This window comes from Spermophilus citellus (genome assembly GCF_964194105.1).
Source record: "Spermophilus citellus genome assembly, chromosome: 10".
Classification (NCBI taxonomy): Eukaryota; Metazoa; Chordata; class Mammalia; order Rodentia; family Sciuridae; genus Spermophilus; species Spermophilus citellus.
In genome coordinates, this window is record NC_138197.1 from 67907743 (window position 1) to 68051921 (window position 144179).

Sequence of the window (144179 nt, forward strand, 5' to 3'; positions counted from 1 at the left end):
AAAATTAAAAGGGCTGGGGATATGGCTCAGTAGTTAAGCACCCCTGGGTTCAATCCTGATACCAAAAAAAGAAAAAGAAAAAGAAAAAAGAAAAGAAAAGAAAAGAAAGAAAGAAAGAAAGAAAGAAAGAAAGAAAGTGAGTGAGTCAATCTGTCTTTCTCCATTGGAAGGTAATGTCTCCATGCTATTCTTTGGCTAAGATTGTGTTTAGTTCTCTTCCCAGACCTCTGGAAGCTTTGCAAACTGAAAAGCTGCTTGGGGTCCTGAAGAGGTTGTTTAAGGATTGGCTCTTGTGGGTACACAGTTGGGTAAAAGGGACTAATAAAGGCAAAGCCAGAGCCCAAGCCAAGAGCCACCCTGCCTGTGGTAGTGAAGGGTTAAAAGAACTTGAGTGTGACTTTGTGTGCTTGTGCTCAAGAGCAAGGCTGCCTGTGCAAGAGCGCACGTCGCTCACTTGTGCATGTTAGTGGTTCAGGACCAGGACTGCGGGCCAGCTTGAGAGAGGGGCCCAGTGCTTCTGGAATGAATGGGCCTCTATCTCCAAGGCTGGGTGAGCCTGTGTGTGCTGGTCCTATTAACTCACCCTCAGCCACATGTGGAAAGGGGAGGAGCAGCTCCGAGAAGCCCAGACCTCTCAGAGTCCTGATTTTAGAATGAAGTAATAGATGCAAAAGAAAGACATCACACAGACCCTGACCCATGTATAGAATAGCATGAGCACCCAGTGCATACACATATACACCACCTGTCTGGTGTCCCATCATTACCTTCTCTTCTCAACCCTATTGCCAACCTCCAGCTGGCACTTTGGGGGAAGAACCTTCAGCTAATATTCTAAGACAGTCCAGCAAGCAGCTCCTATTTGCTTGTGTCCTTATCAGGTTCACACCATATTTGTCTGCCTTCTCTGTGCTATTGAGTCTGGATGCAACTCTCCCCTGCCTCACCTGCTGCCTCTGCTGTGCACGTTCACACCTCCAGCCAGCCAACAGGCTACACTTGCACCATTGTGCCTGTGATGGACAGTCTGGCTCAAATCCTGTCCTGGGCCCTATGTTCCCACTCCTCCTTCCAATCCTTTCTTGGTCTGGGCCTCTGCTGCCCTTGGCTGTGGTTTGTTTAATGGAGTAACTCCTGTCTGGGAGCAACCCAGAACTCAGGATACAGGGAGACAGTTGTCCAAGCTTGGTATTTTTTCACCAGCAGAGCCAAACCACAGTGATGGGCTCAGTGGCCTGGCTGGACACCTTCCTCCTTCCTCCAACCACCATCCTGGCCTCCATTCTCCTGGCTGGCCCCAATTACCAGTGGCCTATGGTTCAGGACTCCTAGTTACCCACCTGGAGGCCTCCTGGGTTGGAGTATGGTCCCCTGCATGAGGGAGAAGGGAGATCTGGGTTCTGAGGAAATATCTGAGGCTCAGTGAGGTACCCTGGGAGACCACAGGCAACAGAAACCATATCTTATCCACTCTGCAGTGCTTGGCACAGAGTAGATTCTAAAAAGCGTGGCCCTCGAGGCTGAGGCAGGAGGCTCACAAGTTTAAAACTAGCCTCAGCAATTTAGTGAGGCCCTAAGCAACTTAGCAAAATCCTGTCTCAAAATTAAAAAATTTAAAATATAGCTTAGTAGTTAAGCATACCTGGGTTCAATCCCAGGTTGAAGAAAAAAATAAAATAAAAACCGAAGGAAAAAAGAAAGGAAACAGTAAATGAATGAAATTGGTAGATGGATGGGTAGAAGGGTAGAGTAGTGGGTAGGTAAATAAGAGAAGACTCTTACACCCATGTGGACTTTCTGATAAAAATTTAATCTGATAGCTTGACCCAAACATGGGAAAACCCTAGGTCAGGAAGCTGCAACCATGCTGTCCCTGAATCTAAGAGAAATTTCTAGGCCAGATCCTTTAGGGCTTGTCTTTGAGACTCCCCTGGGGGGTCTGGGGTGGGTGAAACTGGCATTTTCTATATCCTCATGTCTACTTCCCAGGTCCCCTCTTGCTGTGCCTCCACAAAAGTTGCTCTGGAGCTGACTGAAGCAGCAATGAGTTGGGGTCAAGTGAGTAGGAGATGAGCTAAGATGCAACTCAGGCTGCCAGGGGCCAGGGGCCATGGAACTGGGCATGACACTTTAGGCTGTGGCTATAAAAAGGTTGTTACATGCTTGAACCAGGTCATGGAAGTAGTTTCTTGTATCTAACACAGGGGCCTGGCATACAGTAGGCATTCAGTAAATATTTATTGATGGAATGAATGAATGAATGAAACATTTTTTATGTCCTCTTATCTCTGGCTGACATCCCCAAATCCTTTTTCAAGGGGTAGATAAGACTCTTGAGGGCCCTTTCCTTGGGGTTGAATGAATCAGGATCAGCAGCCCTTGGAAGGAGAAAGGTGTCTCACCCTGCAGGCTCTCCTCATTCTGCACTATCCACGGTCCTACAACCTTACTCTCCATCCCCAGCCTACCACTAGTCACCCTGGCATTGATCCAGAAGCTGCGGGTACCAGGAGACAGCAACACAAAGGTACCCTGTGTGTGTACATGAGTGTGTATGCATGAGAGAGAAGTGGGGGAGGTTGTGATGGTCTCAAGCTCTGAGCAAAGGCTTCCTTGCCTCATCAGCTGGGGAGTAGAGTGGCATGTGGGACTGGGGATGGGCGGGGTGAGGGGTAGTCCTCTGGTAGGCTGATGAGAGAGAGGCAGCTCTTCACCACCAAGGTCAGAGTAATGGGGCTTGAAGGCTCCATTGAGAAGTCCTGTCCCTTCCCCATCCAGACCCCAGAGATCTCTGTGGCTGAGATCTCAGAGGTCCTCAGGGGGACTTGCTCCTCAACTTTGATCACTATTCTCTGCAGCAATTATCCTTTGGGAGAGTCCAAATGGGAGCCTTCCATCTGAATTAGATCTAGAAAGCCAGGGGTTTGAGGCCCAAAGAGACTTGCGTCTTTTTTCACTCTGAGTTAAGCCCATTTGCTAAGCAGACACAGGAGAGCTGTTGGCCCAAGGCAGGCTAGGACAGGCTTCTGAGCCAAGGGAAAACAATTAGGAGTAATTACCATCAAGAGAGGCCTCCAGTGAGGGTGAGGGTGGGAAAGGCCATCTGTTTGAGAGGAAGATGAAAGTGGCAGGCTGATTTCAGGCAAGGAATAAGCAAGAGGGTGGGAGGAAGGGCTGAGCGTGCCTAGTCTTTCTTTCCCCCTCAGCCCCTTGCCTGAGCTAAGTTCCGCCTCTACAGGGCAGAGGGGTTCATTGTAGCGGGGCAGGAGGTGGAGCACAGAGGGAGGGCACTGGGCTTTGCATTCCTGAGATTCTCGAACCAGTAGGAATGGCAGAGGAAACTCCACACCACACCAAGGAGACTGAGTGTGAAACACAGAGGTGAAAAGAGAGAATGGACCACTAGCAATGTCCTCAAGTGTGGTGGAGGCTCCTATCCGCACACACCTCACCTGCAAGCCGGATTTTGAGTCCCCTTGTGGGGATAAGTAGGGTCTGCTTGATGTTTCCCTACCTAACCACCCTCAATCCTCAGGCTTCTTCTTTCTAGGTTAGGACTGAGACCTTGAAAGAAAAGAGTTTTGCTAAGAGCTGAGGGTGAAAGGGGGAGGTGAAAGATAGAGGACAGCTGGGGAAAGTTGCCATGGGAGGGGTAAAGAGAATTCCTTTTACCTCCTGTCTAGGGAAGTCAAGAGATCAATCCAAAGGCAGAGTGACCCTACTATTCCTTAGTTTGGCCCTCCAAACTAAGGTGAAAAGATTAATAAGAACTCCAATTCTACTGATGAGAGAAAAGAGAAGATGGCCAAGTGGGCTTCATGGAAGAGTCTCTTTTATTTTGTTTCACTCTAGGAGAGCCCCATGAAATCTGTCAGGCATTTTCTGTGGGGATGAAATAGTGGTCATGTGGAAGCAGCAGATCTTAGTACTTTTTAAGGGCTTGGAGTCATGTGCTTTTGACTTGGAGACCCTGTTCTATAACTACTGATCAGTGAGATTTGGGGCAGGTTGTCCAATCTCTTTACTGCTATTATTTTCTTATCTGTGAAACTGGAATACCTCTTACATCGCAGACTAGTGAGGATCAAAGAAATAACGCATATGATGTGTTTAGTATATAAGACTGTAAGACTGGGGACAGGGCCTCAATAAATGTTCGGTGTTCTTATGAATACTCTTGGGGAAAGATGGCTCTACAACTGCAAAGTGGAACATGAACTTGAAGCCAGAGACCCTGAGATAGGAAGCACTATAAAAACCAGACATGACGAAGTGAGAATTTGGAATAGGATGAAAGCTATTCACTTCAAAAAAGTGAAGCACTGCTGAGAGATGCTAAAAAAATAATGGTAATTCATTCACTCCTTTAATTACTCTCTCCTTCACTGTTTTAGGTATTTGGATGAAGACATTTTAACAAGAGACAGATGAAACAAAACAGTAAATAATGCACTCAGATGCTAATAAGTATTATGAAGAAAAAAAAAACATATGTAAGGGAGCTAGATAAGTGTGAAAATTGGAGTGTGGGTTGATATTCCACCAGAACCCCAAGGAATCAGTAAATAAACTGACCCTAGTTAGACAAAAGCAGCTGGGCTTGTTAGACCAACAGCAGAGGACAGGACAGAGAAGCAGTCAGGAGGAGTGGGTGACTGCTGGAGAGGTGGTGGGCTGTTAAGGGCCTGACAGGCAATATAGATCATTGGCTGGTGATGGGCTGATGGGAAATGGGCAGCTGTAGGCAAGGAAGTAAAACATTTTTCCTGGTGTTTAGGAAGAGTGTCAGGAGAATATTTCTTAAGAAACAGGTACCCACCTTTCCTTTGGACCTTTCTGCAGATTCAAGATTGGAGCAGGCTCTCACAGAGTAGTGGAGAACTAGAAGACACACTTGGGTGCATGTCCCTGCTTTGAGAGTCTTTTCTCTGTTATATGACAGAGCAGACCCAGGTGATCTTCAGCTACCTTCAACTACATTCAGAAATTAGAACAAAAGGGTGGCCTGAAGGTTTTCCTCCTCACTCCAACCACTGTCAGAAGGCTAAAAAATCTTTATCATGCCTAAAAATAAGTTAGAAATCAAAAACATCCCAGGGAGAAAAACTCCCCTAGCCCAACACAGAACGTTTCTCCACCACAGTAGTTATTTGAGAAGCTGGTATTTGTTTCACTCTTGTGAGCGTGAATTTTACAGATAGGGCAGTGGGAAGCACTTTGGTGACATGTTGAGGGGAATGGGGTGCAGGAGAGGAGAAAGGAGACAAGGGACGCAGTCAGCCAGGGGCTGGAAGTCCTGATTGGCATGGCTGGCCTCAGGAGGGTTCTCTGGCAGGCTCCAGACAGGTTTGGTTTTTAAAAGTGCCAGAAAGTCACAGATTTGCATGTTATTTGCGTTCCGGGCTTCACTTCCAGGTATGTGGAATGAAATGAATGAATGAACAGTATTCAGACTCCTGGTTAAGGGGTGGACTCAGAAATCCAGACCACACTGAGGATCCAATCACTAGTCCAGCTCGGATCAGGAGACAGACATTGACAGAGACAGAAAAAACAGTCACAGAGACAGTCTTAGAGAGACAAACATCAAGTCCTTACCAGGGAGTTTCCAGTCAAAAGCAAGGAGGCAAAATCCACAGAATTTATTTTTAAATAAAACAGCTTTTAAAAAACTAGGGAGAGTCACACACAGATGGGCAGATAAAGGCAACATCATCCCTGACTTATCTCCACCTCTGCCCCACCATCCACTCCCGGATTCATGCTGCACTGTCTTGAGACTGACCTTTCCATAAGGTGCATCACTTATATGCCCAATTATTGTCCTCCCAAATCAGCCAAACTATGCTGTACAGACTGTGAGACCCTGAGTATAGGTGCTTTTATTTCCTTGGTCAAATATCTCTTAATTCCATATTTCAGGGATCCCCAAGCTCAGTGCTTAAATACATGCTTAGGAAAACACCCAGCCTACCAGATGCCCTGTAAGTTCCAGGTAAGTGCCATTATAGGACCAAACAGCCCCAGAGTCTCAATCTAGAAAGGACTGACTGTAAAATCTCTTTGGCAATAAAAATGATGGAGAAAAAACCCCACCAAATGATTAAACAGAAGATGTGTGGTTAGAATAAGTACTGATAAGCCCCTGGGGATGGAGCCGGAATGTTCCATAAGGCGTGGAAATTGTTTCTGTCAAAGGCAGAATAGGGCATTGGGGGTTTAAGATCAGAGAAGAAATATTTGGGAAAACAAAGGAGGTTGCAGCCTGCCATGAGCAGTCCTTCTTCCTTCCACTTCCACAATCTTGTTGTTCAAATCAATGTTCAATTGATTTGACCCCCATCTCAGCACTGGCAGGACAGAAAGCAGCAGCTTGTACTCCTAGTTTGAAAGAAGCAACAAATCATTCACCTTTTCTGAGTAGCTTCACGTCTAGTCCATTCCTGATGTAAAAGGTGGATGCTAGCACAAACACCACAGGGAATCATGTTATTCCCTGACAGACCTCCAGATAAAAGATTTTAAGATAACATGACTAGGAAGGCTACTCTGATGTATATCTTAATTCTAAAACCAAACCAGTTGTACATCTGGCCTTAAATTTTGACATAAACCTCTACTTGGACAGGTTTCTATTCCTGGTGACCATTACATCCCTTAATTCTATTTCAAAATCCTGGAGTTTGATAAGGCCCTGGACATCTGGTTCAACTACCCACACAACTGCAATTATTCCCATCATCTTCCCAGCAGACCAGAGAGGAAGCCTGCACTAATATTTCCTCAAGGTTCACCTTTAAGCTCAAAGTTCCCTGGTTTCTTCTTGCTTTCTCACAAGGATGTGTGTGTGTGCATAACTTCTCCCTCCTTTTAATGAGTGACTACATTTCCCTCTCTATTTCCAAAGAATGGTAGTTATGTGTCCTTCACAACAGTTGTTAGTTAGAGTTCAGCATAGGTGTAATAAGAACCTAGACTCTAAGGAAGGATATTGAGCTGAGCTTAGTTATCCCATTCCAAATTTTGGGATGAATTTGAAGCTGTGACTACATTGCTCCTGGGCAGGGAGATATGGCATCTTTCCCAGGAGCTTAGCATGTAGCTTCTTTAACAGGGCCCGAGAGCCTAACACTTTTCTGACTCATTTCAATATATGATCTCCCAGAGAGAACACATCTCACTCCATCTTACTTTAGCCCATCCAGGTGGAACAAGGGAAAAGATAAACCCCAAGGGTCCGTCATCTCTCTTACTCTGACATTTTCAGAGTAGAGGGATGGCACTGGACCAGAAGTTTATAACAAACACTGATGCTCTTTAATGAGTCCTCCCTCTCTGTACCTAACACAGCCTTTCATGGACCATGTAAAATAATGGACAGGCTGCGGGATGGGGTTGGTAAGTACTTTTTCATGTTTTCTGTTTCTATTCCAGGACCACCAAAACTTAGGGCTAACAGTACTGGAGGTAGTAGATAGAAGATACTAGTATGATTTTACAGTGGCTTAAGAAGCTGATGCCACATAGAAGTGTGAAGTACCTCAAACACAGAGGAGTAAACTGACACCAGTCTCCAGGCTAGATGAAGAAAAAGTACTCCTACAGTCAATCTACACAGGACTTCTGGGAATAACAGTGTCCCAAACAGGATAAAAACTAGCCTTCTTGCCTCATACCATGTGTTCTCAGATGGGCAAGAACAGTCTAATTTTCTTTGTCTAAGGTTCAGGAATGATTGTTGGAAATGTGGCATCTGTGAAGGATCTATATATGGCATCTCATGTTTATCCTTCAAACATCCCTTATTAAGGGGGAGTAGGTGACTATGAGCACTCAGCATAGGGGAAAGGGAAAGACAGGAGAAAATAAAACCAGTATGTTTAAAGTAAGTAAAACAAGATCTTGGTAACATGCCCTAAGCCATGAATGTAGAAACATATTTTTTTAGTTCTGGTTATCAAAGCTCAGCCCTATAAGAAGGTTTCCATACACTAGTCCTGCTCTTGCAGGTTAGCTCTCTTGAATGGTCCATTCTAGAAGTCTGTATATGGCTCCTACTGAGCCACCCTGAGCCATACCTTGGCCCACTCCTACCAGTTCTGGGAGGTAGGGTGGCCTCAGAATCACTAACTTCTACCTTGTACAAAATTGCACTGGAGAAAGTGGGGGCAAGTTCAGACAGGCTCAGTAATTCCTTATATATTTTGCAAAGTGCTTTTGTTGCATGTTTCATTTTCTGCTATACATGGCAATAAATATTTGTTGCTTTGGTCTGTACAAAAAGTCTCTGAGAAAGACAAGACAGATCTAAATAAACAAACAATAAATACAGAGAACTATCTTGTATGAGCTCCCGGACAATGGTGAGAGAGCCTGAAAAATTTAAGTCTTTTGATTTATAGTTCAAATATACATATATTGCCACCTTTCAAGTTGTCACTTAAATACAGTAAGTACCAAGAATCAGACAATATTCCAGGAATCCTACATTGAGTCTGCGTGCCATAGCTTTCTAAAAGAGAATGTGAAAGTTCCCAGCAACTCATATATAGAAAGCTATTTATTTCCTATAGAAAACAGAGAGACAGAGAAAGAGAGAGGGAGGGAGAGAGAGAGGGAGAGCAAGAGATAGAAAAGAGAACAAACACACAAAAGGTGGTCTTCCCCCAAAAGGCAGGCAGTTATGAAAAAGTTAGGACAACTGGTTGCTGGAGTGGAAACAGTAACATTCAATTAACAATGGAATATTTAAAAAAAATAGTTTTCTTTTCAAATTGTAACTTGTGGTAAAACATAGAAAAATGTACTAAACAAGCCTGGTATAAAACAGAGTAAAATTTTCAAATAAGCCCACGGAGAAAGCACAATGCTGGAAAGGATGGGGTACAAGGGAAGAGGAGAAAAGATTTTATACAAAACTACCTATTACAATACAGAAAAAAGTATAAAATGTTCCTATTTTGGAACTTAAGTACAAAATGACACTGGCATTGGATCATTTCACTATCTAAGCCATAGGAGCTCTCAGAGGGTGGGAGAGATGCTAGAAAGAACAAAAGGAATAGCAGTTTTTAAATCCCAAGTTGATCAGCCCAAATTCCACCCGTTTTTCAGCTGAAAAACCTCACTTTCCTCGATAACCTCTACCCCTAATCAAAGTTCATCCAGGCCTCAAAATATTCTGTTAGGAAGTCTACAAGCCCCCTACACAGAGGAGGCTGGGATCTCTTGTGCTGGAATTTGGAAAAATGAAAATAAATCTACAGGCTAAATGGTGAACACATTCAGTCTTTTTCTTTTTTTAAAAAAAATCTCCCTGTGAAATATATATATGTATATATATATATATATATTAAATCCTCTGTGGTTAGAAACATATTTAAACTAACTAGCCACAGACCAACTAGACCTGCACTCATCCAACACTGGAGTTTTATACTAAAGACTGAGGTCCTTCTTCTTGGTCAGAAGTAGGCAACTGTAGAAGTGGGGCTTTGTGGCTCCACTGACCCCTCCCTGGGTTGATCTTCCCCATAGCATGTGTTATTAGCACATGTAAACCCCTGCTCTTAAGGAAAGGACTGCTCAGTACTTTGGGGCCTGCCTAGGGCTTGTGTGCTGTGCCTCAGGATGGGACAAAGCTACTGATGATAAACAGCCTTGTAGAGAAGCAGTTACATTTTGCATGGGACATAAAAAATAGGAAGGGTCCTGGAGGAAGGGATTTATGCATGTACCCCAAAGTCCAGTTTACAGTCATATTCCTGACCACACATCTTGAAAATCAAGTGTGTATGTATATGTGCATGTGTATGCTGGTGGTTTTCGTCCCTACCTTTTGTCCATGCCCTGTCCTACTTCTTAGGAAGGCCTAGCAACAAGAGTTTACATGAAACCAAGATTCTTCCCAAGCTTTTCTCAGTCCCCTACCTAATCAGGGACTGAATGAGGCTAGAGCCCTTTGAAAACAAGATGGCAGAACTGAAGAACTGAAAAGCAGTCTCTCTCTTCAGCTTAGGGATGCCCCTCACCCCTTTCACAGCACCGAAGTTTCTTTGCAAAAATAGTATCTGAGATACAAAAGGAAAGGCAGATGTGCTTGTGAATGCATCTTGCCAGGGCCTGGTCCAGGATCAAGGGCGTTACAAGAACAGAGGGCTGGGAGCAGCTGTTTCCAAGGTCTCTGGCTGTAGACAACAAAGGGCTGGTCCCCCATAGTTAGGCGTTAGTTCACTGAGACAAATCTTCACAATAGCTTTCGGTGGAGGATCTCCCAGACCATTCGCTTCCGGAAGTATGGCATGTGTTGCTGTAGGAACATAGAGACAGCTTAATTTTCAATTATCTAGACCCAACATTCTTTTCCTCAAACTCCTTTTCTTCTCAAGGTTCTCAAATAACATAGTTTCCATGGTGTATCTAGTCTTTCAAACTGTTCATTTTTTTTTTTTCTTGGACTGCTATTTCTATTGCTATTTCCCATTCTGTAACCTCAGAAGTTATACGGGGCATCATTAGGAATCCCCAAAAGTCCCCAAGAATTTTGAGAATGGTGTCTAGAAAGCATTCTATGTTGAACTTATAATATCAGACTGAGGACTGAAAGTAAAAAACTCAACCTTTATGGGGAAAAGTTGAGGGACCCTTCAAGAGTTAGCTCAGTCTGGTTTATTTTTAATATTTGGTACTGGGCACTGAACTCAGGGGCACTCATATAACAGATAAATCCTCAATCCTTTTTTTGGCGGGGGAGGGGTGGGGGAGGTACCAGAGACTGAACTCAGGAGCACTCGACCACTTAGCCACATCCCCAGCCCTATTTTGTATTTTTAATTTAGAAACAGGGTTTCACTGAGTTGCTCAGCACCTCACTTTGAACTCAAAATCCTCCTGCCTCAGCCTCCTGAGCCACTGGGATTACAGGTATGCATCACTTATGCCCAGATCAATCCTTTTTATTTATTTATTTTTTAAATATTTTGTTTTTAGTTGTAGTTGGACACAATACCTTTATTTTATTTTTATGTGGTGCTGAGGATTGAACCCAGTGCCCTGCATGTGCTAGGCAAGCGCTGTATCTCTGAACCACAAACCTCAGCTCCAATCCTTTTTATTTTTGAGGTAGATTCTCATTAAGTTGCTGAAGCTGGCCTCAAATTTTTGATCCTCCTATCTCAGCCTCCCAAACTGGTAGGATTACAGGTATGTGCCACAATGCCCCGCTTCAGTCTGGTTTGAACAAAGGGTTATGATGGAAAAGGCATTGATTTAAACAGAAGAGTCAAGTGGAAACACTGATAAGCCACATTCTCTAGTCTCAATTTACTTTGGTCTCTGAAGGGCATATGAAGAGAAATGACCAATCATACAGAGAAGATTGACCAGCTGCATTAAGTAAGTGGACAGGGGAGGTAACAAATTACACTAAGAGATCAAGATATAACCTACTCCAAAACCTGGAAGCAGACTAAATTCAGGGAAATGGAAGAAAATTTGCTCATGTCCCAGTTTTCTGTTTCCTATAGGATTTGAAGTAAGTGGGGGAGATGGGTAGAGAATAAGGCTTTGCTTTTACCCAGGATTCCTTCACTATCATATGTGACCTGTGATAACTCAGGAGGTGGTTTTTTTGTGTGTATGTGATGTGTCACAGGCAGTAACTACCAATGGTATGAGTCATAGCCTGAAGCATGCTAAAGGTCAGGACACAGTCCACAGGGGAGAGAAGTGGAGAGAAAAACACCTATGTGCAGCTTAAAGACAAGGTGTGCATACTGCTCCCTCCTAAAGGCCCAGCTCACCTGTGTGAAGTTGATTGGTCTGTCTTTGGTAATACAGTCAGCATATTTGCAGGCAAACATCCCACAGTCACTACCATTCATCTGCTGTGGAATTTCCTGAAAGACCAACAACAACAACAAAGCAATAGTTTTTCTTCTACTTTGATTAAAAACAAAAACCAAAGGATACAAAATGTTACAGGTTTTCCTGAATTTTCAACAGGTGGCTCTGGGCCCCCATTAAGAACAATAGAAGCTAAAACAAAACAAAATAAAACAAAACAGCATTTCAGTCAGGTCTATGTCTTTCATATTAATCACACAGGAAAATATCTTAGACTTCCATGGCACCTAAAGGTATAAAAACTGGCCTCTTCCCCAAGTGCCAAATAAACAGCAAATGTTTCCCACAGGAGCAACAAACTTAGAAAAATAGCTAGGCATTTAGAAAACTTTTTTCTACCAAGAAACACATTACAAGTTTTCCCACAAAAGAAGTTAATCTATCTTCCCCGAAGAACCAAACAACCAAACAAAAGTCATGCTAGACACTAAGACTGAAGGTCCTTGGGAATCTTTCCTAAAATTCTTTCCTCCACAGAGAACCTACTTTTAGGACATCTACCGTATCAAGATGAAATGTACCTGGCTTTTCTTGCTGAAGAGCTGCCAGCCATTTGTGTCAAACTCTTTCCTTTTCTTGTCAATACTTTCTTGCTTTAGGTATTGCCTAAAGGTATTAGAAGACAATGAGATAAGCTGTCAGGAACGCTGATGACATTGTAATCCTAAGAATGGGGCTGATAATCCTCAAGTGTTTCATCTTCTGAGAAGAACAGGATATAGAGCTGGGTAGGGAATCCTTGGACTATTGAGCTTCTGGAGCTGAGCCAGCTTCTCATAACTCCCTCCATTAACTTACTCTGTCAACCCAACAGAGACATGACTTCTGCCTCTGATAAACCAGACTCCTTTGACCTACTATTTCTACTGAGAAACAATTTTTGATGGTTGGTTTATATGGTCTTAAAAAACTTTATCTAATGGATAAAATGTTTCTGTAGCAGTAAGAAGGTTTTTATTTACTATTGTTAGGTTCATCTGTGTGAAAATTTAAACCATGTCAACAATTTATTGAATGCATACCTCACATAGAGCACTCTTTTAAAGTATAAACTGCTCGCCATTTTGGAACCTATCTTCTCCCAGCCATCAGAATAGTACAGTAAAGAATAGGTGTTTTGGAAAGACAAAGAAGCAGAGCATAAAGAGATTTGAATTCTGGTTCTCAGCTGAGCCACAAACTAGTAGGACCTGGGCAAATGAAAATCACCTCTGTGGGTCAGATGAAGAAAAATTAGAAGGCTGCATTAAATGATTAGTGACTATGTCTCTATCTTTATGTCCACTCTATTTTAGTGTACTAGGACAGTAATTGCCCCATTAAGGCATACTTTTGGTATTATTGCATTATTATCATATTTTAAATAAAGGTGGTTAAGGTGATTATAGGGGTTAAGGTTACTTAATATGAAAAATTCACTGCTTGCTCTTCTGAAGGTATCAAACAACTGATATACCCAACATCAAACTCTTCCACCCTCAACTTCCTACTTACAAAAGGATTCTGCAGGCTTCATTGTTTATTCCACCCATAGAATCATAATAAGTGATATTCTTCTTTCTAAAATCCACAACCTGGAGATAAGAAAAAAATCTGTTTATAAAGTGAAGAAAATTCATTTCTCAGCTTTTCCTTCCCTTAACATTGGAGCTTTTCCCCAGGCTTTCTGTGCAATAGTGAGAAATTTGATTGATACTTTGTATTATATTATGCTTAATCTGCACAGGAAAGAAGGAGAGATTTACATAGAATTATGAGGGTATACCCATCCATTGCTATACTCATTAATGCCCTAAAACCTTTGTCTGTTGTTTATTTTCTTTCTACAGGATGGGCAACAGTAAAGAAACAGCATGCACTTGAGAAAATATAAGGTGAGTATGTCAAGATCATTTTTACAGAGTTTCAGAAAAATGGTGAAAGGATTCTGGTTTTTTTTTTTTTTTTTAGTTGTAGATAGACACAGTACCTTTATTTATTTATTTTTATGTGGTGCTGAGGATTGAACCCAGTGCCTCACATGTGCTAGGCAAGTACTCTAACACTGAGCCACAACACCAGCCTCTGGATTGTTTTTCTTTACCTTGGGAATTTCCTTTTGGATTTACACTTATTAAGTATAATTCAAAATAGACTGTGAAATAACTTTTATTAACACATTGAACTAATGCATCATGCTCTCAGAATCATAAAAAAAATTACATTAACACATATGCAAGGCAAGCCATTCTTAGGCAGAAAATAATTGTCACAGAACCTGAGTTGGCAGCACCATTAAGAAGTCACTTTTTTTTCTCCATGCCCTGCCATAAAGCTGTTTAGATACCCTATAATTCCCTTTTATATTTCCAAAAAGAGTAAATTCTTCAGCTTTCCCCAAAGTTTAAGTATCTCCTACTCTAGACAGGAATTCCATTGATTATCTGATTTTTAGCTAATCTACTACTAAATAATACTCTCTCTCTCAATAATCGAGTGAAGATGTAAAAATACTACTCATGACCTTCTCTCTGCTCTATAATTATGTAGATTTCTTCTGAATTTTATCAAAAATAAAGTACTATAAGGCTAATTTACTATATCTGCCAACAATTTCTATTGATAAAAAAGGTTACTTTTACATATGAAAATAAAACAACACATTTAAAAAAGGGGAGAAAAAAAAAAAAAGATACTCACAGCTAGACACCAGTGCACTCCCAGGTGAATGGGCACCAGAAGAATGTCAACAGAAAATACATCCACTTTCTTTGTCCAACGCTTCACTGCCTGATAACCAGCTGTTTTTAACTTAGTGAAGAAAAAGGTATTAAATGCATGCACACTTGGCAATCCCTTCTCTTTACTTCGCTCCATTAACATATTCATGTAGAAATTGATGATCTGTGGGAAGAAATCATACTTGTTAAAACAGCTGTTATATAAGGAAAAGCAGCTGCCTGCTGAATAGCAAATGTTAGTGTTTCCTAATCAATTTAATACTTCAACACCCAACAGCCTCATTTACCTATATCAACTTTTGATTAGAAAGGAGAGGGTTAAAGTGGTTAAAAACACTAAAAAGAGAAAACGCTGGTGTATGTATATATGTGGGCACACATATGTGTGTGACACGTAGATATGGCTAAGGATACAAATGGGCAGATGATGGCCAGACTTGTAGAAAACTAAGGGTTAGGTCAAGCGACTAGAAAATAAGGAGAAAGTGAAGCTAGTAGGCAAGGCTTAGAGAAAAGGAAAGGAAGGAGTGCAAGCAGTTTAATAAGGCACATTAGCAGTTACCTCAATCATTGAGACTATGTGAGCAATTTAAATAGATCCTGGGCTCAGAGTTCAATGTTAATCAAGCTAAGATCAAGAGTCCAAACCTTACCTAAGGGTTACCCGATTTTGCACAAAATAGAACACTGTGTTCTATGGTTAATGATGGCCTTTTCAGCTTCATTAGCCATACTGCAGAGACCAAACTGTTTTGGTCTCAAGTAGAACTAAGTGATAGGACAAAGCATTAATGGTATTAGAAAAGCACCTACAAACTTACAATTGCTCTGCAATGTCACTTTATGGAGGTAGACATGGATGTAGAATAAATACCTAGATTACATGAGATCTATAAGTAAGTTATAAACATGAAGGATAAAGGTCTCCTTCAGAATCTATATGCTTAGCTTCCTCAGTTTTTCTGGTTCCATTTACTCCTTCAATATAAAGTGTGAGTGAAAGAAATTAAAATGCGTGATAGAAGAGGTATATTTCTTTCTGTTAATAAAACAATGTCTTCTCTTAAGAAGAGACTTAAATGTGACTACACTGTCTACGGTTTCTTCAGGTCCAGGACTACCTGGTATTAAAGTTTGAAAGTTACTATGCCAAAAGTTATTGCTACTTAACTTTATGTGGCCAGCTGAGGCCAGGCCAATGTTTCTCAACGGCAAGGAATGAATGGGCTAACTGAGCCACAGTTTAAAATATGACTAAGAAAACAGGCACATTTTTCAGAATGCTTTTTGAGGAATGGGAAAATGCCCCCATCCTTTGACAAATATTTACACACCAGGATGCCAGAGAAATGAGCTACTGCCCGACAGTAGGCAACTACATGCTGGGTAGGCAGCAGGGAACACTGCCAGGAACATACCAGAGCATGGTCTAGACTAGAGAAAGGGCCTATAGATGAGGATGCCTAGGCAGCTGCAGGGAAACCACATACGCCATAAGGCAGACTCTGAGGTTGGGAACTAGGTCTGAAGAAGACACTGTTCTGCCTACAGCTCTGATAACTGAGCAATAAACCCAGAGGACTCAAGTTGTAGCTAATTCTCTGCCTAGAATATGAAGCCCTTAGCTACTTAGAGCTCAGTTGATTTAAATGTTAATGAATCATTACATTACACTCTAATATATAGTGATATTAGAATGACATATTACTCAAATCTAGGTTTTCCTAGATTTGATCTAACTCTGCCCAAGGATAATGCCAAAGGTGCCCTTAGTTGTAAAAACAGCTACTAATGCAGGAGGAGCTGCCCAGCAAGAACAGAGTTCTAAACTCTAAGCTATGTTCTCTAGTGAGAGAAAATTGTCCAGAAGAGATTGATAAGATTCCTCTGGCATTCTACCTATCCCAAAATATTAGCCATGTTATAAGGCTAAACCCTTCAATCCAAGGGGTAAAGTGAACAGGCAGATGACCCACCAGTCACTATAAGCAATCCTTCCACGGGACAGATTATATATTTTAAAATGGAATAAAAACTAAAGAAAAAGAGGTAAGGACAGTCAAGAACATGAATGTCATGGAGATATATCTTCTTCAAGTAACTATCTGAGAGGTACTACCTCTAGAATAAGCTTGAAGTAAAAAAATAAAACAAAAGATGACATAAATGAGTATCATGTTATAGATCCTGTTTTTCAGGAGGAAAAAGTTCCAGAAACTAAAGAAATTTAGCTGGACTTACACAGTCTGAGATTCACATGCTCTCACCCAAGGATGAACTATAAAGACTAGCACAGTTAAACAAGAACAGAGAACTAGCAATTGGCTATCACAGTATCTTTCCTTTGTGAATTCCTCCTCCACTGCTTCTGACCTCCTTCAACCAAAGTTTTTTCATTAAGAGGCAAATGGCTTCCTCCAGAGTTGAAGAATTAATTAGGTCTAAGAGAGCTCTGGGTTCTTTTTAATTTCCCCTATATCCTAGTAGGAGGGAGTTTTGTGACTTCAATGTTCCTTTCCATTAGCTAAGGATGTGTAATCTGACATGTGAGACAGAGTTTAGATCCAATTCTTTCTCTTCAGTTTTTCAGCTATTACTCCATCCAAAAACTGCCATGAGAAAAACAGCCATAGTTCAGCCAAGACATAATCATACCCCAAATAAGCCAGGAATTAGAGAACAAAAAGAATACTACATGTTATCACACAGGACAGCTGAAGATGAAGGAAAAGGAAAAGAGAAAAGGGATCACAGTGTTCAAGATGAAAGGGAAGCAGTGATGGCCACAGCATTTGCTTGTATTTTGTGAAGATAAGGGTCCCCTCTTTCCCACTGGCAATAGTCCTTTCTTCACATAAGATTCTCCTAGTTCCAGAAGACCCTAATTTCCCCTTTGAAACAGGGGGCTAAAAGTAAGTCGGTTTGTGCCTACTGTTTTGACTTACCACTATTAATATCACCATCTGAAGACTACTGCCAATGTTAGCCTTACTTGTTACCCTTTCTGAGACCCACATTGAGCTTCTGTATGCTCACTGTGACTCCTGCTGCCTTCACTGTCTTGGCCATGAACGTCTGCTTATTTATGCAGTCCTGCTTAGGGATGGGAGGGTTGTTTATAGTGTCTTTGTTCCTTTTTTATTTGAAGAGCTGCCAGGCTGAAGCTAAAAAAAAAACCATCTCTTTAAAGGAAAAGCCCACAATATTTTCACACTCAGGATTCAATCTATTTTTTTTATGTTTTTAATTTTTTAAAAATACGTTTGCTACAATGACAGAAATGACCAGTGCTATCTGTATCTTCCTTCTTGTCTAGTGAACCACACAAACTTATTTTCTCATGCATCTAAACTACAACATTCCCTAACAGTAAGGTGTTGATTCCATTTCCTCACTCCAGGCCCTCAGGGCTGTATCACTGAACTATATCTCCATCCCTTTTAAAATTTTATTTTATTTTATTTTATTTTTTAAACATATATTTTTATTTATTTTTTTATTATAAAATTTTATTTTTTTTTAATTTTTTTATTGATTATTTAAAGCATTACATAGCTCATGATATATCATCTTTCATACATTAGACTCAAATTGTGTTTTGAACTCCCATTTTCACCCCAAATATAGATTGCAGAATCACATCTGTTACATATTCACATTTTTACATAATGCCATATTAGTGTCTGTTGTATTCTGTTACCTTTCCTATCCCCTACTATCCCCCCTAAAATTTTATTTTGAGACAGTCTTGGTAAGTTGCTGAGGCTGGCCTTGAACTTGCAATCCTCCTGCCTCAGCCTCCATAGCCACTGGGATTACAGGCATGTGCCACCATGCCTGGCTTAAAGTCTTGACTTTAAAGTCTTGAACCTTTCCCACATTTACACTCTGAACCCTTCTATTTCGCTCAGGAAAAAAGGTTCCAAAAGTTTTGAGCATGACAGTACTCCCAGGAAGAGACCAAGAAAATTGGTAGGGGGACAAAAGCCATTTTTGCATCTTATTTCTTGACCTTCCATTCAGATTTTTAAATTATATTTAAAGCTTATCAAATTTGTGGCTTGTTAACCACAAAGTCCAAAGACTAACCAGACTGAAGCACTTGACTATTTTGATGGTTCAAAAGGTTACTCAATTGTAAGATCTGACCCAATAGTATTATAGAAACCAAAAGGCAGGCTTCCCTATGAACATGCACACTGGATTTTTCTCGTATGTAAATTAAAGTAACAAACTGTTAGGATTACTGCTAAAACTTTTGAGAAAGGAAGGCAAGACCTGCCTTTTTAAGGAGGCTATTTATTAATAATTATTACTATTCTCCATATGATTTTACATAAATCTCTGGGTTATTGGGATTAGTTCTATAACGAAACTCTTAGAAAGCTGGGCACAGAGGTGCATGCCTGTAAACCCAATGGCTCGGGAGGCTGAGGTAGGCAGGAAGATAACAGGTTCAAAGTCAGCCATGCTCTAAGCAACTCAGCAGGGTTGTCTCTAAATAAAACAAAATAGAAAGGTGTCTAAAATTTCGCTCTTTTATTTCATTCAAGCACATTGTATATAAATCCATCATATTCATTTATCTCATTTTCTTATATTTTTCCCTTTTTATGTAATCAGGTTAAGGAAAACCTATTCCCAGTATTAGGTTTTTCCAGTTGGACTTAATGTTTTGCAGGCTATTTCCTCTCTCAACTGAGCATCACTCAAATTTATTTCCTTGGAAATAATTATCAAGTTATGACCACTACCCATTCCCCATTTCCAGTTGACATTTGTGTTCTGAGAGCTAGAATGCTTGACAAAAAAGTATGTGCTTTGACTCCAAATATTGATTCTGTGATAAAAATCAGATGACCATGATTATTGCTTTATAATTCTTACTTTCCCACTACCAATCAAGTTGGAAAACTATCTACATAGGCTACTGTGGAGTTGCCAAGATTACAGGTGTGCACCACTTTGCCTAGCTATTGTGATGCAGATAACTAAAAAACGCCTCTTTTCTTTGAGAGATTAGGCTTACAAAATATTTAATCTGTTTGGTAAATCATCACTTCAGTGAAGTTAGAGTGCTATGTTGATTCTCTTTTTTTTTTTCAATATATATTTTTTAGTTGTAGGTGGACACAATACCTTTATTTTATTTTTATGTGGTGCTGGGGATCAAACCCAGTGCCTCATGCATGCCAGATGAGTGCTCTACCACTGAGCCACAAACCCGGCCCCTCAATTCTATCTTAATCCCTCCTTTACCTCTCCCCTATCTCTTGTTTGCTATGAGACTTTTCCCTCATGATTTTCCTTCACAGTTTTAATTTAGAAACACAGTATTCCAACAGTCCAATACTTTTCCATTTTGGAAACAACTAGTAATGATTAATATGGGTTTGCAAAGAAGAACCAAAAGAAGATATGTCTGCTTGTTATTTTTTCAGTTTACCTGTGTAAATTAGTAGTAAGGAATGATAGGGAGATTAGGTCCTGAAAGGAAAACAAAGACTGGAAATGCTGCAGTCATTCTGCTTCTCCATATGGGATAGGGCATATAGGGTTATAAAGGAGAAAATGCTTTTAGTTATGTTTATTAACATGTGGGTACATGGAATCTGCCCATCTATTCCAAACTGTTTCCTAATGATTTTCTACTTATCAAGTATTGAGAGAGAGGAGTTGAAGGTTCCAACAGTAATTATAGATTTGTCTATTTCTCCTTTGCTTCATGTACTCTGAAACTGTGCTTAAAAATGTGTACATATTTAGGCTGTGAGGCATTCTGAATGAACTGACCTCTTCATCATTATAAAATGTCTTGATCACTAAGAATATTTTTTTGCTCTGAAAATATACTTAGTGTAAGTTAATATGGCCACTTTATCTTTCTTTTGATTAGTGCTTATAAGCTTACATGGTATGCTTTTTCCATCCTTTTACTTCTGAAAAGTTGTGTCTATCTTCAAAACGCTTTACTGTATGGCTAACAATATTGTTCAGCGTACTTGCCCAGCATGCCCAAGGCCCTGAGTTTAATCTCCAGCAACATCCCCCGCAACCCCCCATATTTTTTTTTTTTTTTGTAGATACCTTTTTTACCCAATCTGATAATCTCTATCTTTTAACTGGTCATTTAACTCATACTATTCAATATAGTAAACACTAGCCAATTGGACTATCGAGCACTTAAAATTGTGGCCAATCCAAGCTGAGATCAGCTGTAAGTATAAAATGTATTATCACATTTCAAAGAGAAGGCAAAACATTTCATTAATATTTTAATATTGACTACATGCCAAAATAATAACACATAAGATGTTATTAAAATTCACTTATTTCTTTTTTTTTTTTTAATGTTGGCTACTACTAGACAATTTAAAATTAGGTATGTTGCTCACATATTTTTACTGGACAGTATTGGTGTACATCATTTACATTTAATATTGGTGTAGTTGAATTTAAATAATCTACCATCTTGCTGTTTTTTCCTGTCTCATTTATTCTTTGCATCTTTTTTCTTCTTGCCTTCTTTTTTACTCTATTTTTTATTTTATTTTATCTCCATTACTGCCTTATTAATAATATATTTGGTTTTTGTTTTTTAGTGGCTGCACTAGATTTATATTATGTCTAACTATCAGAGTCTACTTTCATATGACATTATACCACCTCAGGTAGAAAGGAATAATCTTACAACAGTCCTATATACTTCCATTTTGTCCTCTCCTTTGTGCTATGATTGTCAAATATTTTACTTTTACTTCTATATGTTGTTAAGCCCCACACTGCATTGTTTTAGACAACTGTCTGAGATATTAAAAAAAAAAAAAGCATTTACACTGCTGTTCATTTCTTTGTATAGAATGACATTTCCATGTTTTTCTTTTGCCTAAAGAATGTTGTCATTTTTTTTTTTTTTTTTTCTGTACTGGGGATTGAACCCAGGACTTTGCATGAGCTGAGCTACACCCTCAGCCCAGAACATGTCACAATATTTGTTACAGTACAGGTCTGTTGGTGATAAATTCTGTCAGCATTTGTCTGAAAAAGTATAGCTTATTTTTGAAAGATGTATTTACTGGGTATACAATCTTATATTGATAAATTTTTTTTCTTCTTCAGTACTTTAAAATGTAGATACACTGTCTTCTAGCCTACATGATTTTAGACAAACAGAATTATTTTTATCTTTATTCCTCCATACCTGATGTATTTTCCCCCTTTGGCTGTACTTACTATTTTTCTCTTTATCACTAATTTTTGGTAATTTGATTATTATTTTAGTATGGTGTTTCTTCTGCCTGATTTGATTAGCACTTCCTGGGGTGTGCTAAATTTCTTCAATTTATTCAGTTAACAATTTTCAAAATTGAGAACTCTTCCACCATCAATGTGACACTGAGTCACATCCTCAGCCCTATTTTGTATTTTATTTAGAGATGAGGTCTCAATGAGTTGGTTAGTGCCTTGCCTTTGCTGAGGCTGGCTTTGAACTCACGATCCTCCAGTCTCAGCCTGCAGAGCCACTCGGATTACAGGCGTGAGCCACCATGCTGGCTCCACCATTAATTTTTCAAATACTTTGTTGACATTACCTATGTTCCCACCTTTCTTTTTGAGACTATAATTATATGCTGACTGTTTGATAACTGTCCCATGGTTCACTGATGGTCTGTCATCCTTCTTCAGCCTTTTTTATTTTATTTTATTGATACTGAGGCTTTAACCCAGGGGCACTTTACCACTGAGCCACATCCCCAGCCCTATTTATTTTTTAGTTGTAGGTGGTAGACACAATATCTTTATTTCATTCTTATGTGGTGCTGAGGCTTGAACTCAGTCCCTCACATGTGCTAGGCAAGCACTCTACCACTGAGTCACAACCCCAGCCCTTCTTTTTATTTTTTGAGGCAGGGTCTAACTACATTGCTTAGAACCTCACTAAGTTGCTAATGCTGACCTCAAACTTCCAATCTTCATGACTCAGCCTCTTGAGTTGCTGGGATTACAGGTGTGTGCCACTGTGCCTGGCTATCTTCAGCATTTTTTCTATTTACTTCTGGATGGTTTCTATTGCTATATCTTTTTTGGGGGTACTGGGGATTGAACTCAGGGGCACTCAACCATTGAGCAACATCCCCAGCCCTGTTTTGTATTTTCTTTAGAGACAGAGAGTCTCACTGAGTTGCTTAGTGCCTCACTTTTGCTGAGGCTGGCTCTGTCTGAACTAGTGATCCTCCTGCCTCAGCCTCCCGAGCCGCCTAGATTACAGGTGTGCACCACCATGCCAGCTTCTATTGCTATATCTTTAAGTTCACAAATGCTTTTCTTCTGACGTGTCTAATCTACTATAGCACCAGCCTGTGTATGTTTTATTTCAGATACATTTTCATTTCTGTAAGTTCAATTTGGACCTTTTTAAAAATATCTCCATTTCTCTCCACAGAATGTCCATTTTTCTCTACTTTTCTGAATATAATTAATACCTGTTTTAACATATTTGTTTGCTAATTTTATCATTTTGTTCATTTCTGGGTGTTTGTAGTGACTGCTCTTCTCCTTTGTCATTAGCTGTATTTTCTTTTCTCTTTGTATAGCTGGTAATTTAAAAAAAAATTTATTAACATGTATTATTGGACAGTTTCAGGTAATTTTTGATGTGATATTGGATACTGTGAACTCTTATAAGGATTCTATTCATACACCCTCTCACTTCAGAGATTTTTTCCACTTTAACTGGCTGGAACATGACTACTCTTGGCATGTGTGTGGGCCCTGAGATTGTTCTGATTCCGTCTTTCTGGCAATTCTTTTCCTAGCCTTTAGTAGTGTCTTTTCACAAACACCCAGGTCAGTATTCAACCTAAGACTTGAGAGAAGCTCCTGTATTTAAAATCTACCAGCAGTGTCTGAAAATTGTTGTTCCATATTGTTTTATTTAGTCTTCCAGTTAAGATGAAAGGGTAAATCTTGCCACTTTATTCTATTATGACCAGAAGCAAGATTTAGTTCTATTTATCTAAATTATTTCCATGTATTTGAAGTTTTTTTTTTTTTTTTTTTTTGGTTCTAGTCCTGGGGATAAAATCTGGGAGCCTGTGTCCGTTAGGCAAATGCTCTACCACGAGTAATATCCCCCAGCCTGTTTTGTTTTATTTTTGCTAAGTTGCCCAAATTAGCCTCGAACTTGTGATCCTCCTGCCTTAGCCTCTTGAATAGCTGAAATTACAGGTGTGCATTACCACTCTTGGCTAAAATATTTGTTTCTTGATTGTGACTTTCAATCTATTTTTACAACTAATTCTTCCTTTAACTCTGTCTTCCCCTTCCTTTAACTGGGTATTTTTATCAATAACTAATCTCCTGACCTAATTCCTACAATGTCCCTAATTTTATCAGTCTTCTACTTCTTTATGTATTATTTATAAGGTAGCCAGTTCAAACATTCCATTTTTGAGAAGTTTAATTTTCTTATGTGAAGGTAAAGTATCCATTCTTTCAATTATTAATCTTTTGAAACTATATATAATTTAACAAAATTCATCTATAAATAAATCTATTCATGAAAATATTTTTTGAAAGGCTATTATATGAACAGACATTGAAGTCTATTTTCCTTTCAGGAAAGCACCAGGGGAAGGGTAGCCAAATGTTTTTCTCTACATATCCAAATAGAGCATTTCCAGATTTTTTTTTTTTAATACAAACTAAATCGATTCCTTTCATTTCCTGGCTGTTACATTCCTTGTCAATTATAAAAATAATTAATCAGTCATCTTATTTTGAAAAAAGTTTTAATATATCCTATAAAACTGATAGGACATATAAAAAGAAGAGAAACTTTTATGAATAAAAGTATCTATTTGAGGTAAAGAACACAATTGGAAAGGACAAATTACTTGCAAAAGACTGATCAAAAATTGAGAAACAGAATTTTTTAAAAGGAATATAGACATTTTAGGCTGTGTACTAACACTTCAGAATACTGACTTCACAAGGAAAATAACTTTGAAAGCCTGAGAAGTATGCTGATTTGAAAATGATGCTTTTTATTTAAAATAGTTTTCATCATCATCATAGACATATGAACTGGCACCCATTTTTGAGGTTAACATTATTTTGAACTCAAAAGAAAAGCACTTCCTATAAAGTTATAGGTAGGGCTGGGTCTGTAGCTCAGTGGTAGAGCACCTGCCTAGCACATGTAAGACATTGGGTTTGATCCTCAGCACCACATAAAAATAAAATAATGGTATTGTGTCCATCTATAACTAAAAAAAAATATTTAAAAAAAAGATATAGGTAAGTGTGGTAAGATAAAAGAGACAAAGAATATTTCCTTCTCATCTCTAAATAATAATTTCTATTAACTTTGCTTGCTAAAAATTCAGCTTCTGATGGGCCCAGGGAATGGAAAATATGTCCTGATGAATGCTGCTTCTATAAGGGATCTCACTGAGGTAACTGCCACAGTCAACAGCAAAACTCCAGCTCATATCCTGCTCACTGCTGCCCTCTACAAGGCTGTGTATAATTTACAACAGGCACAGTCCCTTTGGAGAAACCATTTTCTCCTCTAGCAGTGGCAAGCAAAAATGGCAAAAGACCAAAGATCAAAACCAATATATCAGTGGATATTTTTGCTTATTCTTGATTTTCATTTCACCCTTTGATTTTGAGGTCTTTTATCCTCTCCCCCATTATTTGATTCAATGTTCTAATTCTGAGGAGCTAAAAGTAGTAAGGGGATTCTCCCTAAATACAGTGTCAAATCACGTATTCCTTACTATTCTAGGTCAAAGAATATTACAGGGACTAAAGAACTTCTGAAATTGTTGTTTTATAAACTGAAGAGGCAGTGGGGCTAAGCTGCCTCCAGAGAAAAATCTGGGCATGATACCTAACTCCTAACTTTATATACCTAATCCTAAGACAGGACCCAATTTAAGATTCTGAGGTGGTATGATACAGTAGATAAGACTCAATGCTTGGGTCTGAACCTTGGCTGTGCTATTTAACAGCTATAATAGCTAGAAGTTTCTTAACCTTCTTATGCCTTATTTTTTTATGTATAGAATGGGGATGATAAAACTATAGCATCTACTTCCAAGGGTATAGTAAATCTTACGTTGAGTAGAATATATAAAACATTTAGAACAGTGCCTAACATGAGCTAAATGCTCAACAGATGTTCCAATATTATTATTTGGAAAGTCTTCAGCATACAAGAACAGATATTGGTACCTAAAATATATAACGTTCAATCCCAATTCTCTTCTTTGGCTGTGGAAACATTCTTTTGAAATAAAACAGATATCTACAGGTTTAGGAACAGGATAGATCAGTTTAAAAATCACAGTGCAATTAATATACTTAGTTGGAATTGGGAGGTGAGGGCAATAGCTTTTTCCCCTAATACATCAAACTTCTTCAGCATCAGTTTTTAAAATATTATGTACCACTGAAGACTATTCTAGAAAGTTTATCATTTATAATGTAAGTGACCTAAAACAAGTAGATGCAGAAAGGAAGAAAATGTGAGATAATGTCTTAATGTTCATCTACTATTTCTATATAAAATAAATTCTATATAAAATATTTCTATATAAAAAATTTAAGATTACCTCATCATTGAGCCAATTCAGATGATTTAGAGTTTGAATATCTTTGCGTGTAATAGTCAAGCGGAATGCTTCACTGAGAACTTCATCTTGGTTCCCATTACGAAATACATTCTTTATTTCTTTCTCCATTTCCTAGGAAAACAAAGGATGTTAGAGATCAAACACACATGGCTTCAGACAAAATCAGACTGCTCACCAATTCCCCATGCTATATATTAGTCAACTGTTTTACCAATTTACTGTTAATCGGTTTACTTCTAACTAACATTTTGGTTTCTATTCCATTCCAACATCGATTACTTCCTTCCATCCTATTTAGTTCTCCATTCTTACAATATCCAGATACTTGTTTTTTATATTAATTCCTAAAGTCTGAAACAATCTTTTCTTATCAAATTTCCTAAGACTATGAAAAGCCCTCCCCCGTGGCTGGGGTTGTGGCTCAGTGGTAGAGCGATTGCTTTGCACATGTGAGGCACTGGGTTCGATCCTCAGCATCACATAAAAATAAATAAAGATATTGTATCTATGTGTAGCTAAAAAATATTTAAAAAAAAAAAAAAGAAAAGAAAAGCCCTCCCCCTATATTTTATATTTCTGGTCCAAATGATTTCCTAAGAAAAAGCTTTCACAAAAGGTAGCAATGGAGTAAAAGCAGTGTACTTTAGACACTATTTTCCTAGAAAAATTTGTGTTTTAATTTTTAGTTGTAGATGGACATAATACCTTTATTTTATTTATTTATTTTTATGTGGTGTGGAGGATAGAACTCAGGGCCTCACACGTGAAGCAAGCACTCCACCACTGAGCTACAACCAGCCCTGTGCTTTACTTTTTAAAATATAAAATATGTACTCCAGGGCAATTACAATAACTGTGTTATGCTCACCAGGTACATAATTTTTTTCTGGTTTTGTTTTGCTTATAATGCTAAGGATTGAACCCAAGGCCTTGTATATGCTAGCATTCTACCAATGAGCTATATATACCCTCAACCCCCCAATTTTTTCATCAACTTTCAATAATCCTTTAAAAATAAAGATTGATGTATAATAAAATCAGCGAAGTATGCAATAAAATTTTAATACCACATATTCTATTACTTTATGTTTAAAAGTGTCCAGAGCATTCTTTCTAAATATAATACTTATTAGTGCAGGAATTTACAGCATGTACTTTACCTCTGTAATTTCAGGGAATTCATCTTCACTATCAGTTAATTTATGACTTTTTTTTTCTGTTTCTTGGGAGATTGTGACAGGGATCTCCTTTTCAAGAGGTACACGAAGATGCAGTTCTACTGAATCATGTAATGAATGTTCCTGTTCCTGCAATCTCTGAAAACCAGAACAGCAGAATAAGTGCAATAAGGAAATCTACTATTTGACTTATGTATACTGAGTAGTTCTAGTTGGAAAGACCAAGAACATATACCACTCATCATAAAATGCTATGCCACCACACACAATCTTGCAATCACAATAGCAGTTATCCAAATCCAGATAACCTTCTAAACTAGTTTCAATTTGGACATGCTATTTATTTATAATCTTTTTTAAAGATTTTTTTTTAGTTGTAGATGGACACAATACCTTTATTTATTTATTTTTATGTGGTGCTGAGAATTGAACCCAGTGCATCACCCATTCAAGGCAAGCACTACACCACTGACTTACAACCCTAGCCCCTATACTTTTTACCTGATTTTGAAGCTGTAATGCCAGTGCTTTCTGCTCTTCAATCTGGCGCAATCTTTCCCGAGCACGAGAATCATAAACACTAGTTCTATAAAGTGAAAACAAAAATGACACAAATGGAGATCACCCTCTTGGGATCAAAACACTGTTGACATGCAGTGAACATCAAATACAGAACCCTTACACAGACCTTACCCTAACTTATGCCTCATCACATTTATATTTTAAGACACAGAGTAAAACGACAGAGTTAGTTAATGAAATTATCTCACCACTTTGACTGAAATGATTGTCTCCTAGTGTACTGTTCAATGTGAACAGGTGACTTTTGTAAATATTTATAATTGTGTAGCCACCTTTTTTTAATACTTATTTTTTAGTTGTAGTTAGACACAATACCTTTATTTTGTTTATTTATTTTTATATGGTGCTGAGGATCAAACCCAAGGCCTTGCACATGCTAGACGAGTGCTCTATCACTGAGACACAACCCAAGTCCATGAGCCCCTTTATAACATGCTTCTAAAATTATGTGAAAGTGAAACTTCATTCTGAATCCCAAATAAGATATTAATTAAGTTTTAGTTAAAACACATTGTTGTATTAAAATATATACACATTGTATTTAAAGTATTGTAAAAAGTCACAAAGAGCAGAGGGTTTAAAAAACTAAAAGTTAGTTCTTGGAACTGGAAACTAAATGCCTTCAGTAAATAAGTTAGTTTTACCAGTGTCAAAATAAAAACATATATTTTCCTTTATATACAATGTCTAACTTTGAAATATTTTTCCAATTCAATTTAGTTTCAACAATTGCTATAATTTAATAAACATAAAAATAGAAATATCCCAATTCTGAGAGAATTTCTAAAACTCAGTAAACTTTGGAGTTCAAATAGGTAATTCTTAATGACAAAAAAAAAAAAGATAATCAGGATGATTAGCTAATTGTTTCTCTTCTTCTAACTGAAAATGAAGTGACTGAGAAAGAAAAATCATACTAAAAACAAATAACTTACAATTCTTTGATCCACAGCTCTGCCTGGAAGAAAGTAGGACTATAGGTGGGAGGAAAAAATGAGCCAGAGAGATTTATGAGAAAACTTAAATATTTTTATCAACAAAAGCAATCATTTATATAGTTTATAATAATACTTTATAGAATAAGTATAAGGTACCTAATTGACATAACTATAATATTATCTGAGAATAAAATTGCAAAATATTATCTGAGAAGAAAAGAACACAAATGAGTCATCTGCTTACACATTTCTTAAAAAGATCACCCAATTAAAAAAAGAAAAAAGATCACCCAATTAAGTTTAGCATAGTTCCCCAATTGCATGAGAGGACAGTATGTGAAAAAGCACATTACTATTCAAGATAATATATTAAGCTAGAAATTTACTCTTATTAAATGATTTATGCTGACAGATTTATTAATGATTTACTCAAATCTTAGGGATTCTTGGATTTCTTGTCAAAGTCAAAAAGTATCCATCCAAATCATAATAGTTGCTGAACATTCCCATCCACCAAATATTCCCTATCAAATAGCTAATAAGTCAATGAGCGCCAAAGCAGAGAAGAACAACGCAAATCCATTCCAGAGCTAAAAGATCAATTCCACTGTAGTTCCTACTGCCAGTCTAAGTGAATAATGCTTAATGGTGTCACAGGCATGTTAACTGTCCCAACTGCTTCTTGTTTTTCTTGACTTCAACTCCTTGAAAACCCCTAACTAAGGAATCTATCACAGAAACAACTGAAAGAAAAGTAAACACTTTTCTGAAGAAACTTAAATAGAACAAGTAAAAAGAGCATTAAATAGGGAGTTAAGAGACCTATATCTCCTGGAGCTGTCCCCATTTAGTTTTATAATTTTGAGTAAGAGACATGGGCATTGTTTTCAAGATTTATAAAATACAGTGTGATATAGAATCTCTTTCAGTTCTTAAATATCTATAATCTCTCCTAGAAAGGGTACTAACAAGGGCTCAGAGGATAACCCTTGCCCCTTAGTCTAACTTTGGAGAGTTCGTATCCCCAGTAATCCTTAGGTTGCTATTCCACTGTCTCTGCATTGTCATTGTCATTAATGACAGCCTATCCCCTTGGCACAATGACACCTGATATAATAAGACCAAGACAGAATGCCACAGAGAACAGTGGTAGCACTGTGAGGGTTGTTTAGTGTATGGTACTAAAAATAAATGAACATGAGAAGGTGTTTATTACACAATATAAAGAAATTTCACAGTAATGGATCATGCTATTAAAATCTGGCTTTCCTTATTAAAACAAAAACTTGATAAAGACAGAAAAGTACTTTTTATTTTATAAACTACCACATCTTCTGCAACTAGAATAGTTCCTTGCACACAGCAGACACTTAATATTTGAATGAAAGAATAATGCAGGGGCAAGTACTTCTCTTCAATGGATTAAAGTATCTACTGTCTCAGGAAAGCCAAATATGGGAAATTTCCTTTTCCAAAGAGATTATATATTACTTCTCATAGAAATGAAGCATACAGTAATAGTAATAACTACAACTATATGTGTATGTGTGTACATGTGTGTGTATACACACACACACACACACACACACACACATATATTTTTTGAGACAGGGTCTCACTAAGTTGCTGAGACTGACTTTGAACCCACCATTCTCCTGCCTCTCCTTCTGAGCTGCTGGGATTATAGGCATGCGCCACTATGCCTGGCTAACTACAACTATATTTTGAACACTGACTTGGTGCTCCATATGTAAAACTTTGCTCTAGGTGTTTTACATACTAGTGAAGGTTCATGATAAGCCCCATATTATTTAATCCTTAATATATATGTAATATATATATATATATATATGCAGAAAAGGAAACTCAGGTTCAGAAGGATAATTTGTCTTGGAATAGCCAGGATTATAAATCTTATCTAATTCCGAAGACCCTTGTGTTCTTTATACTTGTGGTTAAATGCCTTTCAGTAGACTGATTCATTAAGCAAAAAGGAAAAAAAAAGAGTACTAGGGCTACTTAGAGTATTTCAGGCTCTCTAGGATATTCATTTGCTTAGCAAAGATTTATTTTCTAAGCACCCATCACATGTCAGGCACTATGATCAGTATTGGGTGATGACTAGGTTCCATTTTCAACAAATAGTATCACGTAATCAATCTTACCCAACAGACCATTTCTCCTTCATCTCTTTCTTTAGTTATCACTAGACGTCCTCCATAAAGGAAAAGACTTAGTAAAGAATCATTGAGGAAGTCTTTTTACATTTCTAGCAGTGCTAGGGATCAACCCCAAGATTTTACACATGCTAAGCAAGCGTGCTACCACTAAACCACACCCTCAGCCTAGTGAGAGCACTCTATCTTTGATTAATTTCTTCCTGAGAGAGAAAAACCTACTTCTTTTGGGGTACCAGGGATTGAACTCAAGGGCACCTGACCACTGAGCCACATCCTCAGCACTATTTTGCATTTTCTTTAGAGACAGTCTCACTGAGTTGCTTAATGCCTTGCTTTTGCTGAAACTGGCTTTGAATTTGAGATCTTCCTGTCTCAGCCTCCTGAGTGGCTGGGATTACAGGCATGTGCCATCATGCCTGGCTGTGAAACACTTTTAAAATGCTTTATCTGTAAGTTCTTCTTCACATAATTCAATGGTAGAGTACTAATACTGGCATTTTATTTATAAGTAATATGAGGTTCAGAAGAATAACTTCTTCAAAGTTACAGGAAGCCTGAAAGAGCCAAGATCAGAAGTCAGGTCCGACTCTGAAAAACTAAGAAATAAAGAACCCAAACTACAAAGTCTCCCTGAGACACTCAACAGAAAATTTTAATGAATACTTAAAGCTTAGAATGAATGGGGAGCTGCAAAGAAGTAGTGGAAATTAAATGAGAAAGAACATTTTATTATCTCTAATCTCCTCAATGGAAAACTAATTCTGCCATTCTAGCAACTGAAATGCCAAGACCATAATATGGTAAAGAATTCTAAGTAATAAGCTAGTGTATTACAGAGGGAGATGTACTTGACACCTCCCAGAGAAGTATTGATACCTCCCAGAGAAGTAAAGTTTCATATGTAAGTCACTCTTGAAATGCAATTTAAAGATAAAAGAGACTACTGTTAGACCAGTTGACAGAATATTCCAGGCAGAAAAAAAATTGGCAAAAAAAAGCATATCATATTTAAAAACTAAAACAAATTCAGCATTTGAAAATATATGAAAAGAGTCTCATATTTCCACATGGCCTCATCTCACTTTCATTATGACTCTACTCAGCTGGCACTTGACTGAAGACTTGCCTCAACTACCCTAAATATGTAATTTTCTCCAACCCTAGCCTACATATTAGTCCGTTTTTCTTTACAGCATTTATAACTACTAGACATATATGTTTATGTGCTCCCTACTTGTCTCCTATCACTTCCCTCATCTAAAATACAACTCCTTGAGGGCAGAGACTTCTTTTCTCTGCCGTTATCCCCATTGTCTATTCCAGTACCTGGCACATAGTAGACTCTTAATATTTAAATACTTGTTAAAGAAATGTGCAATGGAAGGTAAGGCTTATGGAGGAAGTGCTCACTATACAATACTAAGGAGTTTGGGTCTAATAAACCACCCTTGAAAGAGTTTAATAAATGGTCATAAATTCCTTTAATGAATGATCAGATATTTTAGAAAGATCACTCTGGCTATAGCATGGAAAATGAACTGAAGAACAAAGTAGAAGAATTTTAGAAAGATCACTTTGTTGCAGCACGAAAATGGATGAAAGAATAAGGTTGAAAATGAATTAACAAACATAGTATGGTGGAAGATGAAATGAAGAACAAAAGGAAGGCTGGAGGAAAGATGATCAATTAGGAAGTCACTGAAATTCAAATAATACATGAGAAAGGTTTGAACTGAGGCAATTTTGTGTTATACAACTCTTAGTAAAGAAATTTTGGTTAGACAAAGGGAAAATTATATGTCAAGAATGACCTTTTCACTCTACATTGTGTATAAGAGAAATGAAAAGTTGTGCTCCATTTGTATACAATGAATCGAATTGCACTCTGCTGTCATGTATAACTAATTAGAATAGAGAGAGAGAGAGAACGACCTTTTTCCTAAGTTTACCTGGGAGTTGGAGTCTGAGACTCTTTCACTTTGAGTAAAATCACAGAGTCTGATCCTAAACAAAGAAACACAAGAGCATTTCATGATTAATAAAATTCCACCGTTATATCTTCTATTTGTCTTAGTTCAAATTCCTAAACTTTATTATATTCTATTTCCCCAAAAATAACAGCATTAGGACAAAGATAGTAAGAAAGAGAAAGAGAGACAGGTCTCTTTCACTGAGTCCATTAATAGGTCTTAGTGAAGAGCTTGTCTTACAAATAAGAAGTCACTCTGAAATACAAGGATATTTGCCCTTTTTGTCCACTCTTGGGATGTGCTTACTCCCTGTTCTTTCTTTTAATAATCAATCCAGATAAAGTTAACTGGCTGTTAAAATTAAAAATACAATTATACTTGGAAAATAAGAACATGCAGTTTTGAGCTCGTGATGAACCCATGAAAATGAATTAGGTGAAAGGAAGGGAAGGGAAAGGGGAGGGAAAGATAGAGATAGTACTATAGGAGGACTCTATAACATACAAATTTTATCATTATATCATTTGTTTCTGGAATAAATACTCCTCTAGGGCAGCAACCATATCCTTATAAAGTGCTATGATTAGAACTTCATTTAGAGTATTTATTAAGTGGTACAAGGAGAGAATTAAACAGGGCAATGTAGTATATTTGTTTCAGTCTAATTGTATCTAAGTATCTGCCATACAATGTATGATTCTGAGATTAAAATTTTATTGTTTTGACTTTTTTGTGCAGTCCTAGGTATGAAACCCCAGGTTTCACCCACACTACACAAGCACTCTACCACTGAGCCACTTCCCCAGCTCTGCCCCACCTTCTATTAAATAAATAACTTCAAAAATGTTGGGGCTGGGTTGTAGCTCAGTGGTAGAGCACTTACCTCGTATGTGTGAGGTACTAGGTTCAATCCTCAGCACCACATACAAACAAAGATGTTGTGTCCGCCGAGAACTAAAATAAACATTAAAAAATAAAATTCTCTCTCTCTCTCTCTCTCTCTCTAAAAAAAACAAAAAACAAAAAAAAAAACAAAAATGTAATACAAGTTTTCATGGGTATGTGTAACTATATAATGATGCCACCATGGTGATGTCACCAGAATTTTTTTTTTTCATATTTTTTTGGCTGTAGATGAATATAATACTTTATTTATTTTTTATGTGGTGCTGAGAATCAAACCCAGTGCCTCACATGTGCAAGGCAAACGTCTACCACTGAGCCACAACCCCAGCCCCCATGATGTCACCAAAAATTTTAATCCTCAAGTGAGAATTAAAGCAAACAAACAAAAAAGATTTAAAAAAATCAAATGAATTGAGGAAGGAGGAAAAGTCTTGTGCTCAATCTATCAAGATTCCTAATGTCTGACCATTTAACCCACATTTGTTTTAAGTTACATACCTAAATATGTACAAGTGTACCATAATACATACCAAAAAATGGAGAGAACTATTATAGCAAAACCTTAAATGACCAATGCCAAAAGTCAGGAAAAAAAACTCTCTCCAAAACTTGCTGACAATCATTCTAAAATGCATAAACCTATAATGGCTTAGTATTATATGTTAAATACTTATACTTCAATACTTTTTTGATATCTCAAAACTCCTAGAACTTCAGTTTACTTGATTTTCATTGCAAAGTAATTAAGAAAAGTGCTGAAGCAACTGGGCTGGATGTACTCTGATTCTAGGTTCTGCCTCAGGCAATTAGTCATTTAGATATTATATCAAATCATTTACAATTTGATGTAAGAAAAGAGTACCACCTCCCCCAAAAAAAGGAAGAAAAAAGGAAAAAGTAGTATTTCATTATTTTACTTGTATGTTTAGCTGGCTCATGGCATGATTAGTTGAATTACGTTTTTAAAGTCTCATATATATATATATATATAGTGTATATGTATGGTATGTGTACATTACAATGTTGCCAATAATCAATCCAGATAAAGTTAACTGGCTGTTAGAATTAAAAATACAGTTATACAATATCATTTTTACCTTCAGATTGTGTGTTTGATGCTGGTAAATTATCTGGTTGATGTGGAAGAGAGTGGTGATGATGGGGTTGATGGCAAGGATCAGAATCTGTGGATCCAAATGGAACATCTGGGGTATATGACGGTAAGGAATATGCACTGTGAGACCGCTGTTCCTGGGTAGTTAAAATGCTGGCAGATCCAGATGATGAAGTATCAGAACCAATGACATGAGATGCACAAGAATTTCCATTTTTAAACAGTGAGTCTTTCAAAGTATTCTTACTGGAGCTAAGACATCGAGACCTAGCAAAAGAACGATATAGTTTGAATATCAAATAGCAAATTGTAGAATTAAATTAATCTAAAAAGATGCTTCTGTAACTCACAGGTGTAAAGGAAAATGTGTGGTGGGTTTGGCTACAGAGAACTGTTTCCCTGTGACCATCTGTAGCAGCTGTCTGTAGATCTCTTTTTCTTCTTCTTGAACTGTCTATAAGACAAAAAAGTAAAGATCTTAAATATATTCAATGAGACAAGTATTTCTCAAAGTAGCATCTAGATGAGATCCCAGAAGTTCAGTCAAATTTCAAGCAGACTCCTAAAGGTAATTAAGAATTGTTGTACATTAGGCTGAGAGGTAATATACCTGTAATTCCAACGACTTGGGAAACTGAAGCACAAGGATGGCAAGTCTGAGGCCAGCCTCAGCAACTTTGCAAGACCCTCAATAACTGAACAAAACCCTGTCTCAACATTTAAAAAAATAATAAAAAAGGGCTGAGGATAGTGGTAAAGTACCCCTGGGTTCAACTCCTTCCCCAAATCTATATGTAAAAGAATATTCCAGATAGAGGAACAGCAAATGCAAAACCCTGAAATAGGAATGTGCCTGACGTATTCAAGAAGTAGTAAGGTCAGTGTGAATGAAGGGAAGGGTAGAAAGAAATAAGGTCACCTAGCCAAGAACTACACTGCATAAGAATAAAATAATATTAGTGATATTACTATGTCAGTTCATTACATCATTATTTACTGTAACCATGTAAAACATCTACTACTCTATACAGATCCCCTGAAGCAATGGACTGTGTTCAAGAAGTTTCAGTTATTTTTTTTTAAATCTTACAAACTGTGTAAAATAACTACACAATAATTTTAAACATGGTGGTAGGGTTAGCAGCACCTTGCAGTGACATACAATACGTGCATAAGTATTTTATTCAATTACAAATATTTGTTAAAAGCCAAATGAATTAAATGATTAATTACAAAGGCAAATAAATACTAATATTTTTTCTTCTTGAATCTTTAGTTGTTGCTACAGAGTAAATTATAATTACATTGCCAATGTTATTATAGATGTTACTCATCTACTAGAATATACTTAAACTGTGAGGCATGACAACTCCTTTGAGGAAAAAAAAAAACTATCCTTAAAGGTGTACAGCTAAGTTAGAAAAGAAAGAACAGACCCAAGAGGAAAAACAACAACAAAAACAAAGAAACAAAAAACCCACAACAACAAAATCTTGCAATGCTGTATGTGGGCGGAAAAAAAACCTCCATTATTTTATCCCTTAGATATTAATACTGTATTCAAGATGATGGTGACCTCCCTTTCTACAGTTTGTGAAAATACTATTTACAGTACTGGGCTGGCACCTCCATGATGGCACAAAAATAAGGCTAGAAACAGACATTACCAGGTATAAAGTAATATCAATAACCAAATCTGTTATTTTTGGCTATTCTACTGAAAAGAAAACACTTGAAAAACTTTTCTCTATAATCTTAAATTGCCATTATGAAGATTTTTTAAGAGCAGAATGAAAACACATTATTATAGATTATTAGATGGTAAGAACAGTCTGTTGATCAACTCAACACTGATCTTCTATGTGCAGGAAATCTGTGTTAGCTGGCATTTTATGGACCAGGAGTTTCTGTATATCCTAAATATAAGTCTTAACTCTTCTAGTATACCGAATAACCTAATCAACATACATTAAAGTTATCAATAGACTGTTTCCAAGAGTAATTAAGATGAAAGGAGGGAAGGGAAATCAGGCCACCTGGGTCATAAATCTTAATTAACCAACACTTTTAGTACATATCCACTGTCCCACCAAACTGGATTTTAAAAACCTTTGTTTATTACATCATAGAGGGAAACAATGTATATACCCCAGTATGAGACGTTACTTTGCAGAGCATCTCTTGATACCAAGGGAATGTTTAAAAAAAAAAATCATTTCCATCACATGAAGATCTCAAAAGAACATGGAGTAAATGAAACAGAAAAGATATTTGTTCCAAAGGTATCAACCACCAAAGTTAAAAACACTTCTTTCTCACATCACAGAGCCAACTATTTTCTCAGAATAAACTTTTATATTTATAAGATACAAAGAACCAAGGGATCATAAAGTAACTTTACTAACACAAATTAAGAGAAATCTAGATTAATTCAATGTAAAGATCTAATTAAAAAGTAATTTAACACACACTAGTCCCCTATAAATCATTTTCTCAATAAATGTAACTTCAAAGAAAAGATTTTGACCCTGAACAATCTCATACTTACTAGTGGACATAAAATAAAAAAAGAATAGATTATCCTTATTCCAAACCCTTAAAGCCTCATGTTTCCAGTTTAAACTAATTTATAGTTTTAAAAGTTTAAAGTTTTCATTGTTTTACATATTAAGTTGGAGGTCACAAGGACTTTTTTTTTTTTTTAATGATGGTAGGTACTTTTTCTCTTTCATTAAAACAAAAAAAAAATGAATGTTACGTTCTATTTGGAACCATTTCTGACAAAGAAAAGATAGTTTAGGAAACTTTCCAAAGAACATACATAACATTTGGTTTTACCAAATAATGCACAAAACGATAAGTCACTTGAAACATCAAATATACTCCTGTTTTAAAGCATCTAGTACTATAAAATTTTTTTAAAACCACATCTTTCTATATTATTAAAGTGTTTTTATACTTATATAAGAAATTAGGAAATGAAGAGGAAAAGAAGCAATAATTAGATAATATGTTGAAGTTCAGAAGGTTGTCTAACATTACATTTAAAAAACTTAGTTTAGGACCAAATTTTAAACAGTGCAAGATTAATTAAGGTGCTGAATTCTACTAAGAAAAATATGTGACATATTCCTACAATTAGGTGATATTTCTGCAAGAGGCTCCATCAAAAAATTGAACTGTAAGAGTATAAAAATTTTTAGAGTGCACAAAATGAACCTTAACAAACAAGCCAATTATTTTTACAAATTATCCAAATAACTTTGTAATCTCCCTAACTTTTATTTTGCTTAAATAACTTTTAAAACATAGAAATAAATTTCAAGTACAAAATGTATATCACTCAATAATTTTCTATTAAATTCAAATGCATTGTTTATGACAAAACTGTAAAGCACTGAAGAGAAAAAAATAAAACTATCCTTGCCATTTATATAAAATCTAACATCTTAAAATGCTCAATAAGTTACAGAGAAGCATGTCTGGAAGCAATATGTAATTGAAAAAACTGTGTTCTTACCCTTTAAATTTTGTATTGTTGCTAGTATTTTCTCTTTTTCTAACAGAAATTTACATCCTCTATAACAAAAACTGTGATAATGGAAATGTTCTATAACTGTGCTGTGCAATATGGTAGCCACTACCCACATGTGACTAATGAATGCTTGAAATGTGGCTTGTGACTGAGAAACTAAATTTTTAATTTCATTTAATTTGAATTAATTTAAATAACACTTGTGGTTACTGGTTATCCCACTGGACAGCACAGCTCCTCAATGCTGTACTCTTAATCAGTTATTCTGTATAGCCACAACTTGGAGATTTCCAAATTCTTTCAAATCCCTGTCGTAAGTCTGAACAAATAGTTCAGAGGCAGCATCATCTTAATTTTGTAAATAGCTTCATATTTCTAAATTTGACAGACAAATCCAGCATTGATACCCAATCTTCATATTTTCTATTCTTTTTAATTATACATGAAAATAGAATGTATTTTGACATATTATACTTACATGGAGTATAACTTCCAATTCTTGTGGTTATACATGATGTGGAGTTACACTGGTCATGTATTCATATATGAACATAGGAGTTATGTCCAATTCCTTTTACTATCTTTCCTATTCCCACCGCCCCTTCCCTTCATTCCCCTTTGACTAACCCAATGAACTTCTATTCCCCCACCACCACCTTTATTGTGTGTTAGCATCCACATATCAAAGAGAATATTCAGCTTTTGATTTTGGGGGATTGGCTTATTTCACTTAGCACAATAGTCTCTAGTTCCATCCATTTACTGGCAAATGCCATAATTTCATTCTTCTTTATGGCTGAGTAATATTCCCTTGTGTATATATACCACATTTTCTTTATCCATTCATCTGTTGAAGGACACCTAGGTTGGTTCCATAGCTTAGCTATTGTGAATTGAGCTGCTATAAACATTAATGTGGCTATGTCACTATAGTATGCTGCCAATTTTCATTCTTTAAACAGAAGCAAATGTATCTCTCTTGGAGATCCCAACATTCCCATGGAAATAACATTTTCTCCAGTTCATAAGTTTCCATCAATTAATTCTCTATTCATAAGAAAATGTATTATTTCTGTATTACTGGTAATGCCAGAGACTCAATATTTAAGTAATTTGCTCTAAGTTTGATACTAAAGTTGTTTTAATATTTGTCTACTCCTATGGATTATTCTATAGTACAAGTGGCTTGCTTTTCATAGTAGATACAGATCAAAAATCAACTGAGGAAAGATTTCCTGCACTTCATTTCATTACTTAGGTTCAATCCTTAGCATCTTCTTTGCACTGTAGTAGGAAGAAAAAACTACAGCCTCAAGTCCTGATTTAGCCTATGCCTTGAGGGGTTGGCTGGAGGGATAAATAGTCAGTCCAAGGGGAGCCAGGGTGGTCCAAAGGAGTAGCTGATGGGTGAATGTCAATCTTATGTTGATCATATGGAGATTACTCAGCTGCTATATGCTGCTGCAGTTTCCTTCCCCAGTCTTTCTGTACTCTTTAAGCTCTGGCGTAAGCACAAGCCCCGTAAGTTCAGTAACTAAGAAAACATTACTTAGTTTGTAATAACTAATACATATGATCCAAAATTCAATAGTACAAAAATATAATAAAAAATAAATCACCCTTTCATCATTGTTGCCCAGCTCTTATCATCAAAGGTAAATGTTGCCAGTTTCTTGTTTAGCTTTTGCCCTACAAAATGAGTTACTAGTTCTGCCATTCTTCCCTTGAATATTTTAGATGAAATAAAACTTTTAAAATGCACATTTTTACTAAACATTTGCCAAACTACTTCACAATAATCAGGTTTTGTTACTTGAGAGGCCCACTTGCCCCCAAAAACCAAATGGAAAAAGTAATGGGAAAGGCAGAAAAGAGACTTTAATCAGTATAGGTTACACCAGAAGACAAAGGGACTGGCATCTTTTATCGTGTCTTCAGGGATACTGACCTGAGCTTCCATAAAGACAAGTAAACACAGAAATATGCATAAGCAAACAGTATTGGTCAAACTGATTGATCATTATCTCAGAATAGGAAAGAATCTTATCAGAGATAAGTTGCTATTATGAGGGGGTAGTTTCTATACCTTTATGGATCAGATCTATTATTCCTGGAATCCAAGTGATTTGTGATTATGCCAGAGCAAAGAAAACAGATGAAAAATGGAAGCAGAGATGCAAAGTCTTTTATCCTGTTTTTAATTACCCATTGGACATTTGTAAATCCAAGTAAAAAGTCTAAGTCCTTATTAAAATCCTTTGACACCTAAGAAATCTTCAATTACCAAATTTTGCAATTATTTAGCAAATAGTACTATAATCTTGTATCCATGCTCAGTAATCTCCACTAGGCAAGAATCATATCACTATGTTGTAAAAAAGAAGGCATACCAGAGGAGACTTACTCACAAGACCTGGGTTCTAGGCCTGCCATTACTAGATGTGTGATCTCTGACTTTTACTTTCCAAATCTGGAAAATATGGATACTAACTCACTTTTACCTATTTCATTGGGTTAATGAACTCAGCATAATAATACGTGTAGGAAGCACACTATAAACATTAATCCAGTATAAATGTAAAGTTATTAATTATTCATTTCTATTTTCACAATAACCAGTTAATCAGATATGTAATAAATTAGATGCTAAATAGATATATAGTAAATATGCAACTGAACAGGAAAAACCCTGATTCCTATTGTACAAATTACATGCGGTACTGTATTTACAAAATTTGATTTTTTTCTTTAGGTTTATTGAATGAATATAACAACTTAAGTGTCACCAAAACATCTTTTTTTTTTTCTTTTTGCAGGGGATGGGGGAAATCTAGCACCTCAAAGATCTTACCCAAAATAAAAGGCTATAAATCATTTCATGGTCTTTTTTTTTTCTTTCATATTTAGGAAAAATTCATCCTAGTGGGAAGGACAGGTGTTCTATCAAATTTTATCAAAACAAAAACTGTTTAGCAAGTTAATAGTTTTGCCACTGGAAATAAAAATTCAAGGAGTCTCCAGGGAAAAAAGAGAAAGAGCGAGCAAGAAAGAGTGACAGATTGGTGTATGAGAAGCCATTAGGGTAATAAGGAAAGTAAAGCCAGTCATACAACAGGAACAGAAGATGGGAAGAAAAATAATGAAATTCTGATAAAATAGGTCTTTAATTCCTTTAGTCGAGATGACAGAATTCAAGAAGAGTAAATAAGAAGAAAAAACACAGAAAGGATTAAGTAAATAGAGTAAGTATAAACATCTTATCAGAGGTAACAAAAGATCCTAACTTTTAGCAGCTTTTGTTTAGGTTTTCCTTACCTCTTCTGCTGTACTAACATGTCGCCTCTGAGTTTTCTTAGGGCTTAAAAGGCTTCGACGACATGAACCACTCCAAGATGGACTTGGAACAGGCTTAATAGGAAAAGATTTTTCATACGCAGACATGTGGCAGTGATGGTTTGACTTTCCTGTAAAAGTGTTTGATATTCCACTAAAAAATAAAAAGTTTGTAAGAAAGATAAAAACAGTTAAAATAAATCTAGTCATTATTCACTTTCTAGAAACAACTAAAACAGAATGATAAATTGACACAAGGGGTCATAGCCACTTAAAAGGTCTGCCCTTAAAAAAGGTCTTAAACTACCAAAACATACATAATCATCAAACATAATCATGTTTCTTAGATCCATAATATAGAACTTCCTTCAGTTAAGAACCATATAGTGGTGTGGTATGACAGATAGCAAATCAGACTAGATTTCTTTGGAAAATCTGAATTTCAGATATGCTAAACATACATAAACATACATGAACCAAGGGCAATGTGCATGCTAGGCAAATGTTCTACCACTGAGCTATACCTCCAGCCCTATACATACATGTTCTATTACTCTACAACCCTGTGTCCCAAGCCCTTTTGATGGATTTACTTTAAATATTTAAAAATGGAGAGCCGAAACCTCACAATTAACTTTTAAACTGACTTTTAAAATTTCCTGAAAGACCAACAGGGGGCTCCCATCCTTCATTAAAAATAGAACACTTTTTATTAGGCTACAATACTGTGAATTCTTTTGGTTTCACCAGTCTCTGAAAATTTTGGTTTTGTTTCTTTTTATTACTTGTGCCCTATCATATGGGAAAAAGTGGCAAGAAAAATTTCTGTGAACTCAAAAGCCCAGTCATATCTCTAAGGCTTAATAAATTTAAGTTTTTTCTATGTAATATTTTTTATCTATCAAGTTTGTGGTACTTACTATTACCATAATTAATTTTTCTTTTTCTTTTTTTCCTGCTGACGACTCAGAATAGTGTTACACCACTGACTAAGCTGAATTCAATGCAATCAACTCTTTACATCATTACATGTGGTCTGAATCCAAGTGGAATGAATAGGTCTAATGAAAATCAAAAAACACATAATAATACTCTCTTAACTTTTCAAACTTTTTTTTTTTTTAAAGAGTGCTAGAGTGGGGAAATGAGCAAGAACTTGGGTTGGGAATGTAGCTCAGTGATAGAGCAAGCACTTGCCTAGCATGTGTGAGGCCCTGGGTTCAATCCTCTATAATACAAGAGAAGGGGAGTGGGAGCAAAGACTCAATTTCAGGAACAGGCTTATTTTCTTAGGCTTGGGAGGTACCGCTATAAAAAGATGACAAAGGCAATATAATTGTTTACAAAGGATATAATGGTCTGGTGCAGTGGCACACACTTATAATCCCAGCAGCTCGGGAGGTTGAGGCAGGAGGATTCTAAATTCAAAGCCTGCCTCAAGGGGGATGGGGTTATGGCTCAGAGGTAGAGTGCTTGTCTGGCATCTGCAAGGCACTGGCTTCAGATTCTCAGCACCACATAAAAATAAATAAAGTATACAATTTGATGTTTAAAAAAAAAACAAAACCCAGCCTCAGCAATGGTGAGGCACTAAACAACTCAGTGAAACCCTGTCTCTAATACAATAAAAAATTGGGCTGGGGATGTGGCTCAGTGATTGAGTGCCCCTGAGTTCAATCCCTGATACCCCCCAAAAAAGGATATAACTGATTATTCACAAGTCTTTTGTTATTTGTGTCTACTAGAATGTGCATGTTTTTAATATAAAAGATTCTTTTTCTAAAAAACCAATATGAGGGTGTCATGCAATGTCAGAATGCCAGAAAACAAGGGTGCTATGAAAAACTAATGAAGTTGGGACAAACAGAGACAGACAGAAGCAAGCTTGAAGGGAATCCCATTCTCAAGTTGTGAGAATGGGAGCATTAAAAGCATAAAAATTGTAGTGAATATTAAAATACACTGTATCTATGATACTCAAAATAGAACAGAAAGAAATTTACACAATGTGAAGTGACTATTTTCATTTATCTTGTCTTTTCCATAGGTAATACATTTCATGGTAATCAAATAACTGAAAATTCAAACTGCCAATGATACAAAAAAAAAGAAATAATAAAATTAGAAAAAATATTACTTCATTAACTACAATAAAATAACTGTCAGGTACAGATTATCAATTGATAATAATAACTATTAGCTAAATGGCTAATGTGAAAATGATTCTTCCTATGATGATAAAATAACATCATTTGGATTACATTTCTAATCACAAAGGGAAAACCTTAACTATACAATTAGAGACCACACTGCCATTTCCCTAAATCCAAAGTCAATCTAGTATCACTAATGATACGAAAACCAACATAAGATACTATTTGTTTTCTAATGTGTCATAATATAGCATCATCTTTTCTTCAAGCCAAAATCAAGTTTACAAGCTATATATATATATTTTTTTTTAAGAGAGAGAGAAAGAATTTTAATATTTATTTTTTAGTTTTCAGCGGACACAACATCTTTGTTTGTATGTGGTGCTGAGGATCCAACCCGGGCCGCATGCATGCCAGGCAAGCGCACGACTGCTTGAGCCACTTCCCCAGCCCAAGCTATATTTTTTGTAAAAACAGCAGGGACAAAGAACAAAATAAGGATACCATAAGGAAGCAACCTGTCAAATTCAAAAGGTGGAACAGAAAAATGTCATGACACTAAAAAAAAAAAAAAAAAGCGGCTGTCACAGACTACCAGAGACTTACAGGAAATAACTACCACATGCAATCTTAGATTAGATACTGATTTGGACTAACTTGATATAAAAGATACTTTGGGGTTAACTGAGAAAATTAAAATAAAATTTAGTGTATTAGACCAAATTGGAAAGGAAGAGAAGATTGACCAAAAAAGCAGATTATATTCCCAGCAACTTGGGAGGATAAGGCAGAAGGATTGCAAGTTTGAGATCAGCCTCAACAATTTAGTGAGGCCCTAAGCAACTTACTGAGACCCTGTACCAAAGTTTTTTACTTTGGTTGGTAGGGTGATATAGTTCAGTGGTAAAGCGCCCCTGGATTAAATTCTCAGTACCAAAAAAAAAAAAAAAAAAAAAAAAAAAGAGAACAGAATACAGAAGGATATGTACAATATGAACTAATTTAAGATTATCTATGTAAAGGCAGAGAAAATATCTGAACAAAAATATTACAGAGTTGCTTTCAAGCTGGTGGAGATGTCATATTTTGTTTTTTATTTTTGCTTAGCTATATTTTCTAATTTTTTACTAAGCATATGTATTGTTTCTGTAACAATTAATTTTTAAAGTTTATTGTTTCTGTAACAATTAATTTTTAAAGTTATCAGTATGGCATTATTCCATTAGAAAACCAACTTACTGAATAATGTATATAGGAATCTGTAATGAAGATAACAATCAAACATTTCCATAGTATACATATCACATACATCATGCTATATATGAGTGAGAAACAGTGAGAGAGATATAAGTACAGGAAAAGGTCTGGAAGGAAACACTAATTTGCAAAAATGAGATTGTGGGTGGTGGTCACTAATTTTTATTGGTAATGTTTTGATTTTTTTACACTATAATGTAATTAATCTTTTAAAATATTTTTTTTTAGTTGTTGATAGACTTTATTCATTTATTTGTGGTGCTGAGAATTGAACCCAGTGCCTCACACAGGTGAAGCAAGTGCTCTACCACTGAGCCACAACCCCAGCCTGGTAATTAATTTTTATATAATTAAAAAAATTAAAAAGTAGTAAAGCACTTGAGACCTGTTCCCAAAGTCCATGTGCTGATAATCATAAAGTTAAAAAAAAAAAAATCATGCCGGGCACAGTGGCACACACCTGTAATCCCAGCAGCTCAGGAGGCTCAGACAGAAGGATTGTGAGTTCAAAGCCAGCCTCAGCAAAATCGAGGCACTAAACAACTCAGTGAGACAATGTCTCTAAATAAAATACAAAATAGGAAAGGGGATGTGGCTCAGTGGTCAAGTGCCCCAGAGTTCAATCCCTAGTACCAAAAAAAAAAAAAAAAAAAAAAAAAATTATCTTTTCGATTTCAATCAACATCAGAAAGCCTTGATTAAACAGAAAATTAAATGATCTCACATTCCTGAAATTTGTTACCCGAAAGTTTAAGAAGTCCGAAATTCTGTTAAAGACATACTTGGGCTGGGGTTGTGGCTCAGCGGTAGAACACTTGCCTATCATGTGTGAGGCACTGGGTTCGATCCTCAGCACCACATAAAAATAAATAAAATAAAGGTATTTTGTCCAACTACAACTAAAAAAACAAAAATTTGTTTTAAAGACATACTTTACTAATATAATAAAGTACCTGCAGTAAAATTTCTAAGCTAAACTTCATCTGCCTTTAATAACTAGTATAAGTTTGGTAAGGGAATAGGTGGGCTTATACAATAGGATAAAGTTCTCTGTGATTCTCTAACAGAAGTTAGTTTAGGTGTAGTTGACTAATGCATAAGGTGTAGATCTGCTTTAGTTTGTCATGTCTCTGCTCATTTGAAAAACTATAAAATGTGCTGGTTTCTTTGCTACTCAAGTTGCAGAAACTGATTTTCACTTTAAAACTCCTAATAACCATATTTATCTCAAAGGATACTAATATGCTTATTTCCATCAAGATTTACCTTAAAAATCTCATCTAATGAAAAGATTTGGCTATCACCAAAATTCAGCCCAAATAAACTAAAAGTTGAAAGTTTAAAATAGATTTGAACATAAGTCCAAAAATGGTACTACTCATTTAAAATGCCAATAATAACGACTATCTTATAGCCATTTTCCCTTATATCTAAGGAAAGGATTGAAAATGAGGTAAACAAAATACCAACCATGAGGCCTTTCGGGTTTCGAGGTAAAGACTTCGGCTGTTTCTGGATTTCTGTAAAGTTGAGCTTGATGCTGGAGTGGAATTTCTCCACTGGCCATTTGCACTCTGGCCAAAGGTTCTTAAGTCGCCTGAGCCAAGAAAACTGTCTGAGGAAGGGTTGTCTAAAAAAAAATAAATAAAAGTTTGAATAAATTAAACCAATAACTACCGCTGGTTCTCTTTATGACTGCAACCATGTCCATCATTGTATTCCAAAGTAATGTGGCATATCACCATGTCTCTCATGGACGAAAGATCCCAGTCTCAACTGCCAGTACAGTCTGCAGTAAGGAAACTTCTACAAACTATAATTGATTCAGCCATACTAACCTGAAAATTGATGAAGGAGCTGAATCCTGCCACAGCCATGTGCCTTATCTGCATCAATGTGACTCCGTGGTGTCCACCAAAAGTCAACATTTTACCCCAACTATATCTTGCAAGCACTCCCAGGCCTGGGCCTGAAAGAAGGTAGGCCAGACCAGTAAGAAAGCAGGTGGAGGGCCAAGGAGAATTGTAATTCAAATGAACAACAATTATTGCTCAATAGCAGCTGGTGTCACTTTCCTCTTTCTAGTTACCATTTTTAAGACTCAGGGACTCTCAAAAAACACAGATAACCTAATTGCTGCTTATACTGGCCGGCTAGTTTCAGGTAGAATAATTTTATACCCTCCTCTATCAGCAAGATTGTAAAATATAAAATAGCTCCTTTAAAATAATTTCAAACATTAGGCTATGGAACTCGGAGGAGCTTCAGTGAAAAAACAGGAATGACAATTCTCTTTTTCCAGAATTTTTCTCTAATGCTCACATCATTTTGAAGATCCCCTTTCAAAGCACATTACTATAGAACTTTGCACAATACTGTGTATTTATGGCATTTAAAACATTTAACATGTTTTTTTATACTCTACCTAAAAAGCAAGCTAGCCTTCAAAAATAAAATTTTGTGTTTTCTTAAGTTAAACAAGAAATCAGGATTCAGAGTAAATAGGGAGGAAAAAAGATAAGCAGGATGGTGTTGGTACTCACTGATCAACCAATACATGAACTTAGTCTCAAAATTAACATAGGTTAAATTTACTTTCAAAACGAATAACTTTTTTCCTTTGTAATCACTATCCATGCTTAACATCTACTATTATTACTTTAAAGATAGAGACATAAGATACTGCAAATGAGTCTCAGTAAAAAAAAAAAAAAAAAAACAAACAGAAAATTATGATCTTTAAATGAAAAGTAATAATAGGAGAAATCTTTTGTCTCTCACAAAATTTGGCTAAATTTTGACTAGGGAATGGTCTACTTAAAGATGTCTATTTGAGGTGCTGGGGTTGTGGCTCAAGTGGTAGAGCGCTCGCCTAGCACATGTGAGGCACTGGGTTCAATTCTCAGAACCACATAAAAATAAAGATATTGTATCCACCTAAAACTAAAAAATAAATATTAAAAAAAAGATGTCTATTTGAGAAAAAAGTCTGCACAAAAAGCAAATTACCGACACTGTGAAACTTGAAACCAAAAATGAGTTAAAATAGTCTTTTCAATAGCATGTGACTGTCTTCAGCTTTAAAATGCAAGTGAAATGCATAGGATCAGGCACTCTTAACCAGAATAAGGTGGTTCCATCCACTTAATGATTATCACTAAGTAGTCTTCTACTGCTGATGGGATCAAGCAAAGCTAGAGAGAGAGAGAGAGAGAGAGGGACCAACAGGAGGCTGCAGATACTCTTTTATAAATGAAGATTTAACCTGATATTCTGTCACACCAAGAAATAGAGATGCAAATGCCACAAATAAGATCACTTATAATGTGTACATATATACACAAAAAAAAACTAAATAAAATACACTGAAATTTAATTGTGGATGTATTATAATGATAAAAGATGGGCTTTTGTAGTTTTCTCTACCAATTTTCTGTAGCGACAGGTTATACTTCCATAGACATAATAAACGTATTAAAAATAAGAGTGTCAGATAATCATTTACTATAAAAGTAATCATCGATAGCTCATGTTAACTTTAGGATTTATTTAACTACTATAAGTAATAGGACAGTTGAAATTAAATTTTACCTACTAATGCTGGAGATTCTAAGCATTAGCAAAATCATTTCTTTTCATCTTAATATATTCGTTTGTTTTGTTGTTCAGGGCTAAAAATAAGACTTTTCATTGTGCTCTTGGTAAAAGTAAAGGTTTTGAAGCTTGACCACCACTAGTTTTTAAAGTGAAACAATGCTAGAATTTTGCATTCTAAAAATTCTTTTTAAATTCTATTTATTTATTTTTATAAATATTTTTTAGTTATAATTGACACAGTAGCTTTATTTTATTTATTTATTTTCACGTGGTACTGAGGATTGAACCCAGGGCTTCGCACATGCTAGGTGAGCACTTTACTGCTGAGCCACAACCCCAGCCCCCAAAATCTATTTTTTTAATAGTCTAACCTTGAATGAACTGAGAATCAGTTTTCTAAAAGGCTTGATCTAGAGATGCATATACAACAAAGTTAATAAAAAAGAAACTCCAGACCCTTGATTTAAATGTTTGAGCTTTCCTGCTCATTTTCATCTTGGTGGAAGAGAGACAGTAGAGTGGGACAGGAGATCGGAAGACTAAAACAGGTAAACTGGGAGTCCACATCTAGCCCAGTCAAAAGGTTAGACTCAAGGTGACTGACCACATAAATTAATGTGAAGATTATTAGAAACGATTATATCCAAAGGACCCTGTCCATTGAATTGGAATTGGTGTGGCAAAGGAAGAGGTCTCTAAAACTAAATGGTAAAAAATAGCTTTTATTTTCATTTTTGGAATGCTAGGAAGGGGACCCAGAGCCTTGTACACACTAGGTACTTATTCCTTCAGTAACTTATACCCCTGGACCCAAAAGCAGCTTTTAATTAAAATTAAAGAATTCAATATATGAAAAGTATCTAAACTCTTGGCGTTCTTCTGATTGTTAGGCAGCAACCTTGGAGGTCTGTGACATGATAAAACTTATTTGATCAGGTAGGTACTAGATGAAATTTGGTAAAGGAACAAATTTGAATCCTCTGTTTCAAGCTGTAAATAATTGAGAAAATGAGTCTAACAGAGATCTTGGTATTCCCATTTCGGTATGTCTTTATTATTCACTGTTGTTTTCTATATTCATTGTCATGCATACATGCATACAATTATGAATTTTTTTTCCTAAAAATTTTCTAAGTTCAAGTGAGAAGTACACTTTATTATAAGAGTTCTGATATGGGAATCAGCTTGTGGTATGAAGATGAACACAGAATAGCTGAAACAATCACATCACATAAACTGAATAGAAAACTGGGAACTTAGTCCAATATTGCCACAGTCAAGAACATGAGGATCTGCAGTGATCTCAGATATATCTTTTATAAATATTAAAGGTCTACTAAAATTTAACAGAAAAAAAAGGTATTTATACAAATGTTTTTAAGTGAAGTTACTAATAACAGCTGAAAATGGCAAGAGTGAAGCAGACCTAACCACGGCAAAAATAATGAAGCAAATGAAGACATAGGCCCATTATCCCAAATCATAAACTCTTGGGGTCTATTGTATTTTTGAATGTAAAAGTTTTGGATTTTAGAAAAATAATCTGATATACAATATAACACTTCCAAGTATAATCTGAAGTAGCACTCTATAAATAAATTTATTGATGTATCTTCAGCAAAATATGTAAATACTCATGCTTACAGAGATAAATAAAGATAGAAACAGCTTATGTCAATTAATATATGCTTTTCCAAGGAATTAATTCAGTTCAAGTCAGGTCAGGTTTTGATGTCAAATGAGTTATAAAAATATTTTTGATTTTCAGGGTTTTTTGGAGTTTGGAACTGCACATAAGGGATTATGGATGTGCTTATCAATTCTGTGGATTAGAAATCAATGGAAAATAATAAATATGAGGAAGAATATGTGAAACTTAAAATATGGAAGAATATGGCAGACTAAAAATATAAACATTGATATAAAGATTTTATGTGTTGAATCATACAATGTGTACCATAAATATATGCAGATAAAAATCATAAGAGGCCTAAGAGAGTGGAGTTAAATAAGAATTAAGGTACAGTCTGGGGACTTTTGAGTACAACTGTCTATTCAACCGGTTATTATTAAGCAATTATTTTAAACCTAACGCAAAGGGATTCTATCCAATGGTAAAACGGCATATAAAAGTGTAAGCAAACACAGGCTGAATTCAAATAGAAATATTAATAATCTAATTTCATTAATCATAACTATCCTTTCTCTAGGATTATTTAATGAGCTATCAAATTGGATTTCAGGCTCTCTGTTCATACAGGCCTTTTCAATAATAATGAGATATTATGGTAACAATGAATAATAACAACAATTGAGTTAGTTTCTGAGTTAATTAACTGATGGTTCTTTAAAAAACTGATTTTTCTATGCACATATTACGTGGAGGTCACTGCCCACCCAAAGAGAGGAAATCCAGTGCCCAGGGTAGATAAAGTACTACATCACATTTAAATATAATATAAATCTAAAAGAGCATCATACTAACGTCTTTTTAGGGGAGGAGATCTCATCTTGGTGACAAAGAATCCTGAGGAAGCCAAATAACAAGAATAATTATTATTTGCAATTCATATTTATCATCTGTTTATCCTTATAATAATCTCATTTATGCAGATTCAATGATATTCTTAGTATTCCCATTTTGGGAGTAAAATGAGGAGACTGAAATAGAGTGAAAAGACCTTGAGTTATAATGCCAATGGACTAACCAACAAAAATTTCTTCATTTCTCAAGGCAGAGGCAGAAAATCATGGGAAGTCTAACCCCTAGGAAGGAAGATGATAAGTCAGGCAGGTCAGGGATAGGAATAACCTAGAAAATGCTGACTTCTGTCATGGATCACAAGTTGATTAGGTAAGCCCTTGAATATGCAAGCATATGGCTGTGGCAGGTGCTAGACAGAAACATGTAGTTAATATTTCCTGCCCTGATGTAGGACAAGCTTGGGTGGAAATAAATTTTCAGGTATGTTTAGAGCAGAACAGAAATAAATCATCTCTTTGGTTTAAATCAATGCAAAACAGATACCTTTTATGTCACATACACATATCCAAAAAGTCAAAAACAAATAAAGCCATTTTGCTTTCTACAATGCAAAACAGACAAGTAGAACTGATTCCAAAAAAAACCCCTTCCACTAAAAAGTTAGTATCTGGTTGAGACTAGGTCCATAAAGTATTATAATAATCAAATACATACACATAAAATGAAGTTTAATGAAGAAAATGCCATTTTGCTTTTGCCAATGCTTTTGTGTGACAAACACAAAAGATTTGCTAGGAAGAAATCTGAAAGGTATAAGTACCTTGACTACAAGTAATGTGTCATACCTGAGTAATAATTTGGACTATAAGCTGCACTTCTTGTGGAACATGTTGTAAAAGATCGGCCCGAATTTCCTTGCCTGGAAGGTAAAATCTAAACAAAGCAGAAAAATTTTCTTAAATCATATTTTCCACAATAAAAAGGAATAAAATTTTATATTAAGAAAAACATAACATTAAATAGGAATATGGCATATTTTGCAATTTAATTGTATTATATTGTGTTTTTACATTATATATTATAGGGGGCTGGGGATATAGCTCAGTTGATAGAGTGCTTGCCTCATATGCACAAGGCTCTGGGTTCAATCCCCAGCATCACCCCCCCAAAAATTATGTATTATAAACTATATACTAATAAAGAAAATACAAACAATCTGGTGAAATAATTCAGGTTCAAGGGGGGAAAATGGATAAAATATCTGCTATAAAACTTAATTCAAAGAACATTCATTAGAAAATAAATGCATAGAAAGAAGGAACATGTAATCCCAATGACTCTGGAGGCTAAAACAAGATGATTGCAATTTCGAGGCCAGTCTCAGCAACTTAACAAGATCTTGTATCAAAATAAAAAAAAAAATAAAATAAAAAGGGGTGGGGATGTATCTCAGTGGCAAAGCATCCCTGGGTTTAATCCCTAGAACCCACTCTTCCTCCCCATAAAAAAAGAAAGAAAAAAAAAATAGAAAGTGAATATGCATTTGATACCTTCTATCTAAAAGCCACTTGCAATATGTATAACAGAGGCTGAGAAAATCTTTTGAAAATTCTGAAGAGATACTTATTAATCAGGGAGGGTGCTATATCCCTAGTACAAATCTGAAATGTATAAATACATACTCATTATCTAAACAATTATGGCGGCAGGGTGGATGCTACAAATATTCAGTGGCTTTCCTATTATGCTTAGAACAGCAAAGAACTATCTCATCAAGTTACTAATGGCTTTCCTACTGAAAAAGACAGCTTATTAATAGTGTTCCTCACACTTTAATGTGTATATAAATCAGTTGGAGATATTTTTAAAATATAGATTCTGATTCAGTGGTAGAGGGTGATACCTCAGATTCTGCATTTCTACCAAGCTCCCAAATAATGCTGATACTGTTGGTTCTGGGTCAGACCTTAAGAAACTAAGATTTATAGCACAGGCAAATCTCAGAGTGGCTGTATTTTGTACACACACAGAAACAATGCTCAGTAATTTTAAGACACTAATTTAAAAAAATTGATCTACATAATGACAGTTATAATATTCAAAGGAACCATGAAAAGTTTTCCAAAAGATATTTTTCTCAAGTAATTCATACATATACTGTCTGTTTTAACTTTGTCTTGTCTTTAATATACCAACCAGAATTCCAAACACTAAAATTATTCATTGTAAAAAGTTTGCATGTTTAGCCAGGCGTGATGGCACAGCCTGTAATCCTAGTGGTCTCGGGAGGCTGAGGCAGGAGAATCCTGAGTTCAAAGCTAGCCTCAGCAACAGCCAGGCGAGGCACTAAGCAACTCAGTGAGACCATGTTTCTAAATAAAATATAAAATAGGGCTGGGGATGTGGCTCAGTGGTTAAGTGTCCCTGAGTTCAATCTCTGGTACAAAAAAAAAAAAAATTGCATGTTTATATTTTTGGAGTGAGGCATTTATACTACATCAGATAAAAATTTATAATGAGCAAATTAATTAAAGGAAGAAAATTATTCCTAACCTGCTGGTCAGAAAGTGAAATCTGGTCCTCTGGAAAACCTGATTGTGGCAGGAGGTGGGTTTTGAAGATGGAGTTGTGGTTCACTAATGTTACTTCTCCAGCATCCATCCTCACCCTATCAGCAATATCATCTGGGGAAAGAATCTATATTAGATCAAGTCATATGATTCTTCAATAACTTTTTTTCTATGAACAAATCTTTTCACCTAATGATTCCCAAAGAACAACTCCAGTCAAACAATACCCCTCCTTCATAGCTAACCATTGGCAAGAAACTTCAAAATGTCACTGTCAAAGGCGGACCATATGGCAGAAATTGGCTCATGCAGAATTGAGATCACCTACCAAATGGTTCAAAACTTATACAAGAATAAAAACAGTTTGATTTCAAGTTTTAAAATATTAAAATGTCCTCAAAATAAAAGTTTTAATGTTTTAACTATAAGAAAATTGAATATTAAAAAAATTGGGAAACCAGGCACAGAAGTGTATACTGGAAGTCCCAGCTAATGGATGGAGAAAAGAGTATTTTTTTTTTAATATTTATTTTTTAGTTGTAGGTTGACACAGTATCTTTATTTCATTTTTATGTGGTGGTAAGGTTTGAACCCAGTGCCTCTACCACTGAGCCACAACTCCAGCCCCAGAAAGAGTATCTTTTGAGCACAGGAGTTTATGACCAATCTGGGCAACACAGCAAGACCCTGTTTCTTCAAAAATAGATTGGAGGGCTGGGAATGTAACTTAGTTGGTAGTACACTTGCGTACATGCATGGGATCTGGGTTTGATCACCCGCACCACATACATACATAAATTAATTAATTAATTGGAGGGGAGTGTTTCACCACTCAGAAACAACAACTGCCCACACTGGTTTACTTCATGTTTTAACTCAGAAAAATGCTTACTTGGCTCTTATAGATATCAGTTCAATTACTGTAATATCATGGTAGAATCTTACTTTAAAAACATTTTTGAGACCTTTTTTTTATTATAAAAGAGCTAAAACAGGAACAAATAATAGTTAAGGGAACTTAATGACTTACACAAGGGATAATAGCAATGAGAAAGAACGTAAATAAATGACCAGCAAAAGAAGGTTGACTAATCAACAGAAAAGAAAGGAGGAGATAGTAGAGGATAGGAAAGGCAGCAGAATTCAACAGACACTGGTATGGCAATATGTAAAAACGTGGATGTGTAACCGATGTGATTCTGCAATCTGTATACAGGGTAAAAATGGGAGTTCATAACCCACTTGAATCAAATGTATGAAATATGATATGTCAAGAGCTATGTAATGTTTTGAACAACTAATAATAAAAATTTTAAAAAAATTACATTATCGTGCTCTGGCAACAAAAAAAAAAAGAAAAGAAAAAATGGAGGAACTGTTTGGGCAAAGGGGAGAGAGGGATAGGGAGGAGGCTTGGGGTCAGGAAAGATGGTAAAATGAGATGGACATCATTACTCTAGGTATATGTATGACTACACATATGGTGCGATGCTATATCATGACAACCAGAGAAATGAAAAGGTGTGCTGCAATTATGTATGATGAATTAAAATACATTCTAGTGTCATATATACCTAATTTATATAAATAAATTAATAAAAAATGCAGATAACAAAAAAAAGAAAAGAAAGGAGGAGATAAAAGGCCAATGTGAATTTAAAAGAAATATATGTAATGTTATAAGATCTTACTGTATAGATTTTTCAGTTTATTCCTATATGGGCTATTACTTCTGAACTTATATGGATTTCTTTTACAGACATGAAGTACTATAAATGAAATAGTGGAAAATGTCCTAGTCACAATGAATTCTCAATACCACTAGTTAAATGAAACATTTATCTTAATCAAATTATTCATCACATAGAAGCATTTTAACATAGTATTAAAGAATAGGGTCTCAAGAACCAGAATTATTTAAATCCTGGCTCTACCCTATATGGTACATGACCCTAAGAAAGTTTCTTAATCTATGTGTCTTATTTTCCTTATTTACAGGGAAAATGGCAGTATTTCTGTTGTAGGTATTATTAGGTATCCTTGTAAGGTGGCCGAAATAATTAGATTAACATTTTAAATAATTGGACAGGCACTAGTAAGCACAGCAAATATTTACTAGTGTATGACTGTTTTTTTCAATACAATGAATATGAATGCTCTTAAAGGACTCTAAACAGGGGCTGGGGATGTGGCTCAAGCGGTAGCGCGCTCGCCTGGCATGCGTGCAGCCCGGGTTCGATCCTCAGCACCACATACCAACAAAGATGTTGTGTCCGCCGAGAACTAAAAAATAAATATTAAAAATTCTCTCTCTCTCTCTCCTCTCTCTCCTCTTTCACTCTCTCTTTAAAAAAAAAAAAAAAAGGACTCTAAACAATATCCTACCCAAGAAAAAATTATGTGTGGTATATCGCATTTCATAATTAATATATTAAGTTTTCCCTTAAAATTATTATTACACACAAAGATACAACTATTGAAAATATCAGGAAAACTCATTGTTTCAGTCCAGCTTAACTCATCAGAATAACTAAAACAACTGAATGAGTACTTTATGGTTACTCTTACCCATGTCAGGTCTTTTCACATCACTGACTTTAGCAAAGATACAAAGTCCTATTTGAAAAAAAAAAAGACAAAACAGAAACATTACATAGTGAAACATGTACTTATAAAACAGGAAGTTATTAGAAGTGACAATTTGTGTTTTTTAGTGGAGAAAAATCTAAAGTGGTTGAGAGAGTTGACTTGATGGGAAGAGAGTGGAAAATAAAATTGGCCCTAGGTGCTTCCAAACATTTGTGGAAACTGTGCTACAATCAACAGCAATTAGAACCCAAAGAATCATAGAATATTAAAGCAAAAGCAAGTTTGGACAGCCAGCCTCAGGAGATTGAGTAATTTGCATAAAGTCTGTGACTACATTGAAATTCTAATCTAGAAATTCTCCCCAATCCATTGCTTTTTCTATTACCTCAAACTAAACCATTTTACAAAAGACAGGCCTTAAAATGATCCTATTAAGGCTTCTCTTTCTATACATCTCATTCAGTGACCAAATATAAAGCTGCTGATTTGTTGAGGACAATGAAGGAATACTTTAGGATCCTATAAAGTACTCCTTTCACGGAATTATCCATCAAACTGCTAAAAACTAGGATTGGGGATATAGCTCAGAGGCAGAGTGCTCGCCTAGCATGTGTGAAATCCTAGGTTCAATCCCCAAAGCAGCTAAGAAAAAAATAAAAAAACTGCTACAAACCAAAGCCCCTACACCCATATCATAGTCCCCCTTATCAGCAGAGAGTACCTTCCAAGGCCCCCAGTTGATGCCTGAAGTTGTAGACAGTATTGAACCCTGTATATATACATCTATATATGTATGCAAAAAACTGTATATATATAATTTATAATTAATCACATATATACTGAAATTTATAAATTGGGTTATTGGGAATAGTAATAGATAAGCAACAACAATAAAATAGTTAATTACAACAAGCTATAATAAAAGTTACATGAATGCAGTGTTTCTCTCAAAATATGAACTGTTCATTTAATTATTTTGAAACAGTTGACTATAGAAAGTGAAACCACAGATAAGACTTTTCTCACTGTCTTCTCTTATATATCTACTTTTTCCAGGAAAAAAAGGGGGGGGGGATTTAAGAGTCTAAGTACTTGGAACTAGGTTAATAAACATCCTTGGCACATATGATTTTTTGGCAGACTTCCCAGAGGAGGAAACTAGGGATAGTAATACTCATACCTATATATATTCATAATCTTTATCACCTTATTTTTAAAAAGATTGATCACTTCATCAAGTACACAACAATACTAGGGCTTCAATGTATTTTGAAGACTGGTTGATAGTAGGGATTCTTTGTGGTCACAAGAAGTGCATATGCAAAGTAAGGCTGCTTCAGTTTTTCTTGGCAGAGCTTCAGACTAGGCAGAGTAATCAACTGATTACCTAGCTTGCCAGGGAGGATCCCCAAATAGTTTAGGCCTTAGATTTAGCTTTCAAATATTCAAATTGATTTCCAAATGCTCAACAAAGGTTCTCTATCTAGATATTCTCCAGATTCTCTAAGAGAGAATTTCCTAGGTTCCAGATTAAGGGAGAAAAAACTATATCAACCAATAAATCAGCATGCTTTTTTCACATTTCACTCTTTCAGGTCACTTCCTAATTGCCATCACTAGCTTTTTTTTTAAAGAAGAATGACAATTGAAAAGTCTAATGCCCAGTAGAACAACTCCATGTTAATTTCCTTTGCATTTTGCTGAGAAAGAGGGAAACAAGCTAAAAATTCAAAGAATTATCGAGATTATGTCCAGAAAAGTTAAATGACTTGCCTGAAAACACAGAGGGGGTAAAGGGAAGACAAGAATCCAAAATCCTTGACTCCCCAGCAAATGCACACTTCAAAAATAACATGACTTTATATACATTAACATATCTTCATTCAAAGAATCTCTAGCTAGTTCTGGGGACTCTACAATGACATAATTTAATAGTTAAAGCATCACATTTACATTTTAATACAAATATAACCAGCTTCTTCAATGTGCTTACAGTATTTTCTTTAGCAATTACATTGGAAGAAAAGATATTTTATCCTAAGATTCTGCATGAAATGCTGGATCAGGAACCTTTGATGCCACCAAATTCTTGCAAGGATAATAATTTTTTCTTTTAATAAATTAATTTAATAACTCATTTCCTAGTATACATTGATCATTCAGTTTACTGAAAGAACATAAGCAATTATAGTTATTAAGGTGAATAGAGTTAGTGGCTGAACTCAAGGTAATGGGAAACCTGAAAGGAAAAAAAGATGAAAAAGTCCTGACTTTAAAACAAAAAATTAATGTGTGGCAAAACATTTGTAAGCTTACCTGCAAAGAGGTGATTATAAAATAAAATGTTTAGGGCTATGATGAAGTTACCAGAAAATTTATATTGAGAGAGGCATTGTACAATGGAGTTAGAACAGTTTGTGATATGAGGAGCCTATAGAAGTAACCATGTGAACCAACCTGAGCTCTGAAAAATAATTAATGATACATTTTGTATTATATATTATGCATTTCAGGTTTTTCCCCTTAGTATTTATATATGTAATCTTTCCCAATTAGACTCTAAAATATTAAGCATCTTAATAATCTATCTTAAACAACAAATATTTAACTTCTTTCACACACATACATTTATTATGCACTTAAGTGCAGGGTACTGGAGACACAAAGATGAATAATAACTGGTCCCTACCACTGAGACGCTCACTGTCTAGTAAGGGAAGCCAAACCCATAAACATATTCAATAAGACCGTAAAACTGGTACAACTGGTAAAAGATGTGTAAGTCAGTGGGAAAAAAAGGACTGCCAAAGCAGCAGTCAGGAGTTACAACACTTTAGCCACAAGTAGCAGAACCTGTTTTTGTATCCATCCAGTCCAACTTAATTCATCAGATGGGTGATAAGACCATCTTGGCAGTTGTACTATTTAACTGAAATCGCGTAAAAAATGAATGAAGTTTCCTAAAAAGGACTGGGTGGGGATGGGGGAGAAACCCTGAAACTGAAAGGTTAAGGGATTGTGCTTAGTGAGATGCTTAAGGTTTCACTGTAATTTCAAAGTCAGTATGATCTATATTTCAGCCCAAGTCCTTAGCACAAATTTTTATGAAGAATAAAGTTTTAGGAGATGTAACGTATTTCATTCTGAATATCCAATTACAACAAAGACCTTAAGTCAGTCAGGCAGTTGGTAGTCTATAGAAGGCTTCATATAAATTTTACAAGAATCACCACCACTCCAAATACAATAAGTGTACCAAAGGTGAACTGAAATAACTTTAACAAGTCTGACTTGAAAGTGATAAAGGAGCAAGTTATTGCCAACAAGATAGTGGAAATACTGCAGAGGCACTGATAAACAGAAATCACCAAGCTCAAGACAAGAGAAACTGTGCATATATCCAGAGAGATCACGTTAGAGTATACCAAAAAAGAGACGGTTCAAGGGAATTACCGGGAGGCGATGAGCCAGGTAAGCAAACTGTGGCAATTAAGGGGATTTTCATAACCTGGGCAGGAAGGTCCAGACGTTCTTTCTGGTGGTGGCACTAGCGATATCACATCTCAGGTAAAAAAGAGTTGGAGAATTGTTTACGTGAGATGCAGAAGTAGCCGAGAAATATCATTCAGGTCTCAAGGAAGGCGAGAGGTGAAGCAGGTGTGATAGAAAGCTGAGCTTCCCGGTGGAAACAGCTCTCCCTTGAGAGAAGACCCTGCTCTGGCGGGAAAGTCCCGGAATCCCAACCGGCCTTTTCCCCACGAGTAGAGCTGAGAGTTAAGATGCGGCCTGCTCTAACCGCAGGTAGACTGCCTCTCCGCAGCTCAGGAGAAACAGGCCTGAAAGAACGGCCTCAGGAAGCCTAACTAACGGCCACCCGCCAGACCGCTGCCGCCGGACAGCAGGGGGGAGGGGAGGTGGTCCCAGGGGGCGGGGCAGAGGAAAAAGCGCTGTCCCCACAGCGGTCCTCGCTTCCGCCCAGCCCAGCCTAGACTAGCGTGCCCGGTCCGACACAGCCTCCGGGCCCAGGCTCCCTCCATCCTCTCCCCTCCCCCAGCTTCCCGCCGCCACTCACCGAACCGGAACCGGCTGCTTTGCAAAGGGGTTTCCGGCCAGCCGCGGAACGCAAAACCCGGGAACCGCCGCGAACCGGAACCGCCTTCACAACACCGGAAGAGCGCTGGGTGGCTGCCGAGGAGGGGGTGGGGCAGAGGTCAAAGAGCAGAGCTAAGGACCCGTGGAACGCCTGCGCGGTGTGGGCAGGCTGGAGACACCGAGGGAGCGTTTAAGGCTGTAGTCACAATTTCCCTGTAGCCCTTTCAGTCTGAGCTTTTTCTCTTTCTCGTACTCGGAATACCGTTAGTGCGTCCTTCGTCCTTTGCTTTTCCCTGTTCCCTCGGCCCACGTACCCGCCGCCTTCTGGTTCCGCATGTTGATTTTTGCTTAAGCTCAAGTTTCTGTGGTAGCTTTTTGTTGTGGCCCTAGATGTTTGAGAATTGTGGCTTCCTGAGAGATATCAGCTATCTGCTCATATTTTTATATGAGATTTAAGTTGATCTCAGGCTATATTATAGCTTACTGAGAATCACAGAACGTTAGTGTATGTAGAGGTTATTGGAGATAATTTAGTCTAACAGTTTAGTGGAATGAAGTCATTTCTCAAAGCTAGAAACTGTGTGGCAGATCTAGGACTAGGAAACAAGTTTCTTAATTTGCAGCCTTGTACCCTGCATCATATCTTGCTTGACTGACAATTCAGAGAGAAAAAAAAAAAAAAAAAACTTGGGGACAATTTAGATTAGACTTTGACAACACCTAAACCCTTCCTGCACTTTGGAGGAGTTTGAAACACAGGCATGATCTCTAGACCCACAGTGATTTCTGGACCCAACAGAAAGATATACTTTTCTAGATAGAGATAAGAAAGGACCCAAGAGTCTTGACTTCTAAAGTGTTCCTTTCACTATTACAGGGACCCTAATGATTAACCTGTAGTTTGTGCCATATTTTTGGAGAAAATAATGGAAGAAAAATGTTCATTTAGTCTGTTTACCAAGCCCTTCAATTTGTTTGGCCTCTAATGGAGGCCATGTGTAATAAGTCTTGAAGAAACACTCTCGGTAGGCACTCTAGACCCAGAAGACAGCCAACAATTTGAGCCCAATCTTGAAGGGAAGGCTTTGGAGCTCCCAGCCTTTCCATTCTCAACAGCTGGGAAATGGGAAACTTGCTGAGTTCAGAGGATCCTTCCCTATCAAATGTATAAAAGTACACTATCTGTATCACCTCATAGGCTAATTTGAGGGACAGTTATGGTGATAGGAGTACCTCACACCAAGCTACACCCCCCAGCCCTTTTTACATTTTTATTTTGAGGCAGGGTCTCTCCAGGTTGCCCAGCCTGGGCATAAATTTGTGATCCTCCTACCTCAGCCTTCTGAGTTGTTGGAGTTTCAGTACGGTCCACCACACTTGGCTATCTGCTGATATTTTTCTATGTCAAATCTTAAGACCTAGTATATTGAGCATACCTAGTCCATATTAGTTATGGACACCTTAATCCTTCCACAGATCTATTCATTTGGATTAAACTCTGTATTTATTTCTAGGAAATAATCATGCATAAAGAAGAATTTCAACTGAAATTTTTCATGTGTGTGATTCAATCTCGCCGAATAGTCAGGACTTCTGAGGAAACAGGTATCATTGTTTCCTGATCATACTTCAGTGACAGGAATTGGGTTCTCTCACAAGGAGCCTCGATACAGGATATTAACTTTACAGATTTAAGGGGTCAGATGCCCTTGTTTATTCCCTTCCAATTATGATATTTGTCACCAACTCATTAAAGGATAGGAAAGAAGTTGACCTGTATGGGAGATAGGGCTCAGGCAGAAAAGAAGGACTTGGAAGTTGAGGGAAACATTATAGCTGATGAAGTGGGTTTTGATTTCTATGTCCTTTAAGAAATATTCCAACTTGACTGGGCTTATCTGTGGAAGTCATGATTGCCATTATAAATGAAACTTCAAAACCTGTAGGCTAAATCAAACTCATCCTCCCTCAAAATGACCTTCTCTTCTACCGTGGCCCCAAGATAGTAGCAATGTGTTCAGATTTGCCCTTGCTTATGTCAAAAGAATAGAATCTTTTTGAAGTGAAATAGTTGTTGACAATAGCCTTCACTTCTCTTATTTTCCACTATATTTATTGGAAAGAAAGCTATGGTCAGATGAGAGTCATAGGGAAGATGAAAGGAAGTAAGAAGCACTCCCTTCTCTGAATCCCACCTTGATGGTAACCTAGAGCTTTTGCTTCTCAGCTGGGGAAGCTTCAACCTCCAGCATGCTCATCCCAAAGCCACCAGCAAAGACAGATAGCTTGAAGAATCTAGACACTGTGGAAGATCCAGACACCGTGGGAAACATACCTATTATGAAATATGGTGAGGCATGTGGGTCAATAAGGGGGAGGAGTGTGGAAAGGAATATTGGAAGATGAAAAGTTTATACATAGTGTTATAAATTAGAGTAGATCTGTAAGAGTGAAGTATGAGTTAAGACACAAAGGAGAAAGTGTGTGTATGTGTGTGTGTGTGTGTGTGTGTGTGAGAGAGAGAGAGAGAGAGAGAGAGGAGAAAATAATTTCAGAAACTTCAGAAAGAGGAACACTTCTATGAAGAATAGGTTGCTTTACTCAATATTTGTAATTTTTCTATTGCCCTAACAAAATGCCTAAAACTGGATAATGTATAAAGAAGTTTATTTACCTCACAGTTTTGGAGACTGAATGCTGAAGATTGGGCAGCATCATTTGTTCAACCTACAGTAAGGACTCCCTTTGCTGCATCACATCATGGAGATGATATCATGGCAGCATGTGTGTGAGAGGGAGAGAGCACAAGGTGAAACAGGAAACCAGAGAGTGGGGAAGGGCCATTCTGGCTATTTTATAACAACATTCTGCCATGGGAACTAACCATGGTCCTGTAAGAACCTACAGGTGAACCAGGGCAGTGCTTCTAGTGACCTAATCACTGGGCTCTACCTCTTAAAGATTTCACCACCTCTTAAAATTCCCACACTGAGAACTAAACTTCCAATACTTGGGAGACACACACAAACCATATCTAAACCATAGCTATTTAAATCAGTTGGCTCCCTTATTACTGTAAGCTTCTAATGTGGCTTACCCTATTATCAACAACCTTGGTATTGAAAAATGTGGAACTTAAAAATTGATCAACTAGTGAGTTATGATATTATAAAATGATTCTAAATACTGTTAAAAATTACCTTAGGAATCCATTTAATAAGAAGTATTTCTTGTGTATTTTAAATAATGTTCAAGTCACAAGTAAATTTTTTTAGACTTTATTTTATTCAATATATGAGGTGCTGAGAATCAAACCCAGTGTCTCACACATGCTAGGCAAGTGCTGTACCAATGAGCCCAATCCCTGCCCAATTCACACATAATTTATATAAACTTTCAGAAAAAAATCTATACATTTCTTCTCAACTTAAATGCATCTATATTGGAATCAGTGCCCTGAAAACACACCTTGAATTCCACCATGTGCCCAGCAATATACTGGAAATCATAGAGATGTTATAAAACTTATGTTTAATTCATATCCTTATCATTGACCCAGTACCTTACAGTTCAAAAATGCTTTAGAGATTATTTATCCCAATTCCCTTATACTTTCAGGAGGAATTAAAGACCAAAAAGGTTTTCCTCAAGAAGTTAAGTTTGCCAGACTAGTGGTTCATGCTTGTAATTCCATCAACCAAGGAGGGTGAGGCAGGAGGATAGCAATTTCCAGGACTTCCCGGGAAGATCAGCAAGATCCTGTCTCAAAATAAAAAATAAAATTGGGTGTCTGGGAATATAGGTCAGTAGTAGAGAACCACCAGGTTCAATCCCCAGCCCCCTTTTTTTTTCATTTTGAGGCAGGATCTTGCTAAGCTGCTGAGGGTTTCTCTAAGTTTCCCAGGCTGGCCTTGAACTTGCTATCATCCTGCTTCAGCCTCCCAAGTTGCTAGAATTATAGGTATGTGCCACCGTGCTGAGCTGAAATTCAACATTTTGAACCAAAGTTATCAAGTTCTTACTTACATTGTCTTATGTTATCTCCCCTCCTCTCCTTGATCATAAGCTTCTGGGAAACATGGGAAATATCTAGTTCATTTTTTCATCTCCTACTGAGTCTTGTACAATGACTTCAAATAGTAAGTGCTAAAAAAGTATGAATAAATACTGCTATTTATTTCAGAGTAATTAATTTCTTCGTGTGTGTGTGTGTGTGTGTGTGTGTTGTGTGTGTGTTTTATGGGGATTGAACTCAGAGGTTCCCTACCACTGAGCTACATCCCCAGCTCCCCTGTTTTATTTTTAATTAGCAAGCCCAGGCTGGCCTTGAACTTGCTATCCTCCTGCCTCACTCTCCTCAATTGCTGAAACTATAAGCATGCACTACCACATCTGGCAAATTGTTAACTTCTTGAGGAAAACCTTCTTAGTCCTGAATACCTCTTTTCTGTCCTTGCAAAAAAATTGTTGAGCAAATATATGTTGATTACTCTATTTAATACTGGGAATAGGGCTGGGGGCTGTAGCTCAGAGGCAGAGTGCTTGCCTAGCATGCCTGAGACACTGGGTTCGATCCTGAGCACCACGTAAAAATAAATAAAATAAAGGCATTCTGTCCATCTACAATTACAAAAAAATTTTTTTAAAAAAACTTAAAAAAATACTGGGAATAAATAGTAAACAAAACAAATACATTGCCCTCATGGAGTTTATATTCTTGGGGAAGTAAAATAGTAACCACATAATCACACATTATTATATAATTAGAAATCAGAAAAACTCTCAGGAAGACCTGAGGGGGTGAGTATTCACTGGCCAAATAAAGGGGAAAGAAGATAATTCCAGATAAGGGAGACCGTAGACTCTGAAACAGGAAAGAATTTGACTCACTGGAAAAGTAGAGTGTACTGGTAAGACTTGAGTGCTGGGAAAAATAGCTGAAAAGTAAACTATAAAGAAAGTAAGTATAAGAACCAAATAGTGGTATGTCTTCTAGGTGTTGTTAACACTTTTTCATTATAGAAAAATCACTGAAGAGTGTCAGGATAATGTTTCTGTTTTAAAATAATCTTTCTGGCTCCTGGGTAGAGGACAAATTAGAGGAGAGCAAGAGTGGTGAGCTACTCTGATGAGGTAGATGGCACTACCTTGCTTCTAGGCAATGAAACCTACAGGGCATCATGAGCAACTGATGTGGTCAAATAACATGGTTAGAAGAGGTGAGCATAGAGGTACTGACACCAAAACATGTAAAAATCCTGGTCTGATGCCCCTCTGATGCTTCTGCCTTCTTGAAAAATTCATAGGGACTCTCTCCAGGGTGTCCTGCTCCTTGCTCTATATGCAGATGCTGAGCTCTAGTCCTCAAGAAAAATGGAACATGTGTTCTTTCTTGTTTCATGCCTGTCAGGGAAGCATCTGCAGCTGCTGCTTTCTTCAATTCCTTGCCCATCAGTGATTGAGGCAAGCTGTGTGTTTGGGTTATGACTGTATAGTCTAAACTACTAACATAAGCTATCTCATCCTGCAGTGGGGAAGAGCAAAGAAGTGAGCCACCAAGGCCTCACCCTTTATTCTTTTGTCCTGGCCCCAAGCCTTTGTAAAGAAAAGTGCCTGGCATTCCAAGATATCTGAGATGCTACCTTATATTCTGCAATGCATAGGAGTCCCTGACATCAAACAATTATGTGCCCCAAAATATCAATATTGCTGAGGATGAGAGTAATCTTGTTTATTCCTCAGTTGTTTTCTACAGTAATCTCTCAGTTTTTATGAATCTTGTGAGGAGTCACACTGAGAGAATTCTCTTTTTAGAACTCATAAAATCAACCTGTTCTTTTGGAAAACATGAGAAGTTAATACTGCAAGTAATTCCTATAATATGAAATGACTTCAGCCACAGTTCCCTCACTTGTGCTCATGAAAATTTATACTATGAATTTTTATAAAATCTCAATGGGACTTTCCAATAAATAAAATAAATAAAAGACTGTATTTATCCTGAAAGCAGGTCCCAGCTCATTAATTTTTAGTCTTGATTTTTAAGGTTATACTTCTATAAATAAATCATATGCCTTATCATAAAAGGTTTGTATATAATATTTTTATTATGGCTTCATTCTTTTTTTTTTTTTTTTTTTTTGGTATCAGGGATTGAACTCAGGGGTACTCAACTACTGAACCACATCCCCAGCCCTGTTTCATATTTTATTTAGAGACAGGGTCTCAGTGAGTTGCTTAGCACCTCGCAATTGCTGAGGCTGACTTTGAACTCATGATTCTCCTGTCTCAGCCCCCGAAGCCACTGGGATTACCGGCGTGTGCCACTGCCCCCAGTTATAGCTTCATTCTTGAAATGTTTTAATTTCCTTTGGATAATTTGTTTGACCAATGGCATATTTAGAATAGAATTTATGTACCCAGGAAGCATGATATTTCTTAGTACTTGTTTGTTACTGGTGTCTAATTCAAATACATTGTGATCAGAGCAGAATTTCTTCATTACATGGATCTTTTGTTATGTTTGTGATCAATAAAGAGTGGTTTATACTTCTAGTTGCTTTCCCAGCATCCACTCGCATCTTCTCCAATATATAAAGAATCCAGATCCTGTCAGATTAGTAAGGTATACTTTTTAAACAATCTCTTAAAGATATTCTTGCCTGGTATAGTCTATGTCCCAAAACCCTGATCATTGACAAATAAGCAGATGTTATGTGTTTGTTTCTGAGAAAACCCTCTTGACCATCTTGGAAAAGGGTCTTCCTTACCTGAATTCTTCTCTACATGTTTTATTCTTTGCCCTTTCCCCTATTTCTCACCTTGCAAGGAGATCCAGTTACCCCATGTTAAAAGATCCATTTTGTGGAGCTGAGGTTGTGACTCAGTTTTAGAGTGTTTGCCTAGCATGCGTAAAGCCCTGGGTTTGATCCCCAGCACCACATAAAAAATAAATAAGTAAAATAAAGGTATTGTGTCCATCTACAACTAAAAAAAAAACAAAAAACACCACATTTTGTGACCATGAGGACAGTTTACAGAGGACACTGCAGAAAAGTCACAATGATCCTGGCCTCCCTTATGGCTTCTTTGAGTGTCTGCACTAGTATTGGATTTGTTACTTCCAGATTTCCTATTACTGAAAAAAATTAAACTTCAGTATTCATTTAAGCTGCAAAAACTAAGAACAAAACAAAATGCCAAGATAGCTGAGACCATAGGACAATAACCTCCAGGACCAAAACTCAAGAGGAGGCAGGCAGCTTTTGGTCAGGCTGTGGTCCAGCAGGTCCAACTACCCACTAAAACTGAAGCCTCTCCTGTGCATGAGGACTTCACTGATAGGCAACCTACCTCAGTAACCAGTGACTCCATGACTCTTCCTTATTGAGCTGCAAATGGGAAAGCATTCCAAAGGATTAGTGCTTCACCCATCAGCCCTATGTGCCACTGCTTCTCCCTGGAAGATAAGAACCTAATATTGTGTTCTTCACTTCATCTAGATCACCTGTCACCAGCATTACCCATACCAACTGCTGCCCTTCTGATCCTTTAACAATTATACCCACACCTGGGTGGTTTATGTAGCCCAGAACGCAAAGTTATCATAATATTGCCAATGCAATTGATAGAGATGATGACTGTTACATATCACCCAAGTTCCTTCCAAGCAAGTATACTTGCTTTCTGCCTTAGAGACAAGACTTTCCATATATATTCTATGTTGTAGGAACCCAAGAACCTGGACACTTGCTGAAGAAAAATCAGCAAGAGGGAGTTCTGCCTCTATGAATATTGCCTTAATCTCAGCATAGTCACCATTTAATATTGACATCTTAGTATCAGACTTACAGGATCTGTTTCACAGAACTTAAATCTTCATGGAACTAAAACTGTTAGAGCTGTTATAATGTCTACTGAATTGGGAAGGTCATTGGGAAAATACCCAATTACAAGTACTCTTCTTCTGATCAAATATGCAAGGATATGAGTAGGCCTTCTTTCACTGATTTATAGAGATGAGCTTTTATATATATATATAAAATCACGCACCAAGGCAGGCATGGTAATACACACCTGTAATCCCAGTGGCTTGGGAGACTGAGGCAGGAGGATCACAAGTTCAAAGCCAGCCTCAGCAACTTAATGAAGTCCTAAGAAATTTAGCAAGACCCTGTCTGAACACAAAATAATAAAAAAGGGCTAGGGATTTAGCTCAGTGGTTAAAGGCCCTGGATTCAATTCCCAGTACCAAAAAAAAAAAAAAAGTGAATTATAAAGCTTTTTAAAAAGTGAAGTATGCACCACATTGATATTTTGGTCAATGATAAACCACATATTATGATGGTGGTTACATAAGATTATAAAGGAGCTAAAAAATTACTCTCACTCTTAACCAAGTCCTAGGCCGGAGGCCTGACTCTGTGGTTCCAACAAATCAGATTTGGCCACTTGCCCCAAAAAAACAAATGGGAAAAAATAATGGTGCAAAGGAAACTTCTAATCAGTATAGCTATGCTGAGAAGATCAGTATTTCCAGCCCTGTCTTTAGGGGTACTGACATAAGCTTCCAGATTGCATAGGCAAGGAGGCCCAGAAATATGTACAAACAGTCTTGGTCAAACTGTGGTCTGGTTGATAATTATCTCAGAATTGGGATTGAACTCAGGGCTTCTCAACCACTGAGCCACATATCTAGCCCTGTTTGTAATTTATTTAGAGACAGGATCTCACTGAGTTGCTTAGTGCCCAAAGTTGTTGAGGCTGGCTTTAAACCCACAATTCTCCTGTCTCAGCCTCCCAAGCCACAGGATAGTATCAACTCATTGGAAGATGTTTATCAGTCACTTTTGTTATTCCTGGAATCCAAGGTGCCTCAGAGCAAAATGGATGTGGAGATGCTACATTTTTTTTTTTTTTTACATTTGTAGGTCCAAGAGAAGAGCAGTATTTTTAGTAAAAGCAGCCCCTAATACCTAGTTATATCACTTCCTATTTTTACAGTGCCTTTTCTATGTTTGGATATGTTTACATACACCAATACTTAACATGGTTACAGTTGTCTGCAATATACAGTAGAGTAACATGCTGTACAGGTTTGTGGCATAGGAGTAATAGGCTGTACCACATAACCTACGTGGGTTATAGGCTATATCATCCAGGCTAAAGTAAGTGTAGTTTATGATGTTTGCACAATGACAAACTCCCCTAACAATACATTTCCCAAAATATATCCTCATTACTAAGGGATGTATGATTGATATATTGGCTAACCCTACTCTGAGTAGTTACAAATCAAATCACCTCTCAGTTAGCCAGAGAAATGTGGTTAAGAGCTTAGAGGAATATTCCTTGGTCAGGTACTAAACAGCTAAGGCTTCCATATTATACTTGATGAGGTGTTAGCAGATCTGAAGTGGAAGGGTTCCAAGATTATTATATGGTGATTATCTTCTCTAGCTGATAGCCCTAAAATCTTATTTTTTAAGGAAAGAAAAAGTTTATCTGGTCCTAAATTGAGACTACATATTTCAGCTGATTGGTTTGTTTTCCTCTGTCTTAAATAAGATTGGAAAGTGGTGACTTCAATATACTATGAAGTCATCTTGCTGCCCATAACTGCTTTCCTGAACTTTGTTTCCCAAGTTGATCCTAGTTAGTGTAAATAAACCTATAGAGACCAGCCAAGTTTTCAAGGCTTATAGATTCATTCTTCAGTGATGGTGTTCTTGGACCTCCACAGCTTAGAACAATACTTTTGATTTTGTTTTTTGGTACTGGGCTCTCACATGCTACGCAAGTGCTCTACCACTGAGCTACATATCCCCAATCCCTTTTTAAATTTTTATTTTAAGACAAGCTCTCATTTAATTGCCCAAATTGGCCTCAAACTTGTGCATCAGCCTCTTGAGTAGCTGGAATTAGAGGCAATGAACCACCACATCTGGCCAGAAAATGACTTTGAAACTTTATCTTGTGTCAGAATCACCTTAAGGGAGCTTTTTCAAACACATTGTGGCATTCCACTCCAGGATTTTTGATTCAGCAAGACTCAGGTAAGGCCCAAGAACCTGAATTTCCAATCAGTTTTCAGACCATGCTGATTCTGCTAGACTGGAGCTGAGAACCATTGTGTTAAATCAACTAAGGTACTATGTCAAAAACTTTACTATTAGTGACTGGCTATTAGTGGAAGCTGCTCTGTCTCCAGGGATTACCCTATCTCAGCTAGAACTGAAGGTGACTCTCCAACATAGACAGTGCTTTTATGCCTATCCCTGGGGTCTGTCCCAATGTAATTTACATTCTAGTTGGGGAAGGAGGTACTGCACACCCATGAGATCTGGGGCTGTATTTGGAAAGAGAGAGCCAAATAGATATTTGTTTCAATCCAGAAAGAGGCCTATGCCTAATTGCTACAATTGTTTCACAACAACCCACCAAGTTACTGTAGTCCATTTACAAATGTGATTCTAAGCCAGAGAATCTTGGTGGTCACTGCCTCAGATCTTTACATTTGTTATTCTTCCCCCTAGATCTTCCTGGCATGGTTTCCCCCCCTTCGTTATTAGAATTCTTTATTTTTAAAAAATTTTATTTATTTATTATTTTTGGTACTAGGGATTGAACTCAGAGGCACTTAACCACTGAGCCATGTCCTCAGCTCTATTTTGTATTTTATTTAAAGACAGGGTCTCACTGAGTTGCTTAGGGTCTCACTGAGTTGCTTAGCGTCTCACTAAATTGCTGAGGCTGGCTTTGAATTTATGATCCTCTCACCTCAGCTTCCTGAGCTGCTGGGATTATAGGTGTGTGCCACCATGCCTAGCTCTCAGAACTCTTCTTAAATGTCATTTCTTCAGCAAAATTTTTCTGGCCACTCTGCTTAAGATAGTATCCTGTCATTCTGCTTCTTTGCCCTGATTTGGTTTTCTTCATAGCACTCACCACTACTTTGTTTATTATGTGCTTTGCTCACTTCTATGTAAGTTTCCTGAGGACATACAAAGTTTCTTTTTGTTTATTTATTCTTTTTTACAATTTGGAATCCACTTGAGCCTAGAATAGTGCCTAACATGTAATAGGTATTCAGTATTTATTAAATAGAAACATAAGGGTTGGGGATATAGCTCAGTTGGTAGAGTGCTTACCTTGAATACACAAGGCCCTGGGTTCAGTCCTCAGTACTACCCCCACCACCAAAAACAAACAAACAAAAAAACCACCATATAAATTGTAATACCTTATGTGTTTTCTCTCTTGGATTAGAATCATATCTGGGTGACTATCATACTTATTCTGAAATGTCCTGGCACACCATTTCTTTTTTTTTTTTTAATTAGTTGCTCAAGGCAATACAATGATCTTGACATATCATACATTTGATTCAAAAGGGTATGAATTCTTATTTTTCCACGTGTACAGATTGCAGGATCACATTGGTTATACAGCCACATTTATACATACAGCAATACTAGTGTCTCTTGTATTCTGCTGCCCTTCCTATTCCCCCGCTCCCTTCCTTTCCCCTCCCATCACCTCTCTCTACCAATCTACTGTGACACTTTGGTCTCATGACCTCTGGCTTCAACTGACCACCATCTTATATGTTCAATTATTTATTCAACCCTTTTGTTTTTTCCTCTTACTCCCTGCCAGGTCCATCTCCCCTAAATCCTGAATCTAGCTACCAGCCTTAACAACTGAAGAAAGATGAATATATTTTGGACAAAGTCCTAGCTCTCTAGCAATATCATGGCTAATTCCTGTACTTCAGTCACATGCCCTCTTGAAAAGCCAGAAGGCCCTAGGCTCATCTTCAGTACAAATCCAGGAACTTTCAGCTTTTTCATCTGGAGGAAGGGTCCAGGGCATCTTTTTCTAGCCCTATTAAACCATAACTGCAATGAAAATAATCTCGGGATCATTTATTCTAGCTATTGGCTCAGTTGGTTGCTTTGAGAAATTGTTAACACCATCTGTTTGCCTATCTAACTTATTGCTTTGCTCTTGTGATCTGTGGTCTTCTAAGTCTGCTGAGCTGTCTACTTTCTCCTGACACTTTTTAAAGTCAGCTTGTATGACAATGTTTAGGTATCTTCCTTAGCACATTTTTCATTGGTCATTACTCTATGTTTACCGGTTGGCTTCATGCTCAAACACCCTGTCCTAAAGAATACTTCTTAGCCTCTCCGTTAAAGGGGACTGGACATACAACATATTTTTTAGAACTGCCCAGATATCAAACATTCTCTCCATCACCTATCTACCATCAAATTATAAATCTAAATTCTGATTGATAAATCAACCATAGCTAGCTAAAGTGCATCTTTCAAGTTTTTAAGATTCCTGGGAAATTATATTTAAAATTTAAAAGTTGTCAAGGTGGGAGGGGGACAGTTCTGGGGACTGATATTGGCTAAATTATATTGTTATATTGTGTGCATGTACAAATATGTAACAACAAATCTCATCATGTATACAACTTTAAGGCACCAATAAAAATGTAGAAAAAATTAATTTAAAAGTTGTTTGATGAACAAAAAAAATAGGAAAAAGGAGTTTAGGATTAAAAGGAAGGAAAATCCATTTTGTAATGAGCTATCCCTATTTCATCATATCCATTTCTCTAATGCTGAAATATTTATATCCATTTGTGTCTTTTCCTTAAATAATATTTGATATTTAAGGAAAAGACACATTCTTACTATTCACATCCTTTTTTGCTTTTGCTTTTTCTTCATTTATGCTAACTACTGTGTTCCTGTCTTAAGAATTTGATATATTACAGATGTTAGTGGGTTCACTGATTTCTTCAATTATATTCCAGGTCCAATTAAATATAAGCTTGCCATGAAACGATAGTCCCTCTAGAGTATATACTCTGTGAGAGCTCAGTACCCTGCACAGTGGCTGACATCTAGTTAATTTTCAATAAATATTTGTTGAATGTATAAATGAATTAATAATAAGAATTTTGTAAGATTCTTATCAGAATCTTATCAGAAAAGTATTTACAGCCATTTCTTAGTATGAAGGTTTTCTTTTGTCAGCTACTCTATTTTATATTTATTTTTTTTATAAGTTTAATTTTCATAAACATCTTCAAGTTTGGGAACTACACTGAGATGACCATAAAAAAGGCCTAAGTTTTTCTAAGAAAATTCTCCTTTTCTAATACTCCTACCCCCAATTAAAATGGTTTTTGTCTTTCCTTTTTAATAGCCTGCTTCCTTCCCCCTCCCCTCCCCTCCCCTCCCCTCCCCTCCCCTCCTCTCCTCTCCTCTGGGGTGGGCAGAGCTGGGGATTGAACCCAGGGCCTTAGTGTATGCAAGGCAGGCACTGTACAAACTGAACTATATTCCCAGCCCCCAATAACAGCCATCTTAATGGATGTGAAATAGTAGTATCATCACTTCAGATGAAGAGGGTTTGATTTGTACTTCTCTAATGGCTAATTATATTGAAAGGTTTTTCATGTGCTTATTGGCCACTGTATATCTTCTTTAGAAAAATATCAATATAAACCTTTGCCCATTTTTTGGGGGGGGGGTCTTTTTTAATATCACAATTTAATTTGATACTTTACTGATCAGAATATATCTGTTTTTAGCTTTATAAACTTTATTTTTTAGAACAATTTTAGGCTCACAGAAAATTATCATACAGAACAGAGGATTCCCATTTGCTGTCTCTCTATGCTGCTCAGTTTCCTCTATTATTCATATTTTGCATTGGTTTGGTACATTTGTTACAATTGATGAACCAATATTGATACATTATTATTCATTAAGGTCAGTAATTTATATTAGGTTTCATCCTTTATATTGTGTGGTTCTGAGTTTTCAAATGTATAATGTCATGTAGCTACAATCACAGCATTATATAAAAGTTTTACTGTCCTAAAAATATCCTTTGTTCTACCTATTCATCCTGCTTTTTCTATCGAAAGCCCTAGATACCACTGGTCTTTTTATTGTCTCCATAGTTTTACCTTTTTCAAAATGTCAGATAATTGGAATCAAACAGTATGCAGCTTTTTTAGACTGCATGTTTCACTAAGCAATATGCACTTAAGGTCCTTCCATGTCTTCAAGGCTTGATAGGTCATTTTTTAAATTGTTGAATAATACTTCATTGTATAGATGTACCGTGGTTTCTTTATTCATTCACCCTTTGAGGGACATCTTGATTTCTTCCAGTTTTGGCAATTATGAATAAAGCTGCTATAAACATTTATGTGCAGGTTTTTGTGTGGACATAATTTTCAACTTATTAGGGAAAATAAGGATATTATTGTAGCTGGGTGTAGTGGCTCTCCTGTAATCCAAGTTGATTGGGAGAGTAAATGAGGAAGATGATAAATTTGGCCAGCCTGGCAACTTAGTGAGACCCTGTCTCAAAATTAAAAAGTAAAATAAAAAGGGCTGGGGATGTTAGCTCAGTGGTAGAGTACTTCTGGGTTCAATCCCTGGTATCAAGAAATAAAAACAGGAGCTGGATGTAGCTCAGTGGCAGAGCGCTTGCCTAACATGCGTGAGGCACTAGGTTTGATCATCAGCACCACATAAAAATAAACAAAGGCATTCTGTTCATCTACAACTAAAAAAAAAAAAATTAAAAAAACCTATTACTTGATCATGTGGTAATATTATGTTTAGTTTTGTAAGAAACTGTCAAAAGTTTGTCAAGCTGTCTTCTAAAGTGACTGTATCATTGTTCATTCCACCGACAATAAATGAGAGTTCTTGTAGCTTTGCATTCTCATCAGCATTTGATATTGTTAGACTTTATTATTTTAAATTTTAGCCATTCTAATAGGCGTGTAAGAGTATCTCACTGTTTTAATTGGCCATTCCCTAATGACAAATTATGTTGAACATCTTTTTGTATGTTTATTTGCCATCTGTACATCTTTTTTTTAATTTTAATTTTTTAGTTGTAAATGGACACAATAACTTTATTTTATTAATTTATTTTTATGTGATGCTGAGGATTGAACCCAGTGCCTCACATGTGCTAGGCAAGCACTCCACCCCTGAGCTACAACCCTAGCCCTCTGTGTATCTTCTTTAGTGAGGTATCCAGATCTTTTTGTCCTTTTTGGGTTATTATCTTTTCATTATTGAGTTGCAAGATTTCTTTATAGATTCTGGATATCAGATCTTTATCACATACATGCTTTGCAAATATTCCCTTCCATTCTGGGAAAAAAAAAAGTCTTATTTTCTTGGGAAGTCTTTTTACCCCTTAACACACATACACACTGGGGATTGAACCCAGAGGTACCAAGCTACATCCCCAGTCCTTTCTATTAATTAATTAATTAATTAATTATTGAGATTGGGTCTTACTAAGCCACTGAAGCTGGCCTTGAATTTGTAATCCTCCTGAGAGAGCTTCCCAAATCATTGGGATTACAGGTACCACCACACTCTGCCTTTTCATTTTCTTGATGGTATTATTTTTAACACAAAAGTTTTTACTTTTTGTAGTAAAATGGTTTTATCTCCTATTCACTTTCATTCTTATTGCTTGAGGCTGGAATGTATAGGGGCAGAAACAAAAGTAAGCACAAGGAAGGATTGTAGAAAAAGCAAGAACAGATAGAGAGGCATTGGACCAAACGTTGAGTAGAACAAGGGATGGAGAGAAGGAGATCTGAGTGAGGAATGCACTTCTTGCTCCTAGAGCATGCATGTGACCCATGTTCCCAGTGTGGATCCTGTTTGCTGAGTCCCACAGACATGCTTTACTTACAGACTGCCAGAATCCTGCACTCCTCCTACTGCAGGTTTTGAAAGGGGCTATCACAGCAGCGTTCTTGTCTTGGCACTTTCTTCTGAGTTAGCTAGCTGAAATTTTCATATTTTCTATGAGAAAGATAATGCAAATATTGAGGAAGTTTTAAGGTTTGTCTGTAGAAAATACCAGTAGTCAGTGTTTCTCAAAGGTAGGGACTCTATTCCATTTATCTTTTCATTTTTCAGCACTCAAGACAAAACTTCAAGGCTCACAGACTCCAAATAAATGTTTGTTGAAAGAGTGATAGAGGTAGGATAGGGCCAGAGGGGAGGTTTTATTATCAGTTGCTGAAGATGTTTGAATGCAGAGTTTCAGGCAGTGTGGGTAGGAAAAAGTTAACTCTGCTGAAAACAAGAGAAGCAATTAAATACTTTCTGATTCCCATTAGGCACAGGAGCCGATGGCTCCCAAGATTTATATGACGTCCCCAGGATTTCTTTTGGGAGTGAAGAAACTAAGCCGCTGCCATTTCTGAGCACAGTTCTTAGAGGGAGGAGGAAGAGGAGGAGAAAGGAGAGCAAGGGAAGGCGGAGCCTCCTTGTCAGCATCTGTTAGTGGAGGTTGGGAACTCTCTCCTCTTTCCCCCGCCCTGCTGCCTCCACCTGGCTCCTCCCCGTGTTCGCCAAGTTCCCCTCCCCCTTTCCCCAAGGACAATCTGCAAGAAAGCAGCGACGAAGGAAAGCTAAGACTAAAAGGCAAGAGGGAGGCCTTGGGTGAAGAGCAAAGGAAAAAGCCGAGTTGAGGTGAGAGTGAACGTGCTGGGAGGAGGCGGTGGGGAGAACTGAAGGGAGCAGAGGGGCAAGAAGAAGGGATAGGCATCAGATGCCGGAGCCGAGAGGGGGATGGGTAGCGGGTAGTGGTGAAGAATTCCAGCCTCTTGGTTAATCTCAGCTCGGTTCCCTGGGAATGGGGATGGCGGGTCAGGCGAGGAGTGTCCGACTGCGTTGCCCTTGGCTGCCTGATCCCTTCCCTGGCATTCATCCAACTCAAATCGGGGTACCTATGATGCTGCCTCTCTGTATTCCTGCCCCTCACAGTGCTTATATACACACATGCATGTGTGTGTGTGCGTGTATTTTGTATATATACACACACACATGCATAATATCTGTGACTGTCTCTACATGGGTGTCACTGTGGATCTATAAAGGATGCTTATGTATGAGTATGCATGTATTTTTGTGTCCTGTTCTCTCTTAATTGTCTCAGAGATTCAGGAGAAAATGTGAGCTATTTACAGGTCAGAGCTCCTCATCTTCTAGTTAGGGTGAATTCTCTCCCTTACTGTCACCTCCTTGTGTGAAAGATCCTTGTATGGGTTTCTTTTACCTGTGATGAGCCTTCTGTCCCTGTGATGCGCTCCAAGAATGAATTAGAAGAAAACATTCCGTAAGAGAGATGAGCACATTCAGATGTCTTCTATTCCTTTCTAAATTTGGGGGTTTCTATTTGCTCCAGCCACTCAGTCTTTTTTAAGATCAGCAGAAATTTTGATGTTAACATTCTAGCTAAATAAGATAGTGCCTATATTCATGTATGTTTATGTACCTTTCACCATTTGTACTATATGATTTCATATAGTTGTGTGTGAGCGTGTTTTTAGGAGTAGAGAGAATATGGAGGTGTACCTGTATCCAGGGTTACTTGTAATTTTTCATATGGTTGTATTTCTTGTAGTGCATCAGCTCATTAATGCTTTCAACATGTATTTCTTGAGCTCCTTTCGTTTGCACAGATTTCACTAGACTTTGGTAGGTTGTGGGAGGGTTTTAAAAAATGTATGTGATCCCTGTTCTGGAGAAATTTTCAGACTAGTTAGGGAAAGAGACTTTAGCTGTCATCTAGTCCAGTGGTCAGCAAGCTTTTTCTGTTAAAGCTGTCTAGTATTTTAGGTTTTATAGGCTAGTGGGTCTCTGCTGCAATATCTACACTGTGGTTACAGCAAAGAAACAGCTATAGATAATATGTGAATGAATGAGGATAGTATGGACACTGAATTTATTATTTCTTTTTTCCATACAGGGTCTCTGTATGTCACCTAGGTTGGCCTTGACCTCTTGGGTTCAAGGGATTCTTCTGTCTCAGCCTCCCTAGCAGCTAGGACTACAGGTGTGCACCACTGCACCCAACAACACTGAAATTTGAATTTCTTATATTTTTCACTTGTCGTGAAATACTTTTTGCAACCATTTAAAACCGTAAAAAACCTTTCATAGCTTGTTGCCATTCAAAAACAAGAGAATGGCTATATTTAGCTGCAGGCTGCAGTTTGCTGTCCCTTGATCTAGTCCAATCATTTTTTAGTGCAGAAGAAGCAATTAAAATGCCACTAAAGTGGTGTATTTAAGTGCAAAACAGTAATCCAGTTCTGGACAGTATACAGTATGTGATCTAGAGGAGTACAAAGAGAAGCCTTCCTGGACCTTTGGTAATCAGTAAGGTTTAGCAGGTTAGTAAGAGTACAACTAAGACTGGTCTTAAGTGATGGAGTGGAATATGGATCTGTGGAAAGGACCAGGGTATACTGGACAAGGACAAGAGTGGGGACAAGTAATGCAACATTACTCAAGTTTGGACTTGACTTGTCAGTGCTGATTATGTAGCATGTTTATTAATTTGTGTCTCATAATACTATGTGTGTTTATGTCTATCTTCATTTGTGATCACTGCATTTATTTTATTGACATCTGTGGTCTGTGACCTATGTCTCTAAAAACAACTACCCTGATTTCCCCAGCACAGGACAGAAACATGAGTTGCCCTTATAGCTAGCTCTTCTTCCTATACATGAATCCCCTCTCTACTGAAGCCTTAGGGGCCTGTGACCTTCTGATGAAAGTTTGTGTCTCTGATAAAATGAAGAAGGAAACACAGGCAGAGGGAGACCAGCTGTTGTAGTAAGCAATTCAGGCAGAAAGAGGCAGTGAGGATAGAAAAGAGGGAATGGGTATGGAAGATAATAAGAAGGGAGAATAAGATTTGGTGTCTGTTTTGATTCTGAGAGGAAAAGAGGAGATGTTTTTTGTTTGTTTGTTTGTTTGATTCCAGGGATTGAACCCAGGGACATTTAACCACTGAGCCACATTCCTAGCCCTTTTTAATTTTAATTTTGAAGCAAGGTCTTGCTAAGTGGCTTGAGGCCTTGCCAAGTTGCTGAGGCTGGCTTTGAACTTACAGTCCTTCTGCCTCAACCTCCTGAGCTCCTGGGATTATAGGCATGTGCCACAGCATCCAGCAGAAGATATGTTTTTAAAATAACAGCTTTTAGCCTGAATAACTAAAAGTGATGATTCTATTATCATCTTACAGATAGAAAAGTATATCTTATGTGTTCCTTTGAGAGATACAATTCCTAAAAATAAAACTATGAAGGCATCTCCATGACACATGTACATATCTGTGTGTATGTGGCAGTGATTTTTGTGTTAGCTTTCCCATTTGATAGTGTGCAGGGAGAAGGTCAAAACCTGAAGATGAAAGTGAAAGATCAAGAGATGCTCAGGAGGCTGAGCCTGAGAAGGATGGGAAGAACCATACAAAGTCCCTAAGTATTCCTGAGACTGACACCATTAATTTGTAGAAATTCTAATGTGACTTGAAAACCTCAAAGTCTGCTGTCAATTCCATATCATCCAGGCCTGCTCCAGTCAGTCAGTTCCATAACATTCAACCCTAACCTTAAGTATAAGTCAATTTACCCTTGCTTTTCTGTTTCTACATTGCTGATTCTCAGTCTGCAACCCAAACTTCATCTGATTCCTACCCTTCGCTATAATTCTTCTTTCGATAAAGCGAGAAATCATGTTTAGGAATCCTTTTCTTGAGGCCAATTCAGCTTTTTCCCCTCCTTTCTCATTTCTGTTCAGTTAACTGACCTTTCTCCTGGCCTTATCTTATTCTCCAAATAGGTTCCAAATGGGGTGGGAGGGAAAAAGGAGGGATTAGCCAGGACTTCTGCAGTCTTGGGCTTGATTACTGTGACATTTCAGCTTGTCACTCTCTCTGTAAGGGTGCGGCTCTCCTCTGGAAGAAGTCCAAAGCTCCCAGGCTGCACGGCACAGCCTTAGTGTAGTGGGAGAGCCTGACTTGGTAGCTCTAGGCAATCTAATAGAGACACTTCTTGAGTGACCAGCACCTTGATTCAACTGTGTTTTAACTGACCATTATCTTAAATTCTAGAGTGGATCATGACCCATGAAGAGCACCATGCTGCCAAAACCCTTGGGATTGGCAAAGCCATTGCCGTGTTAACCTCTGGTGGAGATGCCCAAGGTAAGGAAGAGGGGGCAAAATATGGCCCCTTGAAATTTCTTGATCCCCTTAACTTGTAGAATAGAACTGTGAGTTCATGGAATTCTGGGTTTTCCTAAAAATTTGTCAGATCTAAGTCCCCAAGTATATTTGGATTTTATTTGCTGTACTTTTATTTATTCAAATATTCAAAAAAATTCTTTCGAAGTTTCTCTGAAGATTTAGGGACATTTTGATCATCTGGTACCTAAAATTGGTGTTTTCTCAAGCAACATTGGAAAGAGACTTAAGAAATAAAATTGTTGGGAAGGCAAAAAGTAGATTCATTTCAAGAACTTGGGAAAGAGTGGGAAAGGGAGGAGACCCAAAGTTGGTATTTCCTGGGCCCCAGATAGACCCTCAGGTATTAACTCTGGTGTCTGGAGAGTTCCTGCACTAACCAGAGCCAGTCAGCACTGCTTTCCCTGGCTTTTCCTCCATTTGCATACATTTAGTCCTTAATCAAATAGGAACAGCAGCAGTTAATAAGTACCAATCCACTGGGGGATGGAGGGGTAGTAAACAGCCAAAGTGAATCTTTCTCTGGGTTGAGTCTAAGCATCCTAGGTATTATAAAAATCAGATATTTATCAGAGGTGGTGTGACTTTTAAAAAAATCCTTTCCAGTTTGATTTTCTTATATATTCTAGTTTATGATACACTGAAGAGGGGCAGAATCTCTTTGAAAGGGTTACCAGGACATGAAGACAGTGATGGAATAAAGAAAGAGATTTCAGCCAGTCTATCCTCCTTGATGCCACTGAACCTAAGCTTTCCTGGTGTGTTAAGTGCCCACTTTGTATACAGTCTATTGTGAAGAAGTGGGTTTCCTTTGAGAACTATAGTTTAATGAGAAAAGATGTTATATATTATTGCAATTCTTATGTAAAGGCACATAAGCAAGAACAAATGAGTGTGCCTTAGCCAAATGGAATCCACTTATATGAGGAAATGATTGGACTCTGGCTGGATTAATCAGGGAAAACTTCATGGAAAAGATAGTTTCAAGAAACTGATTCCTTCATTCAAATACAGTGTTTAGAAGAGTGGCTGCCACATCAAAAATGTTCTGTTAATAGAAATGAATTTTTGAGCATCTACTATGCATCAAGCAGGATGATAGGCACTAAGGATGCATCAATGAAAAAGACAATCTTTGCTCTTAAGATATTTCTTATTAGTAAATTAGTAAAGCTAGACTTTGAATATATTTTAAGCTAATGTTTATTTAGTTATATGTTGTGAAGCAGAGAATTATCAAACAAACAAACTGAGCAGGGAGGGCAGTGGCCTGAGTTTAGAAAGTGACCAGATTAGAAATGCAGTGGAGCTGAAGAGACTGCTGGCCTGGTTTCTGTCACTTCTCTCTTCTCCGCTGGCAGAACCCCATGCCAGTACTGAGATCTTCAATATAAACTCTTGAATGCTGATGCTGGACCTATGGTAGCTAGGTCCAGGTTTGTTAGGTAGTCAGATCAGGACAAGAGAGCCTGCTAAAAAATTTATGTGACACACACAATATGAAATGATGAAGGAAAAGAGCTCTTTGGAGAGGGAAAGAGAGACAAAATGGAAGAAACAAAATGGAAGAAGAAACAAAATTGAAGCCTAGAATTTACCTTGAATCTAAGCACAGACTCTCAGCTTCTGATCCCAAGCAGTGAAAAATCTCTTATTCAAGGGATGACTTGCCTGCTATAAGGGAGGGGTCATCTTTCAGTGAAGCAGGGGCTGTAAATAAGCTCATTTCCAGAGGGCTTAGCTGAGCTGAAGTTTGTAAGATTCTGTAATAGATAATACAGTGTAGGAAATATCTCATCTGTGAATCCACATAACATCACAGGAACATGTCCACAGGGACTGAGAGATGTTGAAAATGAAATTCTAGGATGGCAAGGAGGCAAGGTAGAAATCAGCTAGAGGTCCCCACTGAAGGCACAGCTCCACTGTAGAAGTGGCCTGTACAGAGATAAATTTGATGGGCACTAGTTATCCCAGGGAAAAAGCACAGAAATGTGTTTTTTTCCCCTAGAGACTCTGTGCCACCTGGGAAAGTGAGATTGATTCTATAAAATCCATAGAGGCCACAACTCTGAGCTCAGCAAACTAGAAGTAGAGAAATAATCAGACATCCTAAACTCAAAAAGCAAGATTTCTAGGATGCTGGGCTGATTAAATGCCAAATCCTAATTCCTTTCCAACTCAGGAAAGAGAAAGGTTCCAGCCTCCCTAAACCGGGCCACTTTTAGCCTAATGAAATCAGCATATCCTCAGGTACATTGGCACATGCCTGTAATCCCAGCCACTCAGAAGCCTGAGGCAGGAGGATTACAAGTTCCAGGTCAGCCCAGACAATTTGGTGAGACTCTATTTGAAAAAAGAGAGAGAGAGAAAGAAAAAAAAAAGGTGGAAGCAGGGGTGGTAGTAGAGCTGGGGATCTAGCTCAGTGGTAAAGTGTCCTTGGATTCAATCCCTTGTACCAGTCGTAGTCTCACATCAGCATATCCTGCCCCTGGAAAGGACCCCAGTCATCTGCTCTAGCCCTCTGTCTCCAGATAGGCAGTCATTCCAAATGCATGATTATCCTACTTTTAAAGGTTCACAGGAACAGGGATTCCATTACCTCTCTGGATTTCTATTCTGGAGTTTATAATTTTTAGTCACATATTTACTAGAAAGTGCAATTCACATCTAACAAACATTTATTCCTAATAATTTAGAAAATTTTATTCAGAGTACAGGTAGAAAGAAACTTCTTTAACATCAACTTTCAAAAAAGTTATGATGAAATCCTTTATTGGTTTTTCTTTATCTAGTTGCATAAAGACCCATCACTCATAGCTCTTCTCCCCCAAACCTCTTCCCAATAGGCTGTAATTGGAGACTCCAAACTACGTGCTTATGATGTTCTCCAGAGCCTTTCCTGGCTGTACCCAGAATACCTTCTGTTTGGTGCCTGTAATCTTATCCTTCGTCTTACTTCTAATAAGTCAGGCAGCTGCTCATAGAGAGTTATTTAGGGCAACATGGAACAGCCAAGGAGAGTTTGGCTAGGATGACTTGGGGCCAGACTAGGCCAGTAAGGTTGGATAGAAGAGACCAAAGAATTGCTGAGTTCCTTGATATAAACTATCTATACACCCCAGTCTGATTTTTAAGGATCAGAGGTTTGAGGCACAGATACAGGAGTGAAAAGTGAGTCTTAAAACTATTTCTAAGAAAACTCTCATTCAATATAGAGGCAGGAAGGATGACATCTGGAGGTTGTAAGTTTGAGGTAAAAAGAAGGTAGAGGAGGGAGAGAAGAGAAAGAATTCTCCTTATTGTGGGATTTTTCTTATGCCCAACAGATTTCGATATTTTTGCCCATTATCTATTGTTTGCTTTACACTGAAAACCTTTAAGTCATTTGTTTCTCTTTAGCCACCCCCCTCCCCACCCTTCTACTCATCTTGGGAGCAGAAAACTATATTCCATCCTATACATTTCAGATTAACATTTATTCCCTATTTCCTAAAATTACAGATTCACATTCCAGAACTCCAGGTATCCAATGGAGAATCTCATAGGCCTTGTGATGGGCTCTAAAGCAAACAGTAGTTTCATATGTGTTCTAATCTCAATGAACTGACTTTATTCATCTCTCCTAAAGTATCAGTGGCTTTGTGTTGACTCTTTGTTCCTTTCACACACACAGGGTTTTTCTAAAGCTTTTCAGAAGCCCTCTCCTTCCTCCACAGACTTTTGTTTTTCATTCAAACTAAGTATATGAACTCAGATGTCTAAATTTCATAGGGCTTTGCCTTAGTGATGTCATAAGTATGCTGTGACACCGGCTCACCAGTGCCTCTTGTTGATAAGCCCAACCATCCAGTCCTTATCTGAGATCAATTATCAGAAGCATCTGTCATTGTTCTCACTTCTTAAAACTGCTCCCACTTGACTTTCAAGACATTGCTAAGCCCTGGTTCTCCTTTTGTCTTTGTTTTCTTTATGGAATCCCGTATGGTTGATTTTCCTCAGGGTTTAATTCCTTGCCCTTTTCCTTCTGATTCTGTATATTCTCTTGAGAACATCTCTTCAAAGTCCATGGGGATGTCCCATAAGAACATCAAACGTGCATATTCCAATATGAATGCATCATCCCCACTCCTACTTTCCCCAAACAAACCCTGGCTCAGCACAGCTAATGGTACCACAGCTTGACCCTTTGCCTGAGTCAATGTGGGGCAGTTCCTCCTTGGTCTTCAACACCTTGAAGTTTAATCACATTGCTGATTAGATAGATAGAGTCCTTCCTGTTGTTTCTGTTTCCTAGTTGGCTTCCGTCCAGTATCTGTTTTGTCCCAAACTCTGTTCTAGTGCAGTTCCTCCTCTTGTCTTCTGTAGGATGCCAGAGAGCCTCTAATCTCAAGGCAGCTTGAGAGTGACACCTCTCTCAAGCTTCCTGTCACACTGCTGCCAGAGTTATCTTTCTGATAATGTAGATCTCATCATGTCCCTCTGCTCTCAAAATTCTTCAGAAATTCATTGTCTGCAACTTTTTTTGTGTGTGTGGGGGAGAGGAGGGGCCTTCTCCTAAAAGAAATGTCCATGCTTACAAAAGTTTTCATCCAGTTTTGTGGGGTTCACAGATTCCCTGAAACTCCTCATTCAGGGATCCTCAAGCCCTGGCCTACAGAATAAAAAGCCATACTTCTCCATGTGTTATTTGGGGTCTGTCCACCTGTGTAGCTTTAATTCTTGCTTCATATCTTACATTTTACTCTTTAATTACTGAATTACCTCAGGTTATTTCTTGACTCTGACCTTTGTTTATGCCTAGAACACTTTTCCTCAAACTGTCTACCTGAGAAAAAAATTTAAAGGGAAATTGTCCCGTACATCTCTGGACAAATGTTATATTTTCTGACTTCCTCCTGGCAGGTGTAGATGCTCTTTGTTCTTGTTCCCACTGCACTTTGTATATATCTCTTTTTTTTCAGGATCAGTATGCCATATTGTAATTCTTCACATGTTGAGGACCATCACCAGGTCCTTTATTTTTGTTTTCCCAGAGTCTGTATTGCTCATTGCTGTATCCCCAGTGCCTAGCATGGTGCCAATTCAGTTAATATTTGTTCATTGAGCAAATGCATCCTCAATTTGATTTGGAGCTAATAGCCATGTAATAATATGTCTGCCTGCAGAGAGAAAGAGAGAGAGAGAAGAAAAAAAATAATCTTGTCCTTTTTCTTCTGTCCTAGATATCTTGGGTTATTCAATACTTTGTAATGACTTTGGATTATTCAATAGTTTGTAATACAGTCTAGAGCTGCAGATTTTTTCCAATTGCTGCTTCCCTGGTGCTTTTTTTTTTTTTTTTAATTAATTTGTGGGGCTGGGGATGTGGCTCAAGCTGTAGCGCGCTTGCCTGGCATGCGTGCGGCCCGGGTTCGATCCTCAGCACCACATACCAACAAAGATGTTGTGTCCGCCGAGAACTAAAAAATAAATATTAAAAATTCTCTCTCTCTCTCTCTCTCTCTCTCTCTCTCTCTCTCTCTCTCTCTCTCCCCCCTCTCTCACTCTCTCTTTAAAAAAAATTAATTTGTTATATATGACAACAGAATGCATTATAATTCATATTACATATAAAGCACAATTTTTCATATCTCTGGTTGTACACCCTGTTGCTTAATAGTATATTTCTTCAGACAGGGTTTGAGGACCATTTGGATAGATTTTAGATTGAAAAAAAAATGTACTAGGATATCTGAGAGAGGGCAGCTAAAATGGTTCATGCAAAGTTGATCCATCATATCTCTAAGATACTTTAGCATCATCTGGAACCCCTCCTCATATGGCAAGGTACGACAGGGATGTCTCCCATTTCTTACCAATAAAACTGTGTTCAGCACGGTCCAGTATTCAATAGCATTGTTCTAGATATGGAACACACATATGGGACACCCACTGCATGTTGTGTATTGGTACGGGTTGACTACTCTACAGTGCTTCTAGAAAAAAGTTTTTATCATTAAGCAGCTCTAGGAAAGGGATGCTCCTCATCTGTGAAAAGGGAAAAAACTCTCCTCTCCATTACAAGTGGAAACAGAGAGTATAAATTGCAGAATATTTTTAAGTTCCCCACACACATCTTAATGTACAGGGCCACAGAAGAAGGTCAGCAAGTCTCTGTTGACTAATTGAGTGAATGCCAGAAGAAGGCCATGAGAGAATGAGTTCCCCACTGATTCTGTACATTTGGTCACAAACATCTTCCGGCAGTGTGTGAGCCAGAGGATCACAACTGTGTGCACATATTGAAACGTAGACCAACTCAGATGACACTAAACAGCTCTGTTTATGTGTGTGTGTGTGTGTGTGTGTGTGTGTGTGTGTGTGTATCTAGACTGAAAGAATCCACTATCCAATAATAGACATACTCCTGAACAGATTTGATGCATCAAGTCATGAACCACAGAAAGTCATGTCTTTCCCTGAAAAGCCTACTACAGCTGGATGGATGTCTCAATTCAGTTCAGAGAGCAAGGAGAAGCCTAGTCTAACTATTGAAATTAGTAGGGCATGGCATTGTAGTCAAGAAGATACTATTTAGGACTTGGACTCAAATGTGAACTTTATATAGTATTAGTTCTATGACCTTGAACTGTTAGAGCTTCAGTTTCCAAATCTGTAAAATGGGGACAACTTCAGGGTTGTAGACAGGATTAAACAAGATAATATTTGACCATTTCTTAGTAGTGTCTAATCTATAATATGCATTCAAGAAAGTGCTTGCTTATTGCTGTTTTTATCCCTCAGATTGCCCTGGCATAGAAAGGTCTTGGGAAAGACAGGATTTTTAGGGGGAAAGGCAATAGAATATCTGGAGCTTCATCAACATTAAATGCAATAATTGAAGGCAAGGAGACCAAAAGACTTGGATAAGTAATGTACCTTAGTTTTAGAGAAAAGGGCTTACTCTATTCTTTAGCCAATTGTAGTGTCTTTGGATTCCAGGGCTGCTTGTCTTAGGAATAACCTCTCTCTGACTTGTCTTCCCTCCTTGCAGGAATGAATGCTGCTGTCAGGGCTGTGGTTCGAGTTGGTATCTTTACTGGTGCCCGTGTCTTCTTTGTCCATGAGGTTGGTTTTCTACTTTGTATCCTGTTTTTCTTTCTCTGTTCCCTACTTTGTACTCTTATTTTTATTTCTCTGTTCCCTGCTTAATCTGCCTCCCACTGCCTTCCCACTTTATTTTTCTTTACCTCCCAGTTACATTGCTATTTTTCTTTTCCTTGGCTCTCTACCTTCATGAGTCACTCCTTCCCACTCTTGGCTCAAATAATGATGCAGGGACCCAGACTTCTGCAAACTGGGTCCTCATGTTGCCTATTCAATTTAAAGGAAGAAGGATGTCTTCCCAAACACTAAGAAAAACCGAAATGGGTAGTATTTATGGGAAATTTAGTGTCTCCAGGGGCAAAGCCCCAGAAGGAAGGTTTTACTATGTTTCTGAATTTGCTTGATTTTCTGACGTTCTAGCTCCTCCTTCGTCCCCTTCTCTCAGTTCCCTCTTGTGCTTCACCCACCCTTCTTTCCTATAAAGTCTATCTCCCCTTCTTCTCTCAAACTGTATAGTCTTGTAATAAGTCATATTTCTTCCTTCCCTACTGCCACTATCCCCTTTTTCTTTTCCTCTACTGTTATTCAAATAATCCGTTATCTAGTTCCCCTTGGGAAGCAGATTAGAAGAAATAGGTTGAGCCCAAAATAAAATAAACTAAGATTCAATATTAGGAAGGACATTCTGATGTTTTAAAATGGGAGAAATTAGAACAGATTATTGAAAAAATATATGACTCCTTCCTTGGTCTGTGTTAAATATGATAGCATCTTATACATCAAGGATCACTAATGGGGTGAGATGACTTGATTCCCATAGATCTCTTCCCAAGGGTCTTGTCTTAGTCCTAAAAATTTAGGGGGAAGTCACATAGAGACTGAATGGCTATAATGTGCTCCACAGGGTTATCAAGGCCTGGTGGATGGTGGAGATCACATCAGGGAGGCCACCTGGGAAAGTGTTTCCATGATGCTTCAGCTGGTATGTTCTAAAGAACTCCTGTCCTTATTTGTCTTTTTCTAGTCTCCCAAATTTCCTGACATGTGGTTTGATGTGAAGGGATTCAGTGACAAGAGAGGGCTTACATTTGCCCTTTACTCCTTGCATTTGAAAACATCACTCTGGTTTCGTGGGGTAGAAAGGGGTGGGAGAATGATCACAGGACAGTTTGCTCTTTAAGGAAAGGTCACAAGCAAGACTTGGAACTGGCACATAAACAAGTTCTACTGTGGGGTCACGGGGAAGGTCTGGCCCTGAAAATAACCTTACTAGAGGACTGGAGCCAGAAGCAGAGCTGAAATCTGCCAGTCCTCATGAGATGAAGAGGTAACCTGAAACCAGGTTTAGGAGGGCAAGAGCCTCTTGGAGCCTTAAAAATAAATAAATAAAAAATAAATAAAAATAAAAAGTCCAGAAACATACCATGTTTTTATATCCATAGCCCTTTATGCTATTTACTTCTAGTCATTCTAGACTTCTTTTAATCTGTCATCCACTGTGGGCTAGCCCAGTATAAATATAACCATTTGCTGATTTACTAAAAAATTGACAAATTACATTTGTATTCCCATTCTTCACCTAAATCCCATAAAAACCCATGGGAAGAAATTTAATGTTCAGTGCCTGGTGAAGGCCCTGTACAGGCAATAGTGCCTGTCATATGGTGGCCTGAGAATGAGCCAGAATTCTCCACCCATTACACCAAAGTCATGGAGGCCTGGGAGCATATCTATGATTCATGAAAATGCTAAGTCTACTTACCTATCTTGGTGTATCTGTAAGTGTCTGGTAACTTATGACTTTCTGTACCCAGACCTATTTTTTTTTTTTTTTTTTTTTTTGTGAATACCTGGGTATTATGGCTCCTGGCACTAGCACCATAGATCCCAAGGAGCTAAGAGGAATGACATTTCTAATGTCAGTTAGAAATCAGTGTGATAGAGAGGAAAAAAATACTGGAATGGATTCCTAATAATAGTTTGGACACGATCCAATAATGTCAGGTCATTGTTGAAAGTTTCCAAAGTCAGCTGAGCATGGTAGTACACACTTGTAATCCCAGTGGCTCAGGAGACTGAGAGAGGAGGATCACGTATTCAAAGCCAGCTTCAGCAATTTAGCAGCCCAAAGCAACTCATCAAGACCCTGCCTCAAAATAAAATATTAAAAAGGGCTGGGATGTAGCTCAGTGGTCTAGAAGTCACCAGATGTATGCATTCCCTTATTCTCTATGAAGATAGATACTTTGATGATAAAGTCTTCAGTAAAATGGGTTAATCTTAGCAGTCTTCTAAGGTGTGCGGCAGAATATAGGAATAGTCCCTTTATGTCTCAGCATCATTTCCCTTTTCTTTGGAAGGGACAGATGACTTAGTGATATTAGGGAACTTCCTAGGGAGTCACATAGTTGTGTCAGCACAACACAGCGTTGGAGTGCAGAAAATCTTAGTATTTTGAGCCTAAACTTGGCTGTCATCTGGGGAGCTGACTTCTACCTCTCTCCTCAAGGGAGGCACAGTGATTGGAAGTGCCCGGTGCAAGGATTTTCGGGACCGAGAAGGACGACTCCGAGCTGCCCTCAACCTGGTGAAGCGTGGGATCACCAATCTGTGTGTCATTGGGGGTGATGGCAGCCTCACTGGCGCTGACACTTTCCGTTCCGAGTGGAGTGATTTATTGAGTGACCTCCAGAAAGCTGGTGAGAATTATTTATATTAGCATTACTGTTTGCGTGAGTGTGTATGTGTGTGTGTGTGTGTGTGTGTGTGCGCGCGCGCGACATGCATGTACATGTAAGGGGAAGTACCCTTAACCCCCAATGGAGTAAAAGTTAACCAGACCCAAGTAGGCAATCTTTGCTTTCTTCTCTTTTGCCATTGCTTATAATTCCCATTGGCCATAGTTTTTTCTCTCCAGTGTTCTACTCTGTGGGCATGCCAAGTATTTTAGCCAGGGGTTCCTGGTTTGCTTCCTACTGTAGGTAAGATCACACCTGAAGAGGCTACAAAGTCCAGCTACCTGAATATTGTGGGCCTGGTTGGCTCAATTGACAATGACTTCTGTGGTACTGATATGACCATTGGCACTGATTCTGCCCTGCATCGAATTGTAGAGATTGTAGATGCCATCACTACTACTGCTCAGAGGTAAAGGAGTATGGTGGTTGGGACAGACAAAGGTTAGAGGCTAGTAAAAATGAAAGTGTTTGGGTTATGGCCAGTTTTCTGGGGGCTAGAACACTGTTTTAACAAAGAATTTTACCCCTTAGAACACTGGAGTTACATTGCTTCCTAAATGCTCCAAGATTTGCCTTTTGCCACTCTTCAGTCTATTATCCAAACATAGCTCTGAGGTCTTGATCATACCTGTGGCTGTCTCCTAAATGTCTACTGCCCAGGCTGAAACAAATCCAGGGGCCCCAAAACCTGAGCTAACCTCAAGATTGTAGATGCCATAGGCACCACTGCTCGGAGATAAGCCGATGGAAGTGAGGGTAAGGCAGGATAGAAGGATGTGTTTTGAACTAAAGAATAACAGTTTGCCTCAGGGTAATCCTGCAGGACTCCAGTTCAGTCTAGTACCTCCTTCCTTCCTTCCTCCCTCCCTCCCTCCCTCCCTTCCTTCCTTCCTCTTTCTCTCTCTCTTTTCTGACCCATCTCTTTTTGGAATAGAAAGACATGGGAGGATACCTTGTAGCTAAAGTGTTTTCCCTAGGTCTTCCTGGTCTCTGCAGCATAAATGCATTTCCCAGAGGTTAATTAACCTAGATGTGGGTGGCAACTTGATCATGGCTATAGGGAAACATGGGCTCTATAAATCCTGTGTCTGTCTTTCAGCCACCAGAGGACATTTGTGTTAGAAGTGATGGGTCGCCACTGTGGGTAAGATCCTCATCCTGAACTACTTATTCCAAGGACCCAGAAATGTACCTTTCCTCTTCCCAGAGAGTCCAGTGAGGTCTCTCAGTAGTAGCATATCTGGAGGTTATAAGCTCCTTGGGAACCCTGGCCCTGCCTTTGCTCTGGCTCCCTTACTTACCTAGATATGCACGTGTGCACAGGCTCAGGTACACACTCAGTGGGAAAGGATGGACGATCTCTGAGATAGGAAGCCACGGGGGCATCAAGCATGAATAGAAGGTGCTCTTCAGGGACAGCTTCTCATTGATAGGCCCTGTGCTCTTACCTCACCCCAAGAATGGAATGCAGGATCCCCAGACCTTTCACCAGCTATGGGGATTAGGAGACCTTGTTGGGTAAGGGGAGGTTATTTGTGGAGTATAGTTCCTAGTGCCATGCTTCTGGCTCTCTCTCAGATACCTGGCCCTTGTCACCTCTCTCTCCTGTGGGGCTGACTGGGTTTTTATTCCTGAATGTCCACCTGATGATGATTGGGAGGAACACCTTTGTCGCCGGCTTTCCGAGGTACTGGCACTTTTATTTTTCTCTTAAAAAAAAATCCTTCACCCTATTCCATGGATGGTCCATTTGCCATCCATCAGTTTCATTCCACTGACCACTTCTCCTTCTGTTCTTGACTAGACAAGGACCCGTGGTTCTCGTCTCAACATCATCATTGTGGCTGAGGGTGCAATTGACAAGAATGGGAAACCAATCACCTCAGAAGACATCAAGAATGTTCGTACAAGTGAAATTAGAGGGGCTCAGCACCATAGCCACCCTAACCCATTCCCTTAATGGTTTCCGAGTCTGCTGACACTGCATGTTCTTTTGGTTCTTCTGTATATCTCTCTCCAGGTCCCTGTCCCTGTTTTCCTCCCACTAGGAACCATTACAAAAGAAAAGGTCTTGCACTTTTTTATCTTGGTCCCTGCACCCTTTCTCCCCTTGACTTTGTGTGTCCCTTTCTTGGTCCTTTCAGCTGGTGGTGAAGCGTCTAGGATATGACACTCGGGTGACTGTTTTGGGGCATGTACAGCGGGGTGGAACACCATCAGCCTTTGACCGGATCCTGGTAAGTCACAGGGCCCTGTGGTCCTCATGGGTTAGAGCCCTGGTCTCCTATTCCTATAGGACTTACACCATTGCTCACGTTGCCCCTCTACCAGCCTCTAGCTTACAGTGGCCCTTGACACATTCCCATATGCTGAGATTTCTCATCTGTTAATATTATAACAGCCTATAGCTCCCCTATAAGTTGAGGACCAATATCTTAGAGCTCTAGGCATCAGTGAAATATTGAGATCTAACTTTAGACAGTCAGTTTGAACCCTCTATTATAACTTGAAGAACTGCAGTTAATTTCCTTATTATATCAATTAAGAAGGGAATAAATTTTAAGCCCCAGTAATTCTGTCAATTACTGTAGTGGAACTGTTTCTCTGGAACCAAATAGAATCCCTGGGGTCCTGATGGCAAGAGGAAAAAGTCATCAAACTTTAGATGAAATCTGGGTGGGGAAGAAAAGCCCAGTGAGTTCTTGGCTGTAGTTCTTAAATGTGGAACTCAACCCTGTGATTTGGAAAGTACCCATATATTCTGACTGTCTACACTAATCCAATATGAAGAGGCCTGAACCAGACTGTCTTTGCTGCTTGGGGTCCTGCAGGGAAGCAGGATGGGTGTGGAAGCAGTGATGGCACTCTTGGAGGGGACTCCAGACACCCCGGCCTGTGTGGTGAGCCTCTCTGGTAACCAGGCTGTGCGCCTGCCCCTAATGGAGTGTGTCCAGGTGGTAAGTACTGATCCTAACACCCTTCTCACCCTTCATTTTTTTTGTACTGAGGCTGGCTTTGAACATGCGATCCTCTTATCTCAGCTTCCCGAGCCATTGGGATTACAGGCATTTGCCACTGCACCTGGCCCAACCCCTTCTTCTTTTCTTCTTTTCTTCTTCTTCTTCTCCTCCTCCTCCTCCTCCTCCTCCTCCTCCTCCTCCTCCTCCTCCTCCTCCTTTTTTTTAAAAAAATATCTTTTAGTTGTCAATGGACTTTATGTTTATTTATATGCGGTGCTGAGAATCAAACCCACTGCCTCACACATGCTAGGCAAGAGCTATACCACTGAGCCAGAACCCCAGCCCCCAACCCCTTTTTAATAGTCCCAAGTCCCTGCCTGGGAGCTCAGAGTGTATGAGACCAACTTCTAAGGCCACTGGTACAAGAGTCAATGGAAAGGCAGGATGGTATAGTAAGAGATTCATGGGGAAAAGAACACAGTGAGCTGTAACCCCTCTAGATGTAGGAGCTGTAATATCTCTAAGTCTCAGTTTTCCCACCTGTAAAACATTCCTAAGGAAGATGGGAGACTCTACATCCTTCCTAGTAATAACCCCCAATATCTCCTAATATCTGACCTTAAACCCTCTTATGTTTTTATTGGAAGAGAAATACAATATCCCTCCTAGTGTCATTAAAAACAGAGTAGCATTATTAAGTTCTGTTGGGTAACTTTGTCTTTACATGATAGCTACCTTGAATTTGTTTCTGTAAACCAACATGGGTTTAGATCCTCCTGGGGTACAGGTACTCACCTTGAGGTTTATTCTAAGGACTGGAGAAAAGAAATCTAAAGGATCTGATGCAGTACCTGGAAAATGTTGAATGCTCAGGAGATGGCAGCTTTTACTGTAGGGAAATCACCCTTTGATACCACAGAGTAACCATTGTGGCTGGGAGTGAGGGTGTCACACCTGATTATCGGGGCTGATCTAAATGCTCCCTGTTTGCTAGCTTGCTTCTCTGAGACTCAGGAGTCCCCATGACCTAAAGCTTTACTTCAGGATATGCATCTCCAAAACCGCAAAAGTTAAAGCTCTGACTCACAGAGCAGAAAGCAGTGGTGGAGAAACACATGGCAGGTTTCACTCTTATTTCTGGGGATCTTCTTCGTTTACTCAGTAGTTTAGAGGCTGGGGAGGTGGGTGTAGAGTGGAGGAAGATGCTATTAGTCTGTGAATACTCTTCCACTGTCTCCATAATTCTAATAAATAAAACATTGGTGTGGCCCTTTTCTTTTGCTGTTCATTATTCAGAAAATTAAGGAGAAATATTCTTTTTCTGTGAGAGTTTGAAGGACCATAGAAAATGTGGGGTGCATGGTAAGCAGGATTCAGTCCCATGCCCAGAAATAGGCAGGATGAGTACAAATGGAAATCCAACTGTGCAGATTGCTGCTCTGGAGTTGTAATTATTGCTGTATTCCTCCCTCAGACCAAAGATGTGACCAAGGCCATGGATGAGAAGAGATTTGATGAAGCCATGAAGCTGAGAGGCCGGTGAGGAAATGACTAGAAGTTTCCTAGCTACAGAAATTAGATACCAGAATGAACCCAAAACTCTACATAGGCCTAGGAACAAAATTTGAGCTTCTGCTGCTTCTTTTTATTGTCTCTGCAACAGTTTCTTTCACAAGAAAATTAGCTGTGAGGTGACTAAGAGGCTCATTTCATCCTAGAGATGCTTTCCCCATGATTGACCTTTTAACAACGTAATAATAATCTTTACTTCTCTGTGTGGGTCCTGGCGAGACCTTAAGTTTCCCTAGGCAAGGGACAGTCTCCTGTGGTGGTGAGCATAACACCTGGGAGAAGAGTGTGCAGGGAGTGTTTGGTGAATGAGTGGGCCCTTTGCAGCCCCTGCACAGTCCCTGCTCTGCCCTGGTTGTGTCCTTAGAGGTTTGTCCTATGGAACTTCACTCTGGGACCAAAAGTTCAGGGCTAAATTTCCACGGCTCTGGCCATAAGGAATGGCCTAAAGACAGCCCTGTCCCTTTGTACTTTTTATAGGAGCTTCATGAACAACTGGGAGGTATACAAGCTTCTAGCTCATGTCAGACCCCCGGTCTCTAAGGTACTGATGACTTGCCTTTTTCCTTGACCCTCTCCCTCCTTCAGTCTCTCTTTATGAGGTGCTACCCTTAATCCATGCAACCTGAGTCTTGCCATTTTCCTTGCCCCACTCTAATCTTCCATGCTGGGTACCTGACCCTACTATGATGATTTTCTGTTAGCCATTACTACTTACTGGCTCTGTGATCTTAGTATATCGTAGATGTCTCTAACTCAAGAACTATACCAAATTCAGGGCTATTTTGTAGTATGCAAAGAATAAGAAAGAGGGCTTATGTATTTTATCCTCTGGAAATAATCACATAAATCTAAGCCACCTTTCCATTGGAATAGTGGTTCTCAATACTTAACTGTATATCAGAATTATCTGGGTTGCTCATTAAAAATGCAGATTCCTAGGCCCTTCCCTCGGATGGGGTTCATATCTAAGGCAGGAGCAGTAATGTGCAAGTTTAATAAGCTCCAGTTGGATGGTGATGCAGATAGTCCAAGGATCACACTTTGGGAAACACTGCTCTGAAGAATCCTTATTTGTTACATAATGATGATATCTCGGATCAGGAAAAACATCTTTATTTATTTGTTTATGGTAAAGAATTTTGCTTCTGTAGTATGAAGTAGCAGTCTATACTAGCATTCCCTGGGAGAGGGATGTGTATTATCATAAGCACACACCCTGATCTCAGGACAATAAAGGATTAAGGCTCTGCTTCTCTTAATAACCTCCTCCTCACTGTGGGGCTTTCTGTCCCCTGCTTCCTCCTGTACAGAGCGGTTCGCATACAGTGGCTGTGATGAATGTGGGGGCTCCAGCTGCCGGCATGAATGCTGCTGTTCGCTCCACTGTGAGGATTGCCCTTATCCAGGGCAACCGTGTGCTGGTTGTACATGATGGCTTTGAGGGCCTGGCCAAGGGTCAGGTATGGGGACTCAACGGAAGGAGGGCACATTTTGGGGGACAAGGGACAGTCACAGGGAAGATCAGTGTAGCAAGGGTGACAGGTTCATGTGTGCCTCTCTGTTCCATACTACTTCCCTCTCCTTTTCTTGGGTTCAATCAGAAGTAAATATTTAATTTTAGGGCAGTGGTAACAGGCAGGAACAAATGGGATGAGCCTTTGCAAATATCGTCTTGTTTAATTCTCTATCCCAAAGCTCAGCATGGTACCTGGCATAAGAAGGTACTTGTTATCTAGATGAGCAAAAAAGGTGGAAGAAGTTCCATGCATTGCAGGGAAAGCCAATGTCTGGTGTTCCTCTTACAATGAAGGAAGACTCAATGGGAGGGATCAGAGCTCAATAAGTGGCATCAGACCTACACATTCCTCATGGTATTCTAGCTACGATGCAAAAACATGTTACTTTTTCCTGCAGATTGAGGAAGCTGGCTGGAGCTATGTTGGGGGCTGGACTGGCCAAGGTGGTTCCAAACTTGGGACTAAAAGGTAAGGGGCATTGTAGAGTACCTCTTCCCAGTCACCCCTTTAAGATATCCCTTGAACATGTATGTGCATCAGTTCATTAGGTCAGGGCCTGCTTCCACCACCTGTGGTCCAGGTCATTTCTTTTAATCCAGGTCATTTCCCTTAAAGCTCATAGTGGCTTCAGTGAAGGCAGACAGGGCCATCCCCACATCATGTAGCAGCTCTGACAATTTAGAGTCCAGTGTGTGTCCTTAGATCCGGATAAGAGGGTGGGGAGAGAAGGGATACAAATCAAGAGATTATAAATAAAGCACCATTGAAACTCTGACTTTCTCTCCTTTGATCTTGCCTGTTACTGATCAAACTAGGACTCTACCCAAGAAGAACTTTGAACAGATCAGTGCCAACATAACTAAGTTTAACATTCAGGGTCTTGTCATCATTGGGGGCTTTGAGGTGAGTGCTCCCACCATTCTTTCCCTCTCCCTCCCACTTCCCCTCTCTTTTCATTCCTGCCCTTTCTGCTATCTTCTTCTCAGGCATACACAGGGGGCCTGGAGCTGATGGAGGGCAGGAAGCAATTTGATGAACTCTGCATCCCATTTGTGGTCATTCCTGCTACTGTCTCCAACAACGTCCCTGGCTCAGACTTCAGCATTGGGGCCGACACAGCACTAAATACCATTTGTACGGTGAGAGTCCATCACTACTTCCCTTTTGGCTAGGGTTATAATCTCCAGAATGAATGTAGTCCTGGAAAAGGAGCTATTTTTTGGTACTAAACAAGTGGCAATGTTTGAAAAATGCTTCTTCAAACCCAGGCATTCATATGGATTTTAATGACATCCATTTTCCTCACTGAGAAATGCATCAAATATTACCAATTTTTTTTTCACTTTCTCAGGTCACACAGCTTAATTACCCTAATCTCAGCAATGTGAAGGATGATAGAGCTTCCTTCCCAGGAGACAAGTTGTGCAGTGTAGTTGACTAATGTGTGCGCTCCCTGAATGCAAGTCTGATGGGGTCCAGAGGCCCTGCCAGCCTGGGTGGATATTGTTCTGGAGTTAAGATAATAGCAAGGGCCAAAGAAATGACAAGAATCAGGTTCCTGACCCTGTCTTTCTATGACTTTCTATCTTTGCAGACATGTGATCGCATCAAGCAGTCAGCAGCAGGCACCAAACGTCGGGTGTTTATCATTGAGACTATGGGTGGCTACTGTGGCTACCTGGCCACCATGGCAGGACTGGCAGCTGGGGCTGATGCTGCCTACATCTTTGAGGAGCCTTTCACCATTCGAGACCTGCAGGTAGATGGCCACCCAGAGCCTGCTAGGTATCTCTGTCTTACCCAAATCTGTCCCCCAACAGTCCCCACAGTGATTGGAGCAATGGGATTTCAAGATGAGGATGGAGTTGATTGGTCTGTGGAGCCCTATGAAGAATATAAGGAGTGGGGTGCCATGGCACATACCTATAGTCCCAGTGAGTTGGGAACCTGAGGCAGGAAGATCACAAGTTTGAGGCCAGCCTGGGCACTTAGTGAGGCCATAAGCAGTTTACTGAGACCCTGTCTCAAAATAAGATAAAAAAGGGCTGGGGAGGTAGTTTAGTGGGAAAGTACCTCTGGGTTCAATCCCCAGTACAAAAAAATAAAAGGAGGAAGACTAGAAGGATCTCTGTACAGCCATTCTCCAGTGCAGCCTCACACACTTGACCTTAGCTTGTGTTTCTGGAGTGCACATTTTGAGACAGGTGGCATGTAGATAAGCCCTTTATGTGTGCTTTTTGCATTTTATCATTGTAACAAACTTGTAAAGAAGGTATTTTCTCCATATTACAGATGAGAAAGGTTTAGAAGGTTAAAACCCTTTTCTAAACTCCTATGTGAGCAGGTAGTTTAACTGCTTAAGAAAGTCAGTGACCTTTCTCTTACATCATGCCACCCTCCAGATTTCTCTCATTACCAATTCACTTTTTTGTGGGGGGATACTGGGAATCGAACTCAGGGGCACTTGACTACTAAGCCACATCCCCAGTCTTATTTTATATTTTATTTAGAGATAGGGTTTCACTTTAGAGACAGTGCCTCGCTTTTGCTGAAGCTGGCTTTAAATTCGTGATCCTCCTGTCTCAGCCTCCCATGCCTCTGAGATTACAGGCGTGTGCCACCACGCCTGGCACCAATCCATTTTTTGAGGGAGATATTATTTCACCTCTAGGGTAGGGCTCTGATTTGTATTTCACAGAAGGGCCATATGATCTTATTTTCCCAGATTCCAATTTACTGGAGGAGAAGAGAGCCACAGAGTGGAGGTTTAGCAGCAAGCTGAGGGAACTCCCTAATCCAGGATCCCAGCCAACCCCAGCCAGGAATGAGGGAAAGGACTCTGCCTCCTTCATGCCCAACTCAAAGCTCAAGTGAAGGAGCATATTCTGTCCAGATGAGTCACCACTTTACTACAAGCAACCCATGTAAAGACCAATACTATGAGCAGAATCTGTCCTCTAAGGGAAAGGGAACCCGAAACCCTGGACAGGGAGACCAGTGAGGGTGAGAGCTAAAAACTGACAGTTTTTAATGTGCCTACTCCAAGTTCTGTCTCATTTCAGGTCTTTGTGGAAATTTTAGTCTACACAAAACTTCCTTAAGGACGTAGGCACAGTTCAGGCCCAGGATTATAAATAATTTTCTTCCATGTCTCTCTCCCTTCTTGGTAGAGGCCTGATGTAGAAGAAAAGAGATTCATGTGGCTTGCCCAACCTTATCCACTCTCAGCTAGGCTTAGGATTTACTATTTTATTTTCAGGCGAATGTTGAACATCTGGTGCAAAAGATGAAAACAACTGTGAAAAGAGGCTTGGTGCTCAGGTACTTCATTTACAATCTGTTCTTAAGTGAAGGAAGAATTAGTCAGGCTTAGGCCTTAACCCACAGAATGGATCCATGGTTGGGATACCCTGAGGAATTCATAGATACAAAAGGTGGGATCCATCTATCCCCTGGGAGGGGGTAGAAAAGGGAAGAACCAGAGCCTATAAAGTCAGAAAGCAGGGATGGAAAGATAAGAGGAGTCACAAGCTTTTGATGTCCACCTGGCAGGAATGAGAAGTGCAATGAGAACTATACCACTGACTTCATCTTTAACCTGTACTCTGAGGAGGGGAAGGGCATCTTCGACAGCAGGAAGAATGTGCTTGGCCACATGCAGCAGGTAGGGAAGACACCCCAGCCATGCCTTTTGCCAGAAAGCCATCACCCCCAACACCTACAGAGGCTTCTATTGACCTCTAATCTGTTGGAGGCCCAGTGCCACCACAGAGCATGGGCCTGCCAATCTCTTACAGCCACAGAATCAAAACATCTTTATCAAGAAATGACCTTAGAGATGATGTGGTCCACCATCTTCATTTAGAATAGGGTTCCTTAACCTTTGCATCATTGTCATTTGGAATAATTCTTTGTCATGGGTGGCTGTTTATACATTGTAGGATGGTTGGGCAACATTCCTGGACTCTACCCAGGAGATGCCAGTAGCACTTTCCCCTTACCCTCAATTTTAACAAAAATGCCTCCAAATGCTGCTGAATGTCCCCTATGGGGCAAAATCATCTCTAGTTGAGAGTGAATAATTGAGATGAAGAAAATGAGATCCAAAGAGAAGTAATTTTTTCAGGGCCACTCATAGAGCTAGAATGAACCTAGTTAGTGTTTTTCCCACATTATCATCCTGCCTTTCATGAGCAACCTGTTGAATGAGTATTGGCACTTGCTGGTATTGGGCTCCATTTCTACTAAATGGGGCTTCAGGGAAAGAACTTCCTTTCTACTAGTGACACTCACAGGTGGTGCAGTGTTCTGAGATTCTCTTCTAACCCAAATGCCCTCAGCTGATGCCTGTTAAGCCTTGAACCTTTTTCTACCCAAAAATGAATTCTGTGTCTCACTTTGAATGAATTAACCAGCCCCTGAAGGATGGGGTGTTATTAGATAAATATGAAACCATTTTCTGTTCTTCCTTCCCCTTTCCACTTTTCCACATATTTTCTCTTAGTTCAAAGAAAATCTATATGGTGTTTTATATTATTCTGAAGTTCTACCAAGGGCAGCTAGATTGGGCCTTGAAGAACACTTCTGACCACCAGTGATGGTGACTGACAATAGCTGCTAAAGATGAGTGGGGAAATGACCTGGTAGCCAATAGGACTAAAAAAGAAAGTTGTGGGATTAATCCTCTTCTTTAATTACTGTTGATAAATAGGCGATTCACTTTGAAACTCCACACTATTTCAAGGTATCCTTTCACAGACTTATGAATTCCTATAAACTCAGGGCCCATTCTTTCCTTTTTATCTGTGTATCTAGTTATGTCTGCCACTCCATTAGAATCCTTCCCTCTAATTTTTAATTCTTTTTCCAGGGTGGGAGTCCAACTCCCTTTGACAGGAATTTTGCCACTAAGATGGGAGCTAAGGCTATGAACTGGATGTCTGGGAAAATCAAAGAGAGTTACCGTAATGGTAGGTGGGATAGAGGTTAAGCCCCCTCTGTAGAGGTTTGTTCCCCAGTATAAAAGCTGACTGACCATCCCTTATTGCAGGGCGGATCTTTGCCAACACTCCAGACTCTGGCTGTGTTCTAGGGATGCGTAAGAGGGCCCTAGTCTTTCAACCAGTGACTGAACTGAAGGACCAGACAGATTTTGAGTGAGTACATCTACTTTCTAGAGTGGTTCTCTCCCTGGGAATTTCAAGTTCTACTCTCCCCAATCTGTTCACTGTCTGCATTGCTTTTCTTTTAAAAATAATACTTGTAGCCTTACCCACTTTAGATCTGATGTCCATGTCCTAAATGCAGTCTCTGCTCACTTTAAGCATATGCCTATATAAGCCCTTAGTAGAAGTTGATTGGGGTGCTAAAGAACTGTATCATCATTTACCTCATTCTTCTGTAGGCACCGAATACCCAAGGAACAGTGGTGGCTGAAGCTGAGGCCCATCCTCAAAATCCTAGCCAAGTACGAGATTGACTTGGACACCTCAGACCACGCCCACTTGGAGCACATCTCTCGGAAGCGGTCTGGAGAAGCTGCAGTCTAGATTTCTTTGGAGTGAGGGGAACAGATTTTTCTGATCATGGTCAGCTCTCCTCTTACTAGATCTAAGTCCATGTTTTCTCCTTGTTTCAGCTCTTTTTTCATTAGGTTTCCTTTTATTCTGTACCTGTGACCATGATCAGCTCTGGCCAGGAGTTGGGAAGGGGGCAGTGAGTAGAATCTAGGTAGACTTGATCATTACTTCTACCCCAGCTTCATCTGTCACACAGGCCAGGTTCCTCTAGTGCTACTGCTAGCTTTCAGCCACTCAGAATTTTCCTAAAAATAAGCTCTATTTATTTCTTTGTGATAACAAAGAGCCTTAGTTCCTCTACTACTTTTACTACAGTGGCAACTATAACTACACTAATAAATGCCAACTGGTCACTGTGCTTTTGGTTCTCCTGTTATCTTCACAAGTGGAATGTCATCAGCCTCATCCACCAGACCTGCCCATATGAATTATCATGTACACTTTTTTCTTCCTTTTGGATTATTTTCCTGCAGCATTTCTTGGTTCTGTACACAAAGTCCCAGAACATAGGACACTGACTCTCATTCCACACTAGTCCTTCCTGCATCTCCTGTAGCCAAGAGGACACCTTCATCTCTCATATGCACAAAATTGTTTTTCACCTCTCACCATATACCCATGATCCAGGACTGCATTTTTCCAGCCATCCCACAATCTCTGCTCCTCTAACTAAGCATTCTTCCTTCTCAACTTTTCTTTTATACTCCTTCCTGGATGAAAGCCAGGCTCCATTTGACAGAATCTTCATGGAAAAGACATGTACATTTTGAAATCCTGGAAAACAGAGACACCAGTCCTGGACCTGTTTGGGAGTTGGTTGGAATACTTCTTTAGAAAGATGTTAGTTCTTACTCCGTTGCAGTTTTTCTGTTTTGTTTTTTTTTTTTTTTAAAGAGAGAGAGTGAGAGAATTTTTTTTAATATTCATTTTTTTAGTTATTGGCGGACACAACATCTTTGTTCATATGTGGCGCTGAGGATCGAACCCGGGCTGTACGCATGCCAGGCGAGCGCGCTACTGCTAGAGCCACATCCCCAGCCCAGTTTTTCTGTTCTATAATAGCTGCTTCTTCCTCATTACTCAAGTGCCCACATAATGCAGTTGGTCCTGAAGATTGGACTATAGGCAGTATCCCCATTGACAGGAGAGTGCCCTGTCTTAATGCCAGATTAAGATTAGCTTCCAATAACCAGATTATAGCTCTCAGAACAGGTGTGAACCTTCCTTCCAACCCATGTGGTTTACTCACTGGCCTGATGAAGCAGGGAAGATGCTCACTGTATTATAGGGAATTCTCTTTAGTATATCACTTTTGCTGGCTGTCTAAAATGCCATACTTTTTAAAACAGTTCCAAATAGTGACTGAGAAGTCTTTATTTTCAGAGTCAGAAATTAAAGCAGCCAAATACTCTCTCCAGTTCTTGAAGGGGAAGAGAAATTAACAGTAAACATTAATCTCTGGTAGGTATTTTACATGCTATCACTGAATCCTAAAAATAGCTTTTTATAGGGAGTGGTGGCAAGGACACTACCGAAAGGTGATTAAGTAATGTCTCCCAGGTCTTACAGTCCAGCAAAAGTGGTACTCAGACTCAACTGTTTTCAAAGCCCATCCCCATTCTCAATGCCTCTTCTTCCTTACCGTGCTACCTCAAATTCAGGAAACTATCAGCGCTATGAAAGTGAAGTAAAAGTTCCAGCATTCATCAGAACATTTTAAATGCTAACTGCCATTAATTTATAGGTTCTTTTTCTCGTCTTTAATCCTAGAATTGCTTTTTTGAGAAAAATTACAGAGGGTAGCGGTGGTCAGGTAGAAAGGTAATTAAAGAAGAAAAATGTCACTTTGTAAAGAGGAGAAAAAAAATAGGATAATAGTAAAAACCACTTAAAAACCAAAACCTATTAAATACATGCCACTTCCCCAAAAGCTAAAAAGATGTATGAAGTTGTCTTTGAGCTGAAACAGAAGTTATTAGCCACCAACTACATAGTGATTATAAAGTAATAAAATAGGTGACGTCTTTTATCACATGGACAAAGTATATTCCCTTTCCAGAATATCAACAGTGTTTACGATGTGAAATAAATAGCATCTAGCTTGGCACAGTGGTGCATGCCTATAATCCCAGAGACTTGGGAGACAGAGGCAGGAGGATTGTAAGTTCAAGGCTAGCCTCAGCAACTTAGTGAGGCCCTAAGCAATGTAGGGAGACCCTGTCTCAAAAGGGCTGGGGATGTGGCTTAATGGTTAAGTGCCCCTGAGTTCAATTCCTGGTACAATAACTAAATAAATAACATCTAAAGCAGTGGTTCATACCTAAACTGAATAGTAAAATCACCTGGTGTTGCCTTTAAAAACTGAGACTTGGGACCATTTTGGACCATTTAAGTTAGTCTCTGGGGGTGGAGCATGGGCCTTAGTATTTAAAATGTTTTCCTGGGTGGTTCTAATTAATAGGTAGGCTGTAGAACCACTGTCTAAAGCAGTGGTTCTCATTCCTGGCAACGTACTAGAAGCATCTGACAAAACCTAATCCATACTTACCCCAGGAAACTCTAAACGACTGGTATGGAGTGAAATCTTGGCATCAATGTTTTTAAAAAGCTTCTTTAGCGATTTAATGTGTTAATGTGCAGCTGAGGTCTTTTTGTTTGTGAGACAGGCAAAGCACTCTACCACTGAGGCACACCCTGCTGTTGCGGTAGAGAACAAAAGCAATGATTTTCAATTTGGGATTGGGGGGAAGTATAAAGGAAGGGGAAGCTTTTTAAATACTCTGCCCAAGCCCCCCTGTTCACTCCACCCATGTCCAGAAACACTGTTGTTGAGGGGAAAGAGGTTGACATGGAAAGGTTATGTCTAATAGCTAGGCAGTAAAGAATTTTTCATAAATAGGAGGAGGGAAGGGAGAAAAACAGTGGGAATCACCAAATTTGCGTTTATAACTATTTATTTCTTTTTTTAATGGGCAGTAATCACCAACAGCAAATGGACAAAAGCAAGCATACTCCAAATTAGCTGTGTCAGCATATCCCATTCATTTTGTTTGTAGTTCCCAAATATCTTAAAAAAAGGTTTTCAGATTCACACACAGATCATCAAAGATCAATAACAACTTGATCTAGTTTAGGAACATGAAGAGTATTGTTGACTAAGTATAGTTCGCTAAAACAGTTTTTTTTTTTTTTTGGTACCCCATCTCAAAAGCAGCTCTTCTATATTCTTTCCCCATTCCCTTCTCAACTCTACTTTCAACCAATGTCTTCTATAGATCAATAAAAAATATAGGTTCTAAGACAATGGAAAGAAAAATAACTCAAAAAGGTTTTCAGCAGCACGAACTTTCCATAGGGAATGAAGAAGTCCCAGGGGGAAGGCAGCCCAGCCTATCCTTTTGCTAGAGGAAATGTCTTTGAGGTGCAGGAAATGCCTGCTAAGCCCATTAGAACAAACTGACTTTCAGGAAGAGAAGTGCTGCATTAGAAAAATGGTACAAGACTCTCGGGAGTTCTTAGAACTGCTTGGAACATGCTATCTCTTCTATGTGGAAAGCAGTAAGATAGCTTTCTGAAATAACATTGCTGAATTACTATAACCCTGGGGCATATCCATGGAAAGGAAGCAAAAACTTTAGTGAAAGGAAAGGGGGCCAGGCTTTCTGAATGTCTGATTCTAATCTCACACCATATGGAATATCTTCATCCTTAGGATACAACTATTGTTAGCTAGAGTTGTGATTTTCTTAACCTTCTTCACAGATGTCATGCCCCCAAAGGAAAACCACATGTATAACATTTAAATACTTTCCATCTTCCTAGAGAAACTTAGTTGATTTCATTTCCTAAAAGGGAGGGTGGCAAGGAGAACCTCTCCTTTAAAAAACCAAGTAAGCAATAAACAGCAAACAAAAGTGAGGAAATTTTTTTTTTGGCTGGTTGCTTGGTATGGGGAGGAGGGGCTGTGGAGATTACTGTTGTGACATGTTGCCTCAAAATCTAATAACCACACAACAGGGACAAGTGCTTTTCTGTTTTCCACGACAAAGAGTACCTCACCCGGAGTTAGTCACCTGCATGATGATGCACAGATCTCCTCCAGGTTATTCTACAAGTAGCAAGTATTCCTTCAAAGAAGCCGGCAGTGGGAGGCCCTTCACTGCATCTGGCAAATACTGGAGTCCCAGGCTACGGCGCACAGCATAGCGAGAGAGTGTTTTTAGAGTTCCTGGGGCTGAGCACAGCACAGTCAGTTTTTCACATAGCTGTTGGTCTTTGGCCACCTCTCGTGGCATGATGCCATTTTTCCTTAATTCAAAGTGTCCAACAGCTCTGTGGAGGAGCTCAAAGCAGGAGTCCTCTTTCTCTGTTCCAAGTCCCCTGACTAATAGAGCCACCAGGCGGGAGATGGGTGTCTGGCCTTTTAGGTTGATGACTCTGACTTCTGCACCAAAATCAAGAAGGATGCTAACGCTCTCAAGATTTCCCTTCATGGCAGCCCAGCTGAGTGGCGTATCATTGTTGTAATCCAGGGCATTGACTGAGGCCCCACTCTCTAGGAGAGCCCGCACACACTCAGCATTGTTCTTAAAGGCTGCCCAATGAAGTGGAGTGTCTCTGTTGCCATCCAATGCGTTGGGGTTTGCACCATACTCCAATAGGACCTCCACACAAGCCTCATCTTTCTCTGCTGCATAGTGAAGGGCTGTTCGGTTGTAACCATCAAGGGCATTAACCTGTAAAAAGGGAGGAACTGTATTACAGTAGCTAGCCTACTGGAGAGAGGAAGGAGTGCAGCAAAAGAATCCTGCATACCCACTGCCCACTACCTTTGCTATACAATGTTCTGAGGAAGGAGTCAATGAGCAATTCCTAGGGAGTCTTGGTGATCACGATGGAGAGGTGACAGAAGCTAAAGAAGAAAAAGGAAGGGAACTGTCCCAAGACAACACTATTTGTATTAACTAGCTGGTCTGCATTATTTAGGATCCTGCTGCAATGTTCATGTCTCTATTTACTAGAATCTCTACCGTAGAGTAAGGAGTTAAATAGGAAAAGAAATCTAAAACCTTCAAACTGCTCTGGAAGAAATTCACTGGAAAGTTGCCTGAATATACAGTTAGAGTCCTGGATTTTACTTATCCTGACTCTTCCTGTGGCTAATGGCAATCCGATAGCTTTGCCATGTTCTTTAACCACAGAGAGAAGCTCAAAATATTAAATTAAGTCAGCCCTTTGCAAAAATATGCTGTGGGCTAACAAGAGAGCCTAGAAAAATGCATGTGGAAGGAAGAATACAAATCTTCTAATGCTGAAAAAGTAGCTAACCTAAGCCAAGTGGTGGTGTTGCCTATAACACCAGTGACTTGGGAGGTTGAGGTAGGAGGATCATAAGCTCAAAGCCAGCCTTAGCAATTTAGTGAGACCCTGTCTCAAAAATAAAAAGGGCTGGGGATGGAAATCAATGTTAAAGCACCCTTGGGTTAAAAGAAAAAGAAAACCCCAACAGCTAGCCTGCTGAAAGTCAGGATTACCTATAATTTTTTACTTCAAATTCTCAAAATTATAATGCATATTATCTTCCATCATAAAATGCAGTAAAGAAAAACTGAAACTTCTAAGTTCAACTTTTTATTTGGTTAAACCTAATCCCCCCAACCCTGGATATTTTCACTTTGATAACTGGTATTAAACACTTTAGGGTTACTCACAAAGAAACAGGCTTGGTCACAAAAATTATAGCAGAACAAGAAGTGGATCATGATTGTGTGGAGATGAGGATGGTAGGCCTCCCTCTTGGGTTACTATCTAGTATGTCAGACTGCACAGTGGCTCCATGTTTTGACTGATTCAGATTGGCACCCTCAGCATAAACATTTTCAAGACTGCTCACAAATAGTCAAAACTGCCTGTCTTATTCATTTAACATGCACTTAGTAATTACTTCTGGTGTAACAAACACTTTATAACCTTATAAGGAAGATACTACTGGTGTAACAAACACTTTACAACCTTATAAAGAAGATATTATTCCCTTTTTACAGATGGGAAAACTGAGACAAAAGTTAAAGGAATTCATTCTAGCTGGAATTGATCGAGTTGAAATCTGAACCCATTAAATATGGCTCCAGAGTCTATTTTAATTATTCATTATACTATGCTGCTTCATGCTAATGCCAAGGGTCTATTTTCAAAAATTAATTTTTCATTTTTATCTTCAGATATATTAGAAGACAAGAACAAGCTATACTAAATAAAAATAATTAGCGAGCAAAAACCACACAAGTAGCACAATCCTGAGGAAGGGACTGCCTTTCAGAATTATATCTCAGAATTGCATATATCTATCTGATAGATGGTAGAGCTCAAATGGTTAGATTTAATCAGAGTTGAGAGGCCTCTGCACTTATAGCTCCCGGACAGTCAACAGGCAAGGAGAGGATTCAATGGAAATATAAACAACCCTTAGGAGGTAAGATAGGAGAGAAGAGGCAGATAAGATACCTTCTTGGAGCCATGAACAGCTTAAATTAAGGAGAAAAAAAAACCAAAGGAATGAAATCCTTGGGATCATTTTATAGATTCACTGTCATATTTTGCTTTAATATTGGCTATGCTACTATAAGAAGATCAGACTGCAAGTGCAAAGAGAAAGTCTAAGAAAATGTGAAGCTCCAGTTTTGGTGAATCATTAATGTAAAGTGTTGAAAACATTACCTCAGCTCCTTTTTCCAGGAGTAACTCCACACAGTCAGCATCGGACACCATACAGGCACAATGCAGGGGCTTCAGTGTGCCATGGGTACAGTTCACATCTGCTCCCTGAAGGAAGGAGGAAACTTGAGTCAGTATGCTCAGCTCTGGCTCACCCAGTAGGCCAAGCCTCAAAACTTAGTCTGGGGGAAAAGAGTCATAGCCCTGACTCTACAGTAAATAGTAAAAGTACTATGGGTTCTAGATTTCATGTCTATTTATTAGACAAATACTATTATAATGCCAATATCCAAACCAAACAAATCTACTAAAGAGAAAAGAAAGGAACCATGAATTCTTTAGATCAAGTTAGCTAGCCTCTCCACAAGATAGCCAGCCAAGAAAGTCATTTGGACATCATTGAAGACATAACCTTATGTGTAAAAGCTGTGGGAATCTTAGTGTCAGGCAGAAAGTTGGAACAGTAATCCACTTTCTATGGCTACCATGCTCTGATAAAAGAAAAGTGAATCTTCAGAATGAGACCAAAACTCCCATGCTCTCTTTGCCATTCCACATTGTATCTTAATGTTACTTTTGTTTTATAATCTTCAAGGTGGACTCTTCATCTCAACATTCTCTGCTACATATTCCAAATCTGGTGCTTCTATTCCAAATCTGATGAGATGGAGATGCCAGTCAGACCAAAGTCACTGAATGACTCAGCAGCTGAGCTAGAATTAGAATGTGATAAAGTTCCTGCTGCTGAGTCTTCTGATCCCACTTCTGCAGAGAACAAGCTAACACTGTAAGCCTTCCTTCTGTAGCTGTACCATATAACTCGGAAGCAGCTACAGAGCCCTGGGCTATAAAGGAGGATCCTGACATTGTTAGAATTGTTCTGAAGTAATTGGATGCATTTTCCAGTGACCAAAAAAAAAAAAAAAAAAAAAAAAAAAAAAAAAAATCTGTAACTTCTCTTCAACAGGGTTAAAAGAAAAAGAAAACTCCAACAGCTAGCCTGCTGAAAGGATCACCTATAATTTTTTACTTCAAATTCTCAAAATCATAATGTATATAATGCAACAGGAATAATATACAAAAAGGGTATTAAAGCCCTTCTAGGATAACAGTCATTTAGCAGAATTACTGAATGGCAGTAGTTAGATATCAGATAAAGTATTTTCTTAATCTGTAATTACCATGCATATTAAGGGCTGGTGTCCTCTTCAGAACTAGAATTAGTAGCTGTGATTAAGATAGGAGAAAAGTGAAACCTCTCTATGTAATTATAATAGCCCAGGTATGGAGAAAAGGTCACAAAGATTTGAAAACCATCTCTATTTTGCTCACCTCCTACCATCCTCATTAGAACATGTTTAGAAGACTTCAAGCTTGAAGGCTTCTGTATGTACCATATCCAGACAGATTTGACAGAAAATATGAGACTAGGGTTATCTAGAACACATTTCATGAAGAAAAAACCAGAAAAAGTGAAAGGGAGAAGGCAAGAAAAGCAAAACACAGGGAAAATGCATTTTAATGATTAAGTTAATACATTTAAGACTGTAAGAAATCCTTGTGATCTTGTGCTAAATCAAGGCTGCAAATTTGATTTGTCAGAAAATTTCCATTTCACCTCCCAAAGGACTGTCATGTCAATAACAGCACACTCACCCCTCTGATGAGGTCCTCTACATTATCATGTGGGAAGGAACGGATGGCAGCGATTGTTCGGATTAAGCGCTCTGAGAGAGAGTATTTGCTCTGAATGCTCTGCATAATATACCACATACTGGAACTCATCAAGACTCAGAGTGTGTTCACATGCTCCAAACTGCCTGAAACAAAGAAGTTTTAGGCATATACAATATCACTGAGTACACCTGTCCTTAGGGTTAAGTGTTCTCTGAGGCCTTCCCAATTCTAAAAGCAGATGTCAAGGAGCTAAGTGATTAAGACCATTTTTTTTTTTTTTTTTGGTAATGAGAGTGAATTACATTTACAACAAGTGCAAGGATACTGAGTAAACCTAGATGAAATGCTCTAACCCTTAAGACCTCCGTTCTAGTCTCTGACCTACTGTAACACAAGATTTCCCTAAGAGGTTCTGTACTATGACCCCCATGAAGCTCTGTGGTTTACAAACAAGATTAGTTAAGGAATGGGATTTTCTGAAGGCTGAATTATTGTTATTTTTAATTGTTATTTTAAATTTATTATCAGCACATCTTATGTTATTTATTACATTTGCTTTGCAGTGTAGTTATGTACATATTATTTCTCCATCTAAATTTAAACTATAAACAACTGGAAGGTAAGGACCTTGTCCCCTCTCTCTCTCTCTCTCTTTTTTTTTTTTTTTTTTTTTTGGGCTGTGTAAGGGATTCACAGAATCTCACAAAATGTAGGTGTTTTATAAATATTGATTGGTTGACTGACTAAAGGGTATAAGTACTTTCTACCTATGAGAAGAGAAGGAGAAGGCTATGGAACAAATACTTATGTTAACAATGATAAAGCATTTGTGAAATATTTTCAAATGTCTTTAGCAGAGAAAAAAGTAAATAATTGAGGTAACATTCTAAAACAGCGAAGAAAGCAAAAATATAACTACTCTGGAGTCATCGATATAAAATTTAAAAAACAAATTTCACACCAATAAAATATACTTTCAGTTTTAGCAAAACGAGGAGATTTAAAATAAATTAAACATTTAAGAAATTTGCTATCATAGAGAACTGAGAAATAGACTTGGGCAAATATATGTTGAAACTACAATATGGCACAGAATTCCAAGATGAAAGATGAAAACAAAGCAATATACACAAATTCAACTATGATAAAAGTTTTGACTATATATGAGGTGACAGCTAGAGAACATTTAAAATTATACAATAAGGCGATGCATTTCTATGCAAAAGTCCATATCAAAAACTGTAGATAAACTGTAATATGCAATATAAGCTCTTGGTGTAACTGCTTAGGAATCCATATTTTTATTAAAATATAAGCTCCTTAGGATAAAGATAGTTTTTTTTTTCCCAACAGTGCCTGGCACATGGAAAAGCCTCAATAAATACTTGTTGAATCAAGGTAAAGGTTATTACTCCAGATCCTAATAAATTCAGTAATTAAGCATATTAATGTATATGATGACTATTAAATGAAAATTCTGAAATTTTTTGGTCATTTCATAATAAGTTATTGTTTTTGGTGATGGAGCATCACTTTATACAATACATTACAAATTCTACTAGTTTCTTTCTGTGAATCAGTAGCCATTTGTAGCTGTTAAAAAACATAGAGCTGGGAGAATAGCTCAGTTGGTAGAGCACATGTTTATCATTTGCAAGGCCCTGGGGTCAAGCCCCAGAATACATGTATGCATGTGTACATACACACACAACTCCTCAGAGACAAGGGTCTGTATCTTATACTTCTTTGAAGCAAAGAAGAGGGGAGAAAGGGACAGAGGTGCATTTGAGTTGGAGATTTCAAGAACAGGGCAAAAGACAGCATATCTAAAGAGGAGGGTTTGAACCGAAATTATTCTCTTTAAAGTTTGTGGGCCATGAGAGCTGATGAAAGAAAACCCTGCACTCATTTTCCGGGTGCTCTTGGACTCCATGCTATGAACTCCTCTAAGCTGAATAGGTCCAGGGGCTGGGGTTGTAGCTCAGTGATAGAGCACTTGCTTAGCATGTGTGAGGCACATAATAATATAAATAATAAAATAAAGGTATTGTGCCACCTACAACTAAAAGAGAGAGAGAGAGAGAGAGAGAGAGAGGGAGGGAGGGAGGGAGGGAGGGAGAATGTATTGGTTGAATCAAGTTAAAGGTTCCCTTGCCGCCTCGAAGCTCCAGGTATAAGAGAGAAACTTTAGGGCAGATTGATAATATTCTCTGTCTAAATCCACCCTCTCCGGTGCACGGTTTGAGCTCTAGGCCTTATTCTCTGATGGGGCTAAAAGGACTCCTACCCCTCGCCTCCCTGTCTTCTTTGCTATGGGATCTGGAAAAAACACCAAAGGATTTGTGTGTTTAGTTATTTAATTGCAAAGCTAAAAGCAAAGTGGAACAGAGGAGACACTCAACAGCCTCAACAGCTCTGGTGCTAGGGAGGCCTGGGCCTCTGTCCCTCGCGGAGACTCTGGGAGGGGAGGGAGGCGCCCCCAACCCCAGCGCACCTGCTGCAGGAGGGCTCGCGGCAGCTTCGTCTCGCAGAGGCTAGGGAGCTAAGAGCAAAGGCGCGAAATGCAAGGACATGTGGTGTCACTTTCTGCACGGGCTCCCAACAGATCCCAGCAATCTTCGCAGGCCTCCTGGTGAAGGCACTAAACCACAGTCGCGCAATCTGTGTGCCGGGCGCCCCAAACACTGACCAACCTCCGCCTTGATCTTCCCCCAAGGCCCGGAACTATGGCTCAGCCGCGAAGGCTCACGGACCTCGAGCGGGGAATGGAGGAAGCGTTACTAGGAGTGGTGTCCCGGACTAGGGGACCTGGCTGCAGACCTTCCCGCACCGACAACCGCACTCACCGAACCGCGAGTCTGAGTTGGGTCTGAAAAGCCGCTGTCAAGGCGTGACCCGGAAGCAGAAGCTGTCGGCAGCGGCCCCTGGGTTTACAGGACAGGGAGACCAAGTGGGAGGGCGCCTGCGCGCTGGCCAGTGTCAGGAAGCCGGATGCGCCTGCGCAGACTCGTGAAGCTGCTACTGTCCTACCCAGGCGAAGTTACTTTCTACCTTCGCCCAGAGGCTTAGTGCATAAATTCAATCTCGCGGTGTCGGGCACAGCCCGGGGTCTTGGGTCTTGGACCTGCGGTGGGAAAAAAGCTACTAATCTTCGCGCTCAGGTCGATTCTGTCTAATTGCGCTTGTGTGGACCAGGCCAACAGTGGTACGCCCCACCACCCGATCCTTCCACTGTCTGCATCTGAGATCCGGCCTGGGCACTTGGTCTCCTCATTATTGTCTATCTCACTAAACTAAAAACTGCTTTTGCCCACTAAGTCTGTACTGGTTCAGTTGCTTGGGAGACTAAACTGATAGGAGTGTCTTTAGGAAACAGAAGATCTTGCAGTATTATTCAAGATGTTGGAATGACTCAGTGCTGCATAGAGCCCTGGTGGATCTCGTTCACCGTCTTCACCGTCTTTCAAACTGAACTATACTGAAGACAAAGTCAACTATCCAAGAGGTGTAGTATTCCTAATGTTGAGAACCAAAAAGCTGTAAAAGCAAAACCCGACCATAAATAACCCTTTCAGAGACTGAACACCTTTTGTGCTTTCTGTACAAAGCACCAACATTTTGAAATCAGGAGTATATGGTGGTGCCTGAACAAAGTGAAATAGACCTCACAGCCAGCCTGTTTCCTTGTTTTGTTTTCTTGTTTTCTTTCTTCAGGTCTGAGGTCTGAACTCCGGGCCTTGTGGCAGGCGCTCTGCCACAGAGCTGAATCCTCAACCCCTAGACAGCCCGTTTAACGAGTGCCCAGCACCTACTCCCCAAACTTGCTCCATGCACAAAATCTAACCAGTAAAGATTAAAGCAGATCGCAAGTGGTTCACGTATATCAGTGAGGGAATAGTGAACTGAAAACTCAGGATCCGTCTTGAGTGAAACTCCTTTGAGTTCCAACTCGAAGGGATATTTGCCACGCAATAATGTGTCCCTCACTTCCTATCACCATCCCATGTTGAGATTGTCCAATTTTTGAAACCAGCCCAAATCCAGATTTTTATAAAGAAAAGTGAATTCTCCCAAATTTCAAATGGTGGTGACTTTTTTTTTTTTTTTAAGAAAATTTTTTTTGGGGAGAGGGAAAGGGGAAATATCGGGTAACCATATTGACCAAATTATATTGTTATAGTGTGTGCATATATGAATATGTAACAACAAGCCCCACCATTATATATAATTATAATTCACCAATTAAAAAATTGGAAAAAAAGAATTATTTTTTAAAGAAGGCAATATTCAGCTTTCAAGTCACTTCTTCCAGACTCTGAATTAAAGGCTATTTAGTTCATTGGCAACTCTTGTTACTTAAAGGGTGTAGTGTAGCCCTCAGAATGAAAGGGGTCTGGAGAGTTGACTTGTAGTTACATATTAACTGCACTCTTTTAATTTAATTTGTAGATTTTTGGGAAATCTTGGAGAAACCCTAATGAAATTACAGAGGTTAGAGCTCCCTACCCCTTTCCACAAGTCATTCTAAGTCATTTGTTTGAATACAATGTATGGCGAACAGTTTGATTATGTACTTGTTTCTAAGATATGAATCTACATTAGAGTCCAAAAGAACATTAAACCTCCAAATAGGGGGACTAGATATACTTGAATGGGTTCTGATCCAAATGAGAAAATGAATTCTGGGAACCTAAGTCCTTTCTGACCAGTAGCAGGGAAAGTCACAGGAAAATTGAAGCCACTTAGGTTTTATCCAGATCTAACCTCACTTCAATCAGTACCTTTCAAAGTGTGTCTAGATCTCTGTGACTCACATGAATAGCCCAATGATATATTTTCTCCTGACTGCCCCCGCTTTTATCCTTTATGACTGGAAGGAATATAATAAATTCTACCCCATGATGCTACAGGTCCAAGCCTGCCACGATACCTTTTCTTCAGGTCTACTAAGGTAATGCTCTGCTTGGCACCACCCATCAGTCTCCCAAAGTGGAGCACAAGCAGCACAAAATTGACATATTGAAAGTTTGATGGTCGTTATCATATTAAGTCTAGCTTTAGTGAGGCCAGTGCTCTGTCTCTGAGAATCCACTGTAAAACAAAATGAGATCTCAACCTATACACAGAAGAGATGATAGAGTCAAAATATCCAGTAGATGGAAGTACTGCACCTGAAGCTGGCATTCATCCCTCTTCTAAGGTTGTGTGTCTTGACAACTCTTATTCAATGGCATATGCCAACCAGAGTGGTAGAAAGGATATGACCCCAGAGATCAGCTCTAAGATTGGTTAGTTATTTTATTCCATTTTTCTGGATATTAATTTTCTCATTTGTCAAATGAGAATGTTGGCTGAAATTATCTCTAAATATTCTTCTATAAATTTCTATAAATTCTAATTTTACCTAATTTCAAAGCAAAATTTCTTGCTTTCAAAAAATTTACTCTCTAATCTAAATACAAATACCTGTAGGTCAATACTATATTAATAGGGCTGTATATTATATTAATGGGGACTGTGTTTAATTATGAGAGCCTATCTTGGTTGATAAATGGTAAAGCATACAAATTCTGAGAAACCATAAAAGTATCTTATAGATGTAAGAATGACCATAGTCTGTCTTCCAGGAAGTGATAAAATAGGATCTCCATACAGGTTATTTTAAAGTGTCTTTGAGAATCCACTGCACAATTAAAGTTGGTTGCAGTTTCATTCATCCAATCCACCAAACATTTACTGAGCGTCTTCTTTGTTCCAGGCTCTCTGCTCAGGTGGGTAGGTAAGACCGAGATGGAGAGACATGATGACATGATTTTTTTTTTTTTTGTACTAGGGATTGAACCCAGGGCTTCATACATGCTGGGCAAGTTCTCTACCACTGTGATATACCCTTCCATTTTTATTTTATTTTGAGACAGTGTCTTGTTAATGCCAGGTTGGCCTTGAACTTGAAATTCTCCTGCCTCTGCCTTCCAAGTTACTGGGATTACAGACATGTGCCACATCGACCAGCACACAGTTCCATTATCAAGTTTTGGGAAACAAATAAGAACATTGTCAACTACAATTAAAGATGATTACTTCAAAAAAGGTTTTTATGCACAAAGTCATTGTTGAATTTCACTTCATGATGAGATCAGGAGACTGTAGGGAGGGAAAATGGTGAAGAGGTTTTCTTGGGTAGAAACTTGTTTGTGCTTCTGGCTCCCCATCCCACTCACCACCTCCTGGCCCAAGGGAGAGGAACTGCTAGAGCTACCTCCTTCTCCTCCAGCCTAAGAGGGACGTTTGTGGGACCAGAGAACTTGGAAATTGTTCTCTGTATTTGTAAAATAGAGATCTACAGTGACTCTTGCCTATAAGCTGGAAAAAAAAAAAAAAAAGGCTTTAGCCACAGAGTAGAGGTGGGATCTGCTTTTATACCCAGATCAGCAGGGTCAATGAATTTGTAAATATTTCTCTGGACAAAACGTGGGTCACATAGAAGGCAGACAACATGGGATTGCCTTGGGTCTATTCAAAAGTGCTGTTTAGAGGTATGAAAGGGTCCAGTTGCCAGAAGCTAGAGGTGAACATGGTAATCCTAGAATCCACAGTCTGTCACAGGTCACCTTGCACCTGTCTAGGCCAAAGGGATTCCAGTAAAAGGTCTTTGATGATGGGAATATTCCAAGAACCTTTAAAAGCCTCCTTGAAAGCCTGAGGCAGGAGTATCATAGGTTCAAGTCCAGCTCAGCAAATTATTGAGGCCCTAAGCAACATAAAAAATAAAAAGGACTAGGGATGTAGCTCAGGGATAAAGTGCCCTTGGGTTCAATGCTTAGTACTGCAAGGAAAGGAAGGAAAGAAGGAAGGAAGAAAGGAAGGAAGGAAGGAAGGAAGGAAGGGAGGGAGGGAGGGAGGGAGGGAAGAAGGGAGGGAGGGAGGGAAGAAGGGAGGGAGGGAGGAATAGTCAATCAGCTTTAACCATGGGCTTGATACAGACTTAGCAGAGAATTGTGCTCTTCCTCAGCTGTCCTGCCTCCTCCCACTTTTATACCAGTGGATCAAATAACAGTTAGCTAGTATAGGGGAGTAAGGTGAGGAGAAAGCTGAAGGCAGGCAGCCACCTTCCACAAGCCCTATGAGAGGGAGGCGGAGAGTAGCCTTAGAATGACCAAGTGCCTTAGAATGAAGACTGAAGTATTGGTTACCATTTTAGACTGGAAACATTCTAATTACTAAATGTAGACTATCTTTTTAAATTTAAAGTGACTGTTACTTATAGAATATCAAAGGATGAACAAAAAAGTCAGGGATTTGCCCAATTTTCCATTCAGAGGCAAGAGACTACTGTTCTCCCTAATAGAAAGTTTTTAAAAGATGGTACAAGTTGAAAAAATAAAAGTTGTATTTTGATCACATTCAATTTTGCTTCTCTCTCTCTCTCTCTCTCTCTCTCTCTCTCTCTCTCTCTCATATTTCTATAAAACCAACTATCTTAGTTGGTTACCTCTATTTTCCATATTTTGTTTATTAGTGATTACATGAGGTTTTTTTTTTGTATGCTGTGTCTCCCAGAAAACTTTCAGATCCTTTTGTTTTCATCTCTTTTCTACTAATTCCAGTTTTGAACTCAAGACATAGATGTTTTTGATGGACAGTATAACTAATGCTCCTATTTTATGACCTTGGCATAAACCTGGTCTGGTAATTTGGTAATGATGTTATGGTTGTAATGATTGCTGCTGTAACTCCTCAACATGTGTTAGTATCCAGACCCCATAGGTGGATGCCATAGAGGTATTCCAGTTTACAGATCTGGTGGATCTTGCTCTTTGAGCTTTGTGGGAATTCCTTCTTAGAGTGAAAAACTCCTTTCTTCTTCTACTAGCTCCAAACTCTTTCCTGATTTTGAGTGACAGTGTGCTGAAGGAGAGGAATTCTGCTTTGTAAGCATTTAGGTGGTAATGTGAAGCCTTTCACAACAGTTTTCTGGCCTCTGGCCAGAAGTCATCAAATTCTCAGCTATCTCAAACCTCTACCTTCTTCAAGGGCCACTTGGCTAATGTTGATCGAAAAGTTTCTCCGATGCCTTTCTTAGAGAAAGGTGACTTAAGAAGGAAAGACTCTTTCCAAATAAACTCTCCCATTACAGAAGGAGGAGGAGGAGGAGGAGGAGGAGGGGGAGGGGACCAAAAGGAGTTTGAGATATTCCAAGAGTGAAAGAGAGAGAGGGAATCTGCAAAAATTAACAGAGTAAGGTGAAAAAATAAGATTTAAGTGTCAGACTTGTTGACTAGTGAGGGAAAAAATAGCTTTCCCTTGTTAATAGAATAACGTATATTCCTTTAATTTTGAATTTCTTTAGGATTATCACTTAACAGTACATTCTTTGTATTTAGAAATGATATAATGTTATGCAAACACCATAGAAACCAAGAGTCCAGTTCAGATAGTAGCATTAGTTTTTTTAACCTGTCTAAATAAATTACATTACCTAAGTCTAAGTTTACTGATCTGTACAATGAGATGAGAATAACAACACCTATACAAGATTTAATTTATAAAACCTAGACTGCATTTGTGAAAAGTGGTTTGTTTTTTTCACCTACACAATTGTTGGTTATTATCTATATCATCTTTACTTTAGTCTGTATTTGTTCAAAGAGATTGCTAAAAATCCTCTCACTTATATGGCAAACACCATTAGAGCAGAAATTTAAATTTTCTGCATTCATCTTCTCCTCCATAGCACAGTCCCAAACATGCAGTAGGTCTAGGTTAAATGCCAACCAAACTGAACTAAACTGGTCTTTTAAAGACAAGAATAGTAGATGCCTCTATGTCCTGGTTCCTGAGCTGGGCATAGAAAAAAATTGAAAAGGAAGCCTTGGAACTAGAATGAATAAAACGAAAGTTCAAAAGAAATATAATGCAAGCTTCATGAAACTTTTCATATGCTTATGCCTATACAAGAGAAAGTAATTCAGCAAAGAAGAGAACAGTATTAATGTGCAGCAGGGATAGCCTCCCAAAGCATGCCATCAGGATTAAACAAGGGCTTCTTTCAGAAACTGCTCAGAGGCAGACAGGCTCTCAGTGTTCAAGTTCTACTTTTTTGGTATTTGCCTTTAACTTTTCCCAGTTGGTAGAAATTTGTGAATTTAAAAAATTTTTTTAAAAAATTTCTTTATATTGACACTTATTATTTTTTGGTCCTACAGAATCCCACTATTTTTTTTTTTTTAACTATCAGAATAAGTTTAAAACATTTTGAATCTTTATAGAGAAATATTGTCGAGGAATTTTGAAAAGAAAAACAAATAAAATGATAATATTGAAGTGACAAATTCATTCTCTTTCCAAGAATGTAGGCACTTGTAGATTAATCACATAGCAAACCATGAATGAAGTGAACAAACTCTAGCAGGAAAGATTTTAAAATTCTGATCTCAGAATTTTCTTCTAAGCTGCTCATGCTATTTCTAGTAGGAGTATGTCTCCCCCTAGAGGGAAAATGAGACATTGCTCCTTTAGGCTTCTTGCCTAAAGTTCAATAATGAATTCTTTTGTTCATTCACCAATTCATAGACTATTTGATTCTTCTGTTTTGATTGATTGGTTCATCCATCCAACAATTCATTCAACAAATACTTACTAAATCCTATTACTGTTCTGTTCATTGTGATAGATGCTGAAGGTCCAGCTGAGAATAAGATAAACATTATTCCTGCCTCCAGGGAAATTACAGTTTAGTGTGAGAAACAAATATTAGAAAAATAATTACCTAAATATCTAAATAATCACAATGCTGATAAGTTCTATAAAGGAAGAGTGCACTGGACTCAATGTTTATGCCCCTTCCCATTCATATTTTGAAATCCTAAACCCCAAGATGATGGTTTTAGGAGGTGAGGCCTCTGGGAAGTCATTAGGTCATGAAGACTCATAAAAGGGATTAGTGTCCTTATAAAAGATATCCCCTCACTCCTGACATGTGACGCTACAGTAAGAAAATGACAATCTGAGAGGAAGTGAGCCCTTACCAGACACTGAATTGGCATCTTGAACTTGGACTAACAATTTCCAGAAATGCAAGAAATAAATCTCACTTGTTTGTAGACTACCCGGTATATGTTATTTTGTTATAGTAGCCCTTGCAGACCAAGAGAGAAAGTGTGTATGGTAATATGAATTTTCAACAAAGAAACTCCATCAGGATGGGAGATCAAAAAGAGCTTACCTGAGCACAGACCTGGAAGATGGGTAAAAAAGAAAAAAGAAAAAAAGAAAAAGATTGAAGGTGCAAGGAGTGGGTCTTCCAGCAAATGGAGCGAGGTGTGCAAAGACCCTGAGAGGGAAAGAGCTCAGGAAGTTGGAAGACAAGAAAAAGGCCAGAATGGAAAGGAAACAAGGAATACACACTGAGGCTGGGGATGCAGTGAGGTTCCAGATTGGGCAGGGCCTCAAGGAATGGATGTGTTAGTGATTCTTAATGGAATCCTAAAAGGATGGGAACCTACTGACAGGGTTTATGCAAAATGAATGATCACATCTGTTTTGAAGGATCACTTTAACTTTCTGAGGAAGAATGAATGACAGAGGGACGGGGGAAATTTAAATGAGGAAACAGCAGCCTAAGTGATTTGGGCAAGAAATGATGGGGACTTGGACTAGGGTGATGGCCACAGAAACGGGAAGATGTGGGTGAATTTGAAATAGTTTAATGTCAGAATTGGTAAGACTTGATGATTGTTACAAGCTGAAAATGAAGTATAAAGTAGTACAAAAATGAGTCCCACATTTTCAGTGTGAGATTCTGGATGAAATGTGGAGCCACTTACAAAGTTAGAAACTGAAGAAGAAATAGGTGTGTGTGTGTGTGTGTGTGTGTGTGTGTGTGTGTGTGTGTGTGTTGGGGAGTCTGATCCAAGATCATTTCATTAGATACTTATTGAGACTCCTACTATATGTGGGTACTGTGTTGGTACTAGACACTGGAAATGAAAAAGTGAAGGCAATACAGGATCCTTATCCTCAAGAAACTTTTGGCTAATGGAAGATAATGATACTATTAATGGGTTATTCCCATCCTGATGCAGTTACACAAGATTGAACAACATCCAGTAGAAGCCCTGAAAAAAGGCACTTAGCACAACCTGGGGAGTTCAGAGAATAATTTTTAGAAGAGATAACTGATAACTGAGCAAAGTCTTGGAAGATTAGAAGAACAAATCAAGTAAAGAAAGGAGTTGTTTTTTGATTCACAGGAAAATTAAGGAATAGTTTATTTAGTTCTGTCATCCTGGAGAAAGCAATTAAAATGTTGGATAGTGCATGTTTTTAAAAATATTTGTTGTAGTGTCCAAGATGGTTTGAAATGGGACTTTTAAGACTTCTACCCCAACTTTACTACAAAGTATAAAAAGGGCAACTTCAAAAAATTTCAGTGAAATAAATATAACATTGAAACTAAAATCTGATGAAGATTTGTGCAAAAAAGAATACTATAGACCAGTCTAATTTGTGTATATTAAGGCAAAAATTATAAATAAAATATTAACAAATAGAATCAAACACCACAATATGTCATCACTAAGTGGGAATTGTTTTAAGAATGTAAAGATGGCTGGTCATGGTGGCGCACAGCTATAATCCCAGCAACTCTGGAGGCTAAGGCAGGAGGATTCTGAGTTCAAAGCCAGCCTTAGCAATTTAGACAGGCCCTAGGAAAGTTAGCAAGACTCTGTCTCAAATTTTTAAAAAATCAGAAAGGGCTGGGGATATGGCTCAGTGATTAAAGTGCCCTGGGGTTCAATTCCTAGTACCAAACTAACTAAATAAATAAATATAGTTCAACATTAAGAAATTCATTAATTATGTCTAAAAGAAAAGACTTGATTATCTCCATGGATGTTAGAAAAGCATTTTAAAAATTTAAGATGTATTCTTAATAAAAATAACTTTCAAAAGAGGAATATAAGTATTTTCATAATATCATAATAGATCTTGTCTACCCACAACTTCCTAACCATTTTTATGGGAAAACACTGGAAACATTCCTGCTAATGTCTGAAACAAGGCAAGGATGTTCATCAATATTATAACATTTAATATTGTATTGGAGGTATTTGACAATGCATTTTTATAAAAGCAAGCAACTAGGTACATGAGAATTGCAGATGATATGATGGTGTGCCTTGAAAAGGACAGCAAGCCAATGCAAACATTACTGCCACAAAAAGATAGTTTAGTATGGTAGCAGGATATAAAAGTCATTAACAGATGTCAATGGGCTTCGTGTATATAAAGAGGAACTAGTTAAAAAATAAAAAGAAATAAAAAGGACATGAAGATCCAATTTATAATAACAACTATAAAAATTACAAAATTCCCAGGCATAAAGTTAAAAAGAAATATGTAAAACCTATGAGAAAAACTATAATATTTCCTCAAAGACACCAAAGCAGACACAAATAAAGACATACCCTAAGTGAATTTGTAAATTTAACATAATTCCAATAAAAATGCCAACAAGTATTTTTGGTTTTGTTTTGATTTTTGGTTACACAAATTGATTCTTCAATTCAAAAATAGGGTAAAAATAAACATACAAGAAAGCCCTGAAAAAAGAGCAATGAGGGAACTCTCTTACCCAACATTTAAACTACTATAAGGCCTTTATAAATAAGCTAGTATGGAATTGTTTCATACAGTCACAATAATGGAACACAATAGAAAGTCTAGGCACCAATCTGAAAACATACAAATTTGATGTTTAAATCAAATCATCAACTAAAGTAAACTGAAGATGCTAACAATCTCAGAGAAGAGATGAACAAATTGGGCAACCTGGAGCTATGGATAAATCTCTAAGAGAGAAGAACACAGAAGACTATTCTTCAGGGGACCAAGTGTGATTATTTCTCAGACAACTCAGTGAAGCTGATGGTATAGACTACCTGAAGCCAAATAGGCAGATGGCTTCTTGATCCTGAGCATTATATTGGTGATATGGCACTAGATGCTTTAAAAGTATAAAATATCATCATTCCAAGGAAACTTTCAAGTCACAGGGGCATGTGAAAGAACACTATTCATGGTTGGTCAAAAGGTCTCTGCATATAATAAGAACATTCTACAGACTTACATCTGGATTATATTCAAGGATCAATGTGCATTTGAATACAAGATAACTTTTACAGGATGCCTGACTAGGAAAGAAATGGAAATACATGTTACAGAATTTTGTCAATGGTTTGATGGAATTTTGACTACTTAATAGAATTGAGAACTTTTATCTAAAATTCAATCATTTTGTGACTACCCAGAATTCCATCAAAATAGAGGAAAGATCTGTGGACTAATCAAGGGATTGAGGGTGAGGGAGGAGAGACAGGATAAGGCAAAAGCTGTGGAATAACTTTCCTAAGTATTTATATGACTATACCACAATAAATTCCATCATCATGTGTATCCACAAGACACTAATTAAAAAAAACTATAATATCAAAAAGATCTATAGAATAGAGGAAGGGAAAGGGGAAGTACTGGGGACTGAATTGGAGCAAATTATGTTCTATGTTTTATAATTATGTAAAAAAGAATCCTAATGTTATGTGTAACTAAAAAGAACCAATAAAAATCTACTGCAAAAATAAATAAATATTTATAAAAAAGATTCAGAAAATAAGTTGCTTCTGCAAATATTTGTGGAATCAAATAATTTCTTTAGCATTTTGGTAAAATTCTTTTGGTTTGTTTTATTTGGCTTGGAACAGAACAAAAGGCAAATTAAGGCAGATTTCAGGCTGCATTATAGAAATGATTCACAGTGATGTATTATGTAGGTTGGTTTAAATGTCGACTGTGGGTAAATCTTCAGACTTGGTTTGAACACTGCTCTGAAAACCATGTTTTCAGAAAAATTGATAGCAAGTATGTTAGACAGTAGGAATGTCTGAATTACATCCAACTGTAAGGGTAAAATTTCTAAGCTGATTCTAAGCTGCAAAAGTCTGAGTTAAAGTGTAAAAGACTAGGGCATTGTAAAGCTTCTAGATTACAAGGCCTGGGCTAAAAGGTAAAAGTTTATTGTTACAATTCCTCCACTATCCCCGGAACCTGTAAGTTGTTAGGACAATGCGGGAGCTGCTCAGTAAATATCTCCATTGATTCCCTGGTTGTTTAATAGCTAAGGGCTCCAGGTAACATGGCACGTACGCATATAGGCCCCAGGACCAATCAGTTTGAATGTGTACCCCACTTAGAAGTGACCAATCACCCCTACCCAAACTGTTCCCGCCAATGAATGGACTAATCATGTATCAGAATTGTTGTTCAATTTCCCCGCGCCTCATGATGATTTGTTCTGATGTATGCAAAGCCCACCGCCCTCTCCAAAAAGTGTACTTAAGCTCTGCTTGACCTCTGCTCTGGGCTCTGGGCTGCTCTCCCTTCTTGAGTGAGCACAGAGTCCCAACGCGTTGGAACGGGTCCCCCTAATAAAATCCCCCTTGCCTTTGCATGAAGCTAGTCTTGTGTGGTCTTTCCTTCTCCGACGTTTCGCCGGACCCTTACACAACCAGACAAAAAATAGTATAATTGTTTGTTGGGAGTTGCCACCATAAGAGCTGAGCACCCCTTCGCTTTGAGTGATGGAAATGTGGAGACTGGCTTCTCTTACCAGGAGGTGGGTGGATCCCCATTTCCGCTCAGCAGAGGAGCACAGCTTTGGGAGTCAGTGGGAGTGGGCTGCCCCTTGTAACATTACCTCTCGGCCTTATATGGATGGAATGTTCTTTTGAACAGCCTCCCCCAATAAAATCTGAGGTGGGCTCCGTCTCTTTCTTGCCTGCCTTGCCTCCTTTGTGGAAGCTGGGTCAGAGGGGTTGTCACAGAACCCACAGAAAAAGGTATTTCTCTGTGTTTGTGTGATTATTTCCTGCCATCCCAGTTCTCCTGGAGTGACCCTGATTGGTTTAGTCATGTGTCTCGACAATTATTTAATGCATTTGGAAGGAATTCACAAGTGCAAAAGAATGGGAAAATTTGGGAACTTACTGCAAATTATTAATTTTAAAAAGAGCTAAAATAAGCCTATTTATGGACAATGGATGCCAAAGAGAATTTTATTCAGTGATAAATATCAATGACAGAATGAAGCCAAACTTTTTATATAAAGCTGTTATCATAAGGGAAGAATTATCTTAAGTAACCAATTTTATAATTGTGTTGAGTTTAAATATACATACTATTACTGCAAGTCAAAGTAATATTTTGACAATGTGGCACAAATTTTAAAGTTTAATACTAAATAATGTCAGGGTTACCAAATTTAAAAAATGAATACAGTTTAAATTTTTCCCAGGAAGAATTGATTATAAATTATGGACTATGGATGACAAGATCATAGAACTTCAAGATATAGATAAGAAAGAAGGGATAAGAGTAGAAGTGATCTGTGTAACATACTGAACAGTTTAATATGCGTGTATCTGAAGTTTCAGAAGAGTCATGGGCTGAAAAAGTATTTGAAGAAATAATGGCTAAAAAGTTTCCAAATTTGAAAGCTCAATGAAATCCAGGTAGAATAAATTTAAAGAAAACCATGTTAAGGCACATCATAATCAAATTAACAAAATCCAAAGGTAAACAAAAAATCTAAAAGCAGTTAGATAAAATGGACACATTATATAGTAAAGAGCAGGGCTGACAAACTGTGGCCCATGGTGATCAAATCTGGATCACCTGTTTCTGTTAATAGTTTTATTGGGACACAGCCACACATGCTTATTTATGTATTTGCTATGGCTGTTTCTATTTTACAATGGCAGAATTGAATAGCTCCAACAAAGACCACATGCCTGCAGAGCCTAAAAGATTATTATATGACTCTTTACAGAAAAGTTTGCCACCCTCTGATTTAGAACCTCAACAACAATAACAAAAATGTAGCAGATTTCTTATAAAAGCCATACAAGGCAGAGAACAAGGTCAACTCAGCCCAATTTTTTATCCAGCAGATAAAATGAAGGTGAAATAAAGATTTCTTTAGACAAACAAAAAGTTAAATATTAAGGGAAATTCCTCAGGCAGAATAAAGATTATAACAAAATTTGGATCAACATAAGGAATGAAAGTGACAAATATAGGTAAAATATAAATTTCTTTTTTGTTGGATGTTATGGTGTGCATGTTTAAACCCAGTGACTTGGGAGGTTGAGGCAGGAGAATCACAAGTTCAAAGCCAGCCTCAGTAACTTAGCAAGGCCCTAAGCAACTTAGTGAGAACTTGTCTCAACATAAAAAAAAAAGCTGGGAATATATCTCTATGGTTAAGTGCCCCTGGCTTTAATTCTTGATACGTAAATAAATAAATAAATAAATATTTTCTTACTCTTTAATATTTTGAAGTACTTATGGTTTTTATGCATGTAAAAATAGTATGTATGAGAACAAAAAACAAAGAATATAAGGAAGGAATTGAAAGTTTATTGTTATAAGATTCTTACAGCATTTGAAAGTAGACTATAGAAATTAAAGGTGACTACTATAAACTTTGGAGCTGTGCTGTCCACTATGCCAGCCACTATCTGCTTTGGGCTACTTATTTATTTAGTTAAGGATTGGATGGCTTTTATCAAAAATGCACTGATAACTCATACACACTTAATATTTCAAATGAAAGAGCAAAAGGTACTAATGACTAAAGCAAAAGGTACTAATGACTAAAACAAGCCAGAATAATTTACTTCCTTTGTTCATTTTAATGAATATTAGTTGCACCTTATATTTTCCTGATGGTTGACTGTCAATTATTTGAGTCATGTACCTCTTCCATACAGACAGTGCATATGTTATTTAAAGTAAAATGAATTAAAATTGGAGAAAGTTAAACATTCATTTCCTTAGTCACAGTAATCATATTTCAGTATTCAATAACCACATCTGGCTAGTGGCTAAAATATAGGTAAAAATATAGGACAACACAAGTATAAAACAATTCCATCATCACAAAAAATTTTGCTGGAAAGAACTGCTATAGAGTAAAAGCAACAGAACAAAAAAATCAAAGAAAAGAAAACAGCTAGTAAGCCAATAGAGGAGTTAAAAAGGAATCATTTTAAAATACAATTAATCCAAACAGTGGGTGAAAATAAAAAAAGGAAACAAAGGACAGGTGGGACAAATAGAAAACAAATAGCAATATGAGGAAACAAAGGACAGGTGGGACAAATAGAAAACAAATAGCAATATGATAAAGTGAAGCTTAATCTTACCAAAAATTGAAATAAATGTAAATGATATAAACATTCCCATTAAAGAATGGAAATGGTTGTGTTGGATACAAAGAGTCAAGTATATACTACACGTAGGAAACCTATTTAAAATATAAAGGCACAATACAACAAATGGAAAAGATATTCCATGCAAACACTAATAAAAAGTGCTGAAATGGCTTTGTTGAAAGCAAACTAATAAACTTCAGAGCTATGACTATTACCAGGGTTATTTCATAATGATACAAGGATCAATTCAGCAAAAGGATAAAACAATCCCAAACTGTTAAGCACCTAATAAAAGAGTTTCAAAATATAGGAAGCAAAGCTTAAAAGAAATGAGGAATAGAAAAACCCACAAATATATTTTGAATTCAAATGTCAATTATATTAATATTATAATAAATAAATGGACTAAATACTTTTGTTAAAGACAAAGAAGGTCACTATGGATAAAAAGCAAAACTAAACAAAATTCTATCATAAGTTGTCTGTTGGCTACACACTCAAAACTTAAGGAAACAGAGGTTGAGAGTAAAGGAATGGAAAAGGATAGATCATGCATCTACATAATAAATAAATAAATCTTAGTGCATCTGTGTTAAAACCAGTCAAAAATTGACTTTAAGGCAGAAAACATTAGTAAATGGCAAAACACCTAATAATGAAAAGGTTTCAATCCATCAGAAAAATATGACAGATAAAAGATTTCAATTTGCTAAAAATGTAGATCCAGAATATATGAAGCAAAAATTATCAGAACTATAAGTATAAGCTTACAAATTTAGTGGAAAATCATAATCCTTTCTTATAAGTAGGAAAAATCACTTAGGACATAGAAAAAATTTAAAAACAAAATTTGTTTAAACATTTTTCCTACTAGACATATCTAAGTCTTGTATCCACAAAAATGCAATACACATTTTTTTCATGATACATATATATGTATTATAAACAAAACTTGTTTATTATGCAATAACAAAATAACAACCAGAAAATTATCCAGTTTGGAAATGAAGAAATATTCATTTATTCAACATTTAATATGTACCTACTATGAGCCAAGCACTATTCTGGGAATTTGGAATCACATAAGAAAGCAAATCAATAATTAATTCTGATAATACCAAGTATTAGAGAGATTATAAAATAATGAGAACTTTTATTCTGTTGGTGGATTGTAAATGATTACAACATTGAAAATGATTTGTTATTCTATAGCAGAACTGAAGATAACCATAGACCATGATTTATCAAATCCATCCCTGTATATAAAGTTCAGAAAAACTGCTACTATGTGCATGATGAGATATGTATTAGAATAGCATTGTTGAATGTTTAAATTGGATATCAGTGATAACCTAATCTGGAAAATAGCAAGTGCCCATCCACAGTAGAATGCAGATAAATACAACAAGATATATTCATACAACTGAATAGAGAACAATAAAAATGAACAAAACACAGGTGCCCAAAAGACATTGATGACTTTTACAAATATAATGTTGTACAAAAGAAGCCAGATAAAATTGTGTGATTCTATTCATGTAAAGTTTAAGTAAATAAATCATTGTGATTCTACTCATGTATTATTCAAAACCAAGCAAAATCACATTATATATATATTTTTTAGGAATTTCTTAGGAATAACTGTTCTCAAGTATAAATAAAAGCAAGGAAATTATTATTGTGGAAATCATGATAGTAGGGCAGGAGTGGGGACTTCAGGGTGAAGGGAATGCAGTACTGACCTGGGTAGTGATTATCAGGCTTTTTCTTTGTTCATTAAAATGTGCATGTATGCTTATTGACTTTTATGTATTTGTATTATATTTCACAATTAATAAATATCCAAAAGAAAAGGCAAATGAAGAGGTGAGAAAGGCATTTTAAAATTAGAGACAAGCATGAAAGAAGGGATAGTCACAAAAGAGTGTGTTGATCTGTGGCAACAGTCAGACAGGTGAGGCTGAAGGCTATGGAAGTCTTCAGAACACAGCACGCTGAGCTGTGGAGAAGCGCAAGTCTGAACTTCAGGTAGAATCTTCTGACTGTTGGGAGGAGATGAAAGCACAGAGAGGAGAAAGACAGCAAGGGAAGTGTGGGAAGGGTGAGGGACTATGAAAGAGGAAGAGTCCTCCAGGCACCAGACAGCAAAAGGTACAGTATTGCTTGTGGAAATGGGGAGGAGGAAATGGATTAGAGAAGTGTCTGGGTAATTAGAGACTGTGGTAATCTTCCTATCTTGAAAAACATACAATTGCTTCAAGGCTTATTCAGCTTTCGGTTTGTGGTTAAAATGTGGGCAGTGGGATTACTGAAAACCACAGAGTTGGGCTCAGAGGTAAATAAATCCATTTCTTCCCAAGCTAAACTCAGATGAGACTCTTTCTTGGTTCTCAAAATCTCCTGGACAGGAGATTCAAGCTCCTTCCTCTCACATGTCCATCACTGTCAAGCTCTTTAGAAATCTCACCTAATTGCTTCATCTTGCATCTTGCCCTCACAGCGGAAGTGGAGAATAATGCCGTTTGCCTTAGAGTTAAAAATCAATGTTTTTCCCAGATTTTCCTTCTCTTATATCTCTGTTGATCATTACCATTCTTCCTTAGACTTTAGGTCCCATATTACAGCCTAAGATTTCAAATTACATTATGTCTGTGCTCCATCTCCCTCTCTTGAAACCTTTCTCCATAATCACTCTTTTCTATGAAGTTCCCCCAAACACTAATAAAAGCTGCTGAGTATGAAGCGGAGAGGCCTTACGTCCCACAGACCTCGTTGCAATTTAAACATCAGCGATTTCTGTGTAAATTATGTGAAATTGTGGACAGTTTATTATCTACCACCCTGGAGGTATCTTGGTTGATACTCATTGTTCTGCTGAGCAGCATTAGCCACTACTGCCATTGGCAAGAGGAAACTAATCTTTAATAATATAAGAAGTAACTCGAGGTGGTATGTGATAATGACGATAGATCAGCTGGATGAGTACTTGGGATTGCCCTCTGAGGGGAAATCTCACCCCAGTTTAATTCATTCAATCCAGGAGATTGCCAATGAATTTCACTTAAAGTTTCCCTCTGCTTCTTAGAGACCCAGACCACACTGTGGAGAATAATAGGCCCTTACTGAAATTGTCCCATTTAGGCTGTTCAGAGACTAACCTCCATTCCAAGAATATTGTTTTTCTGATCCATGCTCAGCATTGATTTTAATTTAATTTTAGCAACATGAAAAGATTGGTCTTTATATGTCTTTTGTTATGTACTTGGTCAATGTGGAGAGTTTCTATTTGTTTGGTTTGGTTTGGTATTAGAAGAGAAGCAGAGAGGGGCACGAGCAAGGGAGAAAAGGCCTCAAATTTTATTACAGTCAAGAGTGCCCTGAGCTAATATTGCCCTAAATTACTACAGCCTACCAGTTAGGAACACAAGCACTCCGTATAAAGTACAGTAACTTTGTATTCATGATATCCCTTTTCCAGATAGGTTATTCATTTTATAATTAGTAACAGAATGCTTTTTCTGAGACTCTCCAGCAGAATAAGAGTATGAATCTGGAGTTGTCCTTCATACACAGGACAAGGTTATGAGCTTGACATCATCCCACTCAAACAAGGTCGAGGGAGTCAGAGAGCTTATAGTCCTTTGATCCTCTGAAAAAACTTATCTTTGAGACTATGATGGGGACGGTGGAATACACAAATGGGGGTTAGAGTGGGTGGGGAGGAAGCAGCTGTCTTTTAAATACTGCAAGCACTTTGTTGTTTTGCAAGACACATAGAGATTTACACATGTTTGTAAAGGAAGTATTCCTTTGTTTAAGAACGAGTACTACTAGCTGGGTGTGGTAGCACACTCCTGTAATCTCAGCAGCTCGGAGACTGAGGCAGGAGGATCTCGAGTTCAAGCCAGCCTCAATAACTTAGTGAGACCCTAAGCAACTTGGCAAGACTCTGTCTCTAAATAAAATACAAAAAAGGGTTGGATATGTTGTTCAGAGGTTAAGTGCCCCTGGGTTGAATCCCTGGTACAAAACAAACAAACAAACAAACCCCAAAAAACCCTATTACTATTAAAGGGTCACTTAATTGTGTGAACATAAACCCTTACTGGATTTATGAAATTGCCCCAAATACTTGGCTGAAATTAAAGAAGCTAAACTGCTTTCAAAGATAAGGCAGGGTTGGACATCTGCAGAACACCTGTCCTTAAGGAAGATGTTTCTTTTCCTAAGCATGGGTTCAGACTTCATTCATCTACTTAGCAAATACTTATGTAGCATCTCACATATGCTAGGCACTATTCCAGGTATTGGAAATATGGCAGGGAGCTTACACTCTAGCTGGGGTAGAAAGACAGACAGGAAAGAAGGAAGGAGGGAAGGAAGGGAGGAAGGAAGGTAGAAAGGAAGGTAGGTAGGTTGGGAGTAAGGGAGAGAAAATACAGTATAACAGAAGTTGATAACAGATGTGCAAAAGAATAAGGTAAAAGGATTAGAGATTATAATCTGAAAGGATCCTTCTTTCTAAAAAGGCATTGGGCCTATAAACTATGAACATGTGATTGACCATGGAAGATGGAGCTGTTTTTATGAGGTATTCCTTCAAACAGGGACTTTGTGATCTGAAAAGTTGAGAAACGGCCCTTCTCAATTCTGCCTAAAATCTACACTTTGAAGACATGGATCACATTTTGGGGTCCCTGTTCATGATACATCACAAATACTAATGTAGTTGCCATTTGTGGAATAGAAACAGTGCACCCTTGAAGCAGCTGGTAAACTTCAGCTGACAGTGCTTCACTAGACCTTGGGATACCACTATTAGGCAAAAGGGAAGCGGTAGAAACCCCTTTTGATACTATTTTTAGGGCCTCTAAGATGGACAGAGCATAACTAGATGTGTTAGTAAAAGTGAGATCTACAAACTTTGCTATGAATCCTAAAGGATAGAATACTACAGACTTCCTTGAGATATGACAAATGAGAAGGGAACTGGAAGTTTCCATAAGTCAGCATTGAGGGATATTAAACTTCTAAAAATTCCTTGAATGGAAAGGAAGTTTATGGCATACATACCACAGTCTCTACTCTATCCTAGATACTTGAGCATAATTTCCTCCAAGTTGGACTAAAACACTTTGAGAAGCAATTTCTCAAGAAAAATTGCCTTCATCAAGCTGGATATTGTAGGTGTTTTCAGGTGTTATAGCACTATCAATGCCTGATTAGGATTCTGACTTGGGCAAACTAGGCTCTGAGCTGTTTCAAGAATGAAAACTTTTTGGGGTCAGAAAATATATGGAGAAGATGTGAGGTGCAGGGGCCCTATAGCAGGGATCATAGGTGACCCTTGAGCTCTGAACACTTTGGTGTCTGAGGTTAACTACCAGTAACACTTGGATTGAACGGGCTATGTCACAGTGGCAGAGGACACAAGTTTGAATATGCACCTGGGAATGGGGGAGTGTTGATAAGAGAAACTGTTGCAGTAGAAAGTGCAGAAAGGGCAGACAGGGTGGACACTGACAAAACAGGTTTACTTGGAAAGAATTTTTTGCTTTTTTGATGCTGAGGATGGAACACAGGGCCTTGCATATGCTAGGTGAATGCTCTGCGATGAGCTATATACTCAGCCCCATACAGGTTGACTTGGAATGAGGCATTGCTTTCCAGTGAAGATTCAGACTGCATGAGAAGTTGAAAGGTTGCTTGGATTCCTGCTCTGAGTAAAGTTAATATGGAAGAAAAAGAAGGAGGTGAGTGTGGCCCTAAAGACTCCTAAAAATAGTGTGAGATCATAGAGCAAGCAACTGAAAGTTCAGGATGGGCCTTAAGTGGGGTGTGGGTGAGTCACCCTTGTGTGTGATACTAAAGACTTTTGAGGATATAGGGAGTTGAATTCCCTCTCTTCAGTTAGAGGCTCATGAAGGCCCAGAGTCCTTGTAAACTACCATGCCCATTTTTGTGCAAGCATGGGGGAGATGAACAAAGTAGGTTGGCCATGACATTAAGCAAACCACCCTCTGGTGCTGAAATAATCTAGTCTATGTCACTGATGAGCCCCACATTTCAAGTGTTCTCAGCCTCTAGTCTTTTTCACCATTTGAGAAGACCCCCTTAATTGACAGTGGCGGCTCCTGGAACTTGTACAGATCAGGGGAATCAGGGTCAGAATCAAAGAAGCTGAAACAAGCTGAAACTGATTTATATTAGAAGGACATGGAATTTCTTCCTGCAGGAGAGAAAGGGAATACATCCAAAAAATGAAGGGGGGAGTAGAGTAAGAAAACAACAGCCAAGCTTGAGAGAAAGTTTGGGATGTTTGGGGAGAAGAAAGAGAAGAGCAGCAACAGCTACACCACAATGTGTGAGATAAGTACAGAAGGAGGAGGAAAGTTTAAGATGTGTTGCTCTGTACTGGGAATGTAAACCAAATTAGAGTTTTCCTAGGGACTGCAATAAAAATTGAAATTGCTTTTTAATACTTTTTGGCTACTGGATGTGTTTCTTTTGAATATGATATGATGCTGAGATTGGACCACAAGGCAGCACAGCTTAAGTTCTATTTGGGGAATATTGTCTGGGAGTTTGAACTAAGGTGCTTTGATTTAGCTTACTGTTCTAGACCTGAAACAGGTGAGCATCTTCAGACTGATTTTGAAAAAAGTACACTAACCATATAAAATAGATAAGACACAAGATAGAGGGAAAATGGCAGGGCCTATTTTAGTGAGAATGTGATGTTTGTAATAGGAGCATCTGATGGAAATCTATATGTATGCAGCATGGGGTCTCTTCTCCCCTTGGCTCATCAGTGTGAGTAGGAAGAAGGAACAGAACAGCTAAGGTGATTCTTAGAGGATGAAGCAGGAAGAAGAAGAGTGTGTAGGGGTTATATTCTATTTCTGTGTTGCAGTTTCCCTGAATACTCTAGTAGGATAGCTGGGGTATCCATACAATCTCCTTTTGCTTGGGACAGGACCTGCACAACAAGGCCTTGGTCCTGCAACTCATCAGCTGATGAAGGTTTTCCCTTGTCCTCTGCATCTCTCCCCCTTATTTTTCTGAGACTAGAATGTTCTCCTATTTTCCCTAGTCTAATTTTCACATAGAAATTCTGAAATGATTATGATTCTAAATCTGATACACTAATATCACTTCCCTGTATTTTCAAGTCCTGCTACTGGTCCACTCCGCGCACCCTCCCCACCCCCATTCTCACCTACCCTCTTAAATGTCTGACCTGGAACTTGATTGCATCAACCACACCCCTGGATCTCTGCACCTGTTTCCCATGGTCTTTGGTGCTTCTTCAATAATTTCCCCTCCCTTTGGGCTCAGACCCCCTGTACTCTCTGTGGACTGCATGCCTGCACCTCTGAGCAGCATGATGTAATCTGATGCTGAATGCCTTGACATACAGGGTATCCTCAACAATAGTGGCAAAGGGCTTTGTATGATGGCATAACCCAGCTCCTACTGTATGGGGGCTATGTTAATGTAAACTTAGGGGATCTTGAAGTTGGGAGGCCTTACACTGGGAACAAGATCACTCTTTATAGATAAAGGAAGGAACCACCCAAAGAGTGAGAGAAGCTAGTCACGAGATGTAAACAATGGAGCAAGGCAGAAAGCCTGAAAATCATGGCAACCATTTCTTGCTACAGCAGGGCTCTCCTGGGAATAATGAACACCAGGGTTGAACCTATAAGCCCTGAGAATGTATTTGCTATAATTGTGTTTGCTGTTATATGATCAGAAACTTGTGTTGTGTAAGTTCGGTTGTTTTTATGTGTCCTGCCTCTATTTCTAATTTTCCTATAGCTTTTTAAAATAAAGTATTTTTGTAAATATAAGCTTACTTTGGCTATGCTTAGGGATATCAAGGAAAAGCATTTCCATCATTTTTCTGAGCCAGTGCTTTAGGAATAATCTAAATTGTATTAACCATGTGTGGGGCACATGGTGGAGATAGGAATGATAATCTAGGTGAGAGTGCCACAAGTTTATAGAGGAAAGAAGAAATGCAAAAGCAAATAAGATCGAGTCATTAGTTTTAGAAAGTACAATAGTGTGGGATTTTTAATTTGATTACATGCATTTTTTTTTGGAAATCAAATTTTTAATAACTGCATAATACGTTATTTTATCAACAATGCCTTAGATTATTTAAACACTCTGCTGATTGGACACTTAGGATATTCTCAATTTTCTTCTATTTCAAAAGAAGACAGACAAAGGCTAAAAAGTTCTTTGGGGCTATAAAATTTTTCCCTGGGCCAGCCTCACTCTTCATTCCCAGAGCATGCAACCAATGTTGTTGAACCACTAGTATACAAAAACATGCATGTACTTAGTTCTTCTCTTCAAATGATAGATAATTTCTTCCCCCTAGATTTATTTGTTCTCATGACTTCTCTGATTTACTAGACTGGTTTTAATTAGTTTGCTATAGTTTACAGGATGACCGTTTTTCAATCAGTGTCACTTGTAAATATATTAAATCCAATTCTTCCTTCTCTGGTTGTCACAAAAGTTGGGGACACTCGTGAATCTGAACATGAGCACTGGGGGGATGTCCCTCACACACAGTCCTCTGATTCATCCCCCATACACTTGTCAACAGTTTACCCTTTCAGTTGTGAGGTGATGCAAGAGTGTTATTCAGTTAGAAATAATGTCCAGTCCAATTTCCTCACAGATCAGGAAAAGGATTTAGCCAAGGCCTCTGAATTAACAAGTTGGAAAAATGAAATTGAATTCGGGTCTTTTAAAACCTACTTGATGTGGTCTAGAGTGGTCTGGATGAGGGAATGGAATTTCGTGGTTCTTGTTTAAGAATTCATTCAACAAACGCATTAAGCACATACTACTACGTGCCAAACGCTATTTTAAGGGTTGGGAATTCCGTGGAGGAGGATGCAGGGGAGAAAAGAATATCTGCCCTTATGGAGCTTTCATTCTCAAAATTTAAGCACTTGGCCTCATCATCCTGGACAAACTCCCAGAAACCTGGGTAGAAGCAGTTGGGTCCCATAAGGCAGAGAATCCCGTCCTTTCCCAGCTCTTTTGCTTTCCGTAGCGAAAAGGCTGATTTACTGCAGGAGCCCCAGGGAGAGGCAAAAACCTCTGTAGTGCCCTCCCCTTGTCTCTGCACCGCCGGGCACGGCGGGGCCAGCTCCTGGGTACCGCCGCGCCCCAACTCAAGTCTGAGATTTTTTGGCGTCGGCCTCTCTTCCCTCTCCGGTTTCCCGTGGGCCGCTGGGGGATGAGGAAGTAGGACGCGGTCCCAGAGCCATCCTCTGAGAAAGGAATGCAAGGAACTGGTGAAAATCTTTCCAAGGCAGTCGTTCTCAGTGTCTGATACCCAAGACCGAGGGAGGAACAGACTCTCCCGGGCTTGAGGGTTTATGCAGCAAACTGCTCTCTCATGATTTCCTATTAGACACTGCAGCCACACGCTCTTTCTATTCGCGGCTGAGGCCACTGCAGCGTCCCGGCCCCACCCGCTATTCCAGACAACAGAACCTCACTGCAGCTCCCCAACCATCCTCCCCTTTTTCTTCTCCACTTCCTGGTTACCATGGAGACACACGTCATTTACGTGCCGTGCGTCGCCTTGGAAACGGAGGAGCATCCGCGGCGCCGCCTGGAGACCCGCCCCTGCCGCTCTAGCTACACTCGCGGTCGCTGCTTTTAATGGCCTGGGGGAGTCCCGAGTCGGACGTGCTACCGGTCTCAGACTCCACCCCGACCGTTCTGCGAGCGCTTCTGTGACCCAGGGAACCCGCGGACATTCGGCTCGTGGGTAGCGCCTACCGGGGCGCATTCCAAGAGGTGAAGTAGAGCAGGGCGCTTTGCCCCGGGGCGAGTCCGAAGACGCTGGCCCTGGGACCCTCACTGGGTCGTCCTTGTCCCACCGACTCTTCTCTGCTTTCCTGTATCCTCCCCGCGCCTTTTTTTCTATCTTGCTCGGACTCTTCTTCTCACGTCGGCTCCCGCCCCTCTTGGGAGCATCCTCTTCCATCAGCTCCTCCCCGCCCCTCCGGGGACCTGTCCCCCTTCTTGCCCCTCCCCCACCCCCGAGGCCGGGCTGGACGCGACCCAGAGCCGCCACTGCCCGCTTCTGCCACTCAATGGAGGACGGTCTGCTGGAGATCATGACCAAGGACGGCGGCGACATGCCGGCGCCTCTTGAGGTGTCCACCGTGCCCGCCGTGGGGGACGTGATCTCCGGGGAGTACAACGGAGGCATGAAGGAGCTGATGGAGCACCTGAAGGCCCAGCTGCAGGCCCTGTTTGAGGACGTGAGGGCCATGCGAGGGGCCCTGGACGAGCAGGCCTCGCACATCCAGGTGCTCTCGGACGACGTGTGCGCCAACCAGCGGGCCATCGTCTCCATGTGCCAGATTATGACCACCGCGCCCCGCCAGGGTGGCTTGGGCGTGGTCGGCGGCAAAGGGAGCTTCCAGGGTGTCCCTCAAGAGCCGGAGACCCCTTCGCCTGGGATCGGGGACAACAGCTTGCTGGGTCAAGATCCCGAGGACGAGGGGGACGAGGACGAAGAGGAGGAGAAAGGGATGCCTAGCCCCGCCACACCCACCAGTCACTGTGAGCGCTCGGAGAGCCCCCGAGCAGGTCTCCTTGGGGGGGACGGGCCACTTGTGGAGCCCCTCGACCTGCCTGACATTACCCTGCTGCAGTTGGAGGGCGAGGCCGCCCTGTGAGGGAACTCCGAGGGGGCACTAACTTCCCGGGCTGGCTTTGGGTTTCCCAGTGCATGACGCGAGGGGACTGAACGGCGCGGTGCAGCATGCTTCACTCGGACAGCTGCTCTTGTGGGTCAGGTAGAGAGAGACTCCCTCAAGGAACGATTTGTAGGGTGAATGACTTTGGAGCATCAAGAGTTCTTTTTGCCCAACCAAGCGTTTAGCAAACTGCGGAAAGGTGAGGTCCCAGGAGAGGAAGTGCCCGACTCTGGACTCCCATCCATCCCTTTCCCTGCCCATTCTCCCTCCCCAGGCAACAGGAGAACCCCTGAATTATGTAAATAAAATTCTGCTTTTTCTATTGTGAAAAAGGACTTCTCTAGGACTATGGCAAATAATCTCTAATGTTTTACCTAGAAATTAAGGAATTGGGGTATTCTGTTCTGGCAACAGGAAATTTACCCTTCTCCTGAAATCCAAGATATTCAGTGTTCTGCAGAAGCCTCTCCCCCTCACAGATCTCTGAAGCTGCTGATTGGTAAAGGAAGCTTGAGGAGGGAACTGCAGCCCTAGGAATCTGGGTGAATGGGGTTCCAAGGGCCCCTGGGCTGGGAGGAGCTGGCTATGAATGTGCATGAAGACATAAAAGCTCAACCTCTAGGATTTTGCATGCAGAGCGGACCCTGCCTTGCCACTCAACTGACTTCATCTGGGATTGCTTTTCCACACACTGGGGCTTAGAAAACAAAGAGCCCGGTTCACAGGCAGAGACTTGGGGTGCTCAGCAACAGCCCAAATTTAGGGGACATTTGAGGGACTCTTGGGGGCTGCAGCCAAAAACTGTCTCTACTGGCTACACCTGCTTCACTTTAGTTCCTTTTTCTGTCAATATGTCCCTGCCCGTTGCCTCTCGGTGTTGCCTCCATTACGTCTTGTGTGTGTTATGTGTGTCCACTTGTGTAGTAGTGTGTGAGCCCTGAGGGGCAGGGCTTTGGCTCTGGTGTTAGGTTCAGTGGGTTTCAGAACCTTCTGTGAGCCCTAAGCTGTCATGGCACTTCCCTCCACCCAGTCCCCACGTCCCTTACCCAACCAGGGCATGGAGCATGTGGCTGTCCTGAGGTTCCTTAATTGATGTGCCTCCCTCCTACCTTCTGAAGTGGTGACTTTGTGTGCCCTTCCCCTCCTTTATGTATTCCTTCTCAATGCTTTCCTTGGTGTTAATCTTAATAAAAAGGCGTCATTTCCCTCCTTGCTGACTGGTACTAAGGATATGTCAGGGTGGGGCTTCTGGGCCCATTGCATGGACTAGGGCTTAGTGGGAAATGTAGGGACCATGCCTTCCCTCCTCTCTCCTTGCCTCCAATTCCAGGGAGTTGACTGCCCCTGCCTGGTTGGGACAGGCATCACCAACTCTGCTGCTTTCCCTTCTGCCTTAGACCTTAATCTAAACCTGAACGGGGGTGGAGGGGTGTATAGGGGGTGAGATGGGGGGAAGAAAGGGGGGTATGTGTTGAGATTCCCAAACTAACAACGGTTTTATAGTCAGCACTCCACATGTACAAGGGACTTCTTTTCAGCAAAGAATCTCCCCCCCCCCCCCCCCCCCCCGGGAGATGATTTCTGCATCTGAGTTCTGGAATGGCAGGCATGACACCTGTTCCATGGAAGAGATGAGGTGGGGGGTATTGTTCTGGAGGGATTGCCCAGGAGTGACATATTATAAAGGGAATCACAATAACTGCCTCAAGCCTCTAGTGGAGGATGCCGGTAAGGTGTTTCCCCGAGACAGCTTCACCTGACATTAGTTCTAGGCTGTTCCCTTGGGCAACAGAGATTTCCCGAGGCTGCCCTAGAACAAAATTGAGAGCTGCATGAGCTGGGGTGATATGTGTGTGTGTGTGTGTGTGTGTATGCATACACTTACTGTTGCTTCTTGCAGAAGTAGAAAGAGCACCGAAGGCACAGATCTGGGCTTGAATTTCTGTTCCAACACTGAATTGACTGCTTGCGACTTAGTTTCTGAATATATAAAATGGGAATAAAAGTTGTTGGGGAAAACAATATATATAACCTCTAGGAAGTCTTGTGCAAACGTTAGTTTCCTCATTGTTCTCTTGTGATTGGTGGGGAGGGGGGTGAGGGTGACTGACTCCTCTAGGAAAAAACAAAACTACCTAGGGAAGGTTCTAGACACTCCTAATAGAATCTTTCACTATCTAAAGAACCCTTATCCTTCAGGATAGAGTGAAGGAAAGGGCTATGGTGAAATTCTCAAGCTTAAATATCATGTAGCTATAGCCCCAAAGGTCTTGAGGGCTAGTCCTGTTTGCACAGGATGGCCAGAGGAAGCCTTGAGTTATATACAGTGGTTGGGAAGTGTGTTTGGGGACTCTAGGGACTAGGAGATATAGATTCCTGTTACAGTTCCAGCATTCAGCACTAATGGCAATAATAGCTGTCATTTATTGAGGACTTACTGTATGCCAGATACTGTACCCAATTTTTATCTCCCAACAAGCCTATAAAGTAGGCAATATTATTATTTCGCATTACACTTTAGAAACAGACTTAAAACTTGCTCAAGGTCATAGACTGGTACTTGGCAGAGCCAGGATTTAAACCTGTCTGTCTGATTTAAAGAGCCACTCTGCTAATTGCTCTCTTATTTGGATCTTTAGCAAAGGAGATCCCTAAGTTCCCACTCCAGAGCCTAAAAGGAATTAACCTTAATTTTGTCACTTTTCATCTTTTGGGTTTGAACAAGCAACTGCAGTTAAGAGTTTAGTTAGTGACCCTTCTGAGAGTCCAGTGGATGATAAATACCCTAATAGCACTAAGAAGATGACTTTCTGGACCTGCACCTTGAGAAGAAGAAGCCCAGTGCTCCCAGGTATCCCCTGACACAGCTATATCTTTGGGATCCTTTCCTGTTCCCTGTAGCTCAGAGTGTCCATTTGTTGATATGAATCCCAAAGGCTGCTTAGTGCTTTAACATATGTAGATAGTTGGTTGAGTTCTTTAACCTTTGACTCTTCCTGTGCCCACTGTTTTTAAATGTGTCACCAGTTCCTTATATTAAGGCCTTCTCGAAGTTCTCTACTTCCCCCAATTTAGATTCATTTTAAAAAATATCTCTGGAAAAGGGAATTCTATTGCTTTCTTCAGTTGCCTGCATCAATATCCCACTGGGATCCAGTACAGATTGGTTCCACACATCTTCTGTCCTCCCTATTCCCCACTAACCTCTTACATTTTCTCTTTGGAATGCTCCCAATTAGTGAATTTCGGCTGGGATTTCTAACCAGGGACTCGTGGACAGGGGTTACTTTTGGAACTCAGGAGGCTGCAACCCTTTGAAATCAAATGCAAAACTGTGCAAGGATCTTCATTCTTCAGAAAGAAGGTCCATTGCCCCAACCTAATCTTTAAAATGTAAGAATTAAGTAAAATGTAAGAATCACCAAGCTAAATGGTAATGAGACTTTTTAACTTGAAAAATAACTAAAGAAGAAATAACCCTACTTCACCTAGTACTCCTGGAATCTTGGTCTTCTAGAACCTCTAGAGTATTTCCCACGCTGAACTGGAAATCTTCATATAAATCTTATTACTCATCAACTATTCAACGAATTCAAATTATACTGACACCTATCATGTAATAAAAATCCTGTTTCCAGTTGCTTCCAAGTCTGCAGAGCAATGCGTATGTATAAGAAGTGAGGAGATGGTCTCCTCCGTGATTTCATGTTCTACTTCATGTCTAGGCCCAACACAGAACTTCATGTAACTCATCACAACTCTTAGTTTCTGGCACTCCCATCTCCCACTGGTATAAAGAGTATCTCAGGGTTTAGCTCTTAATCTTAAAATGAAAAAAAAAAAGTACAGTTTCAAGCTACAACTATAGTCTTGTACAAGTAAGCAAGCAAGCAAGCAACCAACCAACCAAACAAACAAAAACATCTAATTTTCTAAAAGCACTTAGAGAATTTATTATTTTCCTAAAATGCAGACTGGCATCACCACAGATTATAATCTCTGCTTGATACATGTAAGGAAAGAGCTCACCTTAGTTGCAGAACTAAGCAACAGTTATTCCTCACATACATTTAAGTGTATACTTCTTGAAAGATATAAAATTGCTTGCTTTGAAAGGCAGGCTTTTAAAAGCATCTTTCCTCATCTACATGCTTAGAAGTAGAAATTCAGCCAAGATATCTTGCTACAGTAAGAAATGATAGAAGCACAAAAGCAGTGTTCTTCACTCTCAGATTCTTGCTATCCCTCACTACCCACTTCTAGATTGTCCCCAGAAGGCGAATTCCCTCAGAACACACACACACACACACACACACACACACACACACACACACAGACAAAAAAACAAAAAAATTTCAGCTTTTTCTGCTTGGAAGCCCTTCTGTTTATGGAAGGAACCCTGCTCTGTAAATAATGCTGTAATGGTGCCACCTGTCGAGGAATAGATACATTACAAGGAGAGCCTCAAAGGGAATTTATGACTTTCACTTCAGCAGGCACTATCAAATGCCTACTAAAGGCCTGGCTCTCTGCCAAATGGTGGGTAGTGAGGAGAGACCAGGAAATAGAATAAACAGAATTCATTTGAAGATTATAACAACTGCAATAAACGCCTAGCTGCTTTCCCACAGCCTCTCTCACAACTCTGATTCAAAGATTCATCTTCCTAAACCAGAGCTCTGATTATTCATTCATTCTCTGCAGTCTGTATCATGTCCTCAGGACTCCCTGAATTAAGTATAAGATCTGGTGTGTGTATGTGTGGTGGGGGAAGTCAAGGTCCTCCCTAATAAGACCTTGGCACACTCCCAATCCCATATATTTAATTTCCCAGCTATATTTTCTAGATGCTATTCCATCAGATCAGAAGCCCATATGATCAAAGTCAGATCTGTAAACGATGCCTAAGGATATTCCAACTCCGTTAATTCCTAAACGAACATTTTGGATGAGTCCCTCAGGCCCCTGGTTCCATTTCTCTTAGACACTTTTCTCAAGTGCAGGCAGATGCCAATTTCTTCTCCAGAGAAGGGACTTCTGTAACCATGGTCACTTCTGTCAGCTTCCAGAAAAGTGTCCAGAAGATTCCTTATCCCTCCACCTTCCCTTGTTCCTTTCCTCTCTATTATGATGTAAATGGAAAATCCTCAGAAATAGTATATGAAGCTTTTTGATTGTGAGTTTGTACTTTTAATTCTAGGAACTGGGTTAATAGTTTTTAAGAATTTTTTCATGAAATTCTTAAAGAGGGCTGCAAAACCCAAAAGGGTAGCAGACCCTGTAGTAAAAATATGATAAAATTCCTCATTTTCCTGTATCTGGTTCTTCCATTTCTTTCTTTCTTTCCTACTCTATCCTGTTGGAATCCTATCCATTCTTCGAGGGCCTTCAACAAACCCTTTAAATGCCTCCTTTAAATGCCAAAATCTTTTTTTGTGTGTGTACCTATTTTGGG

At 38.8% G+C, this 144179-nt stretch overlaps 4 protein-coding genes across 11 annotated transcripts; 2 read left to right on the forward strand and 2 right to left on the reverse strand.

The window, feature by feature from the left end:
* Positions 1-5278: 5278 nt before the first annotated feature.
* On the reverse strand, positions 5279-61019 carry SENP1 (SUMO specific peptidase 1). 4 transcript variants are annotated; one of them, XM_081310065.1, is made up of 19 exons: positions 60726-61019; positions 56633-56680; positions 54048-54178; positions 52340-52427; positions 51495-51536; positions 46883-47042; positions 41985-42156; positions 35485-35588; positions 35118-35401; positions 33094-33148; positions 28962-29000; positions 27946-28030; positions 27427-27582; positions 26246-26377; positions 14584-14787; positions 13399-13478; positions 12426-12510; positions 11802-11897; positions 5279-10309 (listed from the first exon to the last, which is right to left on the reverse strand). In XM_081310065.1, exons 2-19 carry the CDS (start codon positions 56634-56636, stop codon positions 10247-10249), a joined length of 1980 nt encoding a protein of 659 aa, XP_081166191.1. In that variant the 5' UTR covers positions 56637-56680; positions 60726-61019; the 3' UTR covers positions 5279-10246. The 4 variants fall into 4 exon arrangements, with proteins under 4 accessions (XP_081166191.1, XP_081166192.1, XP_081166189.1 ...); XM_081310066.1 differs by lacking the exon at positions 60726-61019 and adding an exon at positions 60162-60712; XM_081310063.1 differs by lacking the exon at positions 60726-61019 and adding an exon at positions 60107-60712.
* A 16120-nt stretch (positions 61020-77139) lies between these two features.
* PFKM (phosphofructokinase, muscle) lies at positions 77140-102673 on the forward strand. Its single transcript, XM_081310062.1, has 23 exons — positions 77140-77292; positions 80729-80821; positions 87897-87970; positions 88854-88931; positions 90459-90648; positions 90931-91096; positions 91787-91831; positions 92266-92374; positions 92492-92587; positions 92832-92924; positions 93519-93644; positions 95122-95186; positions 95697-95760; positions 96530-96679; positions 97134-97204; positions 97552-97639; positions 97723-97875; positions 98331-98495; positions 99996-100057; positions 100289-100400; positions 101607-101706; positions 101787-101892; positions 102141-102673. The coding sequence occupies exons 2-23, from the start codon at positions 80737-80739 to the stop codon at positions 102283-102285; spliced, it is 2343 nt and encodes a 780-aa protein (XP_081166188.1). The 5' UTR covers positions 77140-77292; positions 80729-80736; the 3' UTR covers positions 102286-102673.
* A 2660-nt stretch (positions 102674-105333) lies between these two features.
* Positions 105334-113692, reverse strand: ASB8 (ankyrin repeat and SOCS box containing 8). Of its 5 annotated transcripts, none has more exons than XM_081310067.1 (4): positions 113553-113692; positions 110686-110849; positions 109033-109137; positions 105334-107051 (listed from the first exon to the last, which is right to left on the reverse strand). In XM_081310067.1, the coding sequence occupies exons 2-4, from the start codon at positions 110812-110814 to the stop codon at positions 106419-106421; spliced, it is 867 nt and encodes a 288-aa protein (XP_081166193.1). In that variant the 5' UTR covers positions 110815-110849; positions 113553-113692; the 3' UTR covers positions 105334-106418. The 5 variants fall into 5 exon arrangements, with proteins under 5 accessions (XP_081166193.1, XP_081166194.1, XP_081166195.1 ...); XM_081310068.1 differs by having other exon boundaries at positions 110686-110845; positions 113553-113688; XM_081310069.1 differs by lacking the exon at positions 113553-113692 and adding an exon at positions 113400-113525.
* Positions 113693-137639: 23947 nt separating this feature from the next.
* CCDC184 (coiled-coil domain containing 184) lies at positions 137640-139089 on the forward strand. Its single transcript, XM_081309581.1, has one exon. The coding sequence runs from the start codon at positions 138113-138115 to the stop codon at positions 138701-138703; it is 591 nt and encodes a 196-aa protein (XP_081165707.1). The 5' UTR covers positions 137640-138112; the 3' UTR covers positions 138704-139089.
* Positions 139090-144179: the final 5090 nt, after the last annotated feature.

Bases quoted from the DNA above. Each gene is read 5' to 3' on its own strand.
- ASB8 (XM_081310067.1), bottom strand. From the start codon at position 110,814: ATGAGTTCCAGTATGTGGTATATTATGCAGAGCATTCAGAGCAAATAC. The intron at 109,138-110,685 runs GTGAGTGTGCTG...TCCTTCCTTCAG, and splicing joins TAGAGGACCTCATCAGAGGG to GGAGCAGATGTGAACTGTAC. The intron at 107,052-109,032 runs GTAATGTTTTCA...CCCTTTTTACAG, and splicing joins TCCTGGAAAAAGGAGCTGAG to GTTAATGCCCTTGATGGTTA.
- PFKM (XM_081310062.1), top strand. From the start codon at position 80,737: ATGACCCATGAAGAGCACCATGCTGCCAAAACCCTTGGGATTGGCAAA. The intron at 80,822-87,896 runs GTAAGGAAGAGG...CCCTCCTTGCAG, and splicing joins CTCTGGTGGAGATGCCCAAG to GAATGAATGCTGCTGTCAGG. The intron at 92,375-92,491 runs GTACTGGCACTT...GTTCTTGACTAG, and splicing joins TTTGTCGCCGGCTTTCCGAG to ACAAGGACCCGTGGTTCTCG.
- SENP1 (XM_081310063.1), bottom strand. From the start codon at position 60,158: ATGAAAATCCCCTTAATTGCCACAGTTTGCTTACCTGGCTCATCGCCT. The intron at 51,537-52,339 runs GTATGACACATT...TGGCTTCCTCAG, and splicing joins TAGTCCAAATTATTACTCAG to GATTCTTTGTCACCAAGATG. The intron at 13,479-14,583 runs GTGAGTATCTTT...TCTTATCTCCAG, and splicing joins GAGTGCACTGGTGTCTAGCT to GTTGTGGATTTTAGAAAGAA.
- CCDC184 (XM_081309581.1), top strand. From the start codon at position 138,113: ATGGAGGACGGTCTGCTGGAGATCATGACCAAGGACGGCGGCGACATG.